The sequence below is a fragment of the Cupressus sempervirens genome, chromosome 6 (assembly GCF_028749045.1).
Source record: "Cupressus sempervirens isolate cs-2001-9-10 chromosome 6, ASM2874904v1, whole genome shotgun sequence".
Lineage (NCBI taxonomy): Eukaryota > Viridiplantae > Streptophyta > Pinopsida > Cupressales > Cupressaceae > Cupressus > Cupressus sempervirens.
This window is the reverse complement of record NC_143123.1, coordinates 125,687,616-125,831,794: the sequence shown is the minus strand read 5'-3', so window position 1 is coordinate 125,831,794 and position 144,179 is coordinate 125,687,616. Positions and strand designations below refer to the sequence as shown.

General features: G+C 34.5%; 1 protein-coding gene and 1 pseudogene across 3 annotated transcripts; both read right to left on the bottom strand.

Moving 5' to 3' along the window:
- Nucleotides 1-29,139: 29,139 nt before the first annotated feature.
- Nucleotides 29,140-98,539, bottom strand: LOC149551546 (uncharacterized). 3 transcript variants are annotated; one of them, XM_089787034.1, is made up of 48 exons: nucleotides 96,675-98,539; nucleotides 95,871-95,976; nucleotides 95,671-95,772; nucleotides 95,491-95,586; nucleotides 95,297-95,382; nucleotides 92,847-92,967; nucleotides 92,569-92,679; nucleotides 92,265-92,327; nucleotides 91,986-92,129; nucleotides 91,682-91,893; nucleotides 91,082-91,589; nucleotides 90,699-90,791; nucleotides 90,520-90,603; nucleotides 88,759-88,836; nucleotides 88,593-88,640; nucleotides 88,310-88,387; nucleotides 88,159-88,212; nucleotides 87,985-88,044; nucleotides 87,716-87,802; nucleotides 87,329-87,420; nucleotides 86,129-86,231; nucleotides 67,721-67,782; nucleotides 67,538-67,637; nucleotides 66,995-67,144; nucleotides 66,806-66,880; nucleotides 53,017-53,091; nucleotides 52,810-52,877; nucleotides 51,315-51,426; nucleotides 50,905-51,036; nucleotides 50,556-50,660; nucleotides 49,793-50,473; nucleotides 49,013-49,593; nucleotides 44,921-45,044; nucleotides 44,764-44,820; nucleotides 44,538-44,574; nucleotides 44,377-44,431; nucleotides 44,186-44,245; nucleotides 44,015-44,104; nucleotides 39,905-40,076; nucleotides 39,556-39,681; nucleotides 39,244-39,417; nucleotides 30,911-30,994; nucleotides 30,717-30,825; nucleotides 30,483-30,601; nucleotides 30,271-30,348; nucleotides 30,075-30,185; nucleotides 29,893-29,964; nucleotides 29,140-29,809 (listed from the first exon to the last, which is right to left on the bottom strand). In XM_089787034.1, the coding sequence occupies exons 1-48, from the start codon at nucleotides 98,036-98,038 to the stop codon at nucleotides 29,528-29,530; spliced, it is 7,581 nt and encodes a 2,526-aa protein (XP_089643160.1). In that variant the 5' UTR covers nucleotides 98,039-98,539; the 3' UTR covers nucleotides 29,140-29,527. The 3 variants fall into 3 exon arrangements, with proteins under 3 accessions (XP_089643160.1, XP_089643162.1, XP_089643161.1); XM_089787036.1 differs by having other exon boundaries at nucleotides 49,034-49,593; XM_089787035.1 differs by having other exon boundaries at nucleotides 90,705-90,791.
- Nucleotides 98,540-110,265: 11,726 nt separating this feature from the next.
- On the bottom strand, nucleotides 110,266-125,752 carry LOC149551545 (C4-beta,C20-epoxidase-like; annotated as a pseudogene).
- Nucleotides 125,753-144,179: the final 18,427 nt, after the last annotated feature.

Below are 144,179 nucleotides of genomic sequence, written 5' to 3'. Positions count from 1 at the left end.
CCAAGAATCTGGTAATGCACTCAAAAAGAAAACATATAGAAATAAAATATAATTTTTTGAGAGAGCAAGTGTGGAGTAAAGAAGTCATATTGGAATATATTCCAACTAAGGAACCAGTTGATGACATATTAACAAATCCATTACCAAGGGAAATCTTTGTGTATTTGAGGAGAAAGCTAGGGGTTCTACCCCTATCAGAAATCAAATAAGTATATGTAGTGTGAATCAATTCATGAAGAGTATAACAAAATATATTATGAATGAACTGATATAAATGTGGTCTTCTCATAGGTGGAGTAGTCTAAAAGGAAGATACAGGAGCATCACAATTAAAGTATGAAGCTAGATAGTAAAAAGGCTTGACTACTTTGGCATTGTTGTCAAAGGGGGAGAAGTTATGAAGACAAGTGGAAGAAGATTGAAGACAAAATAAAGACAAGGGAGAAAATTTGAAAGAGTAATAATAATTATGATGAGAATGGGGGAGAATCAAGAAATAAATACAAAAGATTGTGTTTGTATGGGGGAGATCATTTTCTGGGCACAAAAATATATTACTTACTACAATTTGTCATCAATGCCAAAGGGGGAGATTGTTGGCATAATTGATCTACAAGTTGTTGATGAAGAAAGGGAAGCTATGTATTGTGTGTTCATCACTTATATTATTTTTCATTGACATCAAATGCTTGACATATTATTTCATCTTGTTCTCATATCATTAGAAAATGCATTATTTAGAGCATCATGGAACAGAGGAGGGTCTAAGAAAGGAGTTTTATTGGGTAGCAATAGGAATAATCAATCGAAGTAGTCATATGTGGTGAATTATATTATTAGATTATTAGAGACTAAGGCTTATCAGTGAAGTAATTACATATTGGAGAAGCAAAAAGTCAACCTTTAGGTTAAGAAAAGGAATATTGTTTGAGAAGATTCTACATAGCTAGAAAGATGTCTTTGTGATAATTGGATCTAGGTTTCTGACATATAAAAAGGAGAAGAGGGAAACAAGGAGAGGGTATCATGACTGAAAGAAGTGGCTGAAAGAAAAAGACAAGGAGATAGCACTATTGGAGAGTAGAAGGATAGTTAATGGAATGTTTTTGTATTAAAGAGCTTTAAGGGATCTAATATAGAAAGGCAGTGCAAGATACAGATCAAATTTTTTTATTTCTATTAGCTTATTACCATTATAACAGTTTAAAACCCTTGAAAGGGTGATATTGATCAATTTGTTACGAAACTTCTAACAAGATGGCATTTTTATATTATAGTTTTGAAATCCTTTAGCAAGGTTACTCCTAGCAGAGTAAAGATCCTAATAGATCTAAAGGAAAATCCTTTAACAAGGTTTACTTAATAGTGTTTTATAACACTTAATTGGACAAGCTCGTAACAAAGTGTATTGCAGAAGAGTACAATATTTGTGAGCACTATTCTTACACTGTGGTTTTCACCCAACTCGGGCTTCCACAAGATAAATATTGTTATTAATATTGTGTGGATTCTTTTACTATTTTATTTGGTTTATAATACACTTAACCGATAACAACATTATAGGCATAACTAAATCTTATCCGTAGACGGTTTGAAAGCTAGGGAGAAGATTGTTAATTTGGTGATAATTGATTCACTTCCCCTCTCCCCCCTCTCAGTAATCAATCCTATATCTATATAGAACACCTCACAAATTTTCTTGACAATCTAGTACAAGCTAGAAAATCTTGGTTTGAGTTTTTTTGTCCACTTCTTTTAACAAAAGATTGCTTATGGGGATACAACCTCAAGTAAATGAAGTCATTAACTTCAAAGTGAATTTAATGTGAAGAAGGGCTTAGAATCCAAACTATAAAAAGTATGAATAAGGCTCTTCTTTCAATTAACTATTGGAGAAATCATGGTTGGGTGAATCTTGTAGAGGTCAAGCCTAATCGTAAAAGTATCCAAACTTCTCTCAACTCTTTATGTCTTAACCTAGACCGAGAGGACTCTATGGTGTCGGGAATTGACCTAAGTGGGAACTATCAGGTGGCCTTGATTATTAGAGATGACTTGAATGAGAATCAACCCCCCTGGGCCAAAGCATGGATGAAGGGGCTTGTGCCTAAGATTGAAATTTTCTTCTAGATTGCTCTTCAAAATAAAATCATGATTTTTGACAACCTTCATAAAATGGGATTTTGTATTGTTAACATATGCACTTTTTGTAAGATGGATGATGAAGACAATAATCATCTCTTTGTTCATTGTAACTACAACCATGAAGTCTGGAACATCATCCTTGAGTACTGGAAAATTCATTAGGTTCCTCCTAAGAGCCTTACAGAGTGTTTTCAAGGCTAGAAATGTCTTGTAAGTTTCCCTAATACTCATTCTCTATCGAATTTAACTCTCCCCCATCTTTGTTGGGGTCTTTGGAAAGAAAGAAACAATAGGATCTTTAGAGATAAAGAGTGTCCCACTTGGGTGGTAGGCCACAAAGTTCTAAGGGATATAAAAGACAATATTTTATCTCAAAATGGAAATAAAAGGGATTTTAACATCTATGATCATATTAGAAATAAAGTTATTAAGGACAAAACCAGTAGAGAGGGAGTTATCTGAAAATCTCCTCCAATGGAATGGCTCAAAGCTAATTTTGATAGGTTTTCTAAAGGGAACCCGAGGAGAGCTAGTTGTGGTAGTATTCTAAGGGATCACAATAGCAGGGTGATAGATTTTGTGGTTGTTCCTATTAGGTCATCTACTAGACATAGTGATGAATTTTATGTGGCTTTTTTTATTGTCAAGAAGGCAGTGGAAATTGGTTACCGAAAGCTATGGTCGAAAGGGGATTCTTTAAACATTATCAACATGTTGAATAATAATTATGTAGTGACTTGGAATATTGAAATGATGATTGGGAAAATTAAGAAACTCCATGATAATTTTGATAATGTTCTTATTTCCCATAATTATCATGAAGGAAACAAAGTTACTAACTGGATTGCCAATAAAGTTATTGGTATGGATAGGTTGTTGATGTGTATAGATGACCTACGCAAAGAAGTCAATTTAAAGGATCCTATTCATTTTGATGTGATAAATGCAGTGGAAGAGAGGATACATTAATTATTTTGTTTTAAATGAAGGTTATTGTGGCAATAATAATAGGTTTATTAGTTTTTCAATAGAGTACCTCCTCGTAATCACCCTCTTTTATTGGCACATTTTCTAGGCATTTTTGGAAAGAGAGTTTAAAGGTTGCAAGTTTATTTGTTGTGAAGTGTTGTATTTTTGCAAAGATCATTTTCTTCATCTAGTTAGCAAGATAGGTGGTAAGCCGAGGAAGTAGGAGCCTATGAACCACAAACACTGGAAGGAGAAGGTTGCAGTATGGGAAATTCTTCAAAAGCATAAGGTTACGGTTTACCTTGAGAAATTGTATGGTTTTAAACCTCATATCACTAAAAAGTTCTTCAATAATTGGTTGGGGTAGAAAGTGTCTTTGCATGGGGTTACTATGTCTCTATCCAAAGAGTACATAGCTAAAATAATTGAGCTTCCAATGAGGGAATTAAATTTAGAAAAGAGAATAAAATTTCAAATGTTGTACTTAAGAAATTATTAAAAACCCCTAAAGAAGAAAAGAAATTGGTGGAGGGGGACTTCTTTGATCTTGACCAAATTAAGGAAATTTGGCAAGATGAGTTATTATGCATTCATGAGTACTTCATTCTGGATGGGAAGTCATAACATATGCATAATTTCCAATTTATTTTTTTTAATCATTTTAGACACAAGGATAGGGTTTATTTTCCCTTTTATCTAGAGAATTTCCCTGTTAAACAACCTTAGGGCTCATAAGAAAAAAGGGAGTAGGCACATCCTTCATGAAGGGATAAATTTTGTTAATTGATGAATATTGTAAAGAGAATGTCAAGTGAAGTCATCTCCTTCAGTAGGGAAATGAAAGAAAATTTTGGGGAAGGGCACTCTCGATAAATCTATTGCCAAAAAAATAAAGACTCGTAATGTGAAGATTAAGGAGATACATGGAGAGGGAATGGAAACAAAGTTGAATAGCGATGTGGAAGTTGATGACGAATCTGTGAAGAAGAAGAAAAATAAGAAGAGTAAGAAGGAAGGTAGAGTTAAGATAAGTAATATGGATGTCAAACCTAAAGAAGTATCAGAGGATGAAAAGGGTACTTTAGAGAAGGAGAATAACAAGGAAGAGGAGAGGGAGATGGAAAGTGGAGATTATAGTTCCAACAATGAAGGATATTCTAGTAGTTAGGGTGATTCCTTGGTTAAATCTGGTGGCAAGGGAAGCAATGTAGGTTCTTCAATTTTTTGGACAAAGGAACAGACTGGGTCTCTGAAACCCTCTATGGACAAAGATGTGACTTTTAATGAGAACTTCTTGTCCCCTGAAGCTAGTCATGAAAAGGAGCATCCTATGGACACCATAACTAACAAAAAATATATAAACCTCTCCTATTAATCATGAGACAAAAATTGATGATGTGGATCAAAAGGTTGAAGATGAGAAAGAGGCCTCAACAAGGGAGAGAAAGTTAGTGCCCAAAGATTCCCAAGAGGATATTAATTATCTCGAGGAAAATATTGCTAATAGGGATAATGGGGAGTTGAAGACCAATGGGACAATTTTGTTCCTCCACAAAGCCAAACTGAAGGCAGATGCCTCTCTTTAGGTTGATTCTTGGCTTTACAATTAGATCATCTCCCTGAAGAAAAATGTTAGGGATTTACAAGACAACTTGGAAAATGAGAAAACCAAAAGAATTGAGCTGGAAAGTAAAGTTGGAAACATCCTAGAGAAACTCATGGCCTAGTTAAGGACAATGAACAACAAATGGACATGGTTATCTCCAGTATGTGTGTGGTGGCGGTAAGTGTTGAAAGGAGAAGCAATGAGGAAACCTTTTCCCCTATGGCTTCCTACTTGATTGGTGGCCCAAGAAAGAGGACAAGGCAGAGCAAAAAAAGGGCTATTGAATCTGCTCCTAGTTTGAGTATTGAAGACCTCCTCTAGGAGGTTGTTAATATTGGTAAAGAATTAGCTAAGGCAATGAAGGAGCTGGTGTAAGTTTTCTCTATTTTTTGCAAGTTTTGGTTATTGGTCAAGGTTTTTGGTCTTAGCTTTTACTACTAAATGTTTAGTAGCTTTCAATCTATATATTTGACTATATTTGGATTTTAGGTCCTTGGAAAACCTATTGTTTTGGCTTGTTGTCATATGTGTAGGTTCTAGGTCCTTGCAAAACCTAGTGGGACTTTTAGCTTGATTATCTTTTTTTTTTTTTTTGTATGGGGTTTCGGGTCCCCTCAAAACCTATTTTTACTACAATCCAAAAAACTTCAAAGTGAATTTCCACCTTGTGTTGATTTTTATATTTTTCATATTGGTTTTGAGCTTGGTGTATGTTATCTTTCAATGATTTTATGATATTTTAACTCTTTTGCAGCAAGTATGTAGCTTTTGGTACTCTATTGTCACTTAAAAGTAAATCCAAAAATCTTGGCGGTTCATACCAATAAAGGGTCTTGAATGGAGACATTTTAATGGATATATTATGCTTAGGTGTAACATTACACACTCAAATAAAACCACTTTACCCACACTTTTTGCTATTCTAAAATGTAGTTTCTCAAGTAGCACTCTAACCATTTATTAATAATTTTTATTTGACCATTAGTTTGTGGTTGGTAACTTGTGTTGGGAGTGAGTACAGCTTACACACAACTTGAAAAATATCTTTTCAAAAAAATCTCATAAGTTTCATATCCTTGTTACTAACTATATTTTTTAGGAAGCCCATGAAGTCTAGGGATCTTCTTAAAAAATAGGTCTTCTAGTTGGACTTTTGCAAATATCATTGGGATTACAAAGAAATCCACAAAGTAGCTTTTGGTACTCTATTGTCACTTAAAAGTAAATCCACAAAGCTTGGTGGTTCATACCAATAAAGGGTCTTGAATGGAGACATTTTAATGGATATATTATGCTTAGTTGTAACATTACACACTCAAATAAAACCACTTTGCCCACACTTTTTGCTATTCTAAAATGTAGTTTCTCAAGTAGCACACTAACCATTTATTAATAATTTTTATTTGACCATTAGTTTGTGGTTGGTAACTTGTGTTGGGAGTGAGTACAGCTTACACACAACTTGAAAAATGTCTTTTCAAAAAAATCTCATAAGTTTCATATCCTTGTTACTAACTATATTTTTTAGGAAGCCCATGAAGTCTAGGGATCTTCTTTAAAAATAGGTCTTCTAGTTGGACTTTTGCAAATATCATTGGGATTACAAAGAAATGAGCAAATTTAGTTAACGTGTCAACTAAAATATAAATGTAATCCCTCCCTTGGATGGTAGGAAGCTCTAATATAAAATCTAGAGAAATATTTCCCCATTTTTTATTAGGTATAGGTAGGGGTTGTAACAAACTTACAAGGTATGTGTTCTCATTTTTATTTTTTTGGCATGGGTGTGTGCACAAAGATGGTGTACAATTTAGTTGACACCAAAAATGGCAATAACTTAGTTGGATTATAAATAACCTAATTGAGTTATTTGGAATTTCAAAAAGCAATCAGGCTTGGTTACCAAGCCTGGCCAAAATCTATAAAAAATAAAATGCAATCAGGTTTTGAAACCCAATCAAGTTTCAAGGGAAAAAAAATTTCTTCAAAATCTGATAAGGTTTTGAAACTTGATCGAGTTCCAAGAATGAAAATCTCTTCAAAACCCAATCAGGTTATAGAGAAGAGAAATCATAATCTTACTTCTTCAAAACCCTATCAAGTTTTGAAGAAATAAAAATAGGCTCTACTCTGGAAGCCATAACTTTCACATTCAAAGTCTGATTGACTCCATTCAAAATGTGTTTAAAATATATTCAAGAGATCTACAATATAATTGAACTAAAATAATCTTATGAAATTGTGATTTTATTTTCCATCCATTTGAATCAAGCACGGTCTAAAATAAGTAGTCATTGTTTCCCAAACATGGAACGAATACGTAGGTAAGAGTTACCCCCCTCTCTTGAACTCTCAAACTCTTGAACTCTTAATATCTCTCTTTCTAATTCATAACCTCTATCATTCTCTTGCTAACTCCTTACCTCTCTCTCAGTTAAAGAGATAATTTAAGTGTTACAATTTAGAGGGATAGGTTATTAGTTTGTAAGAGAATGAGATAGATTAGGATTTTGTCTGTGTGTGTGTGTGTGTGAAAATAAAGTGTGAGAGGGGTGGGGGGCTTACAGGTTAGTGTGAGAGATGGGGGAAGTTGGAAGTTATTTAGAGAGAGAGAGAGAGAGAGAGATTAAGGGTTACAAGTTAGAGAGAGATTATTAGATAGTGAGAGAATGAGAAGGTTATGAGTTATTAAGAGAGAGGTTACAAGTTAGAGAGAGAGAGAGGTTATTAGATAGTGATAGAATGAGAAGGTTATGAGTTATCAAGAGAAATATTTTGTGTGTGTGTCTGTGTGTGTGTCTGTGTGTGTGTGTGTGTGTGTGTGAGAGAGAGAGAGAGAGATGTTGTAGGAGTTAGTGAGAGATTGATAGGTTGGGAGTTGATAAGAAAGATATCTTAGGATTTAGTGAGAGATTAAGAGATTAGGATTTTGTGTGTGTGTGTGTGTGTGTTTGTGTGTGTGTGTGTGTGTGTGTGTGTGTGTGTGTGTGTGTGTGTGTGTGTGTGTGTGTGTGTGTGTGTGTGTGTGTGTGTGTGTGTGTGTGTGTGTGTGAGAGAGAGAGAGAGAGAGAGAGAGAGAAGTATTAGGAGTTAGTGAGAGATTGAGAGGTTAGGAGTAAATAAGAAAGAGAACTTAGGATTTAGTGAAATATTAAGAAAGGTTAGGAGTTAGTAAGAAAAAAATATTAGGAGTGTGTGTGTGTGTGTGTGTGTGTATGTGCGCGCGCACGCATGAGAGAGAGAGAGAGAGAGAGAGAGAGAGAGAGAGAGAGAGAGAGAGAGAGAGAGAGAGAGAGAGATCTTAGGAGTTAGTGAGATTGTGTGTGTACGTGTTTATGAGACAAAGGGGGGAGAGGGAGGGGGTTGGGGGTTACTCAAAGAGAGACCAACGTACAAGTTAGAAAGAGAGAGAGGTTAGGAGCTAGTGACAGAATGAGAGATATTTAATATTTGGGAAAGAATGACTTCATGTTTTAGACCATTATTAATTCAACTGAATAGAAAATCAAAAAATTATGTCCTAGGATTGGTTAATCTACTTCATGTTGTAGAGATATTTAATATATTTTCAAAATGTTTTAAACAAAGTCAATTGATTTCCAAATGTAAAAGTTGTGGCCTCTAAAGTAAAGCCCACTTTTGTTTCTTCAAAACCTGATCAAGTTTTGAACAAGTAATTTTTTACTTCTTCAAAACATGATCAGGTTTCATAACTTGATCAAGTTTTGAATGTAATTTTTTTCTTTTCATAACCTGATCATATTATTTGAATCCTAGAAACATTATTGAATTATGGCTTGGTAATAGCCTAGGGAAATGACCCAAAGGTTTGGATGACCATTTTCCTACCATTTTTTTTCTTTAGATATTTTTCATCTTCTAAGATGAATTCTCATCTTTGCCTCCATCAGGTTTGCTAATGGTGAAGTGGGTATCTCTAAAATCACCACCCCAATCTTACACATCGTCTTAGCTTTCTAATCATATAGTTGTTTCTATTTTGGACAAAATTAACATTGTAAATTTAAAGTCTTGACAATCCTCACAGACATGTGTCTACCTTTTTTTAATAATGTTTGATATACTTAACCAAACTCAAAATAAATTACATATTATTCTGCTACACTTGACTCTATACACTTTTTTAAAACATCTATTTTCAATTATTTTTATGCAACTTGTGTCTAGCACACAAATAGGTACCAAAATTTTAGGATGTAGTCACTTCAATAATTCATAATAATAAAATATTCATCAAAAAATTACAAAATTATACACAACTTCTACATATATAACTTTAAAATATCATCCTACCCAAGGAATTTGCAAAATACTTGACATAACTATGTCTTTTGTGTTGCACATCAAAATAGTTGTGGTATATTTTTAAAAAAAACCAAAAACTATTTTCCGTGTGTGTAAGGTTTGACCCACCTAATCTTATTCATTTTGTAAAAACTATAGTTATTTAAAAATTAGATTGTAGGCTTGCAACTTAAACCCAATTTTGTTGTCTCTCACTTGAATATTGCTGATTCAGAAAATGTCTTAGTCAATTATGATCAGTATTAATCATAAAATTACTTCCTATAAGGTATTATCTAAACTTGGCTAGTGTATGTATTATTGCCAAAATATCTTTGTCATAAACTAAATAACTTTGCTTATCTCCACTTCACTTCCTATTTAAATTAGGAGTTTATTTTTTGTTACAAAAGAACCTAATCCTTCACCTTATGTGTCATATTCTAGCTTGAAAGTTTTGGCAAAATCATATATGGCCAATACAAAGCATTTGTGTTATGTGGAGCCTAATTAGACTCGGAGGTTAATTTTTCCCACTTCTTTCGATGTTGTTTCCCCCTAATTTTTTCTTCGAGGATTTGAGGGCAGGCCCCCCATGCTAGGGTTCAAGAAGCAACACCCTTTGCAGGGTCCTGGGGAAACACCCTAAGTGAAGTCAACAAGTAGCGCCCCTTGTGGAATCTTGGGGTCTATGGCCCCAGGTGCACTCCCTATCACGATACAGGGCAAGGTTGAGGTGTAGTTCCTCTAAAGCAAAAAAAAAAAATCCTATTGTAAAAGGTGTCAAGAGTTAGTTTTTTCTGTTAGACGAAATAATCTAGCCCTAATTTTGTAAATTCCAAAAGGATTGTATAAAATGGCTTAGCATTAGGGATTTTAGGATGCATAAAAATTTAGTAGCTCCTTGTGGTGATATTGAGTTGCAAGGATTGTTGATTGTAATTAGATTGTAATCACTGGATAATAAGAATACTAGGCTTGTTTGGTGGATATAGCCCAAGAATAGGGTGAACCACATTAAATCTTTGTCTTTTGTTCTCTTTTGTGTGCTTTATTCATTTCTAATATTGGTTATATTTGCATGTAATTTTTATTTGTATCTCTCGAATCCTAACAAGCATGAGTTTACTTTTTTGAATTGATAAAACATGTTGGTTCTTTTTCAGACCATGCAAAAGATCATTTTTGGGTAAAATTGGTTAATGGGGCACCAACCTATGAAAACTCTCTAACAAATCTTCTATAAAATCTATATAATCCAAAAAATCATTTCAGCTGAGACAAATTTGTAGGAGGCCAATCCTTGATTACCTTAATTTTTTGAGGTTCAACACAAACTCCTTTAGAGCTGATGATATGAACAAGATACAACTATTTCATTAAAACAAATTCACACTTAGACTCTTTTGCATACAATGATTCTTCCTGAATGATATGAAGCACCTCTTCTAGATATTTCAAGTGATCTTCCCATGTCCTACTATATATCAAAATATCATCAAACAATATTAGAAAAAACTTATGTAACTACTTGTTAAACACCATGTTCATACAAGATTGGAAGGTAGCTAGTGTATTAGTCAACCCAAAAGATGTGACTAAAAACTCATAATGACCAAAGTGACATCTAAAGGTTTTTTCTCCATAGTCTCTTTTTGAACTTTGATTTGATGATAGTCTGATCTTAATTCTATCTTTAAAAAGAAACATGCACCATACACCTCATCTATTAACTCATCAGTACAACGAATTACATATCTCATCTTTGTTCCTTTTGGAATGCTTGTAAGGAGTAGTTATGGATGGTTTACCTCCTTCCTCAAGTTTTATTATATGGGTAAGAGCACGAAGTTGGGTCTCACTTTTGGACAAAAACTGGAAGTGTTTTTCTTATTTTTGAAATTTCTTGTCAATTGATGTCAAGATTTGAGGCATTTAGAGATTAGATATTAAAAAATAATTCAAAAATAAATATTGTAGTGCTCGGAATCTACTTTTTGAATATGTAATATAGTTGTGTACCCATATGATAGATTTTATTTTTGGTATCAATCTTTAAAAACCATTTTTTCAAAATTCTTGTTTAGGACCATACCACACCCGTGTATGGACACCATAATTTGACACAAATAAAAGATTTTTTGTAAATCCTTTTAAAGGAAGTTACCAACATAGCAAAGATTGATAAAAATGTTTTTTCTTAATTTTTAATTGAATAATTTTTTTATTATTAAATTATAATTGGCTATAAAGGTACCCTTTTTTTTTCTAAATGGGTGCCCATTTTTGAAAAATTCAAAAAAAAAAAATTCAAAAATGGGCACCCGATTTTTTTTAAATGGCTGCCCATTTTTTGAAATTCGGATTGAATATCCATGCCTAATACGGGTGCCCATTTATAGAGGAGCATGATCTCAATCCACAAACTTCCATGGAATTGAGACCCATCTTTGTGCACTTACCCATATGTTCAATACCTCTATCAGTCGGGATTCCATGAAGAATATCACTAGATATCTTTTTGTACTTATCCAAAAGCACCTTTGATTTTTTGTTGGAAACTCCTTTTTTTGTTCTAATTCAAGAGGCTTGACAACACATTTAGTTGTCCACTTCACTTGATCATATCTCATTAGACTTTCTATTCTTTTGAAAGATATTATTTTTGGACCATCATTTTCCACGCCTATAAGAAGGATTTTATTTCCTTCGATCTCAAATTTCATTTTTATTGTTTGAAAATTCACCTAGTGAACAAAGCCATTGAATTCCAAGGACTACATATGCATCTCCAATATTTAGCCACATAGAAGTCATATTTCAATTTACAATCTCCCAACTGAATACATAGATCGAGTATCTTCCTAGTGCAAGAGTAAAGGCACTAGCAACCATTACTCTAAATCCCTCACATTCTACAGTCCCCAATTCCCTTCTTTCCATGGTGCATTCATCAATGAAATTTTGTACATTTATTAATGAGACTGACTGTTCTTTTCCTACACAACACTCCTCTAAATCTGAAAGAACCTATTTCCAACAAGCTCAGTAAGTGTGACATTGCAACTCTTCCTACCTTATTCCTTTTATTATACTTCTGATGAAGAGTCTTTCTCACTATTGTTAGATTCAGTCTGTTGTTCTGAATTTTTAGAACTTAATTCAGGGGTCATAAAGTATTCCAACTATTTTGTTTTATCCTTAATATCACATTTTTGAGTTGGGTCCGAAGGCTCTTTACATTGGAAGCATGATTTCTTCTTATTAAGCTCATTTAATTACTCATCATGTATTTTGGTATGCACTTTCTTAGATTGGTTTGAATCTTTGTGTAGATGTTTTTTGTCCTTTTCCTTTTTGTAATGAAGATTTCTTGAATGAAAATTACTCTCTTAAGTTGAGGCTTTCATTTTCCTCACTCTTTTGATTGTGTCTTGTAGAATTTTTAGGTTTAAATATTTAACCCATCCCCTTAAAGGTTCTAGCAATCCATCTATAAAGATTACTACTCTCTTCATTTCTAAAATGTCAATCACTGATACTGAAAGCTTTTGGAAATCTACAATGAAAGACTCTACAATTCCCTACTATTTCAGTTGTGTTAACTCCTTAAATCGAACTCAATGTCCTTATCAAAATGAGTCATTAGCTTCTCAATGAACTCTGCCTAAGATGCAACTTGATCATGCCTAAGGTAATTAGCTCATGGTACTGCCACTCATGAGAACTTCCCTCCAAATGCAAAGTTTTATAATTAATAGATTTGTCTTCAGCCATGGATCTCGAGAAAAAAAGCGTCCAATTTTTTAACCCAAGACCTCATTATAATCTTCCAGGGACCATCAAAAAAAGGTATAGTAACCTTTCCTACTTTTGTCTAGAAGTCTTGATTTTGAATCCTATAGCCACCTTCTCTTTGTGGACTATTACTTTCTCTGAATGTGATATGTATTGAGAGAAGCATCTCAATCTTTAAAAAATCTTCCAAAGCATGTGAATTTGTCAAAACCCATATATAGAAGTATTGATCTATGTGTTCATTTTTAGCCAATAGATTATTTTCATTAAATAATGTAGGCATTAGTGGTCTTGAATTCATTGTACATTGGAAGCTCTATGTTTCTCATGTTAGTGGTTGAAAATTGATTTCCATTGTTTCTATAATTTCCATTACTAGTGTTATTACCATGAACTTGGTTTCCATTGTTATTATATTCCCTTGATTGTTATTTTGTTGGACTAACTAAGCTAACATGTGAGTCATTTGTTGGTGAAGTTGTGTTAGCATATTCATCATTTATCTTTGTGTTCTAGCCAACTCCCCGAGTACATTCTCAATACCAATATTGTCATGTACATCTATATCCATTGTTCATGTATGTAAATCAGATTGTTAAATTTCTTGTTGTTGGTCTAAATTAGGACTTGATTTGTTCCTTCATAATGGTGAGTTGATGGACGCATTACAACCCGAGTCTATAAGATCTTCTCAGGGCTTTTGATAGCATTGTAAGAATGGATCCTCCCTTGTTTGTTAAATAGGAATGACGCTACAAAACATAATTTCATTCCATTTCAAAATAAGATATATTCAATGACTGCCTCGGGCTTACCGCCCAGAGTAATAAAGCACGGGTTTGTTACTGGGAAGATCACAGATTTTTTCCCCAATCGGCCGCACGAGTAAGCGGTGATCTACTTGTTAATTACTCTCAGATTGTTCCATAAGAAGAATAGTATGTTATATTATCAAGTAAATTGATTCATGCATACATATTATTTTCAATAGTCTTCCTAGGGAGAAACAAGTTTGACCTTATACATTTGACAAATACATTCACAATAGTAACTCGAGCCCAAGAAAGTCATCTACAGTCCAAAGTAACTCCACTTTTTTGAGTGGCATAACTACCTCCAATTCTCAATCCATGCCTTGGCAACTTGAAGAATCGCCCATGAGTTTTTTAATGTCAGTTGTTCCAAATCCCTTTCTCACTATGCTATTTCAAGTGACCACCATGACCATCCCAAAGTTTCTTAAAATCCACCCAAAAATCTTCTCAACTCTCGATCAATGCCACCCAGTTATACTCGATTATTTCCTCTCCAATGATGCAGGAGCATCACCTCCACCATCAAATTTCATATAGTGAAATCAGGTCACAACATGGTGATTTATTATTTTTATTGTAATGTATTCGACAAGGAATGGTATGATATTTGTAACTGAAATCATGAATAGACATAAGACAGGGGAACGGTTTGTAACTGCCAAGATAGTCTTTAAATAGGCATCTTTTGTAATCAAAGGGGAGGTCAATTAGAAGCAGTTGTGGAATATAGTGAAAGTTAGGAAAATATTTGGGCTCTCTGGTTTCGAACCAGAGAGCCATTCTTAGTTGCAGTCATTTGAATCACATGTGTATTCAGATTTGAATTTAATAGAAATGTATTTTTCTGAAGTTTTATGTGTTCCCTTTTGTTTTCTCTGTCATGAAGAGTAGAACAGTGATAAATGAATATATCGGGTTTGATGGATGATTTAGTTGTTATTGTGGTTGAAATATGTCCAAGGTTTGAGTGTTTTACATCAGATTGGTATCAGAGCTCAGAAGATTCTAAGCGTGTAGATGGAAGGTGATCTACACCAGGGAGTATTGTGGTGGTTTTGGATTCTTGCTATGAAGTTTGTGGTTGTAGTTTGGTGCCGGTTCGCTTAGCTGCAGGGGGTGGACATGAAGGTCTACCAAAGGCCATAGGAGATGGTCTTGTGTGTTGCCAATAGACTGGGGAGAGAGGCATGATGGACTCCCAGGTGAGGGACAGAGGTTGTGATGCAGCGTGGAGGAGTGGACTGTGGAATGGGAGAAGCACCTTGATGGCAACCAGTTGAACTCCATTGATGGGAGTCAGTCTATGAAGAGTCACAATTGAAAGTGGTAAAGAATGGAAGCAGCGGAGTCATCGATCAAGTGAAGACATTTCCATAGGGACATGGAAATTTTGAAGCTCAGCAGTATGATGCAGGAGCATCACCTCCACCATCAAATTTCATATAGTGAAATCGGGTCATGACATGGTGATTTATTATTTTTATTGTAATGTATTCGACAAGGAATGGTATGATATTTGTAACTGAAATCATGAATAGACATAGGATAGGGGAACGGTTTGTAACCGCCAAGATAGTCTTTAAATAGGCATCTTTTGTAATCAAAGGGGAGGTCGATTAGAAGCAATTGCGAAATATAGTGAAAGTTAGGAAAATATTTGGGCTCTCTGGTTTCTAACCAGAGAGCCATTCTTAGTTGCAGTCATTTGAATCACATGTGTATTCATATTTGAATTTAATAGAAATGTATTTTTTTGAAGTTTTATGTGTTCCCTTTTGTTTTCTCTATCATGAAGAGTAGAATGGTGATAAATGAATATATCGAATTTGATGGATGATTCAGTTGTTATTGTGGTGGAAATATGTCCAAGGTTTGAGTGTTTTACATCAAATTGGTATTAGAGCTCAGAAGATTTTGAGCGTGTAGATGGAAGGTGATCTACACTAGGGAGTATTGTGGTGGTTTTGGATTCTTGGTATGAAGTTTGTGGTTGTAGTTTGGTGCCGATTCGCTTAGCTGCAAGGAGTGGACATGAAGGTCTACCAAAGGCCATAGGAGATGGTCTTGTGTGTTGCCAATAGACTGGGGAGAGAGGCATGATGGACTCCTAGATGAGGGACAAAGATTTCGATGCAGTGTGGAGGAGTGGACTGAGGAATGGGAAGCACCATGGAGGCAACCATCATAACTCCATAGATGGGAGTTGGTTGATAGTGAAAAAGGAATTAGTGGAGGCATCAATGCAGTGACTTAATTTCCATGGGACATGGAAACATTTGAATTCTGGTAGTATGGTGCAGTGGCACCCATGAAAGAATTAATTTACCATCATTATGGTTTAGTATTATGCACAAATGTAAGCAAGAAATGTGACATGGGTGAAGGATCCCGGGAGAATTAATATCTTATCATTATTATTTAAGTTGATGCACAAGTTTAATTCAATGGGTAATGTATCTTATAAAGAATCCTCAAACAAAAGGTTTTTACACTATTTTGTAACCAAATGAGAATCAAATGAATGATTTTAGGGTAGTTGTAAACGGTTTGTAAACCATTCAGATAGTCTTTAAAAGACATCTCATAATGTAATGGAAGGAGATAGAGAAGATAATCAATAAGAGGGGCAAAGAAAATAGGTTTGAAGAAGAGAGTAAATTGAGAAGAAACTCTCATGGCTCTCTGGCGGCAGCCACCAGAGAGCCATACGTTTGTAATCTGTCATTAGTATATAATGGAAGTGTGTTTTAGTTTTAATAATGTTTCAGTCTTCTCTATATCGATCTTTTTTACTCTGAAGCATTCGGTTACAGTTCATTGGTTCATTGATAGGAATAATGTTATAACAATTTGGTTCGAGTTCCAAGTTAAGAATAGTCAGTTTCATATTACCATTATTTTATTGTCATTATTGTGGTTGCTCCGCATCATCCAACTACAGTACTTGTTAACTTCTTAGTTGGAACATTTTAAAACCCACTATAGAAACTACTTCGACCACTAATATTTATTGCTCTGGTTATGCTTGAGATTAGTGTTTCCTTCAGATGTTTCTAAGAAAACCTCTCAAAAAAATTCAATCACATGGTCCTATACAAAAAAACACTCCAGCAATATAAATATCCTTCACTAAAATTGCACTTAAAAAGCTCCTGAACAATAATATCTCTAAAACTATCCCAGACACCATTCTTAGTACCAAAGTAGTAAGAATACTAAGCTCTGTGACTACAAAGTTCAGCCCAATCCGTTGCACATGCAAGAAATCTTCTTATATTTGTATATTTGTTTCCTCCCCCGAATGAGCCCCCATCTCCTCTCTTGTTTTATACCAACTTTTAACTGACCCTTTTTCTAACTCTTCATATTCCTACCTTAATCCTTATTCTGTCATACAAAAAAACTTATAATATTTCACTATTTCTTTGTTCTTTTTGCTTATTAAATTGACTTTAGTGAAAATTTAATGTTATAAAATAAATGCTAATTGAGGACCTTAGCATTTGATTCTTTTTTTTTTAAGTTTATGTCAAGTTATTTATTAGTAGAGGACATTATAAAAGCGATGGGCACAAACATATTTATGGATTGGCATTTAATTCTTATAAGCAATCAAACTATGTTACCATGAATATCAATCACATTTGTACTATACCTTTACAACTTGTGAATCCTAATCTCATTGATTCTGATCAAAAATGTTTTCTTAATACCTTTAGTACTGAAGATGCTTTAGCTAATTTCTTGGGGGCGTATGATAATCTTCCTTCATTTCACCATAACAGAAAAAAATCTTATTGCTTGATTGATGAAGCATACTTTGGGGAGGAGGTTGATCCTGAACATCATTCTAATTCCCCTTTTCTTGTGGATGTCTCCCCAAAAGGTAATCTCTTGGTTACAGACACCATTGATGTGCAAATGGATCTTAATGACCCTAACAATTTTATCAAGATTAGTAGATGTCTGAATGAGGAAGAAAGTGCTAAGCTCATTTCTCTTCTTCTAGAATTCCCTAATATAATTGTTCAGACTTGTTCTAATGTGCTTGGTATTGATCCTAAGATTGTCATTGACAACATTGTTTGTGTTCCTGATGCAAATTATTAAACAAAATATGCAAGATAAATTTTAGTATCCCTCTTTTGGTGAAGGATGAAATAGAAAAGCTTCTTGATGTTGATTGCATACGCCTTATAGATTATTCTCCTTGGATTCCAAATATTGTGGTTGAATCTAAGGGTGAAATGAAAACTTGAATGTACCCTTACTTCCATGATTTGTACAAAGCTTCCTTAAAGGATGATTTTTCTCTTTTGAACATCAATATGGTAGTGGATTCTATAGCAAGTCGTGACTTATTGTTATTCATGGAAGGTTTTTTTGGATACAATTAGATATTTATTCCCCTTCTTGATCAATATAAAAATTGATTTCATTATACCTTGGGAAATCTTTTGTTTAGTAGTTATGCATGTTGGGATAAAGAATGTCAATGCTACATACCAACATGTTATGACACAGAACTTTTATGATTACATTCAAAAATTCCTCAATCTATTGAGCATGATGATTATGTGCCCATCCTTAGAAATACTTTTGAACAAATACATCAATATAATATGTGCTTGAATCCCAAGGAATGTGATTTTGGTGTTGATAGTGGAAAAAATATTGGATTTATCATCTCTTACCAAGTTATTGAAGTGGACACTAAGAAAATTGATTCTAGTGTAAATATGCCACCTCCCTAAAATATTTTACATCTTCAAAGTTTCCAAGGAAATACAAGTTATTCTTAGGTTTATGTCAAACCTTGCAGATTCTATGATTCCCTTTAGTTCCTTGTTAAAGGAAAATATCACTTTCTCTTCTAATGAAGAATGTAGACACTTATTTGAGTGATCCTCATCTTTTACAACTTGCTCAACCTACCAACCTAAGTTATTTCTCTACGCTTCAACTTTTCCAAATGCATTAAGTGGGGTTTTAGCTCAACATGATAAAAGTAGAAAAGAAAGACCATTGTATTACATTAGTTGTCTTGGTTGATTATGAGATGCACTATATATATACTACAATTGAAAGAGAATCTCTTGCTTTAGTATTTTTATCTAAAATTCAAACATTATCTCCTTAATGCAAAAGTCAATTTCATTGTCAAATTTAATCCTCTAAAACATGTCTTCTCCAAAATAAGTCTTATAGGGAATCTTTTTTAAATGGGTTATGCTCTTAAAAGAGTTTCATTTAAAGTTTGTTTCTCATAAATCTTAAACGAATCGTTTAGCGAAACCTCCTTTGTCTTCATCAATCCTTGATCATATTACTTTCCTTGATGAATTTGTGTTACTAATAGACATTGATGCTACATGGGGATTGTATTTTGATGGGTCTAGATGTCAAATCAGTTCTAGAGGCAGTGTGATCTTGATATCTCCTTCGAATAAACCTATTCCTTTATTCTACAAATTCAATTTTTCTTGTACTAACAATCTAGAAAAATATAAATCATTCATAATTGGATTGGAGGAGGTTTTATCCATTAGCATCAAGAGCATTAGGTTCTTTGGTAACTCACAATTGATTGTGCAACAAATTATTGGTACTTATCAAGATAAGAATGATAAGGCTAAACAATATCATGATTTGACACTAGGGTTGCTTGCTGAATTCATTTCTCATTCTATTTCATCACTTCCTTCGAAAGATAATTTCCATGTAGATATCATAGCCAATAGTGCATCACTTATCTCCTTTGAAGATGATACAAATAGTTATCAATTCACTATACACACTCTTGATATTATATATCTCCAACAATTCTCCATTTGATACTTGTTTTAATCTTGCATATGGATGAATGGTATTCATATATTTTTTACTACTTGAGAGACAATACCTTTCCACAATTTGCAACAAGGGATACTCAAAATAGAATTCAAAAATTGTCTTTTAGATATATCATTCTTGTTGATGTTCTGTACAAACATTCATACAATGGCCTCTTTCTTAGGTGCCAAGGTAAAAATAATATTCTTATTGCTTTGTAAGAAGCTCATGCTTGATCTTGTGGTGGCCATTTTGGTGGAAAGTCATTTTTTAACAAACTTATTCACATGGGATACTATTGGCAGACTATGGAAAAAGACTTTTTCCTTTTTGTCAATAGGTGTTGTCAATATCAACAACACAATAATCTCATCCATGCTCTTGCACATGAACTCCATTCTTAGTTAGCTTCATGGTCTTTTAGTATATGTGGTTTGGACCTTATTGGAAAAATTTCATCTCCCTCTCAGGGACATACTTATATTCTTACAACTACTAATTACTTCACAAAATGGATTGAAGTAGTCTCTCTTCATTCTACTATTGCTAATGTTATATGCAATTTCATTCTTGAAAACATCATTGCTCATATTCATCAATGGTTTTCTACTCCTTATCATCCTCGATCCAATGGTCAAGTAGAATCATTGAATAAGGTTATCAAGAAAAATCTTAGAAAATCTATTAATAAACAAGTTAAGGATTGGTATACATAATTATCTTATGCTTTATGGGCCTATAGAACAAGTCTTCACATTTTAATTGGAATATCCACTACAATTTGGTTTTTGGTGTTAATGTCATTATACCTTTAGAGTTAGAAATTTCTTACCTACAAGTTTCCTTTAGTGGTATAATTGACAATGACAGTTTTCAGGAACAATGTTTACAACAACTTGAAATGTTAAGAAAACAAAGCACTAATGTTCTTGAACATATTAAAGGGGATTAAAAATCTCTTCAAAGAAGGTACAACATAAATTGATCGAACATTCCTTTTTGGTTGGAGATATGGCTCTTTATGAGAATAAACATAATTGAATGCTCTACCAGGTAAAAATGGGAATTCAAAACATAATTAGCTTGGTGCTTACATTATCTTGGAAGCATATGGCTCCATTGCATATAAAATACTAGATATGGATAGTATCATGTTTAAGGATCCAATAGATGTTATGCACCTATGTTTTTATTATGATTATCTTGTTCTCTCGCTTCTTCTTCTTCTTCCTTTTCTCTCTTATTATATATCTTGTGTGCTTGTATTTTCTTTATTATTAGCATATTCTTTCATGTTTTGCTACATTCCTAAAAATAATACAATTACATTGTGGTCTTATAATATTATGGAATTACTTGTACACATACTTAGATTCATTTTCATGTTCATTATTGTAAGATTAAAAGAAAATATAGACCATTAGGAAATGTGATAAATATGTAATAAATATAGACCAATTGATGGCCAAATTGAAATTGTACCCTCTCAAAATAGTATAGAATCACTTAATATCTCTTCCTCATCTCTATAAATCTCCTCCTTAGCATTGATACTTGTTGTACATATGATACATCCATGTTGGTGTGTGTCGGTATGGCCCCACCATTGTTGTACTCGATAGACAATATATTGTGATTATGTAGTATAGCATGTCTCCAAATTTTCATATATCTCCTAGTGGGTATGCACATGCTCTCAATGCCACTATATATGTCTCCACTAGGTATCTCATTAGATGAGTGCATGTGATGTGCTTAAACATCCACACTTGTAAGAGTGTACAAACCACTAGGATTTGTCTCTCATATCTCACATATCTATTGAGCTTTAGGTACATATAGGAAAGCATACTCTGGTTGCATGAATATATCATTCTTTCTCCCTCCACTTTCCACACTATATGTTTCAAATATGTAGAGAACATTGCACACTTCATGTCAGGCTTCACCACACTAGTAATTGTGCATAGCATGTTCTTCCTAAATAAGGGTCTATGGTTATGTAGTATAATTGTTAGGTTGATTTGATCTCTCCATGCAAGGACATGTATGCTAGCATGAAAGTTGATAATACTTATATGGGGAGTATCCTAGCATTGCTAGAGCATTGGAGAGATTGTTATAGTGGACATATGTTGTGTTCATGGTAGTATTTATCATTAATGTCAACATACTGAAGACTGGCAGAGTAGCATACAATGATTGAGACCATATGGTTCAAGGAAAAAAAATGAGGTCAAGCACATTTGGGGACATGTTCTAAAAATTGTCCTAATTATGTGGTTAAGAGTGCATGCAAAAAGTCAAAGATTTGTGATAGTTATTTGAGACTTACAAAAGACAGTTTACAAAAAGAGTTCTTGAGAAGTGGTTTCTAGTAGTCAGGTTATATCTCCTAATATGGATAGAATCTGGATGAGAGAAGTTGAATAGAAGAAGAAGACATCTTGATTATGATGTCAGCAAGTGCGCAAAGTATGAGGTTGCACATGTGAAGAGTTGTATAGACTGTGAGCAGTTAGTTTTATGTAATTATGGAAAGATGTAATGAAACCTGTATTGTTTTATCTTAATGAGGTCCTATTGTAATTGTAAATTGGGCAAGCCTCAAGGCCGACTCAATAAATTATCTTCATGACCTGATTTAAAGGAAAGTTGTTTTTCCTTGTGATTATGAATGTGATGAGTGGAAATGATTATTATATGTGAGCAAGCGATCTAAGGGATTGTTGTAATGCAAGTTTGGGGATATGGTATTGAGATCTAAGAAGTGTTTGGTGTGGAAGAAGCACACTAAGAGGATAGAGAAAGATTAAGAGTTGTTGAGAATAATTGTATTTGGTATTATTTTGCAAGGGATAATACAGAGGCCAATTGGATGGTGAATTTGGTGGTCTACCCCTGAATTTATTTAGATAGTGGGTCCTTATGCCTTCCACAACTCCTAACAAGGTTGGAATCTCCTTAGGGATTAAAAGTCTCCTAATGGGGACTAATATGTACTGAATGTATTTCATTGCTACTGATATATTCCATCATCTCGCAAGGAACTTATATATTAGTACATCATTATGTGGGTATTATCCCCACTGGGGTTTTCCCTTTGATGAAGGGTTTCTCTAGTTAAATATATGGTGTCATTATGTATGGTTATCTTCTTATGGTTGGTGTTTTCACATGTTTGAGCATTAATAAGGTTAATAAAAGTTGTTTAGATCAGATAATTGATTCGCCACCACCCCACCACCCGCCCCACCCCCCCCCCCCCCCCCCCCCCCATCTTGATGGACTTTACTTGTTACAAAGTCCTCCCTAACTGGTCCATTATTTTGATCCTCAATTACATCCTCTTCTCTCCTACCTTCTCATGGTCTCACTGTCAATCATCAAATTAGCAGTCATAGGATCTAGTAGACATCCTTGAGGGTTATTGTCATTTCTCCTTATGAAAATGAGAAGGTGCATGTGTTCTATGTTAGATAACTAAGGGGGGTGGTGAATCAATTATGTCCAGTTATCTCACAATCTCTTCAACACTTCATCACCATTAAAGACACATTAACATTAACAACAATAACTTTAATACATCCAATCACTCGGTAGACATATCCAACATAAGGCTTAACTCATAAATCTTCTTCTCAAACTTTTATCAAATTGTTCTCTACATTACCTACTGTCACTGGATTTTCAATTATTACCTAGTGATAACTTAGTTATTACCGTGTTGCAATAAACAATAAAAACTTGTAAATCAACTTGCAATACAAATAACATTCACATAATTTTGACACCAATATTTAACATGGAAACCCTATTAAGGGAAAAACCACCTGGGACTGGCAACCCAAAAACTTCACTCTTCTGAAGTGATCTCTGTTAGGAGACTACCTTGTTAAAGGTCACATACACTTGTTAAAGTGACCTTGTTAGAAGATTTCAAAACAATATCATCTAGACCTTATCACTCCCTGTCTAGGACCAAAAAGAGTGGTCTGATTTAAAGGATTTACAAGCACCACTAATCATGTTACCATATAGGATTTCACAGACTTCTTAGGTCAACTCGGTGCTTCTGAGATTTTCTACTAGAATTGTTAAACTATAAACATTGTAAAGTGATTTGTAAGAAACAGAAACTACCTTTTCTTGATCAAGTCTTTGTTCTAGCTCTATCTCTATCTTTTACTCACTCCATGACTCCCTTTTCTTTTCTCTGGTTGGCTCGGTTCACTTGGCTCACACTTAGCTCTTCTTCTTCAACAACTTCGCATTCCTCAGCAATTGTCAATCATATCTCTTTCACCTTCACCAATTCTCAAACAACATCACATTGAGTTCATTCTTCACTTCAAATCAGCAACCTAAAACTATCATTTTCTTCATTTTTTGTCGCTTAATCAAAATCATCAATCGTAGGTTTACCACTGAATTCCTTCATACAATGAATTTAGACATATGAAAAGATAACTTTACATAGAACTTTTTGTTCATCCTTATCCTTCTTCAAATTCCTTCATCATATCTTCTTCATTTTTCTCCATTGCTGATCTTGCAACAAACTTTGACTCTTGTGATGGACCTCAAACTTTCCAAATTTCCATCAAAACTCAACCTCAAATTCCAATTTTTGAATCATGATCATCAAGTTGTCACTCAATAAACATTACATTTACTCAAGCAACATAAAACTCGGTTAACACTAACTTGTTCGAGCAACACTACAGCTTTCATTCTTCCTTACAATTGCTTGGGCAATACTACAATCACTCGATGAATACAATCTCCCTTCATTAACCTCGTGACTCGGTTAAGCTTGAGATCTTCAACATGTTGCAACAATACATGATTGTAAAAAAAAGAAAACCAATAGTATATGATCATTATCTAGCTCATTCAAGTACTCATTGAATACTTTACACATTGACTCTATCTTCATACTTTCTTCAAATCCTCTTCATCAATCAAATGATATGGAACTTTCCTAACTTATCATAATGTCCAATCGATTAAGACTTTGACATCAATGACAATATAACAATTGATATGACCCTTTTGCATGCATTCATAGCATCATCAATTACAATATCAGTTGGGGCTAACATCCTCATCCCATCTCTCCATCAGTGCTAACATCACTTTGTGGTACCTAAGATGTGGTAAGTGGTATACCCAATGTAGCCCTACACACCCATTAGTTGCACATCTACTAGCTCTAATATAACATAATGATTAGAGATATAAATTGTGGTCCTGGTCATTTCTTGTTCTCCAAGTGCTAATAGATCTTGCAATCACATATCGGTGCATCTTTTATCAGTTCATTGCCTTAAACCAATCAATCAAAGAAAAGTGCAAAAATGTCAATGCAAAATCGATCTAAGACAAAATACATAGCACTTGCTCCTCTACTCTCATCTGTAAGACCTCCATCCTTATCGACGATAGTGACTCCCTCCTTAGCATTTTCTCATTCTCCAAGAGATAAGATTTGCAAATGGGCTTTTCAGAAGGTAAGTTATTGTTATATACCAAATTATGTTACTTTTTTAATAAATAGTAACTTTCATGTACATGCATAAATGTTCATTACTACTAATTTTATCAAAACTCGAGCTAAATAAGTCCATTTTGTGCATCATCAAAAATGTTAAAATTGTCATTCAATAAACATCTCTGCATGTGGATTTTGAAATGTTTTGAGTTCATCTTGAATGTTTTGAAAGCCATTTTCAATCATTTTGCATTGCAATTTGTTGAGGTAAACATGATTCCTTATTTTTCCTTACACTAATTAGCAAGTCGAAATAAGAGGGCATACAGCTGCTCGTAAACTTCATAAGAATTCCTCGCTAAGTCCTAAGTGATTTACAATTATCGCTAACATGAAGTTTTGTAGAATGTGGCTACTAACAATTTCTTGTAGGATATGTGTTATGCATCTAAATTTGAAAGATCCGAATGTGGTTACATATTGGTCTCAATTTCATTCTCTTTCCTAGGTAAATTGAGGTATAGGATCTAGCATGTCCTCCTTGATTTCTTGTTCCTTCATGTGCACAAATTGGGGTGGGGTCTCCTCCTTTTCCACTTTAACCCTATTTATGCATTTAAATCATTGTTTCTCGCTTATTTGTTAGACGAATCTTCTCAAGTAAAACTAATAATTTCATATCTCAAGGGATCCTGCATGCATGAAACCTCCTAGGCTGGGGACAAGATCATCATCTACCTAAGTTAGGGGGTGAGGTTATCCCTTATCTTGTGCCCAAAAATTGTGGGTTCCTAGGTCAATTTCAAATTTGTTGACTTCTTGCTTGATTTAGTTAGCTCTTGTAGGATTTCATCTTCAAACCACTATAAAACACCCTCTTTGGCTTCATTGGACAATCTAAGCATGAATGACATTCCACGAGTATAAGAGCACCCTTTGGTGGACATCCCAATCTAACATAAGAGCAATTGTAAGGTGAAAACTAAAGGTTTTGTAAATCATCTATTGGGGCAAAATGGAGATCAAGCATGTTCAACCAAGCACTTCAAAAAAGCATTCCAAGCAACATTGAGTTCCAAACAAATTGTGAAGATGGTTAGAGTACTTTAGCCCTAAGGGGCTTGCTCTAAATTTTATTTTATTTTCATGTATGTTTTGTTTCTTCATATCTACACATTTGCACGTACTCAAGCACATATTGAGTGCATTTATATGTTAGGGTTTCACTCTCTAGGGTTAGATCTTGACATTTTTTAATTACACTACATAGCTCTAAACATTCTAGATTGACGAGCACATCACACACTATTGCTCTCTTGACAGCTATTCATGGAGGTGGAAATCACCAAAACATGGGGTTAAGGCAAACCCCTATATAGCCACCCACACACACTTTCACAAATGTAGGATCTGAAGCATGATTTTAAACACATATATGAAGACCAATTTCAAAGAACCTTGCAAATATTTATTTCATTCAAAATTCCAACATTCTAGAGTTGACATTGAGGTTGTCCCTTACCCTATAGTTACAAGCACAATTTAGTTGCATACTGAAAGTTAAGAGTGCAGAATTGCAAATTGAGGCTCAAGTAAAGAACGAGGTCGTCCTCATCCCAGGAACAAGGTCAAGGTCATCCTTGACCTCCGAGTCGATTGAGGCCCCGGTAGAGGATGAGGTCATCCTCTTCTCAAGAACAAGGTCAAGGTCATCCTTGACCTCCGAGTCATCCCTCACCTGCAAAAAAAGAAAGTTAGCTCAGTTCATATTTGACAATTTCTAAAGGCTTAGAAGAAAAATTAGGTCAGTACAAGCTTCCAATGACAAGTAAAAGAGTTATTTGGTCTTCATCTATTGGTCTTTACAATACACACAATTCTATCTCTTTTTCTTGCATTTTGTTTCCTAGATCTATTTTATATGCATTTTATCTTAAATATTACTTTTATATCACGTTTAGGATCAACACAAAGAGGTCCCCAAACTTAGAAAGTTGAAGTCTCGTACTTTTGGCCTTACCTCTTAGTAGTATTTGTCAGCTCTACTTTGTGGGCAAGGATTTCTCCCCTTGAACACTCATGTAACGTAGGCGTGTACCATCATTTCACACTTTACGCTTGGGAGAAAGGGTTGTACAATTGAGGTAATGTGTTAAGAGAGCATGTAGATCAAGGAATATGGGAGTGTAATCTGCAATCATTAAATATTTAGTTTGGATATCATTGCCATGAATGTGATGCCCTAATGTGTTATGATTCTTAAAAATAATTGGCCAAATAGAACAAACATTAAAAAAACATATAAACTAACAATTAACAAGAACCCGTACATAAACTTTTCCAAATGGTGCAACCGCATTTTTTGAAAAATAATTAGTGAAACAAAAAACAATACCATAGCTTTTACATGAAATTGACTAATGGGATTTACTCGAACTCTACCAAAAAGAGGATGGCTATTGACAAAGAGAAGAGTGGGAATTTCTAGAAAATGGCAATTAAGAGTCCCAAAAGCCCCATTTAGCCAACAAGAATCGGAAAGTTATTCCAAGTTATTGCATAGCAATGGGTTTAATCAACATAAATATATATATATATATATATATATATAATATAAGAAGTAGATTTAACATAGGGCTTGAGTGCCATAACCGCCCATACCACATGAGAGCAAATGAAATGATATAGGCACAATAGCGATACATTGCTTTTCCAGTAACGTTATGCAACAAGTCGAAATAGATGTCCATGCACTTCAGATAAAATTTGGTCCTAATTATATCATCTATGCAGATTTTTGCATAACTAAGAAGGCAATTATCATGTGAATACATAAGACACTCAACGATTTTGCAAGTCGAGCATTCTAGACAATCTTAAGTCAAGCTACCATGATTTCTAGCATTAACAATTAGTCTTCCTTCCAAACCGTTTAATGTATTAGCCATTACCACATCACTCTTCTATCCTAACAAGCATTCTTTGTCCCCATATGTCTAGTTGTCCCTTCCTAATAACACCAGCAACACTACACTAGAGCAACTCTCACTAAAATTATGGGATACGCCAATTTTAGAGACAGCAATATCCATGCAATTGGTCAACGGTTTCATCTATCACTCAAATGTTGATTGTTAGTTCACTGGCAAGAGACATCTTCATGTATTTTATGTAAATATAAAATCCTATTATTTAAGGTGAGTGGAAATAGAGCCCCAGACTAAATTTTAAAAAGAACTTGGTCCCTACTCTTAAGTAGTCTATATTGCCAATCACATGGCCTAGGTAACTTGAAAGCATTCTTGTGTAATGATTTCTATAGATTCAACTAAGTACTCAATTTATTTCAATCCATCCACATCCTCTTATTGTCGAAGTGACATTCTCACGGATGGACGAGGTACCTGCTCAACTCTCCACTCACTATGGGTTGCTTAGAATTGACTTAAATATGCAACTGAGGACCCTAATCAAGGTATCCAATCCCTATAGGAGAACGTGGAACTTTGATAAGAGGGGATGCATGGATCAAACTTGCATTGAAAGAGTCGTTGGGCCTCCCTGAATCATTAAAAAATCTTGCACTTGGTGGTCTGCTTAATATGGGCAATTTAACTACAGTTCCAACTCCAATACCAGTTTTGAGAAAATTGATTTGATTAAAGCCTATTTGTGTTCTTAAATATTTATAATAATGGTGATGGTCACAACTGAGTTGGGTGTAGTGAGTTCTCCACGACAGTTATGAAACACATACGAGAAAATAAGTAAAAAAAGTCTTGAGAAGCGAAAAAAATCATTAAATGTTGCTGAAATATTCCAAGCGACGTATGGAATTGGAATGGGGGCATTAGTCTGTAAGCATTAATAAACCTCGGAGAATAATTGATCACCCTGTTAGCCCTCCAATTATAGTTTGTGGGGAGAGGAAATATTGAGAACGCCCTTTTTTAAGTGTGATTAAATCAGCTCTAATGCTTTTGTACTTTTGACAAAACATCTTGAACAGCCTTTAATCTCATGCCAAACAGTTCTAGAACAGAACCTTTCATGTCTGACATTAACGAACTCTACTGCTGGTTCAAAAACAATCATTTTCCTACAATAATTGGGTGTGTACAATTTAACAATTTCAAATGCTAGCATTGTATATCCATGCACAGACTATAAAGCAATGCGGAAAAAAAGCTTAAATATACATATAGCATATTTCATGCAAAATCTGGGTTCAATGCCCAGGTCTTAATACATATGAACTTGCTAAATGGGTTGTGAAACACTTTCACCATCCCAAAAGCTATTATAAATTTCTTGCCCATCTGACACTTTACATTTGATTATATACAAATGCTACATCAACAATATACAAGTTTTCCATATGATACACTCAGAGATGAGTTGGGAACAAACTCTGGTGGAATCATTTCCATTTTTCACATCAAAAATCAGAATCTTCAAAATTGTGCATCTCGTAATACAAGGACAGATATTATGGAAAAAATATTAGTGATCTCATTCAAAAAAATTGTGAACTGCTTAGAGTGGACAGCATAGAGCATCTATTTATGACTCTGATGAGTTGAACAATTTGCGTGCAAGGAGAAGGGTATGATCTGCTGTATTAGTTCTCTGCAAACGGCCCCGGGATAGATTTTCACTAGATACCCTAGAACCACTTATAGAAAGCGAGACTCCATTGGTTTGCAGCTGATCTTGGAGCCATTCAACAACCCGCATCCACTCCACCTGCTTACCAAGTAATAGTAAACGTGTATCTGGAGATTGAGCAACTAGCTTTACAACAAACTTGATCAGTGTGTAGCGCTTTTGTGAGCTCATTCTTTCCTGTAAGATCCCAGAAAATTACAATAAATATTTGTGATGCAACTATCAATTATTCAAAGGAAGACTAATGAAGCTCAACATACTTGGGTTGTAAGTAAGTCCATGATTCCAAGAGGGAAATTCTCAAAGCCAAGAAGAGTTATCTCTTGCCTTGACTGCACAATACCACAGGCACAAAACAGCCACATGTAAAGAAAATGAATAAGTTGACTAAAAAATACAAGAGACAAAATGCAAGATCATAAAGAATGAACAGAAACGGTACCAGTTGCAATGAATCATTCAGGAGGAGCAATTCCATCAGCAGATCCAAGAGATCAGTTATTTCATTATCTAAAGACCTGTGCACAAGTTCCATTATATCCTGCAGCAAACACTGCAATCATAGATATTCAAGTCAAACCTAGAACTGAGGAGTATAAAATAAGAACCTTGAATATAAAAAAATATCAAATACTTGCCACACTGAAAGCCTGGTTCTGCCAGCTACAAAATTTCAGTAGTTTGATGGCTTCCTCTCGGTCTGCACAAGTGTCAATCTGAAATTTTCGCCAATATTACATAAGAATGATTCTTGCTATGCATTTTGTATTCATCATCAATTGATCAACAACAAAAAACCTGATTAACAATAATATTGTTTATTACACTTAGGAATAAATCATTATCGCACCAGAATATTAGTATACACACGATGCTTAAATATTGCCTCTTCCGCATCCTTGGGTAACGGAAACGTTTGTCCTGGGAGTTGCAGTGGATTTGGAAGAACCATCCTCTGTTCAGCATCATCTGCAAAAGGTATTCTTTCATTTATTTCTATAAACAGAGACTACATACACAACTGGCTGTCTAGTATAACCAAGCAACAAAAGCATTAAATAGAATATTTTGCATAGCCACTTACTGTTCAACCCTGATGTATCACAACTTCGCAACAGCAATGATACAATTGAATGTAAACATGAAATGTCTGACTTTGCAACCTGAAGATTCACTTTTGTAGTGAAACCAATCTGAAAACAAAATGTTTTTGGATAAGCCATTAAAACAATTTAACCCAATATGCCACCCCTATAAAACACAATAAAACAAAATTACCAGACGACTAAAAATCATTTTTTGCAACAGATGCTTGCGCTGATCCGGCCCAAGTCTAGCATACTCCATTATGACTTCAAAATACTGTATCAAAAGAGAACAATTGTGATACAAACTACTCTTAGCATGATCTAAAAAACCTTCAATGTACACATTAAATAATACTTCAGAGACTATGCACAGAAAAACAGTTTAATTATAATTAAACAAAAAAAAATTAAGGAATAAAACAATATTTTCATAGTAAAATATGTCCCCGGAGTAATCAACATATAGGTAAGTATACAAACAAAAACATGAATTTTGCGACTATGAGATTGTGGAAGAAAGGTCACTTAGTAAAATGGATAGTTACAAAGACCAATAATTCACCTCTTCCATTAAAATTCGGGAGATTAAGTCTTCATCTAACAACCAAGAAGTCTCCTTTGAGATCAAACTCAAAATGGGATAACAGAATCGAAATAGCATCTACCAGGAACTAAGGTTATCCTACAGGTGTTTACAGAGCCATGGTATTCAAAATAATAGAGAAGAACATTTACACAACACTACTGTGACTAATCAATTCTACACTCAAAGATAGTCCAAAGAAGGCACCAGATAATTACTAAGTTACCATATTCGCTCACCTATAGGCAAATTCGGAAGTCGATTCGCTATAAATTCAAATTCAATTCGAAGTCGTGTCAAATTTGCTGTTTGACTGGTAAAGTCACTATACATTCAGCAAAGGGGACCCTGGTCGAATTTAGGACTGTTTTAAACGAATTTGCTTTTATGCAGTTTTACCCAGGGAGACTTTTGGTGAAGTTGAAAGACTGTAAGACGAATTTATGCAGGAATTGATTAATTTTATTGTCTTTTTTGTTTGCACGCCAAGTTTTTAACATTTCCGGCTTCTGCTTCGCATTTTCTCGACTCGGTTTCTGTTTTGCATTTTCTCTGTTTGCACGACATCATTACTCCTCTCCAGCATTGTTCCTCTACTCTTCCTTGTTTCTCCAGCATCCTTCATTAACGCTGCTAGAGGTCATATATATATGGTAATGAATTCTGGACCATCTGTCTCTTTGTCGAAGTCCTCACAGTGAGTGTGACACAGGCTGGCAACTATATGTATACTATACAATACCCCTCTCTGGCCCATCCTCCCCTTGCCACCATCCCCTGGCCGTCCCCCCACTGTCCCGAAAATGAGGCCCATTTTCCCCGCGTCCCGGAAACTCACCCCGGCGTCCCACCATCCCAAAGTACCCCTATACTGGTGTAACACTGGTTTTGAGGCATGATTCATTTTTCAGATGTTTATTTATGATAAGTTTCAGTTTCCTTTGGTGTTGTCCAATGTGAATTCTTAATTCCATATTTAGCATCAACGTGTGAGATCAGCTGTCACTGGACCAACGAGTTCCAGATTTTCAATTTGCATTTATATTGTCTTGAAAGGATAATATCTTTGTTGAGTTTTTATATGTTCATGATTTTTGCAAGTAGCTGTTTTCAATATGTTTTGTTTATATTATTGGCCATTAGTTGATAAATCAAACAGAGAAGCAATCTCAAGTTATTCATGGTACTATTAGCTGCTACAGGTTGAGCCTTGAGAGGAGTGTTTCGAACTAAATCATTATTATATATAAGTGGTGTTTTTGCTAAATTACTTCCAAATTAGCATAGTGCTGTATGAACATATTTGCTAAAACATATATATATATTTTACGGATGACCCAAAACTAATCCAAACTCAGCCCAAAAACAATATGATCGAATTTCGAACCCGAATGTCAAACCCACATACAAACCACAATCCGAACCGGCAAGCAACTTAGAATAATTACATAATTCATTGAAGGATATTTAGATGGGCATTTGAAGATGTTCAAATTGTGCAATTTGCCTCAAGTCTTTGAAGTTTCTCAAAATTCCACTAATTGACACATGGAGAGCAGATGTCAATTCAGGACATCATCAGAATAATTACAAGTTTCTGTTCAGGATTAGTTTTACTGAATTATAAGATCAAACTCTGGTCACTTATGAACCCATTTCTTTATTATACTCTTCAATTTCTTAAATGCTTGCTGATGATAAGTTGTTGCATCTAAATCAATGAGAATGCAATGGATAGTCCAATGTATAGGTTCATGATGAAGCTCAGAAGCTGTTGGGGGATAATTTACAAGACTAACATTGAAAATAATCCTTGCAGCCAAATATCTCTTGTTCACAGGACACATGGAACTTAAAGAAACTATACCTAGCTGCAATAAGTAAAAAGGTATAAAGGTTGACTACACCTTCCTATATATATATATATATAAAAGAAGGCATGAGCTATGAGCTTTCAGTGATGCAATTTCAACAAGTAGTTGTCAGAATTCAGAATATGGTGAAAGCATCTGTTGCAAATACACTTGAAGCATTCGAATCTGTCATTTATGGAGTATCCATACTGTTCGAGCAATAGCAAGAAAATATGTTAAATAAGATAACTATTAAATAAAATGATCAAAACTACACTGAGTGAGATCCACATCACAAATGCCACATCTGCAGTAAATAAAAAGAGAACAGCATTTCTTGCAGCAATATAAAGAAATATTATGACTAAGAACATAAGGAATCCATATGAAACAATATTATTTTCAAGACTAATTGTTTAAGAACGAAAGTGTCTAAAGATCCGCACAGCTTAGTCATTAAAAATTTCGAATAAAAAATAATAAAACAGACATGTCTCTTCATTTTGAAAGACATGCTTCTTCGAAATAGAAGATATAAAATAGATATAGTCAATTCTCAAAATGTAAGATGAGAGGAGTGGATGATAACAAAATATAAGAAGTGTACATGAGCAGATTGACTATATATATATATATATTGTTAAATTGCCTCAAAATACAATCATAAAGCAAAATCTATCCTGGAGCAGTTTACAGATTCTCATAGTATATGCTTGAGGTGCTCAAGTTCACAGGTACTTTAAAGCATATTTAATTCTCTATCTTTACAATGGATAGAAACTACAGAAGATTCTTAAAGAAGCTCGTAAGCTGTTCCAGAATCATCTGCAAGATGCAAATTGAAAAAACTTCTTGTACTCTACGTCATAAAATATATGCAGCTTACAGAAACTACTGCACCTCATTAGTATCCACAAGCTAAAGATGTAATGGCAGGCAGCACTGTCTAAGATACTCCTACTTTAACTAGGAACTAAGTTACTCATTCTGGTTCTGATAAATAAATCAAGTTCAGGTTTGCAGGTTCAGCAAAATAACATTGGAGTTACAAGGTGTTATAAAAGAATGGCAATATGGCATATCACTTGGAGTTACCAATGTCAACAAAAACTTATCCAATATTCCATGTGTCATGCTTGAAGAAGGTTACTGGGATAAAGAGTTGTAGTACAGACCAAGATACCAAAGCTTGATCAGGAAAAAAGAAGTGTTTTGGATCCTAAGAGAATTCTTCAAACATACACCAAGACAACATAGACAAGGGGAGGCAGCAGCATGATACACTATAAGCTTAGGGTTCTGAGTAGATGCTGACTATATTTATTCCTAATTAAGTTATATAATCATTATTATGATCTTTACATAGGTGGATAGTGTTTACAAAATGGTCAGCAAACCCCCTCGGGATTTGTGACGAAGGACTCAACGCCTCCTGTGGATTATATAAGTCTACTGGTATTGGGCATTGATAGGTCCATCTTTTGGTACAATAGCAACCACACTTGTAACGAGTGTTATCAGAGCTAGGTCACGAGTTTGAATCCCCTCAAGTAATGCTGAGGGGAAGATTGTTGGCAAAATGGTCAGAACTACCCTCGAAATCGTGATAGAGAACTAACCGCGTCCTGTGGATTCTACAAGTCTAGTGGTTGTATCGAGCATTGATAGACAAACCATTTGGTGAAACAATAACCACACATGTAACAATTAAGTCATCCTGGGCTTACAATTTAAGTATCTACAGCAGCCTAAGTGGCAATCATAGCATAATTAGGTATATATGGGATGCAATGATCTATTCATTATAATTATTTAGTGATTATGTTCTCATTGGAGATACTTGGAGATTCACCACCTCAAAGTGGCTTCTTATTCTCTATTAATATCAAGTACTTGAAACGTATTTTATACCATATTCCTCTTCTATAAGTTACTTCAGCGTGTTGCCCCACTAAGAATACAACTACTTATATACATTAACAAACATATAAGTCATCCTAGGGCTTACAATTTAAGTATCTACGGCAGCCTAAGTGGCAATGACAGCATAATTAGGTATATATGGGATGCAATGATCTATTCATTATAATTATTTAGTGATTATGTTCTCATTGGAGATACTTGGAGATTTCACCACCTCAAAGTGGCTTCTTATTCTCTATTTATATCAAGTACTTGATATGTATTTTATACCATATTCCTCTTCTATAAGTTATTTCAGCATGTTGCCCCACTAAGAATACAACTACTTATATACATTAACAAACTTAAAACATGCATTTCACACAATACATGCATGGGAACTATTGACTCAACCATGCCCCCTTCTATAAATATTCATTGTCAACCTCTACTCTACTTCCAGAAACAGCCTAGAGATAAAGTAACACAACATTCATTTCACAAATTTGCTATTGAAGAGCACACAGAAAATTCTTAGATGGGAGCTAAATTAGTTATATTTTAGAACTTTTATATTCATAAAACCACATTAAATAGAGATAGGAAAGAGAGAGCGAACATCAACAAGGAGGACACCAAATTTCATATGGAAAACCCTTTCAAATAAAAAACCACAGGAAACCAATAACTTTGCAAACATTAACGATGAGAACACCAAATTTCACATGGAAAACACATTTGAGGGAAAAAAACACAAGAGACCAATGGCTTTCATTAAAACAAATAAGACACAAACCCTCCTTGAAGCACCAACTCAAATGCATTTCAACTTGGTAAAACTTTTCATAACACACTCAACACTTCAATCAAAATACAAAAATTACCTATGTTACCCAGAAACGCATTTCCACCTCTGAGACACGGCTTTCGGAAACGGGGACAAAGGGACGGCAGGTAATGTTTCCAAGCCGTCCCAACCTAGATAGGAAAATCAGAAACGCGTCCCCGAAACACAGGAAATGATCAACGAGTTTTGGAAACTTGTTGACTATCCCGGGGACTGCATTTTTGTTTCCTAGAGGTTTCCGAGACTTCTAAAAAAGTTTCCGATTTTTACCACAAAAATTAAATAAGCCACTTGTGGACCCCACAACTTCAAATATATTAAAAAATAAACTTTTAATGTTTTTTATATAGACATAGGTTTGTTAATATAATAATAACTCAATGTTTTCATTTCCTATCTTAATGTTTTATTATATATAATCATAACCTTGCATCCATTATTATATGTAATCATAACCTTGCGTCCATTAATAATAATAATAATTGTATAATTCTGTTGTTACATGATCCATTATCCCCACGGATATCATACAGATCTCTTTATCTTTGCTGGTTTAATTTATATTACAGATCTAGTGTAATTTAAAAGTTTAATTGTTTAAGTCTTAACTTTCAATGTTTTCATTTTGTTGAAAGTTGATGTTTTTCATTGTCTCATTTGATTCATTTCATGACTTACTAATGGTATTGTAAGTACTTAGATGATGATTGAAAGTGATTATTTGAATTTTCTTAGATAATTGAAAATGACGCTATTTAGAATTTTGATTTTCTATGACGACTCAATTAGATGCTGATTGCCATGCCCTATGATCATTGATGAATCAATATTTGATGAATGGAATTGATAATTTTTAACTATGTTGCTGTGATGAACGTAGAATTGATCAATATTTTTGAAAATTCATATATATATATATATATATATATAGCCGTCCCCTGCCGTCCCCTATTCCTACAAAAAAAAACCGTCCCAAAAACCCGTTTCCCTGTTCCCCCGTCCCCTCGTCCCGAAAACTTGGGGTAACATAGAAAATTACACACATCTCGTTGAAACCCATTATACAAATCCCATTGAGACCCGTTCTCGACTTTTTATCAGCAGCAAGTAGAAAAAGACAACCACAATATGTCCAACACCAAAATGACTATAGCAATTAACAGCATCAAAATAATCTTGAAAAGTTTAACATGCATCATACATGCTCCTCTTCATAAAATCCTATGTTCCCCAAGTTTCCGGGACGGGGACAGCAGGGGACAGTGGGATGGGTTTCTGGGATGGCAAAAAATTTTGCCGATTTGGGGGACAAGAGGAGACAACAAAATGGGGACGGCTATATAACAATAGTGAAAATTAAAATATAAAGAGAAATTTAAAATATTCATATGAAAATTTGGATGAAGCATGTACTTATACATAAGGTAAACTTAAAATATAAGAATCAGCAGAATTCACATGCCAAATTTGTGTTACTTTGAGAGTTCAAAGTCTAATTTCTTCTAGAAGTTAAAGTCAAAGTCCCCTAGGTGTCCTCAAGTCTCTGAGACATTTCCGAGACAGGGATGGTTGAAAATATACGGGGGACATGTCCCCGGGTAACACTGATAAACTCTAAACAAGGAAGTAACAAGTGAGGTATCTATAGTTGCTTTAGAATTCAAAAAAACATTCTTTAATGTTGACAGTACATAGAAATCATCTGGAATAATCACCCGACCCACAGCCAATGGAAAATTTGAAACTGACACTCAAAAGGATAACAAATTAATAAATTAATGAATCACCACAAATCAAAGTCTAAAGTTGTTAAGAGTATACAGACACCCGCGACCATTGTACACCAAAAATAATACCATAATGAGCTCCCAAGAATCAAAGTATGAAACTGTCAGAGTATACAAACACCTGCAAGAGACAAGGATGCACCAAGGATGGGAGGACACCGTTCTGGCATCTCCAGCACCACCAATCAATCAATGTTCTAGCGGAGATGCGGGGATGTCCCGATGTCCCCTAAGGAGACTAGGAGATGTCTCGACATGGGGATGAGAACAAATCCCCTGACCCATACAAGGGACGGTTGGGTGTCCCTTGTCCAACAATTAAAAAAAAAACATTTTATAATATTCTATTGGGCATATTGAATATCATATCATGTTGCTCAATGTAATCATCTTTATGATCGGAATCGGATCGGAATCAGCAAGGCTGAGCCGAATCTGAATTGAATCGGCCACGAATCGGCAAATTAAAAAAACCCTTGAAATTTAGTAACTTATTTCATTAACCCTTTATCACAGATTTGATTCACCGATTCACAAAAAATCGTTTGGCTTGAATTGAATCGCCAAATCGCATGAATCGACGTGATTCTTGGAACTATGATTCATATAATAGAAGTTAGAACTCTTCCATTTGCTCATTCTAGTATTTAGAACTTTAATATTTATTGTTCAATGTTCAATGCAATGTTCAAGTATTTAAATTTTAGTACATTAGTATTTTACATCTTTAACTAGCATATTATGTACCACATGTAGAGTGTATAGTATACACACAGACACACACACCTCTTCTGTCCAACACTACAATCACCAAATTGAGGCCCCTCTGTCCCCCCTGCAACTCACTCTAATATCAATTGAGGAGCACACATAAAATGCTGAGAGGGAGTGGCGAATCAGTATTTTAGAACTTTTAAACACATGAAACCACATAAAATAGAGACAGAAAACAGAAAGCAGACATCAACAAGGAAATCACCAAATTTCAAGTGGAAACCCCTTTCAAGTACCAATAGCTTTCACTAAACAAATAGTCAACAACTCAGATTACATAAGTGAGCACCAACCCATAGAAACCACCAACCCTCCTTGAGGCACCAACTTCCATTCATGATACAAAAGTTACAAACATCCCATGAATTAGTTCTTGACTTCTGCTTTGCAGCAAGTTGAAAAGACAACCAAAATACATCCCACACCAAAATGAAGACAGTGATTAACAGCAGAAAAATAATCTTGAAAAGCTAACACATAGCTAAAATAATTCTGGACAAGGAATGGTGCAGATATCTATTAATTGTTTCAAATTTCAAGCATCATCAGAATCAGTAAAAGAAACTTTCTGAAAATTGATACTCAAAAGGAAAGCTTGAATTCATTGATCATGGTATTCACTATTCTTAAGCATAATCAATAATAAATCAGCTCCTACTGCATTAGACAGTGACCAGAATTTAAAGGTGGATTAACAAGCCAATGTTTAACGTGCAGCTAGAAAAATTCCATGCAATTTCACTCAATTATACAGAAAAGGAATAGAATACCACATACCTTGTGAAGATTACACTCTAGCATTGCTCCATCTTTAAGAAATGCAAGCAGAACATCAACCAATTCATCTATATGAAAAACATCTACCAATGACACACAGAAATCTGAATAATGTGGATCCTGGAGAAATTTGACAGCACATCGTAATGCTTGTACTAGAAGAGAAACAAACACCTGTCGCAAATAGAATTTATCATTTTTATTAGGAAGATATTTCCAAACCATAAGGCTGATAAAAGATAAATGAAGTCATAGACATTAACAAATTGATTGCTATACCAAACAGAGAACTATATAAAAATGTGGAGTAACCTGTTTGATCTCCTCAATGGGACACTTCAAAAGGTACTCAAATAGCCAATTTTGTTGCTTTACCATAGTATAAATATAACTTTTAGAGGCAACAGGACTGCATTCAAACATCTTAAACAAGAGAGCCTGCAGATGCATAAATAAATGTCGATTAATATCAAGGCAAGCCATGGGGATAAACTACTAAGCAACTATAGAATAAGGTAAGCTCAGAAGCTTACCACTGAAATATAAACATAGTGAGAAATTATTAATTCTGTTGGAATGACATTCCAAAATTTAATTTACCTCAAGTCAAGAAAACACCATTACACAACATCCATGGGCTGTGAAAATCTAATGTCTTTACCTTCCAATGGTTTAGATCATCCCGCAGATTCTGATGGGTGTGCATATATACAGTGAATAAAAATTTTGTGGCCAAAATTGTATTTAACTTAGCAACTTCATCTCGAATAGAATCTGTCATAAGAACTGATCTTGTGCCATGCTGTCCATTCACCAGCTGCTTTGTACAATTCCTATTTATTTAGAAGAAAATATCAGTACAAATTTGAATAATAGCAAATACCTGGCATAAATAAAGTAAACTGAAAATCCTTAGGAATGTCTACCTTCTAAAATTATAAATACAGCATACTGTCATTAACAGGTATTCTAACCGAGTTGAAAATCAAATCAGTTATGGCTGGATATTCCAAGTTAAAACATCATTGATGACAAAGCCTGCCAATTGTTTCAACATGATTACCAGGAAACACAGTATCACTTTTATAGGGAATAAAAACCAAGGCCTGTCAGAAAGATTTCTAGACTTATATAGGGGGCATATGATACAAATCCTTTGATCTATCAGCCATGATACATGTTTGTATTGAGTTCCGAAAGTTCTTCCAAGATTACAACGGGGAATGTCATGGCTATTATTGAACTGTTATGGCACCGAATTAGGCTCCACAACAGATGGAGAAAACCAACCACATATTTGAATTGTTGGAAATCCTTCATCTAGTTTCACTACAATATATCTACTAACAAAACCTGGAAAAGGCCAAATGACCTAATTATTCAAAACTCAACTTCAGTATGACATTGTCACTTATTGTACTATTGTCATTCTGACAAGTACATTTTTTGCTATCATCCAGAGTACAACTTTCCTTTCAGAGTTTGGAGTGAAAATCATCCGGTTCACCCAGCCAACTTGTGCCATGACAGCACCCAAATTCTTCATCAAATTCATATATAAAAAGAGCAAACTCCAAATGACAGCGTTAAATATGATTGCTCTCGTTTCACTAGTATAGAAGCCAAGTACAGAAAAGGACAGATTAATGCAGGCCATATTCTAATTCGAGTCAAGCCAATTTAGATAAGTTGATAATAGCAAACCTGACAAGGATCATGTTCAAAGGCATTTGAGTGCTACAGCAATCAAAAATGTAGTGTATAATTAAGGAATCAAGCATCAAGGAAATACTTCTGTAATCATTGTAATTCTTCTATTAGGTGCAATCAGTAAATGGTTTGACCATTTTGACTAGACAAGTTTGTATGTATTCAAGAGGATAAATTATAGCCAATGCAATTAAAGATTACAATAAGAAAAGACCAAAAAAATTGACATATACATAAGCTTAGGTGTGTGGATGAGAAGTAGAACTATGAGCCTCTTGCAATGTTCTTTGATAATAACTTTTCTTGACTGTAAACATATTGAGGTTTCATAACTAGCACCAGAGCCACAACATAAGGAATTGGCATACCACAAATATCCATAGAGAACTTGCCTCAATCTCAACTTCAATAAAAATAAACTCCAGATTGCTTTCCTCGACTGCAAACATATTGGGGTTTCATAACTACCACCAGATCCACAAAATAAGGTATTGGGATAAACATCCACAGAGGACTAGCCTAAGTTTTCTCTTCTTTTCTTCTCATATCACGTTGCCTCTGCCAGTGACCTTGTACAACCTCTGCGGTTTATTGATTAGGCTTTCCTACCCTTTCTTTGGAAGCAACAAAAAAAATGGAACTTCACAACCACGAAATAAAGAACCAAAGCTACCTTAGCTAAGTACTGCCTTCATAAACATGACTGCTGCCTTTAACTTAATCACTATCTTTAAACATAATCAATGCCCTTAAATATAATAGCTCCAAGAAATTAAACATTGTTCCTCTAGCAATTAATTGCTGCTCCTTTAAGTATATTGGTCACTACTTTTGACAACTTGCTGCCTTAAATATCTATATGCAATTGCTGCCTTAAAATTTAAATATCTATATGCAATTGCTGCCTTTTAATGCCTGAATATTATCTTAACACAAGCATTTGAAAGTCTTCTATCTCCCACAGTTTGTTTTTGGCTTCCCATAGCTATACATTTCTTTTATTCTGTCTTGATGATGGTGGTAACATTATTAATGACTTTTCTTAACTGTTATACAATATTCTGTTCTTTATCCTGTCCAAATTTGTCAGTAATTCTCTCGAAAATGTACCTCATATTAGGATTTCTCACTTCACACAAGTTTTCTCACATTCAACATCAATAAAAACTTCAAATAATACATACTAATGTATGTGATGTGCGCGCCCACACACAGCCATTATATTTTAAAAAAATTAGTCTTACTCTATCATATACCATTGAAAACTAAAATCCTAAGATAGTTTGCTAAGATGTCAATCTAAACCTGCCTAGAACCTATTCTAATCTAGGCCTTAAGCTATGGATTATAATTTATATGAGACTTGACTTATATCAAAATTTGAACCTAACTTTTGTTCAAAGGTGGTGGCAAGGCCAGCTAGTTACCAAACCCTATGTGGATAGGCGTGGCAATAAACAAAGATTTAAAGAGCTACCGAGGACTGCCACTTTGCATGGGCAAAGGAAAAAGCATTACTTTGGTATGTGTTCCCTTGATCTCTCACTCTCTAGATGAGAAAATATTCTAGATATTGATTTATTTTTCAAACATATGTTGTTGAAGCAAAGCTCTGCAGATTCATCGCCTAGAGCAGCTATTAAGTTATATTATTTTATTACCTACAATCATATGTTGATTGGCAAGTGAATATGTTACTCCATTTCTTGATTAAATGTTATTTATGCTTGGAGCTCCCATATCATAGGGGTTTTGCCAGTTGAGAGTCAAGATATTTACTTTTTGTTGATTGAGTAATTTGCATTTGCTTTCAAGGGCATAAAGGGAAATAGATTGTCAGAAGATTTTGTTCAATGAAAAGATAAGGGGCATGCATTGGTTAGTTGTTGGAGGAGACAATCAAAGTTTCACACAGGTTGAAAGAAAGTTGGCTCCCTTGTTACTAAAAAAAAAGAAAAAGTGTGTGCATCAATTACATACACCAACCACAGAGACAGTCGGCTATGCAAGTGGTAGCTACAATTTTTGGTCAAAAACATTTTTTTATTGATTTAAAGTAATGGAATGCGTGTTTATTTTAAACCATTTAAATATTGTTTTTAAAAATGTTTTTTTGGAAAATAAAACTAGTTGGAAAAATTAGCTAGGAAAACCTTAATAAACTTGTTCAGTCTTTGTGTTCATGAAAAAGAGTAAATGTTGGGTATAATTGTCCTGAAGGCTTTATTTCTTATCTTGTGGGCCTTGTATGAGCACAATGTAATTAGATGGGGACTATTGGCATTTCTTTAAGGGTTGGACAACCACATGTTTTAATGTTGAATTTACTGACCTGGTAGGGTCAAATGTGTTGCTGTTCCAGAACTTTGAGATGCTCATTCTCAGTCTGCAAGCCTAATCTATGTTGGATGTGTTATAAAAAATTATTGTCAAATATGCAGGTACCCAGAGTGAACTGGACTAGTACCGGGTTCTGGGACAAGCAAACCCAGTGAGATAGTATTAAGCAATCATGAAAGCTTAAACCGTTCTTGATGACAGTCATTCTCATGCAATCAAATGAAAGTAAAAGTTGATTCTTTTAATATCTAGTATTGATATCTATAATAAACTGTCTAAAAGACATTGAGAGATAACTCTTGATGCTTATTGATTTTTAGATTGATATTTCATACATACAATTTTAATAGATTATTTAGTCATGTCAAATATATAGCTATTTCATAGCCCAAACAAATCATTTCAATAGTTTTATCGAGTATTTTTGAATAATTTATATAAAACCAAAACATATTATTTATTGAACAAGAGGATTATAAACTACATAAATAGATAATAAATGACACAATGATAGTTTTATTTTCGAACTAACTTATGGCAAACTAGAGAAATCCGAGCAAGTAATGGCAAAATTTATTTACGGATTTATCTTCTTTTACTCAAGGAAGGCAAACGCATGATCTGATGTATTATGAAAGTTTTCCTTTTTTTTTTTAAATGTGTTCAAGTAAGATAAACAGCATATAACAACTTCTAGCTATGATGATAAAGCTCAACTTACCTTTTATCTATCACGTCAATATTGGTTTCAACAAGTCTCAAAAGAAACTGAAAATAGTCCTTATCCAATAGATGCATCTCATGTACAAACCTGCCAAAGAGGAAAATTAGAACTAGGCATGTCCACATCCTCAAAGTAATAAAACAGTAAGCATCAAAAAAATGGGCTTACTTCAAATTTTCCCTCCAAACACAATAATGAATTGATGGCGGCATCTCTATATAGGTACTCCTAAAAAATAACAAACCCTCAATAAGTGGTTCACATTGAAAGAAATAAATATGAGTGATCCAACATCCCAGGCAACAATTTTTCTGCCAAACTAAAGTATAAAAAAGAATATATCTAAAAGAAGCTTGTACTTTTCTAGGGGTCCCATTTGTTGCATCTCTTTCATTAATGCATCTCCATCACCATCTTGTACAGCAAAAAGAAATTAAAATTTATCAGTATAATCACCATCTAAAATAACCCATTTCAAGCTGATAACATTATCAACACCCTTGGCATAAAAAGTTTATACCGGATGTAATGCTCCCTGCAGGAGAATCTAAGGCAGCCTGCAACCCACACAACCTCCTATTAAATTTTGGGCAATATATTAAGAAATTTGTGGTGAACTCAAAAACTACCTTGATCATCACCTGTTTTATTGTTTATATAACCAAAAGAATTATTCATTTTCACCTGTAGATAAAAGTGTGTGTGTCTGGGTGAGTGTGGAGAGAGAGAGAGAGAGAACACTCTACCTCAGATCGACTTCGTTCATACAGAAGCATATAAGCACTGTTAGGTTTATCATATTCCTGCACATAATACAAATAGCATGACAGTCAAGAGTGAAGAAAATGAATAGAAAGTACAAAAAATTAAGACAAAAAGCTGAAATATCCTGTATTATCTTACTTGCGGAGCATTTGTTTTGAGGAAGTTATCATAAACATCCATGGTATACTTTCCTCCAAAACAATCCCTTTCTAAATTTTTTAGATCATATGGTTGTACTTGCTTATCATCAAATGACATCCACCTACGGAAAAGTAATAATGTCAGAATAAACTACAAATATCCGCAAAACTGGATAATCATATTAAGAGCAAGTTAGAAATTTTTATCGCCCATAACAGTTGCATTGTCCCAGCAAACCAGTGAAATTCATCAACAGTCCAACTTGAGATGTCTAACAAAAGAATTCCCAAGAGCTCTAATACTTGAGTAATCAAAGGCCTGAACTATTTGGGAAACAGAAAAATCAGTTTTTTAAGTAGAAAACAACGATATCCAAGAAACTTATCAGGAGACATAGTTTCAGGGACCTTAAAGCACAAGAGTTGGCTATTGCTACAAAGTACAGGAATAAGAGCGTTATTCAAAGGCATGACATTGAGGATGTACAACTTCAGAGCAAAAAAGACACTTAAGGACTCCCAACATTTGTCATAAGGGTGGATACCCCATTCAAGAATGCATTGCAATGAAGAAATTTTGAGAATCACTTGTCACTAAAAATACTCCACAAAATAATACATAAATTCCAGCAGCCATACTGTGAGCTGTGTATGTGGATAAACACTCATAATCAATTAAGTTCTTGCCTGAATCCGTTGATTTTGTTAGGGTTATGAAACTAGACGAAATGGACATTCTTTAGAATATTCATGTGAGGTCACTATTTACGAAGGTGCCAATCAAGGAAGTTGTCAGTGTGGTCAGATTATGCAAAGATTGAGAGACAGCGTTATGGATAAATTTTGTCTATGATTTTTTTTCATTTCCTGAAAGAGTATATATCTTATATTTAAAGTTGTAAAAGGAAGTCCAAAGGTCATGGGTGGTATTTGTAAGCTCTAAAATGGCCAAAAAACTATAAAAATGATTGTAACGTCTAACCAAAGCATAATGGAAGGAGGTGGTAACATTTGAAGCAAATTTAGAGTGATTCTTGCTATTTCGATTGGATTTTTAGTTCTCTTGTTGTTTTCGGGCTTTGTACATCCATGTAAAGCCAGAAAATGATGTATTACCGATATAGTAGAGTAGAAATATGAATAATCCTTCCAGTTCTTTTGGTTTGAGTTTATTTCATGCAGATTTAAGAATGTTATAAGAATTCTATGGATTACAGTTTTTTTTAGATTTTCAATTTACAGACATATTGAAGCAATATGCATGAATATTTAATTGCTTTTTCAAGGGATAAAACTTATATTTTTAGAAAGATAAATGAATCTTCTTTCCAATGAAATTTATTTGGTACATTTTTGTTAAGTTTTAAGGTGTGGCAACTGCCTCTCTCCTCTCTCCAATAGCAATAACATTTTTATGGAGTCTGTTGAAGACATGTCATCAATTCCTTCTCATTGAAATCCATGCAGTGGAAGATAGATATTATTATTGCCTCTCTCCTCTCTCCAATAGCAATAACATTTTTATGGAGTCTGTTGAAGACATGTCCTCAATTCCTTCACATTGAAATCCATGCAGTGGAAGAGAGATTATTACCGCACCTTTGTCAGCAACATGAGAAAATTGAATTAGAGAGCTCACATGCTCATTTGAGCATCAATGTTGAAAGCACAAAGTTGACCTAGGAAGGATTCCTTTGCGAGTAAACTTAGAGGAAAGGGACACACGGGCAATATCTTCAAACCAACTCATATAATCATTCAACATAACAAAATTTAGAGGAAAGGGTCACACACTGGGCAATATCTTCAAACCAACTCATATAATCATTCAACATAACAAACCCAGCTTCTTAAAATTCTTCCCACTGTATATTTCAGGATCTGTGATGATGAACATCTGGGCCAAGTGATTGTTTGAGTCAAATAAATTAGGTGGAATAGCTGGAAAAGGAAGTGAATCCACGATGTTAATCAAGAATGATGAAATGTCAACAACTTAAGAAAGATTAATCAACTAAAACTCACATAGCATTTCTTCCTTGTATTCAGGGCATATCCAAGAAGCTCTTGAAGGCCCTAAGGCACCCCAACATCAAGATAACCTTTCTTCCTTGGAATACTCTAAAATCTTTTGAGGACCAACTATAGTTAAGACTGAAAAGAGGTTTCTATATATTTAGCGCTTGTAATGGGCACCATAGATTTGTGAAAAGAAAAAAGTTCCATTAAGCCAAGACAGATATCAAATCAGCATCACCTGAGCATTCCTTCAATACCAAGAACCACATGTGCATTAAAGGTAGCATTTGAGAATCAATACTGACTAAGCTTAAGAGAGTAGAGATTTGTAAGAGCGCGCAAACAAATATAAGGGCTTAAAGTTTGGATTTTAGCCATTCCTGGAGAGCAGCCAACCAATCTCGGACAATTATAACCTAACCTACCATCGTTCCTCCCTGGACACCCCAGACTTGCAGAAGTTCGAACTGGTTCGAAATTCAGGTCCAGTTCACAGTCTGGTTTGGGCAGGGTTCCAATTTTTGCCTGCTGGTTTGATCTGGTTCGAACCAGGCAAACAAGGCGAACAAAATCGAACCAAGCTTGAATCCAGTTCAAACCATATGCTTTCTGGGCCCTGCAGATGGCAATAAAGTGCTTTTTATGAAAAATTTAATAAGTTTTTGGCATCCAAAACCATAAAAGATTGTTATAAATGCTTTTGGTGACCTCTCATTGTCATTTTTTGTGGCCTCTCATTGTCATTGTCATTTTTTTAAGAATGTGATTCTAATACCATTGTTGCTGCTGCTGATCCCATTGGCCTTACCTCACTATTGCTGAGACAACTAATGCCAGAGAAGAAGAAGATGAATATGAAGAAGCAGATGAAGATTGAAGAACTTAGAATATTAATAGATTTTTATTCCATTAGTTGAACAATGAATGTGAAACAACGATACTCGAACTTGATGCTATGATTTATTTTAAATGTTTTCAATCTTAGATGTTGAACTATAAGATGGTATGATTACAAGCTTATGGTGTTGTTTAAATGTGTTTATGCTACTATGCTACATTCTAATTTATAACTGTCATTATTTGCCCAAACTATTAAAAAAATATAATGCTTTCTATATATTAAATTTTTTCAGCGCTGTATTTTCTTTCATCAAAGCAACTGCACAGAAAGCCTGTCATAAGAAATAAAATAAAATAAATGTTGACTAACGTTTACAGTACTTAAGTTCTACTAAATTACTAACATAAGGTTATATCATCTAAAGTTCTGAAGACAAGCATTTTTTGATTGATGCAGTGTTTAGGACTTTATAATATATGAAATGAACAAGTGAAAATTCAGAGATTTGCTATAAAAATTGTCAGGGAAGAGGGTCTTGACTGTAGAAAGAATACTTGGATGAAACCAAATAAAAAGTGGTTGAACAAATGGAACATCAAGTTGCATTTGTGTTCTAATAACAAAAAAGAAATAAAAAAGTCTGGCATGGAGAAGTTTCAGGTTGCCATGTAAACTAATCACTTTGGTCAGAAAAAGGCTTACTACATCCAAGAGTTTAACCCAACTTGAGAACATGGAGAGCAGATATTTAGGGGCAGGTATTAAAGGGGGTGAAAGACTGTTAGTGACGTAATTAACATCATCTTAGGTGCGAGACAGGTAGATGGAAGAGGCCGAAAGAGGTAAGGGAGGTGATAAATTGCATGTTCTGCAGAACAGGTGCAGTGTAGACAGAATGGCTGACAGCATACAGAATTTATTTGGTGAGGATAAGATCAACCAAACTGCTAACTTTCTAGTCAAGATTCATAACAGGAGGTTAGAGATAGAGAGGCATATGGAGATTATCCAAGGCTGTGAGCTTTTTATCCCTCAGACTGCTCAGTGTTGTGAATGCCTTTAAAATCATTCATTCATATATACAAAGTATTAGCTACAAAACAGACAGCCAATTATAACATATCTTATGCGGCCCATTAAAATAGTCAATCGCTTATAGAGCTAACTAGACCACAAAAAACTAATTTCAAACAGGTAAGACTGCAAAAAATGAGGCAATATGTCAATTACCACTTGGCATTGGCCACATACCCTCCAGTTCCTGCTTTACGACCATTGAGAAGACCATCTCCAGGGCGTTCCTTTATATATGAGTAGTAATGTCCGGCAAATGCAGTTCCACTATGAACAACAACACCAACAAGATCATACTGATAATATGAATCTGATCTTAAATCACTAAGGTCTCCTTGACTGCCTTCATTAACAGTTGAGCGTTCAGAATTGCCAATCCCCTGACTCTGAGACTCTCGTAATGCAAGACCTTCAACAGTGTATGGTTTCATATCCAAGTGAATGGGAAACTCGAATCTGTCCTTTAACTTCAATTGTTGCATGGTCTCATAATCAAAGTCAAAACGCTTTAAGTGGATTACTAATGTATTTGGCAAGGACTTTACACATGTCCGCTTTAACGCATCAAACTTCTTATTACATTTCTCACAGAGGTATGCATCCTCACCCTCAAGTAAATCACCCTGGACAAATGATTCAAGTGACTCAAGCAAGTTCTTCTTATTCTTTACATCCACACTAATTCCTGCAAATGCTTCTTCTTTCTCACTTTTATGAGGACATCCACGACAGATGATCTGTCCCAAGCAAAGATCAAGATTTCATCAAATTTGTCAAATATTACATATTTAATCTCTAGTAAATTTAAGAGTGAGTTGAAATCAAACATTGTGTAGACAATTTAAACAACATTTTTGCAATATAAACTTAGCGATTCAGCTATCTAATGAACACTACTAAAAACTAATAAAAACACCAGTTTAAGCAATAAAACACCTGCTGTGCAAATATGCCACCAAAGATTTTTGCCAATGTTGCCTCTGGATGATATGTTTTAAGTGTCTCATCAATGGCATCATAAAGGCGGTTGAAGAACTCAAATGCATCTTGATGTTCCCGTATATTTATAGGCATGCCATCAGGGTTGCGAAAAGCACCCCAGAAACCTTGAGGAGTGTAATGGTCCAGACTACTGCCCAGTAGTGCACCAAACATAGCTTGTATTTGAAAGAGAACAGAATTTTTTTTCTCTGCATCAGCACATTCAATACAACCTAAAACAGTCTTACGAACTTCAGGTTGCATGAAAAGCTGCTGAAATACAGAGTTCATGTAGCATGTTGCACCCCCATTTTTAAGCCCAACATAACCTCCCACTGTCTTCTGACCATAAGATGACGGTTGCTCCCAATCAACTAATTCATCAGTGAAATGTATTTTGATCAGCAGCTCAATAAGCTCCTGGAGGCTCTCTGTACAATGAGTTGCCAAACAAATTAATAAATCGAATGCCTTATCGCGGCTTCCTCGAGTACCGCACTTTGATTGCAATACTCTGTCATTATCCCCAGATGTTCCTAAAATTCCAAAGTGAACTCCAGTTGGTCTGTTATTGCCATTTGTTGCCTCATCATGCCATAGAAATGTAGACTCTGGAAATAGGAAAGTGCTGACAAGCTGGCATCAATTTCCAATAAAATATTAATATCAAAAAAATAATGCCAGCGAACCACAGTGACGTAATGAACAATTAAATTACCTTATGAACTAAACTTTGGCCATAAGGACCCTTTGAAGATCCAATTATGCGGAAATCCAATATTTCTACAAGAACCCTGATCAAAATCAAGTGCCCCTCCATCACCTGAAAAGAAGATTTATGTCAGAATGCAATGTCCCAAATGCTAAATTTAAAAAAAAATAATAATAAAGCCTGCAAAAGAGTGCTTAGTATAAAAAATAATAGCACAAGGAACAGTAACCTATAGCTGATATTTGAAACGGACAATTAAAAGCCACAATATTAATGGATATTGCAATAAAAGAACAGAAAAATCCTCTCAAATGAAAATTACTAAAGTTTTGATTGCGATGAATAAGAGGCATACTTTCTCGTCTTCATCAACGGCTGCAGGGGCTGTCTCAAGCCAAAGCAGTTCCTCTTTAAGTTGATTTTGAGCAAGATTATGCTCTTCTGGGTCCTCAATTCCGTAAAAAAGCTGCCCAAGAAGCTCCCAAAACTGAATGTATCACAAGTAATACAATTGTAAAATAAGGATGATTATAGATTGATATCAGAGCGGAAATATAATAACAATTTCTAGTTAGAAAGAACTAAAAATTAACATGATGGACTACAGAGCTAAGTACGAAAACTTAATTCCCTAATCTACCTGTGCTACTGTTTATTCAAGTTTCTACAACATGGATTGTAGAAGCTTGAGTTTTCTAAGAAATGGTATAATTTTGAAACAATGTATAAATTTTAAACCAAATGAAAAAAGTCTACAACACTTACATGCAAGCAACTTCTTTTATGATTGCTTGCTTCATCCTTTGCATCTATCAAAGCATCCAATATATTTCGCCGCAAAGGTCGTTTCTTATCTCCTGAATGACATTGAAAAGCACTGCAAAATTGCAAACAAGAAACATTTAATTATAAATTACAAACATACATGCAGGGAAAATACATGTACTTTGCCTAATAAATTCAAGATAACATAGATATTGTGTGAGTTAATACAGTTAACATACACAGTGAGCTTAATCACATTCACAAAATTAAAGGTTATCCATTATATGTCTTATTGAAGTATTTTTTAGAATGCAACATCGCTGTTTCTGAACAGTGCTAGCATTCTGCCCTGTGACTCATTTGCTATATGCCTATATCTCACAGCTGTAAACCTACTAGTCTACAATCACTTACCAAATGGCAAAGGCTCTACTACAGATTACCAAAGTTGTACTTGCATGTGTACAGTATTTGTTGGATATATACCTAACATGGATACCAGATAAATATGACACTCAAATTCAACATTACGTCCCTGTCACCTATGCATTTAAAGTCATCTCTCCACCTTTGAATTAATGGAGTCTAGACAACTCCTCTATATTGTTCCTTGCATATAGGATTTAGAAAATACACAATGATTAATTTGTACAAAGCGATATCAAGTTAATGAACTACCTACTACTGGCTACTTTCATCTTAACTAAATCAATTCATATATGCATTGTTGAAGTTGGAAAGCCCAGATTGTCAGTGTGAAAATGAAATATTCATAAAATGTACTCTAGACTCGTAAAAAAATTGTCAGTTATTTTCCTAAAATTGACTTGAACTAAATGAGCCAACTTTCTTTCTTAAGGAATTCATTTTGTTAATCCAGTTACAGTATATTATACTCTGAAAATTGAACTAAATCACTTCTTTGCAAATGTGTTTCAGAATTTCTAAAGATGCCTTGATTTTACATTTTTACTGGTAAAATGGTGGGGAACAATTGGGTTCCAGGCACTGTAAAAAAGGATCAAGTACATCCTTTGACAGTAGAGAGGCTCTAAAGGTTTGACAAAATAAAACGCATGAAGCAAGTCTATACAACACGCTAAGAATTTGATAGAAGATAATAAGCAAGAGAACCTTTCCTAATCTAAACCACAATTGGGATGTGCCCTAGGTTGACATAGCATATATTTAAACTTTTTCCTGTTTGATTAAAAAAATTAAAGCAAATTTAAATTTAGCTTTATCATTAAAATTTTTAATGCTAATTGAGAAATGCTAGATTGATTTAACAGTCCTCTCCCTTACCAAGAATTCGTTCAGAGTCAACAAGGGGATAAATTCCTATTCTTTACATGTCATTTACAAGTACATCTGATACATTCGAGATTACTCAATAAAACATAGCTCAACAATAAGAACCAGAGAGTCAACCCATTGGGTAAAAAAAACACAAGCATGTCTATGTTATCAGTTGGAGGAAAGAATGATCACTCACCCCAGTTTCAAGAAAAGCATAGCTGCTCGATATCGAAGATACTCATCTAAAGGATATAACAGCATGCCCTGTTAAGCAAGAAATGATTTATAATAACTAGCAACAAAACAGGAATCATGACAATAGAAAGCAGGAATCATTTAACTGGCCCACAAGACAATAGAAAGCGGGAATCATTTAATAATGTAATTGAGAAGAGATAGATACCACAATGAATGACTTTGTATCTGGACTTGTAAAAAATGAACTTCTTAGATTCTCATCCCTCAACAACAATGCCACCTGCACAAAACATGAGCAGAAGCATGTGATTTACTTTAAGCAAGCAGTTCTGTAATCCTTCAGGTCAAGTTAGACATCTATACCACTAACTTTTCATGAGCAACTTTTATCAACAAAGGATTTTTCAAAATGGAAACGCCAATATTAACTAAAAGACTTAAATGAGGTTGAGCTATCATATAGGATAACATGAGGTTTAAAAACTGTCAGATGAAATGGACAAAGGGAGTAATAACAAAAACTTAAAAATAGAACACCAATAGCGATGAAATAATTACCAATAGGTAGTGCTGATAAAGTTTTAATTATAATTTTAGTTCAAAAGAAACCAAGATTAAAATGGAAAATTTTACACCAATCCATTCCTTTTGTTATAATATATAAAAAATCATGACTCGATATATTTCAAAATCCAGTATATTTGTGTGATTCGATATTTCTGTTGGCAGTGGGACAGCATCCCTCACGTGATTCGTGACAAAGTTTAACAGACTCATGAGCCTTCTATAAGTCTAGTGCTTGTATTGGACATTGACGATTCGATCTTTTGGTGCAATGGCAACCACTATTTCTAACAAGTGGTATCAAAGCTTGATCACAGGGTCAAATCTTGCAGGCTGCAATGAGTAACGCTGAGAGGGAGATTAATGGCAGCAGATCAGCATGCCTCACGTGATTTGTGACATGGTTTAGCAGCCTCTTATGTCTTTTATAAGTCTAGTGGTTGTATCGGGCATGACAGGTCGATCTTTTGGTGCAACAGCAACCAATACTTCTAACAATTTCACACCAACGGAAAATTTCAAAACTCAAAACTGTCCACTATTATTGGTGTGTAACATTCCAATTTTGAATTCGACATTGCTTCAATCTGATTCGTAACACCACCTGATATTCCTAATTTAGGATAACAATAGTCTGAAAAAATATTTTTACCTTTGTTCCATGTCTTCATAACAGCAATTGGAGAAAATTGTTTTGAGGAAATGTAGAACTAGGTATTCAATATAGGAAATGTAGAGTACTCAGAAGCAACTCATAAATTCATTATTCATTAACACGAGGTTACATTTGCAATGCACGACTTATTCCTTTGCTTGCAAAGAAAGTACATATATAATGTCCCAGGGGGTGCAAGGCAAACCATCGCACCCGTGCAACTGCCTCGGTTATGCTAAACTGCCTGACTACCAAGTTTCCCGGCAACAATCATGAAAGTGTGGTGCATCATTCAGAATTGCAAAATCACATTTCATTAAAAAGCCATATCAGATAACACTATAATTAAAAAATTCAAAAGTCAACATACAAATTAATAGAATTTGATTGCTATCACTTGAGGCATTATTTATGGTTGCTGTCTGCTCCCACTATGCACTCTTCCTCACCTAGTGGTTGTTCTTTCCTGGGCCATTCTTTATCCTAAGCCTCTCCCTCCTTTGTACTGTTGATCTCCTTTGACCAACTTTCTCAAGCTTGCATTCAGCATCCATGAATCATCAAGGTCGAGCTTTCTTCTATTTTCTTTGTTGGACTGCTTTGCATAGTTTCAAATTGAAATTGCTAAGAGTTAGGAATTCTGGTTTTATTTACACTCTTTCTTTGGGGGAACTAGTGGCAAGAAAGTCTGGTAGTTCCCTTATCTGGTAGTTCCCTTATCTATCCTTCTATGCCCTCTCTCTTTATCTATGCACCATTTAAACTCATCCAATGCAGCCCAACCCTGCTCAAAATTCTGCTGCAACAATGCATAATGCTTCTTCAGTTGGTGTGGCATTTCAACACACTTCTACTGCAGTAACAAACCCTTTGTCCCTTGTTACATTCTACACCTACAGTTCAACTGGCTACTTATTCCAACTTTCTTGACAGCTTTCTTTTAAACGTCTAGAGCTCAAAATTTCCCCCTCCATAGTTTTGATATATGCAAGTCAGTATATTTACTATATTACCATCACATTCAACACCAAATGAAAGAGCATCAATTTCCACAAGCAACTCCAAGTTCCTAAGATCTCCTACGGTTGTCTCTACACGTATTTTATCTTTTCCAAGGATTGTCTCAAGGAAGGAACCCTTCCCTCTACCCTCCTTGGCTACCCACACTTTTAAAGTGGTAGAGCACATTATTGCATAGTTTCCTTCCTACAGCAATGCCAAGACTCATGGGGCTCTACACAATAGGACCACAAGGGCAGCCTATAATGCTTGGCCTACCATAGGAGGGTTATCCTTTGACTTGTCAAGGATCTCAATGATCTGAAAAAGCACATCTTCAAAGGAGACAAGTTCTTACATCTCTAATGACTTGATTGATGAATTCAATAAATTATGGCCAAAGCTTGCAAATGTGTACAATTGGTCAGAAGTAATGTGGATCTTTACCGCGTTTACTAGGATGCGTTGACAAACTAGTAAGCTCTCACCTATATCCTCTCATTCATTGGTAGGAAGATGATCTAATAGGCCCAGGGAGGCTCAAGCACTGAGTGGGACGCAAGGATTCATCATTGTTATGGAAGATGACTATGCCAGTAATATTGAAAAATACAAGATGTAGAGAAAGATAGAGAATGAAAGGGTTTTTGCGTGATAAAAAGATTGTAAACCAAGAACTCAATTCTAAGACCAAATCTAGGAAGCAAAAACAGCAACTAACTTGTAACCCAAGTTTGAGCTTGAAATAGGAGGTTAAGGGTGACAAAGAGGTCAAGGGCAATTTTGGTCATCTTTGACCATGCACTAGTGGATAAAACAGTTGTCAAACTATTGCTCTTGATCTGACCTTTCTATAGTTCTTCCGCATATGCACCACTTGTTCCCTACACATAACAAAAGGGAAAATGGTTGTGGATAGGGGTTAGCCTAAGTCAAAACCTAGTTTTGCAATCAACCATAAAATTGCAATGAAATCTATTTCAAAATAAAGCATGTTGATATATAGCATAGGCTAGATTTGAGAAATAAGATGTATTGTACCTTGATGGTCCAAATGCTCATGGAATGTGACTATAAGTGTTCATGCAATAGCATGACTACAAAAACCTACAAGGAAATCATAAAAGACATGCTTACATGAAGGTTGTTGAAGCTTTCCACAATGAAGGATATAGTGGGATGAAATGTCTTAAATGTATGATTGCTTGAATGCTCCTTGCTTGCTTCTGATTAGATATGATATCAAAATGAGGTGCAAAAATCGATGACGGCTGATGTGGATTCTCTAATACCGTGAGAATCAAAAGACCATTACCCAATTCAAATTTAGGGACATTTCTTGGGATCTACGATGACCCAACTTGCCCCAAACCCACTCAATCGCCCTTGACCACTCAAAAAGAAATTGTATAGGGCTAAAATTTACGACGTTACACCCTTACGTACAAGTACTCTTTATTCTAGTGTTTGATCGTAAAAAAAATCAATCCCCTCAAGGAATCTTTTTTGGTTAAACCTATTTGGGTCAACCTCGCAAACACCTCCTATAGCAATATTGGTTTGAGGATTGCTTAACAGCTATTGTGAATTCTTTGGGAGATTTGTTTGCCATTGACATTTTGAGCACAAATATTTCACGAGATGTTCTAACAAATATTACTTTCAAGATTGTGATCATTGTTGAACCCAACCTCTAAATTACAAAAGTTTGCCCTTCAAACGTAGAAGACACTTGAAACTGGTCAAATAGCTAACTATTGTACTAGACTCGAGATCAAAGTTGGGCATCAGTCTTGATAGGTCCATGTCATTCAACAACATTACATTATGGATGTTCCTTCACATTTTCGTGGGAAAGAACTTGATTCCTCTCGAGTCTTGCAGGTTGATTCCTTGCAAGATGTTGAGGTAGAAAATGGATGCAATATGCAATGAACGTTAGAGGCTATCTCTTCACTTACTCTAGTAGCTTTGAAATCACCATTGAAGATCATCCATCCCATGAAGGTAGAGAATATTCCTAATCTTCTGGCTCCCTCACTTCCCTTGCAAAGGTTTCTATGGGGAATATTGTTGTCAATATAATTGGCACAAAAGAACAAATTTTTGGAGTTCCCTAAAGAAGTGGACCAAAATCCTCTAGCCTCTTCTCACGTAGAATGTGGAAGGATTGAGATCGAAAGGAACAAATCTCCTCCTAGTAAACACTAGATGAACCCAGATATGCCACAGAAGGAGTGTTGTCTTTTAGATTGCACCCCTTGGACGAAGGACATGCATTAATGTACTTTCTTTTCAAATATTAAATAAAAACTCCTATGAATCAAAGAAAAATGTTTTCAAAGAGGAATTTGAATGCAATTGGAATACCTAGACGTCTTGAAGGACTACCCAAGATAAATGGAAAAATAAAACATCAAGGCTAAAAACCAAACTAAGACATTGGATCAAATACTACTTTAGTTTAAAAATCTCCAAGAAAAGTCTTCTTCGTAGACTAAGAGTATCCAAAATGAATAAATGTTGACAACCTTCTTTGGACCTTTTGGAACAAAGAGAAGAAGAAACAAGTAGTCATGTGGGAACTACCCTACCTTTCAATCAACCATTCGTTAGGAGGATATCTATTTTCATTTCCCCAAATGGTGCAACTCTACTTTCTTCCAACTGCATGGAAAAGCTTAGCAAAATGAGCAATTTTGACACCTCAAATATTGTACAGTGCAAAGTCCAACACGACATTCTTCCATCCCAATGCTCACTAGCGATATCAAAGAAATACTATAAAAGAAATCAAGCTTCACAATGGGGGCAACATTTTGAATACCTCTGAAATCAAAAAAATGCTTAGAGCAATTCTGGGATTGTTTTTGTTGATCCCCAATATTCTTTAAGTTCTTTTAGAGGAATCTAAACTTGCTCAAGACTAAAAGAAAGACCAAAATCATGGCTAACAAAATTAAGAAGCTTTTTGGTGGTATCATTAGTTATTTCCTAAGTAGCTGAATCAACCCTCTTATACCATCGACCCTGGTAATGAAACAAGTCAAAGTCAAAATCTGGTCTGAATCCATACGCGCACAATCAATGTACATCATTTTGGTAAGTCATGTTTTCGGAGTTGTTTTTTATCGAACCGAAGCAGACGTGGCAACTCACGTACAATTCCAAGCAGACTCTAGTCCCGACTTTAATTTTTTAGATGGGAAAACCTTAAAGAAAATTGACATGCCTCCTTTTCTCCTTTCACAGGGCTGCTTTTTCTTCTTCACGTGAATGCTTTTTACTTCTTCATGTGGCTCCTTTCACACTGCTCCAAAAACTTGCACAAAATCACCATCTACAAAATCGTCGTTTGCACAAAAACTTGTTCACAGAATCACCATATGCAGAGGGCTCCAAACGCATGGTTTGCAGAGTCTTTGTTTGTAGAGGTGTCATTTGTGGAAGATGCAATTTGTAGGGCTCCATTTGCAATGGAGGCAACAACCTACGAGTAAGGTTTTTCGTAAAAGTTGAAAAGTCTGGTTCATTTTATACGTATAATTTTGATTTATAAAGGTTAGTAGTATAAATCAAAACATAATACAATAAACAGTATTATAAACCGTAAACGTTAAAAAATTACCCATATTATACCATCTAGTATTATAAATCAATTATAAAATACTTATAATATATTGGCAGTATTATAAATAGTTTCGATTTACAAAGGTATTGTTTTGATTTATATAGTATTATTATATGGTAAATACTACATAATTTTAGTGTTAGCTTTTATTATTTTTTAAAGTTTTAGATTAAACAATATCTCATTTTTGTCTAGTTTAGTTTTTATTATTAGTTAAAAGTTAATTTATAATTGGTTTATATATTACATACTTGTAAGTTTGTATTTATAATTAGCTAAAATTCTAATTTGTTAAATATTTTTAAATTTCAAACGTTATATAGGCTTATAAGTATATATAATTTTCAATTGATAAATGAAACTAGTTTATATTATACAAAATTATAATATTATATATAATTTTATAGCATAAATAATAAATTTAAATCAGAATAGTATACTTAGAGCTAATTGTTGTCTAATTGAGAGTAAAAATAATATTGAAATATCATATTGAATGGCAATAATTGATTAAGTATAATTATTTAAATTTAATTGATCTTATTCGTTTTAAAAGCTTTTCTCATTTTTGTCTAAATAGCAGTGTGTTATTTTTATGGCAGCTATTCAAATCTACTATGGCAAGTGCTACTACATACACTATACATCCACCTTCACCACTATGGAGGCATGTGAAAATATTAAAGCATGTTTCATGTCGAGGGACATGTATTTGATGAGATGTGATGTATACATGTTCCCATAGCCAAGTGAGAGCGCATATGTGTGACATTCTTGGAAATGGAAGCAATGTTTGTCGAGGAAGGGACAAACCATGTATACCAACTTCTAAAGTAGCAACATATATTAATGAACAAGAGGAAGCAAACAAAAGGGTTGGAAATAGGATGGGGCATCCATTGCTTAAAGATAGAGGCGCATAGAAGTCACATGCTACATCATCTCACAGTCATACACCTAGTTCCTTATATAATGATAGAAAGCCATCCATATATGCGGAGAAATCAAATTGAGGCTAGTAATCCAAAGAGAGCAAGAGGACCACTGGAGATGCCATTTAATAATGATGCTGAAGATATTGTTCACCAAGTGATTGCTAGGTGCCTCCATCCAAACAGTTCATCATTCAATGTTGTTCAATCACCCTATTGGCAAGACATGGTAATAAGAATACATGGCCAAGTTATGAGAAGGTTTATACCACTTATTAACAAAGGCAGTCAAAAATATAGAAACTTCTTTAACTCCTATTAACGCCTTGTGGAAAGAAACAATTGTATCCATTATCTCTGATGGATGGAAGGATGCAAAAAATTGACCCTTAATTAATGTGATTGCAATGTCTCCTGAAGGGGCAATGTTTCTAAAAGTTGTTGATTGTAAGGGCCATGTGAAGGATACACAATTGATTCTTGACATTCTCATATAATGTAGTAATGAAGAAGGTCCTCAAAATGTTGTCCACGTTGAAATGGACAATGCAAAGAACTATAGAGCAGCTGGTATGTTAGTTGAGACAGGATTCCCACATATATTCTGGACACCTTGTGTCATGTATTCGCTCAACCTCATGCTACGGAAGTTGCGTACTAAAATAGCTTGAATTAAAGAAGTATATGATGAAGCTCACGTGACCCAAATGTTCATAACAAACCACCACTTCTCGCAAGCTATTTTTAGATCATTCTTACAACTAGAGCTATTGAAGGTAATTCAAATTTCAAACACAGCATTTTTATGTTCTACTTTACTTATTTATTTCAGCAAAATTATATATACATATTCTTTAATTTTTATTATTTGTTTTTCAATTTTCAAATAGGTATTGAGACTAGATTTGCATTGAATACAATTGTCTTCAAACAGCTTGTGAATGTTCAAGAGAGGCATTTTCTAGTATGGTGATCAATCAACAATGGAAAATATGATGGCACTCAAAAGAGGGAAACAAATGTCAAGCAAAGGATTTTGGATGACACCTGGTGGGATCATGTAGAATACCTTCTTAGTTTCACAAATGCTCATCCTAGCTATGATACACTTTACTGACACGGAAAAGTTGTGCTTGGGGGAGGTTTATGATAAAATAGACTTGATGATGAGAATATGAGATCCATCATTAATGCAAAAGAGCAAGAACCTAAAGAAAGCTTCTTCAAAGAGGTGCAATCAATGTGTGTTGAGCTTAGGAACAAAATGACCACCCCACCCCATTTTCTTACCTTCTCATTGAGTCCAAAATATTATATTAAGTACCACCATATCATGATGCAAAAGTAGGCAAGAAGTTTAGGAAAGTTGTTAGTAAACTCTTCCCTGATACTGAAATAGAAGATACAGTTACAAGTGAACTTGTAATCTTGCATCATCCATTAGTCATAGTCCTATTACTCTTCGTGACAAGTATAGGAAGGATGCTCAATCTTGGCAGTATCTCAATGGCCACAAATCATCACACCTCAAAATTCTTGCAATTAAAGTTTTATCACAAGTAACAGTGGGGTTCAATTATCTAATGTCAATGTTGATATGTGGATAAGGGGTGAAAGGATGTAAATTGATCGCACAAGAGGAAAAAAATGAGGCCACTAGATTGCACATGGAGTGGGAGGGGTTGAAAATGGGTAGGCCAAGAGAGAATGTGCAAGCCACTATGCCTATGAGTAGCACAACTCACACAACCACAACCAGCACTAGTAGCGGACAGGGAAAGAAGACCAAAAGAGAGACTAATGTAGCTGATTTGTTAGATGTGGCTGCAAAAGAGAAGACCGAAGAATCTATTGGTAGGTTCCTTGTTGGTCATTGTATACCATACCATAATACAGGGTCCTCATTTTATAAGCAAATGTGCAAAGATATATATGTTGCTTGTCTATCATTTGTACCACTTGGTGAGACAAGACTATGCACCACTATCCTTGATAAAGAGTATTCAAAAGTATATATTTTAATGGAAGAAATGAGACAAACATGGATGACTAATGGATGCTCTATCATCATGGATGGGTGGGCCAATATTAAACATCAGCCACTCATCAATATTATTGTCACTAGCACAAAAGGCTCTCATTTTCTTAGAGTTATTGACTGTTCGGGGAAAAAGAAGGATGAAATGAAATGAAATGGAAGATTTTAATAACATCCACAAGGCTAAGGCAATCTATGGGGCCCACACATAGCACCCACCCCCAAAATAGGGGAAAAATTAGTCTAGCTGTAAACTTTTGATTAGCTCCTCTCTCCGTCGATAAATTTTGATAATAAGGGTCGTCGTTCTCCTCAACTGATTCTCCTCAAATAAGTAGTTCAAGTCTCTTTTTCTCTAGGATCTCAGAAAACCCAGATCTGAGATCACTTTAAATTTCAGATTTTGAAGGATGCTGTAGAAGAGGTTGGTCCTCAAAATGTTGTGCAAGTAGTCAATGATTCAAGTCGGGAGTGTAGGTCAGTTAGTTTGATGGTGGAGAGTACTTGTAGACATATTTATTGGACCTCATGTTGTGTTCATGCATTGAACAACACCTTGAAGGACATTGGCAAAATTGATTGGACTAAGGCTTTGGTATGTGAGGCTAGAGATGTGCAAATGTTTATTTGCAATCATTATGCATCTCTTGCATTATTTAGAAGATTTTCAGAGAAAGAAATCCCCAAGCCCATAGAGACTAGAACATTTTGTTAGAGAGGATGCGCGAGGTCCAAGAGGACTTACAATCCATGGTGGTCAACACAGAGTGGAATAGTTGACATGAATCAAGCCCCCGGATGGAAGAAGTGTGAAACAAAAAAACTTGTATGGTAATTGGTGGACCAGAATGAGGTAAGAAGCTTTAATAAATTAACATTAATAATTGTTATTTGCTGATTTGATAAAATTATTTCTGATTTCAGCATTTGCTGATTTTATTATTATGATGTTTCTCACGTGCAATTTACTAATCACTAATTGCTTGCGTTTTCAGTTACATTTGCTCCTTCATTCAGCCTATTGTGGTGGTCATTAGATATGCTGATACTGACTCTCCTAGCCTTGGAAAGATTTATGAGACATTTGATAGCATGCTTGGGCAGATTAAGCATGTTATTCATGTCAAGGACCCCAATTTGGTGTTTTATGATGAGCATCTTAAGCCCATTGTGATGAGATGGAACATAATCAACACTTCACTTCATATGGCAGCCTATGCTGTCAATTCTAAATAGTGTGCACCAAGGCTTGGGAGAGTGCCTTCGTCTAGGGATGAAGAGATGAGTCTCAACTCTAAAATCTCAAGTATTTTTTTTTACTTTTCAATTTTAGTTTTTATTTCTAAATGCTATTGCAGTTATGTGGCAGCAAGCTTTAGGTTTTCATTTTTTAATTTAATTTTAAGTGCTATTGTTGTCACCAATCATGACATTTGGTAATTTTATTAATTTAATATGTTTTTTCTTTGTTCAACATAGGTGAAGGAGGGCTTCTTCAAGGCCCTTACAAAATTGTTTTATGACAGAGATGCTAGTATTCTTCTTCACCAATCTTCGCGGTCCAACATTTGGTAGGTCTGAGGCCAAGACAGATAGAGCTACATTAGCTCAAAGGGAACCTAATGGATGGTGAACATGGCATGGTAGAGATGCACCTAAGCTAAGAGTTTTTGCCATTCAACTTCTTTCACAAGTTTCAAGTTTCTCTGCCACAGAGAGGAATCAGTCCACATATAACTTCATCCACTCGATTAAGAGAAACAACCTTTCCTCTGAACGATCGGAGAAGTTAGTGGCCCGTTACAGTATCTCTTGCCTATGTGACCGACAGACTCCTCAGTATCGCCTCTCCAGCACTACATTGGAATGTTAATCCCAAGGCTATGAAAATTGAGGAGGATGACACACCTCCAGGGTTTGTTGGGGTTCAATATTGGATGAGAACCCTCTGCCTATAGCTACCACTAACTTAGATTTAGATCCGTAGAGGATAGCCTGCCATATATTTGGCAATGGCATTTATTATTTGACATTTGCTGATACATTATGGATTTTGATTTCATGAGACATGTCATTAGTTATTAGTATTACTACTATTTATTATTTATGTCATTTGATTTCATGCATGATACTTGCAGCCTTTGGGCAGTTTTGCTACGTTTACGCCAAATATATTGCACTGATTTATGATTTATGAGAGTAATTAGTATTCTTAGTTTGTTAATTTCAATTTGTTATGTTACATGTACATTGGAATTGTATCAATGTATTCGTTGCATTGAGCTTATTACTATTTAAATGTTTATGATGAATGGTTTACCAATGTTATGTTATGCATATTTGAGCTCTCTCTCTCTCTCTCTCTCTCTCTCTCTCTCTCTCTCTCTCTCTCTCTCTCTCTCTCTCTCTATATATATATATAAAACTTATGTTTTTAATCGTCATCCCTTGAGGTCTCATCCCCTTAATTTTGGCTTCAACCCATACCCGTACGGAAAACACGTACTTGTCCCCTAACCATCCCCATCTCGGAAAAATTTTGGCTTCGACTCATACCCGTACAAAAAACACATACTTGCCCCCTAACCATCCCCATATCAGAAAAACTTTGTGAAGCATAGCTAAACTCCTTTCTTTTTACCTCTAGAATTGATATCATTGCCAATACATATAGATTTTATATTGTCAAGACTTCGGCTGATAACAATTTATTTTTTCAAATCCTTGAGTTGATCAAGGTACGTGTGAGCCTCTATAATATTGTGGAGCTCCTATGAGCTGCGAGCTCAAGAACTCAAATTGTTGGTCTCATTTATACATAATAACTAAGTTGGGAGTATGGTCATATAAAAAATCTAAAATATATACATATATGCAAACATAAAATGCACAAACAAACAAAAAATAGAATAGCACATATCATTTATATGTTAAACAAGAGCTATAACTACTATAAATATTATGCATTTAGAGTGACTTACTATTAGTCTCATTTTATATTAATTTCTCAAAATCTTAATGCTATGATAGATATATCGAATTCATCGATTAAAATGTTGTAATAAATATAGGATTAAATAATAGATCATATTGTAAATATAAGATAATAAAATTCATTATTAAAAAAAATCAATATTAAAATTATTAATGAATACCATAAGTTTAATTAATACTAAATATAGATCATATATATATATATATCAAAATTATATTATTATAATAAATATCAATATTACTATATAAATAAAATAACCCACAAATAATATTCTGTTTATTATTTTAAAAGTTTTGAAATTTTAAAATTTTAACAAATCTAAATAATCATTAATTTATTTTATAACTATACAAAAATAAACAGTAAAATGAAACAAAAATATTAATTTTTAATTATACAATAGTGTGGGAAAGAAATTACATACCTGACTATACAAAAATAAACAGTAAAACGACTTAAATATTATAAATTTTCAGACAAACCCATAAAACTATAGTCTGCCCCTAAAACCTCTGCTCTGTCTGCACGTCATGACCTGGTTGCTCTTCCAACCACATAATTCTTGGACTTCATTCATGTGTCTTCGTTTGCACACAGAAATCTGTGTCTTTCTTCGCTCTTGCTTAATTCCTCTTCCTACCACAACAAGGGTTCACTTTTTGCACACAGATGAGCCGTCACTAGCAACTTTGTCACAGAGGAAATGAATAAGGTGTTGATTTTTTGAATATTTTTTTTAGTTTAGATTTGCTTTTAGGGTTTTTGCTCAAAAATCTTGTCGATTCAAACAAAAACCTCCGGATTCAGGGTGGACAAAGTGGATGCGTTTAAGGCAAGAAAATATTGAAACTGTTTGATTCCACAGGATTTTTTGAATGTATCTGACACTGATACATACAGTTTCAGGTTCTGAGGGCAAAACATGAACTACCAATAACTTAGAATAAAAATTGAAATAAGAATCCCCAGCTTGGGTAGATATCTCTTGCTAGCATTTAATCTAAGTTACCAATGTGGGTTCTGATGCTGATGTGGGCACAGGGTGCTGATGCGCAAATATTTTTTGGGAGGGATTTTGGATGCAAAAGCATTTGGGTGCGTCCATATATATATAGGCTGTTCAACATAAAGGTATTGTCTGAAACATATAGGCTGTTCAATATATAAGGTATTGTCTTCATCAAGCTCCCAGAATTGACAGTTTGCTGCTCGCTAAGGTCAGACAATTAATTGCAGATTTATCTTTGATTAGCTCAGTGAATCCGTACTGCGGTCATCTATAAGATACATAGCTATATTGTTATGGATAACCTGCCATCAATCGAAAGAAACATTATACATTTTGTTATACAGATGCGCCTGGATGCTGTCTGGGTCCTCTCCGGATGCTCTCAAACGCATCCTGCATGCATCCACAGGTGCTGGAAGACCTTCCTGTGTGCATCGGTGAAGCACCCAAACGCATCTGCGCATCCTTAAGCACCTACACCAGCATCCGAGGAATTCCTGAATGAACTGGTAACCAAGGTTTTCATAAAATCAGGAAAATCTATTATCTCGTGTCTCCCTGTCCATCAACTAATGATCTATCAGCTCCAACATCTTTCTATAATAAGTTGAACATAGCTTTTATCATGGAGAGACAAAAACTCTCCTTGAAAAGATTCCATTTGGCAAACAAATGATAATAATAACATCTTAAGCCAGGTGGTGGTGTCATAGCTTGATCCAAGGCAGTCAAAAACTGTTTGCTTAATTCTTAACTAGACAGGTCAGAATAGGGTATAGTTCACTGTAAAGAATCCCTAGATACAACTCCATTACAGAACATTTAACTGGCATTTCATGTTTTTTAATGAACAGGTAACTACATCAGTGAATGGCTGACACATATTTGCTGACAACTAATTGTTTGATTCCTTAATAAAGAGGTCAAATTAGGCTACGCTACAGTGTATGGTAACCCCAACTTGATCCAAATCCATTGCAAAACACTCGATTAAGTTTTCTGGTTTTTACATTTCTCCATTGCCTATTCAATTGGCTACATCAATGAACAGCTGGTAGCCATCTCTGAATATTTCCAGACAGTTTATAATCTTATATCTTTATTTATTATCACACTATCGTGAATGAGAACAAAGAAGAAAATAAAAAAAGTTATAAACCTTACTACTCACCAAAAGTTCCAAGGCCTCAACAGCCACATATTGGTCATCTAAGTCCAACCCATCTTTACACACACCACCTGTTTTCTGTTCCACACAACAACAGTGAAAAGTAAGACACAGTGCCATATGAAGAATCAAATTGATTTAGAGATGCAATTGCATGCATTCATAATGACGGATTAGGGCAAGAAATATTACAGTGTTGGTACTTTGAGGCCTGTTTTTGGAATGCAAATTACTGACTGGATTGGATTCCATCTCTGAAAGCTTGCCAAGTGCTGCAGCCCATGCCAACCATTTTAAAACTCTGATAACTTGTGCCATGTCAACAGTCTCAACCTCTGAATTCTGGACACATCAAAAATCATAAGAAATCGGACAATAATGTCAGAAATCCACTATTCAAAATTCAATCACCAAAAAGAACTAGTAATAGTTACAGAAAATATTAGATAGCATGATAAGTTTCTTGAAACTTCACAAGACTGCCATTTCTTTTTTTAAATCTATATTAAGCTAGTTGCCGAGAAAAATAATTGTCTAAATAAAAATTCAAAATCTCCATCCAATTATCTTTTATTTGCTTTCAGATGCATTTATGAGTCTTGTCAAATTTCAATGCATATCCAAAGGCTTCATCATCCAACCCAATGTTTGCAAAACAGTCAAATGTAAATGACTCGGATGCCAGTCCATATATATAGGATGATGATACAAGATAGTTTTGAGCTGCATTTCTACCTCCACATCACTACAAACATTGACATTGTCATTTTCTGTAATCATGACCTCGCCTTCTGAGGCAAACACATTATCTTTCACATCGTGATTTGCTTCAGCCCTGAAAATTTAAGAATATCGATTAAAATTAGAATTTCTGAACAAAATAGAAGAGGCATAAAGGGGAATTTACAAAATCATTACCTGACAAATCCAATAAGGTGGCCATCCGCACCAGTTCTAGTTTCAATCTTATTTTCGAGAAGCTGATTACAGAGTAAACATAATTAGCAAGTCTCGTTCAAACAAACTATACATCAGTAGAAAACTAGTAGGAAATTCATGGAAGGGAAGAATAGTATGAGCATTTAATTCAACATATAGGACTATTTTTTTGTTTGTTCTACAACAGCAGATAAAGATATTGTTTAATTTGCTCCTTCCAACTAAAAAATGAATCTACAAGTATGATCTTTGTGGAACCATGCCTCAAGTGAAGCAAAGCCATTACTCCTCAAGAAATTAACTAAGATGTCCATCTCTGCATTTCATTCAACATATAGAAATATTGTTTTGTTTGTTCTACAACAGCAGATAAAGATATTGTTTCATTTGCTCTTTCCAACTAAAAAATGAATCTACAAGTATGATCTTTGTGGAACCATGCCTCAAGTGAAGCAAAGTCATTACTCCTCAAGAGTAATTAGGAATAGAAACTATAGTCTGCCTCCTGTAAAACAAATTAGGAATACTGATAAGTTGTTTATTATCTATTCATATGAATCTAGAGAGATAATAAATATACAATGTTAAACTTAATATTTTGTTGTGAGTGCTCATCAAGAATTCAATGGTAACTGACCACAACTTACATTGAGATTTCCTGTTTAACATTTATCTGGAAATTCACCAGTAGTACAGGGGTCCAACAAAAAGTATTGCCGAGACATTAAGAATGAGTTAAGGGGTTTCTGTCCCAATTGTGATTGTTTACCCTTGCTCTTGAACTACCCTAATTGAATATGTCAAAAAGATTTAAATTTCCCTTATCACTATAAAAATTTAGAAAGGGCGGAAAAGGACACATGACAAGTGTTTTTGAATGTGTGACTTTCTTAATTTTGTCAACTAAACCAGGAACACAAACAGGGATCCCCCTGACACAAGTTAAGCATCACAAAACACAGATCCAGTAACAGGTCAAAATTTAGGTTTTCCTAGCTAACCTACTTTCAGAGTGCGAGCAGGGACATTTCAAAGGCTCCTTCCCTCACCGTTTTTTTACTTTCTTCCTTTTGATCACTTCATTCCTCTTCAGTTTATTTGCCTCCCTCGGCCATTGCACAACAACATCTAATGGTCTCTAAACTGACATCACAACCTTTCCAGTGTAGTTTCAAGGGCAGAGTTACACCTATCCACTTTCTCCTACTCCACATTATAGAAAAGAGTTCAACAATCCTTCCACCGGGAAGCCTCTTAATATATTTTCTTCTTTGTGCAGCATGCTGCAATATGCTTCATCTGAAAGCACCTTCTACATCTGAACGGAATGCCTTATGGTTCCCAGGTTGTATCCACACCCCTGTGGACAAACTTAAGGATAACTCTGTCATTGGAAGTCCATCCTCAACCAGAATACCAGGTTGTATCCACACCCCTGTGGACAAACTTAAGGATAACTCTGTCATTGGAAGTCCATCCTCAACCAGAATACCAGGTTGTATCCACACCCCTGTGGACAAACTTAAGGATAACTCTGTCATTGGAGTATTTGGAGAAGTCCATCGTCAACCAGAATACAAGTATAGGGTGTGGAAAAACTCCTAAGAGTCCTCATCCGCCTTCAAAAATCTACATAGATTTGAGCAGTGTTCCAAAAAAGAATCACACCAAAATTGTTAAGAAAAATATGTAAGTCTAACCAAAACAAGAATTTTGTCAAAAGATTTTGTAGACAGTAAAAATCAGGTACCATGGTTTCAGCAACAACACAAATTTCTTCTCCCAGCTCCAGTCTGATTCACACAACATGCTCCAATTCTCCAAAATCCATTTATGGAAAGAACTCAGATTGAGCCAAAAGCCAACAAATCTGCCAATCAACACCATTTTTCTCAAAGAAAGAAAAACATTTTTAGCAATCTCTGCTTCAATTTCAGCATTCAGGCAGACTAGTGGCCTATCTCCACGAGGCTTAATCCATGCAACATTCACTTCAGCCTGGCAATCTTTCCTCTTAGCTGCACTAACATAACTCTCCTTTTGACTCAACAAATTTTTCCAAATACAACCATCTGCTCTTTCATATTTCCTGTAACAGGGTCTTCTCCAACCGGAGATGCCTCTCCCTTTCCATAGTTGCAGGAGGAAAATTCATCTGAACAAAATGTTCCATTTTGTCTACCACAGGCTCACAAAGCTGATCAACTCGTTATTAGGGGAGATGTTCAACCAGGTTGAAAAACTGCCATCACACCAACACGAACAAGTATTCAATGATTTTGGTATGGGCACTGCAGTTGGGTGACGCTAAAGACATAGTAAGAGTTATGATGGTGAAGTTGATTCACCTCGGGGCATTGTTGGGTTTAGATGAAATTCTAGAGACCTCAGTTCCTAGTATTAGAATTAACATGGATGAGAAGAAGAGTGGTCTTGAAAAAATCCCAGGCATAAGAGATTCAAGGAGGCAAGGAAGGCCAGGTTTGCCCTAAAATTATAGGTTGTGAAATAATTGATGAGGACATTGCACAGAGGAAGGCTCGTGTGGGATAATTGATGAAGAGAAGTTGCAAGAGCTAAGTCGTGCAAGGGAGGAAAGAGACAAAGTTGAGAAAGACTAGTCCGAGGCTCGAATCAGTGCCATGCTTCGTGCAAGTATGCGGGGCTTCCAGCAAGTATGTGGAGCTTCGTCTCTCATACCCTTAGGTCCAGTCTGGACAGTGTAGCATTGGGCCACGTCCCTCCCCAAAACTGGGCCGTCTTGAAGACGAGGATGTCCCCGAGATGAGGGGACGGCATCTCAATGTTTCGGGCGGCACCACTTAGAGCGCCATCTCTGTCGAAGACGGCGAGATGTCTCCGAGATGGCAAGACATTGCTTGGGTGGGTGCGGGGGGATGTGACTAAGTCTCCTTTATTGCGGGGGGATGTGACGGAGTCTCCTTTATTGCGTGTGCAGAGAGACTTTTAGTTTTTGTTTGCATTATAATATTATGTACTTATTTTGATATCATGATTCATGGCACATGATACTTATTGTAATCATCTTTGTGTCATGACTAATATGATCATTAATTACTTTTAGAGAGTAGAATCTTCATACTCATACTGTTGATCTGAAGACTGATATATAGACTAATATTTGTTGATGTTCAATGTCAATACTCATTGTTTGTTTGTCATTTGATCATGAATCATGAATGTTCCAATTCAAAACTTCAATGCAATGTTCAATTTTAATTTTTTATTGTTTTACTATTTTTTAGTATTTACATCTTTATATGATTATATCAAGTTATATTGTATAATTGTAGTACATCTTTGCATAACTAGCATTTTAAGTACTATATGTATAATATATACAACCCTCCTCCCCCTACCACCCCCTGTCCCCTGCCACCATCCCCCCGTCGTTCCTCTGCCATCCCCAAATCAAGCCCCCTCTGTCCCCCCGTCTCGAAAACTTGTCCCCCCATCTTGCAAGGCGGTGTAACTATGAGTCTAGGTGATCTTCCTTCTCCCTCTAGTGCTCTAGTGTTTGGTTTGGTCAGTTGATGTCTCTTGCTTTGTTTTTCTTTGATGTTTTCGAAAAAATTGTCAAATTGCTAGTAGTCTAGTCTGTAATTGAGGTGTAAGAATGATCTAGCTTTTTAACGACTACTCTCCATGGCAAAAGCATTATTGCCAATTTTATTTGAAGATTAGATGGGCTATCGTTTTTATGAAGGATTAGTTAGAGCAGAATTAGAGATATTTTTTGGTTAATTGCAAAAGGGTGAAAAGCAAGACATCTAGAAGGAATGGAATCGATGTAAATTGAAGGTCTAAAGTTTTCTCATCATCACCATAGGATGTAATGATTGTTTTCCCCTTTCTGTGGGTGTTAAGGGATCGCTAAACGCCCAATTTTGTGAACTTGATGTTACATAGTAAATCTTTATGTAATGGTGGTGGCAAAACTTATGGAATGAGTTTGTGTTGTAATATAGTAGTTAGGTTTCTAGATGGATTGCTCATAGGTGTGACTCCATCTTTGCAAGTCCAAAGCTGGTTTCAAAACACTCCTCTACTTTATGTAATGTTTCTTTATCCTTTAATAAATCAAAATTATTGTTGAGAAAAAAAACTATCGCTTTAATACCATTGAATTTTAGACCATCAGAAAGCAATGTGGATCAAACCAGACCCTATATGTTTGTTATGGAATGTGACCAATAAGGAAAGGGTATGTTGTATGTCTAGTCTAGAAACTGATGATCATCCAAGGAAAGGGTTGACATCTAAAAAAAATTGCAAAATATCTAAAAGAAAAAGGTGAAGTTGATAACAATTAAGGTAGCATTTAATATTTAATGGTCACTTTGTATTTCAGCAAGTTTTAGTTTTCTTTAGATTCTTTATAATTTTCTTTAGATTATGATAGTTTCTCATAAATACATTGTCTTGTAATTGGTTATAAATATAGACTTTAGTTTCATTATATAAATATCCAATTAGCATAAAACGGTATCAGAAAGTGATGTTTTTGCAATTTCCAATTAATTTTTTGAGATCTGTTTTCATGAAAGTTTTTTTTCTGAAAATTGAAGGTAGGTTTTAAATTTGTGCCTTGTGTGTCTATTTCATAAGTACAAACTCAATTGATTTTTGCATGAAAATGAAACTTAAAAAAAAGAATTATGATTGTATTTTCTATGCACTCTTTAATAAAGTTTTAAAATGCTAAAAATAATGGGGACTAAAAATAGACTAAATTAAGAAAACTAAAAAAGAAAGAGCAAATGCCTATTAACTAAGGTTCAAGAACATGCTAAAATTAGCAAGAGCCTAGGACACTACAAATAATCTAATACCTTCCCTTAATGGTCATTCTATAAGCTACCCTGCAAAAGACAATACATGTCTTACAGTCCTGGATTCTTCAAAACATCTAAACATTCTTCTATTGTTGAGACCCTCCCTGGACATGCAAAATGTCAATGACCAAGAGTAGTCTAGAAAGAAAAAAAAAACAAGGAAGGTGATGAGAAAAACAATAATGATTGTATTTTCTATGCACTCTATAGAGTTAAAAATGCTAAAAATAATGGGGACAAAAAATAGACTAAATTAAAGAAAACTAAAAAAGGAAGCCTAAATGCCTATTCACTGAGGTTCAAGAACATGCTAAATTTAGCAAGAGCCTAGGACACTACAAATAATCCAATACCTTCCCTTAATGGTCATTCTATCAGCTACCCTGCAAAAGACAATACATGTCTTACTGTCCCAGATTCTTCAAAACATCTGAACATTCTTCTATTGTTGAGACCCTCCCTAGACATGCAAAATGTGAAAATAACAAAGAAGGTGGTCCCCTTCTTTAGACTGGTTTCCAACAAGAGAGTAGAGCCTGCCACTAGCTCTTTCACTAACCCTTTCTGCAAAACCACTGACCAAAAACCATCAAAAAAACATCCAACCTAATGTTGGATAACTGTGCTACCCTTCCCAGTAGATAGAGACAAACACTAACATTTGCCACAATTTTTCTTTTTAAATCAGTAAACCCTCCAAACTATTCTAGATGGGCAGGATATCCAAAATAATTGACAACAAAATACCATGATTTGAAGTTTACAAACCATCCATTCGTCAAAGAAAGGTAAAAACCCAATAACAATAATCCCTAACATAACATCGACACAAACTTTGACTATTACAGAAACCAAAAACTTTTTTTAGGAGAAAAAATAGTCAAAACCTAAGATTCTGATTCGTCCCCAAATCAAGTGAACCCGGAGGCGGATACATTTGAATTCTGGATGCATCTGGATTCCCTATGGATTCTGACCGGAAGCCAGTCACAGGCTTCCAGCCAGAATCCACAGGGAATCCGGACACATCCAAAGGAATCCACAGGCTCAGCATCTAGAAAACTAATAAAAAACGCCCAAACTTAAGTTATTTTATTTGCATGTGGTCTAATGATCTTTCAGCAGTTGGAGATGATGAGAATGTAGCTTTTCTTGTGAATCCTTATATTCAGACTCTGATGCATATTAGTTGATCAAATCTTCAATCACGAACTAAATTTTTAATTCATTGGAATCTTGAAGATGACCTATTGGAACTTATTGTCTAAGACTAAACTCTAATGTTGAACAAGCACATATTGATATATCATAAGAATTTTGAAATATCTTCAATTTTGATAAAGGATGAAGTATCTTAATAGTCATAATATCAAATGATTTGTTGTTGTATATTTCTTGCATTTCTGTATATATATACGCTTCCTCTCGCATCCACATCCAAAAAAAAAAAATCCCTGCATCCCATATCTACTTTATGGATCCGCTCCAAATCTGCATCTCAATCGGTAACTTAGATCAAAACCAAACAAAATTAGAGACACAGATTAGAGAAACAGAACTTGGGTTTGTTAGGAAAAACGATAAAATCCAATTGAATTTTTTTGAAGGGAAAAATTAATGAAAACTCAAAAAACAATTTTTGAGAAAAAATTAATAAAACCCTCCCATAATATGAGTTGGTGAAAAGGCATATGGGGAAAAGCTATGACCTTATGTTCATACCCTCTGTGTGAAGATTGTGCGGTTGCCATTTGTTACCTACAATCTTTCTTCATGTGGCCAAACTTGTGACCATAATTAGACTAAATACTTCTTTGAAGATGTCGTAGGCTCACCTAATCCATTGTACTAGGAGAACTTAGGTGTACCTATGTTTCTGCCTAAGGCTTGCATTGGGAAGGTCACCTATTCAAAAGAGAAGGAATTGGCATGACCTTCAAATTGTTGCTTCCAACTATCTTATTGTAGAAGCTTGGTGTGGAGATCAAAGTGTCATAGCAACACTAGTAGAAGTGATATCAAATGTCTCTATGAAATGCTCATATGATCAAGGCAAGCTTTTCATCTTGATCACTACCATATCTTCTTCCACGTCTAGCTGGTCACCAGTGTCCTTGATTTTGGAAAGATGTGTTAGGAGAGGGGTGTATCGTAGTAGAAAACAACATATTCTTCAAAAAGAAAGCACAGCTTTTGTTGAACATCTCATAAAGATCTTTCAAGATGTCCCAAATCTATTTAGTTGTTTAGCCAAAAGGCACCTGAGGGAGTTGATCATCTATAACTACAAGTTGATCAACTTGACACCTTCCCAATCATGTTCATCCCATTTATCATGATCAAATTAAGCATGTTTAGGACATGTCTCCTTACCTAGAAATATTCTTATCAAAACAACAATATTCAAATATCGCCAAAATGTGCTACTTCTAGGTGTTGTAATTGCAACCACTAAACTATTGACTCTCTTTCAACATAATGTTGGTCAAAGATGCAAAAAATAGCATTACAGGCCGAAAAAATTAAGGTGGGCTTGTAGAAAATAACGAGGCATGGAAAAATAAATGAAAATCACTATGAGTAGAAAATAACACAGATCGACTGTGAAAAAATGGGCCACAATTCTGTGGTGTATTTTATGTGCCCAAATGATGCTTAAATTTGTGGAATATGGTGGCTTAAAAAACGCACAAAACCACAAAACATGAACAGACTTGAGAAGGTCATGGACTCGTAGCAAGACCCTAGTCAAATCTTCAACAAACTACGAAAAAAAGAAAAAAAAAAAAAACTTCCAATTTCTCATCAAAAAATTTGGCCAATATTATTGGCACTAATAGAAAATTTTAATTTATTTTTCCTCGAGCATTTGTCAAACGAGTCATAGCATGTAACTTTATAAAATATAATTATGATTGTATTATCAATGCATTCTTAAATAGTTCAAGCATTTTCCAAACACAAATTATAGCATGAACCTTAAAAAAAGAAAATTATGATTGTATTATCAATGTATTCTTAAATAGTCTTTACAAACTCTAATATAGCATGGTCTAAAAATTGATTAAGAAAACTAAAATGAAAGCCTAAATGACCATTATAAGGTTCTAGAAGAATGAGATAAATTTAGCAAGAACCTAGGATACAAAAAATGATTTAATGACAAAGGTTCAGGTTTATTTGAAAATAATGCATTTTAGAGCACCTCTTTCCTTACACAAATAAGAGTTTTCTTTCCTACACCATGTTCTTCAGAGAGCCAGTATACCCATTTTTCACATCAATAGCTCCTCTAAGATAGAAATTATTTTGAGGCCCTTAGTTGTTTGCAAATGTCCCCCATCTACTATTTAGTGTTTGCATTTTTTTCTTTTCAATGCACACACCCTTGCTTTTGTGGCTCATGTTCATTGTTTTTCCTTGCTATTCGTGAGATCCGCAAGTTTTACTAAGCTTCATACCAGTAATTTGCAATTTGAATTGCTTCCAAACCTATGACGCCCAATTTACTCCCTTTTTTATGTGTTTTACCAAAAAAACCTGCAAATTTTGGACGCATTAGAGTTTTTCCCCTATGCATATTTTTTATGTAAACTCTTATAACTAAGGTTTTTAATTACCCCTGAAACATTTTTTTGCAAATCAAAACCTAATGCAAACAACGCTAGGATTTAACAATTTTTTTTCAAAATATCTTTCTTTGTAATCATCTATACATTTGGATTTGTGCCTTGACATTAATGCCATTGTTTTGAGCTTCTTGTTTGCCCTTGGGATCTATGTCAATTTTCGTGTGATTTACTCAATAGTTTTTGCCTTGTTTTCTATGCCTTCATAAGGTTGACTTGCTTGGACCTCAATATTCATGATGGCATTTCTTACAAACATCACTAGAGCACAACCAAAAGTTCAACAGAGGCAACAACTCCTAGAAACAGTGAATCCTTACAATATTTGAGTATTGATATTTTGATCAAATTGTTTTGGGTACTCACACTTAACACATGCCAGGGAAAGACAGAGAAATATGATGTGTGCAACAATGTAGTAGTGAACCTCAAATTTCTCAATACTAATAATCAAGTGCCACAAGTGTAATTTACCAAGACAACTGTAGAGACGTACAAACACTTGAAGGATCTCCATGAAACCTTGAATTATAAAAAAGTTATCTTTCAAGGGAACCATTTTTTCTCGATCACGATGAATAAAGTGTGCCTACAAGATCATCTGACAAATATCAAGGATGTTTGCGACCAGTGGAGGTTATTAACTACACAATGGAAGAGGACATGGTAGTCATTACACTAAGATGTCTGCCACATTCATATGAGAATTTCATTAAGATGTTCAATATCACTTCCACCAATGTCAATCTTAAGTTTCCTAACCTCTACAACAATCTTCAATAGTGGGATGGATGGAAATAGCAATTCAAGTCCAAAACTAGCACTTTCTCTACCATCAAGCTTTCACAACGAAAGCATCTAATAACAAAGGTAAAGGCAAGTCTTCATAGCAAAAGGGACAAGGTAAATCTTTGAAGCATACCCAATGTGCAATTATTGTCATAAGTACCGCCATATGAAGAAAGATTGCAAGAAACAATTGATTATTGAGCAATCTGAACAAGAAGGGTCTCAACAAAATGCCCGTGCCACCACAACATCTGAACAAGAGTTTGTCTTCTATCCATTCATGACCAAACACCCATCTAATTATGTGAAATCATCTACCTCGTGCATTGTATATGTCACGTCTCAACACCTCACACATCATTGAGATTGGTTTACATAATACATGCCTTTTACCGATTCAATGATCTCTGTAGGAGACAAAGTATACTATTGTAAGAAAGGGCAATCTTCAAATGACATCTAGTGGAGAAATTTGATATTTCTCAATGTATACTTTGTCTGAAGTATGGAGCTCAATCTATTGACAATTGGTCAAATTATGTGCCATTCTCCATAAGATATTTTCTTTAGTCTATACAAGTGCAGCATTGTTGATAGGGAAATTCAAACTATAGTTCCATTATCCTTGAGGATCATGGTCTCTATAGACTTGATATTAGTGATCCTCAAGAGCATGTTATGCCACCAAAAAGTCTTCCATGAGCAATCTCTCATATTTGCATTATGGATGCCTGAATGTTCAGTCTAACAATTAGTTTGGGAGGGTCTAGTTTTTGGGTTACATGAGCTTCAAACTCAAAATCATGGAGTTTGCAGAGCTTTTGAGGCTGGAAAACAACATTGCAATAATGATACATGAAGAGCACCCAAAGTCTTGTGATTTGTTCATTCAAATAATTGTGGACCAATTTATACTCCACGAGTCACAAGATCCAAGTAAATAATGATACATGAAGAGCACTCAAAGTCTTGTGATTGGTTCATTGAAATGATTGTGGACCAATGTATACTCCACGAGTCACTAGATCCAAGTATTTTCTATTATTTTCCGATGATATTAGTAGAAGAATGTGGGTGTTTTTTTCTTAGAAACAAAACATTAAGCATTTTCCATAATTTGTGCAACACATGGAATCAAACATCAGCTTACCATACCTTACACCTGTCAGCAGAACATTGTTGTTGAGCAAAGAAATCACACAATCACCAAGATGGTCCAATCTATGTTGGAGCACTAGAATGTTCCAAAGAAATTTTGGGCTCAATCAATTTACATTGCAGTCTATCTTCTTGGTTGGTCTCCCACACAAGCCATTAAGAAGATGACTGCAAAGAAAGCCTGATCTACAAGGAAGCCCAAAATCAATCATTTGAAGGTCTTTGACTCTAGTGCTTATGGGTTCTAGGCGCCAAGCGTACAAAACAAGATTTCAAGAGCCAGAAACTGATGTTCACATGCTACAATGATAACCACAAAGCTTACCGCAAAAGATCTATGATAAGATCCGAATCCAATAATTGATGTGTTTCTTTATTTTTCTTCACTTTGGCCAGTGTATTGATAGTCTTCTGCTTTTTCCTAGTATTTTTTATATTTAACTACAACGCTTGAAAAAAAAAACTATCAAAGTCAAAAAGATCAAATTTTGCATTTTTAACCACCTCTACCAGGGCATTATATGTCAGATCCAAATAATAGATTAATAATTTGACACCAAACTGATCTGTCGGTGTTCCCAGTTGATGAATTGCTTGGCTTCCTAGACCCCACATCCAACTAGAAGTGGCAATGGGCTGCCAAGGACTCGTAGGGCTAGGTTGAGTAGTTCTTGCTGACTCTTGCTGACCAATCTACTAATTTTCAAACTCTGATCTGCAACCACACACTAAAAATTTATATCCAAACTCCTTTTTCAAACCCTAACATCCCTCTGAAAGTCAACCTAGGAGAGCTACAGCTGAGTATATCTCTGCCTCTTTATCCAATCAATTGCAATCACCTCCACAATCAATTCTTCAGTTCTTTCCAGCTGATTGATCATTGTGAATACCTGCAATGCTCAGGCTAGGTGGATGTCCAGCTTGAATATTTCAATAGTTTTTGTATTTGAAGCCAAATCTGCTGCAACTCTGTCAATCAGAGCTCCAACCACAAGACTGCATAAAATAATAAAACCTGGATACCAAAAATGAGCTCCCCAAATTTCTTTCCTTCTTTCTCCAAGCCATTTGACCAGCATTAGGCTTTCTTTGTTTCATTTTATTGACTTTTTTAATTAAACTTATAAAATTTACAACTCGTGAATGTCAAACACCATGCATAATTTCACAGTACTAAAAACGTCCCCCTTAATTTAAGGGCAACTTAAATTCATACACCCAGGGAATGAGACCCTTGCCTGTATTATAACTTATTATAATGGGGGGACAGCGGAACGGGTGGAAAAGTTTCCAGTACGGGGGAGTAGAGGGGCCTTAATTTGGCGACGGTGGGGGGACGGCAGGGGGATAGGAGGGTGTGTGTGTGTGTGTGTGTGTGTGTGTGTATATATATATATGGTACTTTAAATGCTAGTTATGAAAAGATGTATTACAATATAAGATATAAAAATATAAAAGAGTGAATACTTGAACATTGGATGGAATTGGAACATCAAACATTGAACATAAATAGTAGAATCAGCAAATAGTCAACATCAGGACGTCCCCCATCCTCGGTGGAGATGGCGGAATTTGATGGCGCCATTGGGGACAGGGGGACGGAGTCCTCAAGTCTCAGGGACGTTGGGCAAAGAGGGGGGCCACATCTATGTGTTGCTATGTTTAATACCAAAATAGGAAATACTTAATATTTCTTGACTTATTGATTAAAAGCAAATCTGGACTGAAATCTGAATTCTAACTGGAACCCTATGACAATTGATAATTCTTGAGTCCTACAGGCCAACTCATAGTTGCCCCTAAAATTTAATAATCTGTCCTGAAAATAAGGTGTATGTCTCTAATATTCATTAAAAGCAAATCTGGACTGAAATCTGAATTATAACTGGAACCCTATGACAATTGATAATTCTTGAGTCCTACAGGCCAACTCGTAGTTGCCCCTAAAATTTAATAATCTGTCCTGAAAATAAGGTGTATGTCTCTAATCAACTAATAATTCTGAAAAGAGATCGTATTCCACTCAATGGAACTCCAGGTGGTCAACCAGTCAACTTCAGTCCTCCAGAGAAAATAGGACCCCTCCCTAAAGTTTAGAAGATGGTCGCAAATCCTCTAGAATGGTCTATAGACACCCAGCCCTGCATTAATGGATTTCACGCGATGATATGCACTGGTCAAAATCATCAAAATCCCACGCAGTGGAAAATAAAGCAGCACAGGAATAAAAGTAGGGTTTTGAATTTGATAAAATGAAAAACATAAAAATGATTTTTCTTTATATTATTTTTAAAGCTAAATGAATTTTTAGAATGTGCTTTTAAATAATAATAAAAATTTAAATATTAATTTTTTACAAAACAATGTTGTAAATTATAATAAATTTAACATCTTTCCTCTTTGGAAAATAGTAATTAAACTAATTTGACAGAATATAAGATTTTTTTTTTTTTTTCAATTTATTTAAGGTGAATTTATTGTCAATTTAATCCTTGTCGAACTTTATCTGAATTTGTTTGTTGTCAAACTCAAACTCGAATTCAAACCTTGTAACTTAGCATACATCAAACTCTCATGTTGCCTAGGAAAGCGACATTACATATCAATTGATTATGTAGACAGTAATCGTATCATATTCAATCGATGTATTTGATGAAGAACAAGGGGCCCTTATGCTCTCTTCTCCTATTTTGAGCCCTACAGATCATCCTCTGAATGGTACATGTCTGGGTTTTTGTCTTCCCTTAGATCTACATTATGGGAGTAAATAACTCAGACTCTTAAAGTTGTGGAATTCGCCAAGTATGATCTTGCACTACACAACTTGCCTCAAGAATATTCTAATACACATCCAAATGACTTTGTTCCAAGCACCCCAAGTGATGTTGATACTTATGACTTAGTCCTAGGTGCTTCTACTTTGCAGCCTAAGTGGTGGGCCTTGACCACCAGTGATCTTCACAATGATAAACTTATTGAAGGTGGATCAACTAAATGCAAGAGCAAGTAGAACACAGTTAACTTCGCTCTTATGGCCAACATTCAGTGTTTACGAGCCTCAAACATATTAAGAGACAAAAGGAAGACCTGAGAGAGAATAGGCTATGGAAGCTGAACGCCTAGTCTTGTAAAGAACAACACTTAGGTCTTCTTGTCTTATCTTCCATCAAGGAAGAAACCCATTGGCTGCAAATGGGTTTCTCAAAAAAAGAGGACATCAACTATGAGACATTTGCTCCCACATGCAAAATGAGCACAATTCAACTTGTTCCTCGCTATTTCAGCCCAGTCATGATGAAAAGTCGATCAAATGGATGTCAATAGTGCATTTCACAATAGTGAGTTGCTGAAAGAAGTCTATATGATACAGCCTTCAAGTTCTAAAGTTCCTGGTAAGAACATGCAAACAAGTGAAAGCACTCTATTGTCTCAAACAGACTCCCCATTAAATGGATGTCAAAATTCATTTCACAATAGTGAGTTGCTGAACGAAGTCTATACGACACAGCCTTCAAGTTTTAAAGTTCCTGGTAAAGAAAATAAGGTATGCAGACAGGTGAAAGCGCTCTATAGTCTCAAACAGACTCCTTGGGCTTGGTACATAAAAATTGGTAACTAGTTAGTTTATCAAGGCTTTCAAAGGAAGGGTACATTACATATCAGTTTATATGTTCAAAATATTGGTGGTGATATCCTTCTTCTTGTTATCAATGTTGATAACCTGATTATTATTGTCTTGATGTAAAGGTTTGGCAAACAGATGACCACATTTTTATTTCTTAGTGAAGGTGTGCCAAGAGTTTGTTGGATCAGTTTTGAATCCACAATTGCAAGCCTACATCTACACATATGAAGGGGGAGGGCAAAAACTATCTACCAGATCAGATTCACCTATGTTGAATGAATCAGCATTTAGGCCGCTAGATGGCAGCTTTGTCTATTTCACCGCCACTAGACCTGATCTAAATTATGTTATTGGCTTCATCTCTCACTTCATGATAGCCCCAAAAGTTTAAGTGTGCTAAGATATGTGAAGAGCACTCATGACTTTTGGCATTTTCTATAGCAGGCATACTGGTTTTACAGACTTAGATTCAGCAGATTATGTTGATGACAGAAAGTCTACTTATGGGTATGTCTTCAGTTTGGGCACAGGTGCAATCCCATGAACCAGCAAGAAGCAACATGCAGTAGCTCTTTCCTTGACCCAAGTAGAAAATCGATGAATTTTTAAGGAATTGTGTGAGGTAATATGTCTTTGAAGGATGCTTTCTAACATGCAATGTCTCAAGCAAATCCTTCACCCTTGTACTGTGACTATCAAGGGGTGTTGAAATGAACCAAAAATCCAATCTTCCATGAGCGGACAAAACATGTTAAACATCATTGTCAATTCGTCCGCAAGCATGAAAAGATGGATCTGTACAGTTGCAATATATTCCAACTCAAAATCGGACTACAGACATCGCACCAAATCTCTGAGCACAAACAAGTTTGTGAAATTCAGGGGGAACCTAGTATAGTTGCTAGGATGACCATTAAGGGAGGGTATTAAAGTAATATTTATTTAAAGGCCCATTTAGGGGCTCCCAAGGTTTGATCCTCCAGATGGGGATGATGATCTTGAATCTCTTGAAATGCTTGAAGATAGATGGGTTAAAGTGCAATTTGACAGATCGTCAAAAGGCAACCCGGGAAAGAGTGGTGTTGGGTGTGTTATTCTTGATACAGAGAACAACATCCTTTCAATTGGAACAAAATCTCTTCTAGAAGGGACTAACAATGTTGCAAAGTGCTCGGATGCAACCTTTGCTATCCAAGTGGCAAAGAGAAAAGGACACAAGAAAATCCATCCTCAGGGCAACTCACAAATCGTAATCAATGGTATTGTAAAAGGAAAAATGGACGCACCGTTCTTTGACAAACATAAGAAACGTATAAGAAGACTGTTGGAAAGCTTTGAAGATTACAAAGTATCTCAAACATTACAATTTGGGGACCAAATTGTAGATAAGTTGGCACATGTGGTAGATAGGATGACGGATAAAATAATGATGGCGGATGATCTCTGCCGTTTTCCTATGTTAACCCACACTCATTTGGGATGATTTAGGCAATGATGGCAGCGCAGGTTTGGTATTCATTAAATGGAGGATTGTAGCGGGACACATTAGTTACTTGGCCAACAAGTAAAGAAGGTGGATGGAAGTACTAAGGTTCTCAATACTTCGCATGGTGTGTAGCGGAACCCACTAGATGCAGCAGCTATATAAAAATGAATTAATTTTGCTTTTTTGGCATAGCTTGTGTGTGGGTTTAGTTGCACAGTGCTTTATTGGCAAAATTCATGTGCGGGAGCAATTGCAAAGGGAATTATGGAGGCTAATTTCTATCTACAAACTCCCAAGAAGAAGCAGACGCCTGGATTCCAATCGAAGATCACGCCACATAGGTTGCGGGAGGTTTTTAGGCTCGAGGAGAACAGGTTCATTGAGAAAAACTATTTAGTGGGGTTCATTGTAGGAGAATTCAGTCCGCGCCCAAATGTGGACATCTCCTCACTCTTCTGCGCATGGGCCTTCATGCTATCCTAAAACAAGGAGGAAAACCTGAGAATGGTGGAACTGTGCGTAGAATCCAAGTGGCATCTGGGAGTAATGCGGTTGGCTGCAAATGGCGGAGATTGGACTGGGTTTTCACACAAATAAGGGTAGATGGCACCGTGTTGAAGGTGCAAGGGGAGGCTTTCATCCCATCCTGATGTTTGGTATTTCTACTCCGATTGTCCAGCATGTGGGAGAAGCCAAGGAGGCCTGGATGAAATTGCTGGCATACATGAACCAGTGGGAAGCTGATCAGCAGCATTTAGCAGAGGAAAGGAAGCATTTAGGAGGTGCCTCAGCCCATGCTGTGGAGAAAGAAGACCAAGACGACAACCATTGGCACGATCATGGTCAGCGAGACCAAAGAGGAGATGATGGCAAAATGGGTTTCAATGAAAATTTAACTGGTGGATGATGTGTCTGGCCTGTGTATCCATTTTGTGTAGTAGGGCTATGTCTTTTCCCTTGCAACTGTGTAGTGTGTAATGTGTTTGTTGATGTGTCAATGAGTTGACGATGTGGTAGCAACACTGAATGTATAGGAGGGTAAAGGTTGATCAAGGCTCGAGGCCTCTATAATGACTTATGTAAAAGTTTTATTTTAGAATCAATAAAATTATTACTTATCAAAAAAATATATATATTTATTGACTATTTACTGTATTTTAGTAAGTTTTAGTTTTCTTTAGATTGTTTATAATTTTGCTTAGATTAATAACCATTTCTTTTCGAAACATCATACAGTAATTGGTTATAAATGTAACCTTCAGCTTTCATTAATTGAATGTCCAATTACCATAACAATAATTGCGTTGAGAGATGTGATAATTTCCCTAACTTGTATGGTGTGTTGAGGATGACTGATATTTTTAAAAACCTTCAAAAAAAGGTTTAAATATCCTAAAGCTGTTGCAGCAATTCGAGATGAGTTTGTGACTTTTGCATCTTTTGATGGGAACTTTACAGATGTTCAAGCAATGGCAGATTTAAAACATTGAACCTATAAAGCAATAAACTTTCATGTTGCCCCGACAAAACTTTTGCAAAGATTGTCACAAAAATATAAAACAAGTTTAACATTATATGAGTTATAGCCTAATTTAAATTATTTCTTATTTTATTTTTTATTTGATTGTTTTTACCGTGTTTGTTACTTATAATATTAAATCTGTTAAACGGGTTTTGAGTTCTGCATTTTAAAGAAATTGAAACACATATTATGGCCCCACCCTTTCTGTGAAACGATACAGAATGGCAGCAAGTAAAGTAGAAAAGACCGTGTATACATTCATTCAAATCTTTGTATCTTGTCTAATTCATCCATACTACATGAAGGGGCCCTAGAAGACTGACTATCCATAAATGCATTGACTCATCTCAATCCCATTGTTGAGGATTCTGCCATAGTAGGATAATCTGTTGGTGAATCTTCATTGGGTTCTAAGAGCTTAGTTGGCATCCATACTCAATCTAACTCTTCAAAACATATTGATGATCTATAACTATAATTTCAGGATAACAATTATGATATTTTGATAGCATGTAATTCTCTGACTGTCAATATATTTGAATTTTGATTTAATGATAAGACATTTTTAAATAAAATTGTTTTCCAGCATGTAGCAACCATGTGTCTATATACCTACCAAATTAATGCAAATCTTCTCCAATAACTTACAAAATTGTGCCATGTGTGTGTGTTATGAAAGCCACATCCATATGAGACATTAGGATGTGTTGCTCTGTTTAACAAGCTAGCATGATTACAAACATTATTCTCAAGAATAGATAACGGCTTCATATTAAATTCTCAATAACACGTTACTTTCAGATCATTGTATGGCTCTGAAACAGGAATTGTCTAGCTATGTAAATTCCAGTTTCCAGATAGCGTCCAGCCGCTGGGTATCATATCAACTCAATCAACAGATCATTGGTGAATTTCATCAAATGAATATACCCTAAGGCCAAGCACATGTACGACTACTAAAGAGTCATCACCCAAGACTAGTTATTAATGTTTCCAACTCCGTAAAAGAAAACTAAATTTAGATTTGGGTAACAAAATTGATAAAAGAGCTCTTTTAAGGCATTTGCTACCACCCGACCACACACAAATTATGAAACCACCATATCTCTGAACAACTTGGTGGTCACTTACTATTTACATCTAGTAATTACAACATTCCACCATATCCGTTTATAAATTCAAATGCATTATCAAATGTTTTATGGTCTTCCTGTTATTTTTCTAATCTCCAGAATGGCAGTCTAGTAATTTTACAAAAAACTCACTTTAGTCTTTCGTAATTTAACATTTCAAAAAATAATGTAAAACTTAAAACTTACAAGGATCTTCAAAAGCCTCAAGCCACTAGAATAACAACCACGCCTTGTGTGATCATCTACTCCTGAAGTGAACTTTCCAGGCTCAAACACGGTCAATACATATCTGCATAAGGTATCAAAATTAGATTCCTTGACATCTACACAATAATTCTGGATCGGACAAGATAAGTAAATTAATACAAATCCACTGTATGACAGAAGCTATATATGGTAAAATAATGCGAAGTACAAGAATGTGTTACATTAAATCATAAATTTTACTTATCAAAGCATCTAAGCCTTCATACATATGAAATGTAATATCTACCTATAACATTTCATTTGATGGAAGCAAAAGCATAGACAGTTCAGAGAAGAAAAGGTTAATTTTATTTATTTCAAAAGGAAACCTTTCTCATTTGAGTTTTACTGTGCAGCTGAAGCATCAAGAGGAAAACATCATAAATGCCAGTACAACTTTTTGCCACCAAACAAATCATATACGATCTGATGGATTCTTCAGACTGGTTCATTTAATTTTTTAGGTTGGGCAAGTCAGTGTAAAGCAAAAGCAAAAGCATTACATAATATGTACCTAGATGTTGTAATTACTAGATGTAAATTTTTTATAGGTAATATCTACCTATAACATTTCATTTGATGGAAGCAAAAGCATAGGCAGTTCAGAGAAGAAGGTTAACTTTATTTATTTCAAAAGGAACCCTTTCTCATTTGAGTTTTACTGTGCAGCCGAAGCATCAAGAGGAAAACGTCATAAATGCCAGTACAACTTTTCGCCACCAAACAAAACATATACCATCTGATGGATTCTTCAGACTGGTTCATTTAATTTTTTAGGTTGGGCAAGTCAGTGTAAACAACAATGAAGCACAGTAAAAGTAATTGAAAAGGAGGTAACAACAGAAACTATGAATTTTAACTAATATTTATATAAATTATTCACGGAAACCCATAAACGAATCAGTGATTATTTATTAACACTTCATAAAAGGGGGAAAAATCAAAATGAAAGAGTAAACACATTCTCTTTGCTTAAAGTCTTTGATCTACTTTTACGCTAACACTAAAGCTTATTATCACTATTGATTCAGAAGAGCCGTATCACCCACAACTCTTAAATCCATTATTACTGAAAGAAAAATATTCATTCTAAACAAACACTGTATTTCTATCATAATAGTACATAAGAGAGAAACTCACTGTAGTCCTCCATATTTCAGAAAGCATTTACGGAAATCAAGTGTATGCTCGTCTGAAGAATGGGTTACAGGCATGACAATACCATCTAGAATCTGCACAGTAAACCATACAACCAGTTCATGGATGACTACAATTATTATCAATCTTAACTACAACACACAGATGTACAAAATACAAATGTTGTCTTTAAAGCAAAGGAAACTCATTGCTACAAATATATAAAATAATGCTGTGGAGTTATAAAAGAAGATCGCCTTCAGGTGAGAGAACAGTTCTTAATGAAAACAATTATATTGGCAATAAAGGACAAGCATAATATTTAGAAAGCAATCAGAGCACATTGAAATAAATAAATAAAAATAACCATACACGAGAGATAGAAGTGACCTGTAAAGTGTAAAGAAGGTGTGAGTTAGCAGCAAATTGTGTTTGTAATAGCTGCTGAGCTTCAGTTTTATTTCTTTGATGCAAACCCTAACATAAATGCATTGTTAAAACATAACTAGAAATGGAGGAACGTAAGCATTGAATAGGATACAATGAAATATATTATTATATATATTCTCTGTTTTTCTCTCCTCTAATTGAAAAACAAATGAGATGTTCAAATGATTTTCCGATAATTAGCTAGATGCACTGCTGGAAAAATGGCACACCTTAAAATCTGCCAATAGCGAAGGATGTGTTGGTAGCAATGCCAGCAGACCATTTGCACCCTGCAAAGTAAACTCAAACGCACTAATTTAAAATCTGCATCTAAATAATACTAAAATACATTATCGTGTAGTTTTTCTATTGAAAGAAAGACGGCTCAAATTAAAAAAACTCACTTCTCGAACACCAGTATTAGTGGTATTTGCCAACTCAAAAAGAATGTCATAAATCTGATCCACAAACAAGCAATTGCAGTCAAGTAAAGTTTTAAGATTTAGAAAGAGACATCTACACAAGCCAAGTAGGATTTACAAAACACACACAAACCTGTGTATTCTTTGAAATCAAAAAACCTGGTAGCTGCTGTTCATCCATCACCTTTATATTGCGGTCTACCGCATTGACCTAAACATGCAAAACTTAAGCATTTACAATCCAGTACAACCAATATGCAGTATAACCAATGAACATTGCAAGGATCCAGCACAATCAATATGCAGTATATATGGCAAAAGTCTATTAATAGAAAGTACCAAAGACTACCCTGTACAATACTTTTCGACCATCAGATATGCAGTTACAAAGACTACATCTTAACTATAGAACTTACTGAAGCACATATGGGATTTTCACCAGTTACTTCACAATGCCAGAGAACCTGTAGCAGATGAATGAAAGACTCATGAAGGTAATCCAATTTATTATCGGTAGCTAAAATTATTAGCCAAACCGCTCAAATACAAGCCACCAGAAAAAAGTCTATTATAGGTGCCTACCAGTGAGTCCTGTGTAAGTTCCCTGTCACGATAAATGAGACGAATGCGTGACGGTTTGCATTCAAGTAGTTTTGCAACCTGTAGTAAGAAAAATCAGGTATGTTCTCCACATTTAGATTATCATCATTTGATTTTGTTGACACGATATAAATTCAAATGATCTGTCAGACAACAATAAACTAAAATACATATGAAACTCTGGGGAGGTTCCTAATTCTCCATTACAACCTAATATCAATCAATAGTATTTAATTTTGGAAGTGAAGCTAACCCTGGAAATTATAAAGTGGATTAAGATTTAGTGAAATATCATTAAATATTCCTTTGGACATATTACATCGGCAACTCCTTAGCCAAAACTTTGTAGGCCTCTTCCAACACTTCAGATTACTCTTGTGCCACTTCCACCAAACATTATGTCAAAATAGACTTGGAACAAAGGCTTACAACAGGCACTCACTCCAAAGAAGAATGGAAGATGCTGGTTTCAGATGCTTGACCATTAACATCCCTTTTAGATGTCACCTTTGTTAGGAACAGTCATGTCACTGTTCACTGCAAATAAAGGACAACAACCTTTCAATCCACCTTAATATTTTTCACTTCCAAAACCTACCAGTTTGGATACAGCTCAAGCTTATTATTACTGGATTTGCCCATGCAATAGCATGGTAGAGTAAGCACTTTGCTTCCATTGTGGTCCCCCTTTTATATCCTATGGATTCAGTTACTTCTTACATTACTATCCCCTCTTATTTCCTATTCTCTTAAGGACAAGGGCCTATCTTTACACCACACCTTCTTTGTATAGCTTAATACTTATCTTTCCAGCTTAGTGACAACCAATTTCAATCTTCAGATGTCTTTGAGAGGACAAATTCACTCATAGAGAGGGGTTCTTATTTCACTGTCCTGAGATTGAGCAGGCAGAAATTGGAGATGAGGTTTGGTTGGTTGTGCATTAAAAAAATGGCATTCCAAAAGAGGATGGAATCACATTATATTAGCTTCAGATCCAAAGTTAAGGAGAGATGGATTGGTTAGAGACTTGTCTGTGTTTCCATTTCAGAAGCAAACTGGTAGTTTTCTTTGGCATACTCTCACTTCTAGAATACTTCAGAAGCAATAGTGGCAGTTCAGCAGCACTTCAGAATTCCATCAGTGCTTCAGCAGTAACTTTCCCATGCACTAACCTTCTCCCTGGTTTCAGATTTTTATGAAATTAGGACAAGCCATTGATTGTCGCATTCTTCTTATTAGAGAGTTTCTCTCATTTATGCCTCTTCCATAAGTCCGGCTATGTTTTGTAATGCATAATTATTTCATTTCACAGTCAATATGATAGATCTGAAATCCTACTCCCTGCATAACAATCCAAGAGAGTAACTATTATTTTAACACATTCTAGCTTTTTAGGCTGTCAGCTATCCATTTTGATATTTTTAATTTTTTAGGATGTCAGCTATTCAAATGTTAGACTTTTGTCATCAACTCACACCATTACATGCTCCCTATTATCACTGTACATGATGTCTCTAGGCGTAATTAGGTGAGATTGTGTGTAAAGCTCTTCGTCTATACAGTTGATGCCTATAACCTCAATAAAAGCTCTTCCTGTACGTAGCTGCTGCATATATGTATTAATAGTTTTTCCGTTCAAATCAAGCATCTTCTATGCTTGAAACATAGTAGCAAAATTATTAATCAATGTCATAATTTGACACAAGAAAATATGTTTAAGGAAATTTAATAATATATAACCTTTGCTCTAAGTGATCCCAGATATTCATTAGAATGAACCATGATCTCAAAACGTGTTGACTGTTTGCCTGATGCAGTACTAACCTGAAATAAAATATCCATAGATCAATGATATAAATATTATTAATAATTCTGAAAATGTACAACACCAAAAAGAAAACAGGGAAAACGACATTTACATATACCACCACAACATAGGGCCTTCCTTTAAAAGAAGCACCATGGGCTGGAACAGTCCTTGCAAAACTATCTTCACATTTAACTATAAAAATCTGCAGCAAGAATATTGCAATCTCAATTCCACCAATCATTGTTATTGTAAAAATCAATTCCAAAATCGCACCTTCATTAGTTACACTAAAACAAGAGCAATTTAGCCAGAACATTAACCAATTCCCATAACATAGAAAAGAAAAGATTTTCTTTCTAACTCTCAAGAGAGCCAAAAAAATTGAGAACAAATAGCAAAATTGCATATAGAAAAAAGTCATATTTCTTATCCAATCCATATTAGTTAAATAAAACTTAAATGTCTTGGAGCTTTATGAAGGGTGCTAAACACCTTCAAAAGCTGCAAACAACGTTCAACTTGATCCATTTTTGGTGTGCATTTCAATGCATCTTCTTTAGAACCAGATGGTACTGTTGAGAACATTTCCTCTTTATTCATACTCCCTGAAACCTTGTCCTCTTTAGCCGTATCTAATGTTGGAGAAATATCTGAAGCAGGTTTTTGGCCACCCACTGTACAATTATCTTTAACATCCTTGATATGCGTCCAGGTTGACCCAGTAGCCATAGCATGCATAAGATGCTCCATACACTCATCAATAAAATTTTGTCGAATAGTAGTTAACTCCTGCTGTAGACTTTCCGCCAAGGATGTATGTATATCTCTCAACATATTTATGCTTTCTTCTACAATATTTTCATTTCTTGACTGAAGAGCAATCTGCCACAAGTACTGTAACCCTACAAGATCCAAATCATTTATAACAACATCTTCTTGACGAACTTGTTTCAGCTTGTTCTTGCTTAAATTTACTTGAACAAACAGTAGTTGGAAACACCTGGAAATAAGGGACACAGAACATTTAGTCATGAGAACCACACCTAAGCAGAAATCTTAAGTGAACCTGAATGCAACAAAACTTGGGCTCACCTCCAAGCTGTTTGTGACATAGATATTGGACAGACTTTAGTGATCTTTTTGATGAGCAAGTTCTCTAATGAATCAACAGTTAAAGCATGTTTCTCCAAAACTTCAGAAAACCATTGTAAACCGCTCTCTTTATCAACTGAATATATTGGTGTTTCAATTAAACATTTCCATAACATTTCAGAAGATTCCCATGGCAACAGAGCATTTCCAGACTGCAGCACAGAACAAAGGTTAAAAAAGGCTGGTGTTTCTTTTAAATATCAAACATAAGAAAAAAAAGTAAAAGCAAAAGGACGGCTCATACCTGCAATGCGAACTGAAGAAAACTAAGCCTCTCCTTTATATCTTCATCATGACTGAAGTGGTCATCAGACACTTCAGCAGCAAGAGTTTTTTTACTGCAAACCACACGTACCACAGAAATGTATTCCACGAGGCTGTTGACAACCTGACCAACAGAACAAAATTTCAACGAACACATTAATAATTATAAGAATTCAGACCAGCACTTAATATAATTAAACACAAGAGACCACTAGAACTAAAAAGAAAAAACAAACGTTATTGAATTTAGATGTCTTACCAGATGAATCAAGTTATGGTCTGTAATTAGCTGCTGCAAGCGCATCTGACGTGAAACCTGACCCTTTAATATCACAAATATCAAAAACAAGATCAATACACAAAACGAAATACATATATAGATTATACACTAATAGGAACAAAGAATACTTGGAAAAGCTGATAGAAAACGCTTGAGATTATTTCTACCTAAATGTCTGATTGAACTACATCTAAGAAAGTCTTCCAGTACATTAAAAAATTCAAAATGAATATTATGACAGCATTCAACTATTTTCAAATTTAAGGAAAGAACATTTGCTCACTCTATAAAAAGGTTTCTCATTGTCCAAACATATAATTTCCCGTAAAAGTCTGAGAGAAGGAATCACAAATTCTCCAATCTTAACCTTTGAAAGACACTGCAAAATGTAAACCTGGTACAAGAAAATTACAAGCATTTAATAGGTCTGTAAAATAGCTATCTGGCAACATAGTGCTGAGAGCTAACTGACAAAATAATCAGTGCTGCTATTGGAATTACTATAAGCTAATTCACACAACATGAGAATGCAAAATATTTAGTTTTTTCTTCTGAACCCACATCTTGACTTGCGCGGTCTACTGAGATATAGTGACCAAGGATTTCAATAAAAGCTCCAGACTCCAGCACTTCATCCAGTGCCTCTTCTGTATACATCATATTCCAAAGTAACTCAAGCAATCTGCAGATAACATGAATTAAATCAATGTTAACGAAAGGAAAATGTCATTACCTTTAGCAGCACCTAAAAACAGAGCCAGTACACAACCTTCAAGTATTCCACAACATTGAGCACCTTATGAACGAATATATTTGCACGAATATCTTACATGAAAGGGAAAACTAATACATGATAGGCACAATCCCAAATTTATATGTGAAATAAATTGTGGTTCAAAAACTGAAGATTGCAGATTATATTCCACACAAGTTTTACTGAAGTGCAAACAACAAAAACAAGAAGGAAAAGAAGAGATAGTGAAAAAATGTATCTAGTACATATTTGTACACAGAGACACATATACAATCACAAGGGAACAGTACAACAGGGAATAATGTGTTTAATATGGGACGCTAATACCAAAATTGTGTGAGATTCTAGGTAGGAAAATCATTTTTCTACAAAAGCTCCCCCTAATAAACCCAAACTTGACATCAAAAGGAAATGCAAGAAACATAAAACTCGAGAAAGCTGAAGAGTCTCTACGTTTAGCCTGTAAATCACTCATATTAGCAACTTTTTTTATTCTCAGACACACTAAAAGGCCTAAGTGTTCCATGGGCACATTCCTGGCCCTCAAACCCCCATCCCCTACCCCAATGGCATTTCACATACAGTGGGCCAGCAAGGGAGCTTGGTTCTCTAACCATCCCCCAAAATCTTTGAAAATCACAAGACTCTGTTAGGACATCTACCCATCCCAGAGGTAGTGGGGAACATCTGAGACATCCCTGAACTGTCCCACATATGTCTAGGCATCTCTGATGGCAGGGAAACTTTCTATAATGTTTACAAAAAATTCTTTGCAGATCTGAAAGGCTTTTATAACTGTTGACACTTACATAACTGTTTTAACATTCCTACATAGCATCAACAAAAAGGTGTTAATTGTTATGTAACTTATTAACATATTCCTTCATAATTCTGCAGAATATATGTAACTGTTACCTGATATATAACCGTTTTGAAATTCTTTCATTCCGTTAAAAAAATTGTTAACTTATATAATTGGCTATGAATATGAATCATGGTATATTTGTTGCTGTTACACAGTGCCACTGCCGTCAATATAACTGTATCGTTATACTGCTGTCATGGTATAATTATTATTGACATAGCATCTCCCTCTCAACCCCCTCCTCCTGACCCACCCCCAAAAAAATATTGAAATTTAGGAGCAGCTTCTCCCCTAAATGGGAGCAAAATACAACCAGAGGTGTATTTATGTACACATAGGTTGCTCCCCCCCACCTCCTCCCCCACGCCAGATGTGTAAAATTATGTATATATGTACACAAAGCCAGATTATCAATTTAACAAAATAATCTATTTAAGTATGACCTCCTGTACAAGAAAATTTGCTATTTTTGGCTCACCCAAGAGTATATCTCAAGATGTACTGGCAATACTTAACTTGTATCATTACCACACAGTTAATTTATTGAAGGTGCGGATGCAGATGAGCATGTAGTTTTAATGCTAGCACAGCTGTAGTAGCAGCCCATATTTAGGGCATGAAAAATCAATAGCATACAAAAGCATGGATATTATATAATTATATTAATGGTGTTGCACATAGTTTATCAATCTGGCCAATTACAAGCATCTAAAATTTATTTATCTTTAGATTCTAGAATCTATCTAATCATTCACATGAACAATCCAACTCCACTTGAGTGATGTATGGGGAAAAATGTCCACATCAGACAAATAAAAACAATGGATAAGATGGTCATCATTACTCAAAATTCCCTAATACTTTTCCTTAGACCAACAACTCCTATTCAAATGGGTTACATAGAATATGTCATCCAAGTCAACTAATTATCATTAGTCTTGTGATGTATCATGCAGTTAATAAAGAACTGTGTACGATGTATCATGCAGTTAATAAAGAATTGTGTACTTCTTGCATCATGTCCATGTGCATCTTCAAGTGAGAAAGGAGACGACTCATGCAAGAAAAGGAAGACTCAGCTTCATACATAGTTGGATAGTGTGTACATAAAATCATTTTTGAAAGCAAAATGGCTCTTCATTTGTTTATGATAACTTGCCAAAAGATTGGCTGATTACAAAGACTCTGACTTTTAAAGACTTAACTTGCATAATTGATATCACTTGTGACAATGAACAGAAGTGATTTGTCTTTCTAAACGAACAATAAATTTATACTCACAAACTCAAAAGAATTAGAGAGAAACAATAGTGCACGTTTCCTTGTAGCTAAGTTACTCCTTGGCTTATCATTTTCCATGTCAAAAAAACATAAAGCCAATTTGGTATGTACCTTTCTGCCATGATACCTCTGGTGTCACTCCGTGCAAGCTTCTTCAAGAAACCAAGAATTTTAACAACATCTCCTATAGACCGACCCTACAGGAATAAGCAAAAAAATGCATTGAACATTATTAGCAAGCTCAACAATTGGAAAACAAGAAAGGCCAAAGAAACACAATATAAACAGGTGGCTATCTAGAATACCTGTACATTCTTCAACCTGCGGAAAAGACTGTCCAATTGCTCATCCGAAAATGACCAAGCTAAATCAGCAATGAGGTCAAAAACATTTGCTTTAACCTGCATCACAAACAAATTCAGTTACAAACCAGCGAGACTACCGAATGAAATTAAAGGACAAAAAAGAAATAATATTTTTCATACCGCTTCAATTTGATCTGGCTTTTCAGTAGCAGCCCAAATGGCATCTAAGTGCTCTTCCGACAGACGATGTTCCAACAAGAGAAGCCTCATAATGTTTTGAATCTAATAACCACCACAATAAGAAATCAATCCTTCCAAGAGAAACTAATGATAGAATCCACACAAATAAATATGGATGGTACTATAATAATGTCTACTACCTGGTCTACATACTGCTTGTGGTGTAGATTGGATCGTAAGATGAGGCGAAGAATATTCTTTCTTTCCAACCATTCTATAGCTGTAGAAATTGACTTTCCATTGTCCCTAAATTCAATGCAGTAAAAACATAAGTTGCAGAAAAAGCATTAAATAAATGTTTACAAGCATGGTTGGCCACATTAACTAACTCACCAAACACATTGTGACAGCAATGCACCTTTATATTCCCTAATGCAATGGTAACCCAAAATATCCAAACCAACATTCACGTATCGCAACAATCATTCACTTAATTCATTATTTAAATTTCAAAATGCAATGGTAACCCAACTTACTCAAATCCGCGGTCATGCATTGCAATTGATCTTATTTCAAAATGGTAACCCAACTTATTTTGAGTAACTCTTGACAGACTTATTAACCAAACTGATACCAAATGTGTTCCCATACTTATTTCAAAATGGTAACCCGACTTATTTTAAGTAACTCTTGACAGACTTATTAACCAAACTGATACCAAATGTGTTCCCAAACATCGAACAAATGAAATAGAGCAATGTATGCTTTATTTGATAGAGCAAAAACAAAACATAAATAATTTGGTGGCCAGAAATTACTATTTAATAAATTACCACATTCAAAATCTTTAATTTGTGGCACTAAATCCTTTCTGGGAGGAGTGAAGTGGTACTCTCAAGGTATCAGTTATGCACATAAGTAGTATCACTCTAAGCATGTACCAATTATCCACCGCACAAGCATTTGCTAATAGTTTATTGACCCACAGACTTATTGCATCATACCTGGAAGCAATGGCACGAGCATTTTCTAACAATTTATTGATTTCTCGCACTGCACAAAGTTGTTTGTTGAAGGACTGAAAACCCAGCATCTTCTCAACCATTCTTCTTTGAACCATGCTGACAACATTTTCAGCCTTTTCACCAGACAAGCAGCGAGAAATAATTACCTGCAAATGTTTCAAGATCATAGATAGTGTACCAAAAGCATCACTCCTTGTTCTGTCACTCAGTGCATCCACATCTCGATCAAGACAATTGGCTACATGTTTAAGCACAATATCGCAAGGTTCCAAAAGAATATCTGCCACCTCATCTGTCATAAATTCAACTGATCTTGCAAGAGGAAGCAGAAGGGCTTCAATGATTGCAGGAAATAATTTATGTGGGGAACAGAGAACTGCAGCTGCTAGCTTATATCCGTTTCCATGAGTAGATTGACCAAAATGATTCATCAGATGTGCAATCACACAGAACACATTCCCTGGTTTACACCGCTCACAGTCACAATCCTCGGCTTCAGTAACCTGGCTCTTCCTTCGGATACAGAACCATTCCCCATTCTTCTGCTTAACAACAGCTCCCGCGAGAGGTTTTGCAAACTTCCACCTCTCAATTGCCATAGCAGGCGTTGAGCTGTCTTTATGCTTGATATGAAACTGGCAATGTTTATCAAATGCCAATGACAAAGTCTGCAAAAGTGGTAACAGATCATCCATTACGTAACTATCGGTAAACCTCAGCAACTGCAATTGCCCAAGCTTAGCCACCACCAATTCAACCAAACACTCTGCCGCCTGAAAAATCTGCAACTGCAGATCAGTGTTCCATCTCCAAAGTGCCTTATCATCTAGACATCTCTCAAACGAGGCCGGGATCAGTTCTCTGTACAATATCTGCAACTTATGCAGATCAGAATGCACCTCGACACCCATGCTCAGAACTTTACAAGCATAATTGATAAGTTCAATAAGATGTCGGGGAAAGACAGTCCATGGGATCCTCTGGATCCCTTCCAGCACAGAATTGAACTCACGACGAGGAAACTCCAATACAATGTATCCTTCATCAGCTTCCACCTCGGCCTGAGGCATCATCACCATGTCCTGGCCGTCAAATTCCCCAGCAGAGGACTCTTCTTCCTCGTCTTCACTGGCAGAAACACTCTCCCAGGGCTCTACCTCTTCCTTCTCGGTGTGCCTCTCCCGCACCTTATCATCCTCATTCTCATCATGCCTCTCCCGTACCTTACTATTCACATTCTCATTATTCCTATCACTCTCACTATTCTTATCACTCCTGTTATTGACATTATGCCTGTCCTGCCCCTTATCGCTTTCAGCATGCCCGTCCCGTCCCTTCTCCATGGAAAAGAACAAACAACCACAGGAGAATCAAACCCCAAGCGCGATGAAACCCTAATTAAACCCTAATATCCATTGACTTACCAATAAGTTACACACTCAATTAGGGTAGCGAAAATCGCAATTTCTCTGCAATTCACCCTATTTTTTGCCGGCAAATACAAATGTTCCAACCCGGGCAGATCTTTCAGATAATTCTACAACAAGCGCAAGCTTGAAACCCTCAATCAGCACTATATGTGATCGCCTAGGGTACAGATAAAGGAAATAATAAAACGCTCCCCAGACTGTCGAAATATAGTTAAAAATGAAATCAGAGCCAAACCTGGGTTTTCCATACACCGCAAACTACAATGTCAAAAAAAGTTGTGTGCCCTCTCAAATCAATACACTGGAATCAATCCATTCTTTCTTTTTCCGCTTCGGCTTTGAATGCTCCTTTAAAAAATTGACTGGGTCTAGTTTTTTTGTTAAAATGGCAGGCAAATTGATACTTTTCGCGGCATGGATTGTTCCCCGGTTGATTATTTATTTACTGGTAGTAGCCGGTTTAAACCCTTGGTCTTTTAGTTTCGATAAACACCTGTTTTTCCTATATTAAAAGATAAAGATTTTTAAATGGTATGAATTTGTGACATAGAATGTTTTTTATTATTAAGTCGAAAGACTTACTAAAAAATAGCATCATTTTTATTTCATCTCTCTTTTATTTGATGTCTTTTTTATTTTTCTATCAGATTTCAAGAGTTGAAAGGGAATGTTTTTGAATTTGGTGTGCTTTTTTCTACTTTCAAGTTTATTGGATTCAAGAAAGAAGATTTATATTTGATTTTTTTTATATCTGTAAAATAAAATATGTATATGTATATAAAATAATATAAAAAGTAAGTTAAAAGATATCAAGATTTTGTATACATGCTAGCAGTATTGACAATTGCAATTCATGTCTATTTTGTTTCTAATTTTATTATATAAGTGTAGGTTTATAAATATGTGCAAGTAGGTTTGCAAATTGGCTCGTTGGTGAAGATTGACCTAGATTTGGTGGATTACCATTGTAGGTTTACTAGGATTTGTTCCCCCAATTGATTATTTATTTACTGGTAGTAGCCGGTTTAAACCCTTGGTCTTTAAGTTTCCATAAACACCTATTTTTCCTACATTAAAAGATAAGATTTTCAAATGGTATGAATTTGTGACATATAATGTTTTTTATTATTAAGCCGAGAGGCTTTCTAAATAGCATCATTTTTATTTCTTCTTTATTTTATTTGATGTCTTTTTATTTTGTTATCAAATTTCAAGAGTTAAAAGGGAATGTTTTTTGATTTGGTGTGCTTCTTTCTACTTTCAAGTTTATTGGATTCAAGAAAGAAGATTTATATTTGATTTTTATTTTTATTTTGTAAAATAAAATATGTATATGTATATAAAATAATATAAAAAGTAAGTTAAAAGATATCAAGATTTTGTATACATGCTAGCAGTATTGACAATTGCAATTCATGTGTATTTTGTTTCTATTTTATTATATAAGTATAGGTTTGCAAATTGACTTGTTGGTGAAGATTGACCTAGATTTGGTGGATTACCATTTTAGGTTTACTAGGATTTGTGTCATCATTAATATTCCCAATTGGTACAACATTTAATTTCAATTCACTTCTCTTTTGGCACTTGGATCTAATATTTAGACTATGAGGGTATTTCCTTCAATTGTTTTAGATACAACTTGATTGGCCTCAAGATTCTTGGGTGTTCTTATGTCGATCAACCATTTCACATAAATTTGGTCTTAAGAAATGGGTTTGAAAGCCAAGAACTCTTGATGATGAGTTTTTTTTGGCAAGACCAAGGCAAATTATTGGCCTCCCTTAAGGAGCTTGAAACTTGTGCTTGTGAATCTAGTTGTAGTTTATACTCCTTTGGACTCTCCATCCTCCTAGGTAAAGTCGTCTCTTCTACTCCTTTGGATTCACCCTCTAATTCAAAGATCAATTGGTTGTGGTGATAGGTGTTAGTGTTAGCATGAATGTTGATGGTATTCCTTTAGGGGAGTATCCTAAGCATTGGCAGGTATCGGCATATTGCATTCATGATTGTCTTTGTCATTGATGTCAACATAGCAATAAGTCTGTAAAGATTGGGAGAGTAGCAGACAAAGATCATAGTTCACAACAACATTTGGGGTAAAATTATGACAGCAATTTGTGACACTAGTCTAATTTGTGGTGTTTTTTATTATTTTTTTACATTTTTTCCCGATGTCATCGCAATACCGATGTAAGTGTCGTAATTGCGACGCCCGCATAAGTATAAACAAAAAAAATGACATAAATCATTCCCCATTTGTTTTGATTGTGGATAGTTGCACACGAAAGAAGGTGGAGAGCTCCAAACAAGGGTGCAGGGCTTTGAATGTCATTGTACCCTTGTGCTTGGTGCATTTCATCCCTATGATATGTTTTTGCATTTTTATTGTCGTGTCCTTGCTCTACGATTTCGTTGTTGTGATCTTTGCAATTTGTTGTCGTACCTTTGCTCTGTGATTTGGTTGTCGTACCCTTATGATCTCTATGTTTTGGTATTGTGCCCTTGTCATGCCTATGTTTTGTTGTCATGCCTTTACTCTGCAATTTTATTGCCATGTTGTGCCCTTGCTCTGTAATTTCATTCTTGTGTTGTGCCCTTTCTTTGTGATTTCATTGCAAATTCTCGTGTTGTGCCCTTTCTCTGTGATTTCATTGCAATGCCCTGACTCTGCAATTCCATTGCCATGCCCTAACTCGACAGTTTTCTTCAAGGGTATGTAAATGTTGGTTTCTTTTCCTTCTAAACAGGTATCTCTTTATATCTCCTAAACATGTATATTTAGAGATCTTTTTTAAGGTGCTTATTACATCTTAGCTACAAAACAGAAAATTTGATCCAGTTGCATACATATTCCAAAATCCAAATAATAATAAAATAAAGCTCACTCAACCCATGCTAAGTGACTTAACTCAAGATCCTCCATAAAAATAATGCAAACCAGAAAAAATGGGCAGAGTTCGCAAGAAATTTTACAAAAACATATCATAGTAGATATTTTTAGAAAGAAACAAGCCATAACTAGTTAAATGAGTCTAGTTGCTAATTAGTTGGGTTGATACATACATATATTTAACTGGGTTATGGCTTCCACAAGGGAATGAGCCTCGTGATTATGCTTATGTGCTTGGTGCATTTCATTCTTGTGATATATATCTCTACATTTTGTTGTTGTACCCTTGCTTTGTGATTTCGTTGTTGTGATCTCTGCATTTCATTATCGTGCCCTTACTCTGTGATTTTGGTGTAGTGCCCTTACTTTGCAATATTTTTGCCATGTTGTGCCCTTGCTCTGTGATTTCGTTGCAAGTAGTTTTACAAAAATATATCGTAGCAGATATTTTTAGAAAGAAACTAGCCATAATCAGTTAAATGGATCTAGTTGTTGATTAGTTGGGTTGACTACAAATTCCTATAGGATTGTCATCAAATTAGGTATGATAAAATGAACAATTAGTTGTTCCCAGCTAGCAGGATCAAATATAGTTTTCCAAGGTGATAAAATTGCATATGCAAGGAATTGAAGAATAACTTCAATGAAGAGTTGAGTGCAGGGAGTTGAAGGAGCAAGTTTTACTTTTGTGTAAATGCCATAATCATGAGGCTCATTCCCTTGCAGAAGTCTCTGCCACAATGACATTACCACTAAACCATGTAAAGGATGTTGAAGTGGTTCCCAACCTTGAAACACTCTTATAAGCATTTGATACTTGGGATCATCACAGGGAGATTGTGCCAATACTTGAAACACTCTTATAAGCATTTGATATTTGGACTATAAATTATCAAAGACACTTGCAAGTGATTCCAATATCATAGTACCTTCTGCAATACTTTCCTAGATTCTATCCAGTGGCTCCCATAATATCCTCTATGTTGTCTAGTTGTTGCTTTTGTCATTCAATCTCTTTTTAAAGTTGCTCCTTCTCGTTCTCTTTCTAAAGCCACTCCTTCTCCTTCACTCTCATGCCTTAAATTTTGATTATCAAACTTCTGAATATCTACCTCTACCTTATCTAAAATCAACTTCACAGTGTGTTGTAACTCTGGCATAGGTGTTTGATCATCGATAGCTTTCATTTCAGCATTCAAGTTTTCAAGATTGATCAACACCCACACTTGCAGACCTCTCATGTCAAGCACTTTTTGTGTTGTCCCAACAATATGTTCTTGCTTCTAAGCTAACAAATTTTTAGATGCATTTTCTTGTAAAACGTTATTTTTGTTGAACAATTGTAAACTCTTAGAAAGTGCATTATTATTTTCATGTATGTATGAACATATGTATGTATGTATGTATGCAGAGAGATCTTGTGGATTATGGATTATGGATTATAAACTAAACAAAATAGAACATGACATTAATCATTCCCCATTTGTTTTGATTGATTGTGGAGAATTGTGTGTGAAAGAGGGTGGAAAGCTCCGAACGAGGGTGGAGAGCTTTGAACATTGGTGGAGACTAGTTGAGATTAGGATTTTGTTGTCATTCTCTTGTGATTTTTGTGCCCTTGCTTTGTGATTTTCTTCAAAAGGAGAACAAGTACCTATGTAAATGTTCTTTTATTTTCCTTCTAAACACGTGTCTCTTGTTCATATGTAATAGCTTTGGTCAGATTTAGGGATAACTGATTATGATGATTGTATGCATATGTGCATGTATGTATGTAAATCAGTTCACTATGTGAACTACTTTACATGCATACATACACAGTTGCATAGTACTTGTGCTAAATTAAATTAATCATTCATGTATTGAATTCATACAAGCAATTATCCTTGCATTCAATCAAATTTATTCATACCAAATTGAGTATGCAAAAATCTATACTTACAGATTATATTATCTCCCAGTGATTGAGTAAAGATCTTGTGCATAATATGGTCCAAGTAATGATTGAATGCATTCACATTAAGTCATAATAGAATTGAGAAAATGATCCATTTATGTTACTTCATACTTGTTTTGTTCAACATTTTGCTTAACATAATTAGTAATACTAGAATTATACAACTACAGCTAGTACTCTTGTTTATTTTATTTAATCATATACATTTAAGACTTATTTTTCTTAAAATTAGATTGTATATTTGTTATCACTAAAACACAAATATAGATCTCTGATAGTTGTCTTTTTTTAATTCCAAGATCTTTGTATTTAACGTGAAGAGTTTCCACTACTGGACAGTGAAATAGCCACAATGTGGAACCGCATAGCTCATGGCTCTTTCCACCAAATTATATTTTTATTATATTTTTGTCCTTCAAAAATATTAGAGGTGAATGTTCTTTTGATTTTCCATATATTTAATAATTTGTCGCTTGTCATTTGAGGTAATTTTCTATAATGAGATAGAGACATCTATCATAAGGATGGACATGCCAATTTTGATCATCTCGCTTTCAAAGTTGATTCCCTTATCAAATTAATGAAACTACTTGCAACTGACACCCTGATTTTCTACAACTTGTCGGATCAACCATTCACACAACCATCTTCCTCCTACCCGCCATAGCACGCAACCCTTGTTTGAGGTTTATATCTTAGTCCCACCATTTCAGAAGACCAAGTCGAGTGATTTGTATCTAGAAAATTAATGATATAGAAATTCAATATGGAGCAGGATATATTGGCATCACAAACGAGTCATCTCGTATCCATAAACAACATCTAATCTTATGTGTGTGTCTCTCCTCTAAAGATCCAATACATGGAGCCGCCATCATCACGAGTAGAATCACTCTCCTAAAACAAATTCAATCAAAAGTATTCATACCATACTAAGTATGTAGAAATCTATACTTACAAATTATATTATCTCTTGGTGATTGAGTAAAGATCAAATACAATTTTCCAAGGTGATAAAATTGCATATGCAAATGTGTGTGTATGTGTGTGTATATGTATGTATGTATATATGTATATATGTATGTATGTGTATATGTATCTCTATATCTCGTTGTCATGCCCTTGTGATCTCTGTATATATACATATATATACATATACATATACATATGTATATGTATATATGTATATGTATATACACATACATATACATATACATATACATATACATATGTATATATATGTATATACATATACATATATATATATATATATATATATATATATATATATATATATGTATATGTATATACATATATATACATATGTATATGTATATGTATATGTATATGTATGTGTATGTGTATATACATATACATATACATATATATATATATATATATATATATATATATATGTATATGTATATGTATATGTATATATAGATATGTATATATATATATATATACATATACATATATACATATACATATACATATACATATATATATATGTATATGTATATGTATATATATATATATATATATACATATCTATATATATATATACATATACATATACATATACATATACATTTACATATATATATATGTATATGTATATATATATATATACATATCTATATATATATATATATAGATATGTATATATATATATATATACATATACATATATATATATATGTGTGTGTGCATGCATGTATGTATACACATATATACATAGACATATGTATATATATATGTATATGTATATATATATATATATATATACATATGTCTATGTATATATGTGTATACATACATGCATGCACACACATATGTGTGTCTATGTGTGTATGTATGTGTTCTAGCTTGTATGTGTATATATATATATATATATATATATATATATAAGCTAGTAGCACTCACGACGAACGAATTAAAGACATTATTGTCATTAATGTAAAAGAAAAATAATTATTAAATAAATAAATAAATATATATATATATATATATATATATATATATATATATATATATATATATATATATATATATGTATGTATATGTATATACATATGTGTATACATACATGCATGCACACACATATGTGTGTCTATGTATGTATGTATGTGTTCTAGCTTGTATGTATATATATATATATATATATATATATATATATATATATATATATATATATATATATATATATATATATATATATATATAAAAGCTAGTAGCACTCACGACGAACGAATTAAAGACATTATTGTCATTAATGTAAAAGAAAAATAATTATTAAATATATAAATTTTTATGATACATTATAGATTTTATATGTTCACTTCAAAAATATAATTAATACAATAGATTCCCTCTGAAAAAAAAAAACACCACCAACATAATAATTAATACGATCAAAATATATATTTTTCATTCAAGTAATTAAAATTAACCTTTGGATAGAAATTAGAGTTTTCATTTGCATTAGTGCTAGCATAAGTTTTATCCTTAAAGCTAGATTATTATTTGCAATAGAGAAAAGGTCGTAGTGGGACTTCTTTAAAGAAATCAAGAGTTAAAGAGTTATTAAGGCTTCAAATTTTATAATACATGGTTTGTTTATTAATTATTAAATTAAAGTCTCAACAACTCTCTCATGTTTCTTTATCTCTCATCATTGACACTATGTCTAGCTTGCACCTCTCTCTCTCTCTCTCTCTCTCTCTCTCTCTCTCTCTCTCTCTCTCTCACCAAATCCATCCATTTGATTCCCTACCTCATCTCTTCCCCCTCTTTTGTCTTTCTCTTTTTTCACACATGCTCCTACCATTTCGTCCCCCAGTTAGTATTAATCTCTACATCATGTCTTTCACCCTCTCCCTCTTCTCTCCCTCTCTCTTTCTCCCTAACTACACGCTTTAGCTCTCTCCCCTCACTCCTCTCACAATATCACCTCCCTAGCCTATTCACCCTCTATATCTACCGCATGTCTCTCACCCTCTCTCACTCACATGGCTCTTTATTTCTCACAATGTCTTCCCCATAATTACCCTCTTACACTCTCTCCTCTAGGTAAACTCACTACGTCTTCCCCTTATTTATCCACTATCTCTACCTCACATGTCTCCCGTATCTATGATATCTCTCATGTCATGCCATAATTACTCTCTTTCTCACTCCCTCTCTCTATCCTCCTCCTTCCTGAGTAAACAGATCACGTCTTTCCCTTATTTATCTTCTTTCTCTACCTCGTATCTCTCTCTCTCTCTCTCTCTCTCTCTCTCTCTCTCTCTCTCTCTCTCTCTCTCTCTCTCTCATAGATAGTATTTATCTTTATCATTGACCCTCTCTCTTAGCGTCTACTTCATGTCTCACCTTCATCTCCTCATTTCATTTTCTCTAACATATATTGTCCCATAATTACATCTCTCTCTTCCACACACACACACACACACACCTCCCCCCTAATTAATCTCTCTCTCTCTCTCTCTCTCTCTCTCTCTCTCTCACATCTCCTTATATCCTATGATGTCATTCAATGCCAACCTAATGTCTTTATCCATGTATCCCCTCTCTCTCTCTCTCTCTCTCTCTCTCTCTCACTCTCATTTCTCTCTTTTAGTCACTCCCCTCTCCCCTCCCCTTCACACCATCTCTTTTCCTATTTAAAATATCTCTATCTCTCTCCCTCACCATCTCTCTCTCTCTCTCTCTCTCTCTCTCTCTCTCTCTCTCTCTCTCTCTCTCTCTCTCTCACACACACACACACACACACACACACACACACACACACACACACATTTCCCCTCCTTCATGCCTCTTTATCTCTAAATTTATATCTACATGTCTAACTTATGATTCTCACCCTCTCCCTCTTCTCTCCCTCCCTCACTCTCTCTCCCATCCCATCCTACTATTACCACCTACTCTTGTTGTCTCATGTACCTTTACCTCTCACCATATCTCTCGATGTTTACTTCATGTCTCAACCTATTCTTCTTGTCTTATTTTCTTTGACATATCTTCTCATATAATAACATCTCTCTCTCTCTCTCTCTCTCTCTCTCTCTCTCTCTCTCTCTCTCTCTCTCTCTCATTATTTTTATTTTCTCATCATCATCTGCATCTATATTGGACCCTAGTTATCCTCTCTCTCTCTCTCTCTCTCTCTCTCTCTCTCTCTCTCTCTCTCTCTCTCACACACACACACACACACACACACACACACACACATCTATTGTAGATGGTAGCTATATTCACTCTTCCTCTTCCTCATCACCATCTCTCTATCCACTCTTATTCTCCTCCTCATTGTTTCCCTCCCAATAATCTCTTATAATTTCTCTTTATGTTAACTTCATGTCACTCTCCATATATCCCTTTGTTGTAGTCTCTCTCACATGTTCGATGTCCCCTCCCTTGAGCCTCTATATCTCTAACATTCTCTCTCTACGACTATCTCACATTTCTCACCATCTCCCCCTTCTCTCTCTCTCATCCCCTCCTATTATTATCACTAACTCTCATTTTCTTGTGTATCTTTACCTCTCATCCTCTCTTTTGGTGTCTACTTCATGTCTCACCTCATCTCCTATTTTATTTTCTCTGACATGCCTCTCTCTCTCTCACACACACACACCCCACCTCTATGTCAACCTCATGTCTTTATCCCTACATCCCCTTGTATCACTCTCTCTCACACATGTGCCTTGTTTCATGACTCTCTATCTCTAAAATTCTCTATGTATACCTCATATCTCCCACCCTCTTCCCTCGTCTCACTCTTTCTCTTGATCATGTCACCTCCTTTTATTTATCTCATGTATCTATATCTCACCCTCTCTTAGTTTCTACTTCATGTCTTCCCCCCCCCCCCTCTCTCTCTCTCTCTCTCTCACACACACACACACACACACATCTCCCCTCCTTCATGCCGCTTTATCTCTAAATTTATATCTACGTGTCTAACTTATGATTCTCACCCTCTCCCTCTTCTCTCCCTCCCTCACTCTCTCTCCCAGCCCATCCTACTATTACCACCTACTCTTGTTGTCTCATGTACCTTTACCTCTCACCATATCTCCCGATGTTTACTTCATGTCTCACCCTATTCTTCTTGTCTTATTTTCTTTGACATATCTTCTCATATAATAACATCTCTCTCTATCTCTCTCATTATTTTTATTTTCTCATCATCATCTGCATCTATATTGGACCCTAGTTATCCTCTCTCTCTCTCTCTCTCTCTCTCTCTCTCTCTCACGCACACACACATATATATTGTAGATGGTAGCTATATTCACTCATCCTCTTCCTCATCACCATCTCTCTATCCACTCTTATTCTCCTCCTCATTGTTTCCCTCTCATTTTTATAATCTCTTATAATCTCTCTTTATGTTAACTTCATGTCACTCTCCATATATCCCCTTGATGTAGTCTCTCTCACATGTTCGATGTCCCCTCCCTTGAGCCTCTATATCTCTAACATTCTCTCTCTATGACTATCTCACATTTCTCAGCCTCTCCCCCTTCTCTCTCTCTCATCCCCTCCTTTATTATCACTAACTCTCATTTTCTCGTGTATCTTTACCTCTCATCCTCTCTCTTAGTGTCTACTTCATGTCTCACCTCATCTCCTATTTTATTTTCTCTGACATGCCTCTCTCTCTCTCTCTCACACACACACACACACCCACACACCCACCTCTATGTCAGCCTCATGTCTCTATCCCTACATCCCCTTGTATCACTCTCTCTCACACATGTCCCTTGTTTCATGACTCTTTAGCTCTAAAATTCTCTATGTATACCTCATATCTCCCACCCTCTTCCCTCGTCTCACTCTTTCTCTTGATCATGTCACCTCCTTTTATTTATCTCATGTATCTATATCTCACCCTCTCTTAGTTTCTACTTCATGTCTCCCCCCCCCCCTCTCTCTCTCTCTCTCTCTCTCTCTCTATTTTTTACTATATCTCTCTATGTATACCTCATGTTTCTTTCCCTCTCCCCCTTCTCTCTCTCTCTCTCTCTCTCTCTCTCTCTCTCTCTCTCTCTCTCTCTCTCTCTCTCTCTCTCTCTCTCTCTCTCTCCATCTCCATATCCATCTATCATGGACCCTTTTTATCCCTTTTCTCTCCATAGCTCATCTCTTCCCCTCTCCTCTTTTCCTTCTCCCCCCTCTAACCATATCTTCCCCCTAATCTCCACCCCCCACCCCCCCCTCTCTCTTTCTCTCTCAAATTATGCTCTAATTATTTCTTTCTCTCTGACTCATATCTTTCCCATGTATGTTGTCTATTTCTACCTAATATCTTCCCCCTCTTCTCTCTTTCTAACTAAATTATATAATTAGTTTTAATACATCAATCCAATAGATAGTATAATATATAGTATTTGCAAAGACAAGAATGAATGAACATATTATTATTTTAGCCTAGACATATTGAAACTCATTTCTCTTGTAATTTAAAAAAATATACATTTAAAAAGTTAAAGATTTTTTCCTATTAAATGTCATAGTATAATTTTTTCCATAGTTCTTCTAAAATATAAATTCATTTTATTTTTTCAATGCAATTTTTCAATAATAAGCATACAAATGCTCAACTATGAAATCAACCACATCTAATGCAACAATTCTATATTTTTAAAATCATTTTACGTGAATAAAATTGCAAGAATAAAAAAGAATTATAATAGGATGGAAAGAAATCTAAGAAGACTTATAATATTATTTTTATTGAATAGAAATAAAACTATATTATAGAAAAAATTCAAAAAATAAAGAAAATTTGAGATTGTAATAAGAAAAAATAATTACTTTTGTTTAAAATATAAAATATATAAATTTCAGTAAGTTTCTAAATTAAATTAGATTTGTTATAAGGTTTCTTGTTTCAATTTAGAACTCACTAAACTTTATCAATAATTTTTTTTTTAATATGAATTATACAATATATTAAAAAATAGACCATTATCCTCTATGGAAATTAATAATACAAATGTATGTCAATTGATGCAAATTCAGATCTGATTGTTTATTTAAATTAAAATTTGGAAAAATCATGGCATAAATTCAATCCAAAGAGTATAATTCTAACAATTTCCAATAAAACATAGTGTAAAGATTTGAAAATTATGAGTTGAGACAAATCATTTCTTAGAATCTAACATAATCTAAGGGCACTGTAATGGCCATTTAAAAAATATATATATAATTTCTTCATCCACAGAGACATAAAGAATGATAAAAACCTCAGATTAATCCTTAATAGGATTCAGACAATTAGCCAGCTACGTAATCATCATCTACAACCTTAGATGGAGCTCATATTTCCTTCTCCTCAAAAAAGTTAATAAAAAGAGCCACTGATATTCGATCTTTCCATCCACTATGAACAACCCGATGCTCTGCACTTTGGTATCTGCTATTGCTCCATACCAACAGTACACTCTATATTATTCTCTCCAATATAGTTAATCAAATCTCCATGTTCTATCGATTCAAATCATAAACATTATTAAGAGGCATTCAATATACCTTGAGACAATCACCAACAAAGACAACAAAGGCATTCGATAAAGGCTTCACATTCAACCATTTCCCTTCATTTGATCTAATCCGGAAACCCTCTTGGTTGGCTTGGTAAAGGATTGTAAAGCAGCACAGATCCATATGTGGAGGTAATGTTGCCTCGTCCAAAGATATTCTTCCCTCACATGAATAGTGGTTTATAGCTAGATTACCTGTGTTTTTCTCGAAATCAGAATGGTAGAACATCTCCACATCCAAACCCAAGCTCGCAAGAATGATTTTGTTGGTCGTCTTGGCGAGATCCAAAATGGCAGCAACATATATTTCAATTGTCTGGCAGCTACAGAAAAAGGAATAACACAATCAATTTAAAACAAACATTTCTCAATCATTGAAGGATATGGAAAATAATATGTACCGTATTGTTGATGTTTCTTCGTTGGGCAAGGGCCATATTTTTTGTAGACCTTTGGCACCGAATTTGAGATGAGAAAGTCATTAAAAACAAGGACCTCATTCGTAGGAAACTTAGTATACAGATTCTTTGCATTGCATGCAGCGACTCTTTCTTTAGCTTCTTCTGGCACAAAAAATAATTGATGAGAAACATACTCCACTTTCTATAGCAGGTTTTGTGGAATGTCGTGGTTTACAAGGCAGAACATTCCCCATTCTTTGCAAGCTTCCTTGACTCTTGCAACGCTTTCATGATGGCCAAGTGCTACAAACGTTTGCATGAATATAATCAAAAGTTAGTTATGTCTCTTTGTTTCCACCGATCTCTTTATTTCTACATACACAATTGCTTGTCAATTTTTTTTCAAAATGGAAAATGTTTACATTGAAGATTGTTGCCACTGTATAAAGCCTCTCGGCTTAATAAATAAAGATTTCTCTATTTATATACATGCATACATACATAAACACATGTTTGTGTGTATGTATTTATATATATACATACATATACATAAAGAGAAGCTTCTTTATATATACATACATACATAGACACACACATATGTGTGTATGTATGTATATATACACATACATACATAGACACACACATATGTGTGTATGTATGTATATATACACATACATACATAGACACACACATATGTGTGTATGTATGTATATATATACACATACATATACATAAAAAGAAATTTCTCTAATTACCTTCTGGGGGAAATATAAAAAGATACATGTTTAGAAGGAAACAAAAAGAACATTCACATAGGTATCTCTTCTCCCCTTGAAGAAAAGCGCAGAGCAAACACTGCTACATTTGGGTACAAACACCAGAAATTACATCGTTGTCGCAAATTGTCGTTGCAATTTGACCCTAAATGTTGTAGTGTTGCAAAGGGCACAGAGATCACAAGGGCACAACATGGCAAAGAAATCGCAAAGCAAGGGCACAAAGATCACAAGAGCATGACAACAAAATCCTAGATCTCCAATGATCTCCACCAAGGGCATGACAACAAAATGCATAGATCATAAGGGCACAACAATGAAATGCAACAATCACAAGGGTGAAACAATGAAATCCCCACCAACGTTTAGAGCTCTCCACCCTCGTTCGGATCTTTCCACCTTCTTTCACACAGAACTCTCCATAATCAAAACAAATGGAGAATGATTTATGTTGTGTTTTTTGTTTTGTTTTTCTTTTAATATCTAAAATCAACTTCACATTGTATTGTAACTCTTCCATAAGTGTTTGATCATTGATAGCTTTCATTTTAGCATTTCAACATTCAAGTTTTCAAGTTTCCTCTTCATTATATAGTCCTTTCCACCCTAAAAATCACTTTGTTACTTCATTAAAATTAGGACATTAATAAAGCCAATGATAAAACAAAGCCCATATTCTAGAATCCAAATAATAATTGAATAAAACTCACTCAACCTGTGCCAACTAACTTAGCTAAAGGTCTTGCACAAAAATAATGCAGACCAGGAAAAATGGGCAAGAAAATTTAGAAAAACATATCATAGCAGATACTTTTAGAAAGAAACAAGTTATAACCTAGTTAAATTGGTCTAGTTGATGATTAGTTGGGTTGATTACAAATTCATGTAGAATTGTCATCAAATTAGGTATAATAAAATGAACAATCAACTATTCCTAGCTAGCAGGATCAAATATGATTTTCCAAGGTGATAAAATTGCATATGTAGATGTATGTATGTATGCATGCATGCATATATAGATAGAGAGAGAGAGAGAGAGAGAGAGAGAGAGAGAGAGAGAGAGAGAGAGAGAGAGAGAGAGAGAGAGAGAGAGAGAGATCTTGTGGATTGTGGAGATCTAGGATTTTGTTGTCGTGCCCTTGTGATCTATGTATATGTATGTATATGTATATATATCTATATATTTATGTATATAAATAGAGAGATCTTGGCACAACAGAAAAATAATAAAACTCACTCAACAGGTAGCATGGCCACGGCTATTGTCACAAGCTTTTAAACATAACTATATAAGAAGTGAATTGGGACATATATAGGTTAACCTTACAGTAATTGTAAACTATAACACAAAGGTTGCACCACTCCCTGATATGAGAGAGAGAGAGAGATCTTGTGGATTGTGGAGATCAATGGAGATCTACAATTTTATTATCGTGCCCTTGTGATCTATGTATATGTATGTATGTATATATACATATATATGTATACATACATATATACATACATATGTATGTATACATATACATACATATATATATATATACATATATATATATATATATATACATATATATATATATATATATATATATATATATATATATGTATACATATATATGTGTATATACATATATATATATGTATACATATATCTATATCTATACATATATATGTGTATATACATATATATATATATGTATACATATATCTATATATAGATACATATATATAGATACATACATATGTATATATATATATATATATACATATATATATATATATGTATCTACATATATATATACATATATATGTATATATATACATATATATGTATATATATATAGATATATGTATATATATATATATATATGTATATATATATATATATATATGTATATATATATATATATATATGTAGATACATATATATATATATATGTATATATATATATATATATATATACATATATATATATATATATGTAGATACATATATATATATACATATATATACATATATATATATATATACATAAACAGAGAGATCTTGGCACAACAGAAAAACAATAAAACTCACTCAACAGGTAGCATGGCCACGGGTATTGTCATAGGTTTTTAAACATAAATATATAAGAAGTGAGTTAGGACGTATATAGGTTAATCTTACATTAATTGTAAACTACAACATAGAGGTTACACTAGGGTATTATAGTATTGTAATTATTAAAAAAATGCCTAATTCACCCGAGTGGGTGTGTGATGGTGAATAGTTGTATTAGGTGAGTAAAACACACCAGTGGTTATATGAATATAGCTACAAAACCAGAACTACATATTTGTTAGAGTGAGTAGTTCAAGGGTCTCGATCTTGTGAATATGGGTATGTAGGCAGCCTAGTGGTGGAGTATGCCTCTAGTGTGTAGACGCCTTGGACATAGTTAGGTAACACTTAACTATTTTAAGACATTATATGTACCCAGTGTACCTGGCTTTTGAAAATAGAAGAATAAACTCTGCATTTCAGCATTAACTTGACTAGTCTATTTAGACCCATTGATTATTGTCACAAGCTTTTAAACATAACTATATAAGTGGTGAGGTGATTAGAAATTGCTTTGGTCATGGCATAGCGGCTGTCACCTTCCCTTTGGGGCACCAAACTAACCACTTTGTTGAGGCTTGTGGTACCCTTCACACTACTTAGTTGGCAAAAGATATTGGTGTTAGATGCCTCTGGCTTGAGGGGGATTCTAATAACATCATATAATGCCTCAAAGGTGAACATTCTCCTTCCTAGTCTATTAAGAATATGGTGGAAGAAACCAAACAAATCCTGCTTACTTTTGAGAGGGTCTACGTGTCGCATGAATATAGAGAGGCTAACTTGGTAGCTGACTAGATGGCTACCGAGATAGTAAAAGGGGACACATTAACTAGGTGAATTAATGGTGATGGGCTCCTAGTGATAGTTAAAAGTATGATTGAGATAGAAAGAATTCGGGGTAGGATGGGTTGTATAAAGAGTAGTGATGAAAGATAATGTTGTCAGTTCCACATATCACTTAATGAAAATTAAGCACCGGTTGAACATGATGAAACTTAATTTGGTGGCTTATTGGCACGCTTTTTGGGTGTTTTGTATTCGCTTTTTGGGTGTTTTGTATTCGTAATTGCTCTTGTATTCCCAAGGACAAAAGAAAACTTGGTTTTAGTGAGAAATATCAAAGGTTTGTTCTTCTCTCTCAGAGTTTGCAAAGAGTCATCCCTACTCTTAACGACACTATGGTGGGAGAAAGGCATTGCAGAGAGTTAGAGGATGAAGCGAAGAAATGGAAAATGAGGTTGAAGGTTTGGGAGAAGCTAAGGGAAGGTGGCATTTCAAATTACATTGAGAAATTGCATGGCTGGACCCCTAAGGTGACTGAACTTATGGTCACATCTTGGAGAGAACAGAAAATTTAGATTGACAAAATTGATTTCCAAGTTAATGAAAGTGTTATTGTGGAGGTCATAGACTCCCCTTCTGAGGGCATCAAATTCTTTAGGGATAAGAAGGTTTCCCTAAATGTTGTTTGGTTAATAAGGGAGCGTACTATAAACCAACTTCAATAAAAAAAACTTTGGAGGTTCATTCTTAGGGTGATCATCTCTTACATTACGCTAGACACAAGGTGTGATAGAGTCCATACCCATCACTTTGTCATCCTTAACCACTGTAGGTATGGCACTAAGATCTCCATCCCCTACTACCTCTTCTTCTCTCTAAATAAGAATATCATGGGTTATAAAAAGAAATCTTATGCTAACTTGGATTTCCACGAGGGCTTGTTGTTACTGATTTATGAGCTTTAAGGCTCAAACCTGTGGTAGATCCATAGCCCATAAAGTGGAGTCCTCAGAGGATACGAAAAAGCTCCTATCTCTCGTCTCATACCGAGGATAGTGTTGGGCTTCATTTAGACGATGAAGAGGAGGAAGCCAAGATTATAAAAGATTTGGGAAAAAACAAGAAGAAAAGTGAACCCAAAAAGAATATAATCAAGGTTGGGAAAGGTTCGGTGAGTAAAATTATTAAATCTGAGGTAAATTATGCCAAGGACTGTGATGAGGAGGACGAGGGAATGGACACGGGGGAGGAGAATAATGTGAAAGAGGAGGTTACTAGCAAGGTCCTTGTTTTTAGGATGGTGGAAAGCCCAGCCAAGATGAGAAGGGGCAATGAAATGGACGCAACTCCCCCTCCACACCCTGGAGGAGAGAAATGTGGATTATGGCATGGGAAAAAAACCACCTGTACTTTCAGTTCTAAGGGTAGGAAAACGATCTAGAGAAACTTTGAAACTTAGACTGCAAAAATGGGCATTGTGAGAGAAACTATCTAGCCCAAGGTCTTGGAGGGCAATGATGGCATAATTCATCTAGAAACTTATTGATCCAACCATGATGATTCTCAGTGATAATGCCAGAGAGGTGGAGATGAATTTGCTCAATAATGACCAGAAAAACATGGTAGACAACTTCTGGCATATCAAGTGGATTTTTCATGAAATTGAGGAGATAAAGAACAAGTTGTAGGGTCAGGAAAGGAAGGAAGGGGAAGATAGGATTGACAGAATCAACAAACTAGATAACAAGGTAATTGAGGTGAAAAAGAGAATGGAAAGAAAGGAGAGCACTCTTTACAACACTACAAACCAGAGCTTCAATATTATCAAAGCCTTAAATGATAATATCAAACAACTGCATACTATTATGGAGGCTAGCACAGGGTTCAAAGATGACATGGAAAATATGGACAACAGGGTAACAGAAGATAATTTCAACTCCCTTGTTGAGAGATCGAGCAACAAAACAAGATCGAACAAGAAGAAGAGGGACATGGATGACTCTCCTGATGACATACAATTGATGAGTGAAGCAGCATAGACAATGGAAATGCTAGAGCTCAAGGCTGTTGAGCTGGTAAAAAATACAGTGCCCTGATTAGTTCCCCTAGCTTTTTTATTTTTCCTAGGGTTTTTCATTTGCTAGGATAGCCTGCTCTTTCAGAGACTATGTTTTATTTTGTCAAGTTCTCCTGGCCTTCTATGGTATGTTGTTTCTTATTGATTTGCTTCATGCTCCAGACTTAATATTGGTATCGTTTGTTTACTATTAGGTTTCAGGCACCTATTAAAACCTGTTTTACTTAATCAAAAACTATATAAGGATTGAGTTAGGATGTATATAGAATAACCTTTCATTAACTATAAACTACAACATAAAGGTTGCACCATGGTATTACAGTATTGTAATTATAGAAAGCTGCTTGATTCACCTGAGTGGGTGTATGATGACAAAGAGTTGTATTAGGTGAGTAAATCTCACTAGTGGTTATAGGAATACAGCTACATTAAAACAATTAGAACCCAAAACTACATATTCGTTAGAGTGTGTAGTTCAAGGGTCTTGATCCTGTGGATACGGGTATGTAGGCACCTTGGTAGGTGGAGTATGCCTCTAGTGTGCAGACGCCTTGGACATAGTTAGGTAGCACTTAACTATTTCAAGACATTATATGTTAACTTGCAAGGCTTATATTTTAAGACATTATACGTACCTAGTGTACTTGGTTTTTGAAAATAGAAGGCTAAACTCTATGTTTCAACATTAAGTTGAGTGGTCTATTTAGACCTATTGATTATTGTTACAAGATTTTAAACATAAGGAGTGAGGTAGCACATATATAGGTTAACCTCACATCAACTGTAAACTACAAAACAAAGGTTGCACCAGGGTATTACAATATTGTAATTATATAAAATCGCCTGATTCACCTGAGTGGGTGTATGATGGTGAAGAGTTGTATTAGGTGAGTAAAGCTCACCAGTGGTTATAGGAATACTACTACATCAAAACAATTAGAAATCAGAACTACATATTTGTTAGAGTGAGTAGTTCAAGGGTCTTGATCCCGTTGATACAGGTATGTAAGCAACCTGGTAGGCAGAGTATGCCTCTAGTGTGGAAACGCCTTGGACATAGTTAAGTAGCACTTAGCTATTTTAAGACATTATATGTTAAATCACGAGGCTTATATTTTAAAACATTATATGTACCTACTGCACCTAAACTTTGTGTTTCAACATTAACTTGACTGGTCTATTTAGAGCCATTGATTATTATCACAAGCTTTTAAACATAACTATATAAGGAGTGAGTTAGGATGTATATAGGTTAACCTTACATTAACTGTAAACTACAACACAAAAGTTGCACCAGGGTATTACAGTATTAAAATTATAGAGAATCGCTTGATTCGTCCGAGTGGGAGTATGATGGTGAAGAGTTGTATTAGGTGCGTAAAGCTCACCAGTGGTTAAAGGAATACAATTAAATCAAAATAATTAGAAACTAGTACATATTCATTAGAGTGAGTAGTTCAAGGGTCATGATTTCGTGGATACAAGTATGTAGGTAGCCTGGTAGGCAAAGTATGACTCTAGGGTACAGATGCCTTAGACATAGTTTGGTAGCACTTAACTATTTTAAGACATTATATGTTAACTCTTGAGACTTATATTTTAAGATATTATGTGTACCTAATGTACCTGGCTTTTGAAAATAGAAGGTTAAACTCTGTGTTTTAATATTAACTTGACGAGTCTATTTAGACCCTTTGATTATTGTCACAATCTTTTAAATGTAACTATATAAGGAGTGAGTTAGGACGTATATAGGTTAACCTTAGATTAACTATAAACTACAACACAAAGGTTGCACTAGGTTATTACAGTATTGTAATTATAGAAAACCACCTGATTCACTCGGGTAGGTGTATGATGGTGAAGAGTTGTATTAGGTGAGTAAATCTCACTAGTGGTTATAGGAATACAACTACATCAAAAAAATTAGAACCAAAACTACATATTCGTTAGAGTGAGTAGTTCAAGGGTCTTGATCTCATGATATGGGTATGTAGGCAGCCTGGTAGGCGAAGTATGCCTCTAGTGTGCAAACACCTTAGACATAGTTAGGTAGCACTTAACTATGTATGTAACTATTATATACTGTGCCATCCACATGGTTTTGGGGGGGGGGGGGGGGGGGGGGTGCGGCAGTTGAGCTTGCACCTTCTACAATGCTTCATTTCCATTATTTGTGCTCTCTAAATCAAAGGTATATAACTTTATCACGTGTAACTATAATTTTTCAAATAGTACAAACCACAATAGTTTCTTATAATTCAATGGTTCTCTTTGTAAGTTTATAAAATTGAAATTTAAAAATTAATTGAATTTATGTACATCTTTTTCAAGTTTGATGTTGCTCTTTTTCATGACTCACAGTCTAATTATTATTTTTCAAAACACATACTGACTAGTTGGAGATTGAGCAAAACAATTGTAAGAACGATTGCACCAAAAGAGCTAAAAAATATGTTTGGTGCATGATAATCATCTTTTTATGCTCTTTTTGGCACAATTGTTCTTACATTTTATGATTTTTGGTGAGAATGGAATTCTAAACTAATTAGGTAGGTGATCTAAAATTAAATCATAATTGGTCGAGGCATGTTTAAATACTTTAATTCGCATGTTAGTAAATGTTATGTGTTTATGTGCTACTGTTAATGAATGTTAAAGGATGAACTAATGTTAGATGTTAGCTTTGGACATTAGAAGATTATTTTATGGATGCTCATTATTGTTTTTTACTTCATGTGATAATGAATAAATGCTATATTTTATTAATGAATGAATGTGAGATCCATCTCTTCTTAGGTACTCTTTCTAGGCTGTTGTGCCAGTTCTTAAGCTCAAAATAGAAAATCATGATTTGAAATGGAAACTTGGGTGCTTAACTTAATGAATGAGCACATCAAGTGAAAGACCTTATGTGATTAAGGATTGTATGATTTTCTACATATTTCACCACATAAAAGTGCATTGCAGATTCACATACATTCTTAAGTTGCCATTTGTGAGCAGTAGGTGTGTGAAGGGTCCATGGAAAAACATGTAGAAGGAAAAAAGGTCACGATGAACATTTTTGATGACATATATAGTGCCTTCCCCTAGTTTGTATTTTATTATTATTGCTGAACTCTTTTAGGCCAGTTTATGCTTGTTGATCAGTAGAACTATCTTTCAGACTATTAGAAATTGTTTCATATTCAGTTGATTTTATGATGATTATTATAATGCTTTTAGTTATTGATGATGATTAGTTAGATGGATTGTCATATGTGTTTTCTTATGGATACTTACTCCATAATGCATGTGTATCGTGTGCACGTATATTTTCTTTATGCATGACGTTTCTAATGTGGTTAAGGAAGGGAGTCATAGTCACCTACTAGTCAGGATCTACAGGATGCACCACTTCCTACCATTACTTGTTTAGTTTAGCATATATGGGTTTGTACATGCGTAGATTTTATGCAGATTGCAGGTACCATATATCAACTTCCCTGAATTGCCAAGATGAGCGTACCCTATTGCATTATCTCAATGGTAAGAGAGGGGAGATAAATTCTAAGTCCAAATCCTGACCTTTAAACCCATTTCTTAGAAAAATAGGACAAGTATCTGAGTTAGTTTACCCATCCAAATTCGTCAAGTAACGTGAATTTGTGATTTTGACCCTAGAGTTTGATTATGTTCTCTACCTTCAGTTAAGTTGTCATTTTTGGTTTTGTTAGTATGTGGTGATTTTCTGTTATAATTAAATCAAATTAAAAGATAATTTAATGAAAATTTTATAAAGAAATTTGATATTTAATTATATTTAATTAATTGAGAAATATATTAAATAAAACAATTAGATTTAAAAGATGATATTAAAGTTCTCTTTTTGACATATTTATATTTATTTAATTTAATAATTATTATTTAGGAGTTTTATTTTAATAATAACCTCAAATTAATATTATTAGTTGAATTAATAAATATATATTTTTAAATTTTTTTTTAAAAAAAAATTGATCAGTAAACGACCGTAGCCTTGATTAATTATATTATATTGAAAATAGAAATACAAGTAATTCCCCCGTTCTGATGGGCACTGCTGGAAAGAACGAGGAAAGAAAACCTCCAGTCTAGCCCGGGACTACAGTCCTATATTATACATAAGTAAAAGGGGCATACCCTAGTGAATACATCATTGTTATGTTTAATACATTTAATTTGCCTTTCCGACGAAGCTCCAGATTGGAGAGGATATTATCAAAATCTGTCTATAAGTCACCGCATCCAACAAAACATTAAGGGTTAAAGATAAACCGAAATCATCAATCCTCAGTACACAATCAGGAGAAAACCATTTGAATATGGAGTCATTTAAGGGAATCAATTAATAATTAATTAACAAATTTTCTTGAGTTTATTTAAATGATTTGCAAATTTGCTTGATTTTATTTACTTATTGTATAATTAATGATTAAATTAATAATTTGGATTTGGGTATCATCATGACTAAACATGAATGATACTCGTGAAAGCTTCTTTTAAAAAGATTATTAGTTAATGCAAGATCATATAATTATTAACCAAATCCAGAGGGGGCAAGTTGAGAAGGACCGAAATAGAATATAGAAGGGCACCTAATCTTTAGATTTATACACTAATAAAATAAGCTCTAAAGATAACGCTTTTATGCGTGAAAGCCAGAAATGGAGGGCTGCAATAAACAAATTTAGATTTGCAACTAAACTAATGGAACCGAAACGATAATAGAAATCATGACAAATTCGAACCCAGATAACGAGGCTGAATTTTATCCATAAACCATTTCATTAATATAGATTGATATATACTGTAACAGAAGTATCCCTGATAAGTATTCATATGGACACTTTATTAAAATGTGCCCTACAAGCTGTTTTGACCGATTTATAGTGAGTGGTGCTATCTACGAGAATACCCATAGTTAAAAGATCACTAAAATCCAAAATTTTGGGTCGGCGTATTATACAAAATGACTCAATAACATCTTAGTATCATGCATTCTTGAAAACCATAATGATTTCTATAGCTTCATGTAGAGTAGTTGCCTTGGATCCTAGGGGGAACTCATAGATTGACCTTCCCTTACTAGTTCTGTCATAATTCGGCAAGCAGAATTTCACCTCCTCCATATTGTTAAAGTTTACATATGGATGAATGTAGGCGTCATACATCCACAGGTAATTGGTTAACCAGTCCCTTTCAAGGTCTTCAACAATTCCCCTCCACCTTAACAGGAAGTTGCTACTCACCTCCATTCACGACCACTCTCTAAAAAATTGGACATTATCCCTAACTACCATGCATGGGCATCTCAGACTCCTTCCAATTTCAAGGCTATTGACATCAAATTCCATGTAAGCCTTTGGGAGAGGGATACGAAGGCGAGCATCAATGTTTGCAACAACATTTTCCAACCCAACTAACCAACAGGGCTAAAAAATATTATGAGTAATCCTGATGATATCCCATTTTTCTACCCCCGCCCTACCAACCTACCCAGAGCCCAACAATGTCGCTATTGATCCTCCATGAGTATTCATAATTGAAAACTCCCTCTCCTAAAGCTCGACTAACTGCTAAACGACTCATATCATCTATGGGCCTTAACATACGATTCCAATGCTCTGGTGTAATCGACCCACAAAAGGCCATGGTGCGATTTTTGAAAGCATGAAATAGACATAAATTGGAATCCATAACACCCTGACCAGACCGCTACCTGTCTATTAGCAAGAGCCAAACTCAAACTAAGGTGAAAAGCAGTATAGCCCCTGATCTACTAATAAATAGGTGAAATCAAAATTTCTAGATGCCTAGTAATGGTGAAGGCATTTGAATAAATAATGCCATTCCTTGAAATTTCATCATTTAGAAAGGATTGTTTTACTTAAGTGAGAGATTTCTGCAGTATTGGTACTCTGTCCAAAATGTGTGAAATCAATATATGCGTAGGAGCTTGAAAGAATATGATTATACCGAAATCAAAGAAGGTTTAAAGTTATGATTAAATATTAGAGTATTAAAACTATCGGTGCTTAGATTAGCTAATATATCAGCCTCCTTGTTGCCTTCTCTATAAATGTGTGTATATCTTATTTCTTCAAATGCCAAAAGAGATTTGATGATAGCTTCTAATTTGGAATTTAACACCCAGTTTGGGGTAGTTCCCTTCCTAAGAGTATTAATGATGATTTGGGAGTCCCCTTCTATAATAAGTTTTTTAATATTAAGTTTAATGCATAGGTTAATTCCTTCTTCTACTGCTTCAAGTTCAACGATATTATTTGATACCATGTCTAGAGACTTAGATCTTTTAATAATCCAATCACTTGATTCATCCCTTATAATGCATCCAATTCCCGCTTCACCTGGATTTCCTCTTGATGCCCCATCAAAATTCAACTTCATCCATCCTGGTGGGGGAGGTTCCCATTTACACTTAAGTCTAGCTAGGTCATTCTTCTTTTATAAGTAGAGGGGAGGATTAATTAATAGTGTCCATCATTTTTTAATTTCTGCATCCCATTTAGAGAAAGATCCCTCTTCTCTAGGTCTCTTCCTAAGATCACAGTTTATCACTTATGAAATTGCTACTTCTATTTTCGTAAAGAGGGCTTGTTCTGATAGACATTGATCTAAAAAAATTCAGCGATTACATTCTTTCTAGATTTCCCAAAGAACAATAGTCGAAGAGATGTTCCAAAGTTTGCCATAGGTTTTCTTTGGATCATCTTTAGGCCAGCCCAATAAGTGATCTACCCACTTACTTGCTAATGGAGAGGACCAGTTAAATTTACTTTGAAGCCACCTCCAACATTCCTAAGAGAATTTGCATGTGTATAAGAGGTGTTCTGAATTTTCTTCATCCTCTTTGCAAAGAGTACATCTAGATGGCCCTTCAAATCCCATTTTCAGAATTCTATCAGCTATTAGTATTCTCTTTTGCATGGCTGCCCAGAGAAACGTTCCTGCTTTAGGAAGTCCAGCTGGATCCCAGCATAGATTCAAGGGAAGGGTACTAATTTCCCATTTCTGTGAATTGGTGATCATTTTGTATCCTTCTTTAACTTTGTATATCCCATCTTTTGATGCAGCCCATATTAACTTGTCCTCCCTATTTTTAAGTATAATAGTTCTGTTCTTTAGAAAGTTTTCCAATTTCTCTTTACCTTCCTAGTTTATATCACAATCTGATAACGATTTTCATTTCCATATCTTACCCATGTCTGAGTCAATTTCCTCTAAATAATTTTTCACCTTGTTTCCCCATAAAGTTTTAAGGATAGATATTGTTTCTTGAGAAAACTCAGCCCCTATCAGAGGGGGTTTTCCATTCCATGAGTCTTCCCAGAACAATGCTTCATCTCCAACCCCTATGTCCCAAGTGAGGTATTTGGAAATCAAACTACGATTATTCATAAGAAAATTCCAACCTGCAGATCCTTTGGGAGGGGATTTTATTCTAAATAATGAAGTTTTTTCTAAGGGATTAAGATATTTATTAAACAATATTTTAGCCCATTTCCTTTCCCTTTCTTGATAGAGTCTCCAAACTTGTTTGGCACCTAATGCTTCATTTTGCCATTCTAAATTTTTTATTCCTAATTCGCCAAATTCTTTCGATTTGCATATTTTACTCCAGCTAATTAAGGTTGCTTTTTGTTTGTCTTTTAATCATTTCCAAAAGAAGTTTTGTAGTTTACTTTCCAATTTAGCGTTGATATTTTTGGGTAGATGTGAACATGAGAGTTGGTAGGATGGGATAGCTGCTAAGACTAATTTGATCTTTGTTGTTCTCCCTACCTTTGTTAACCATCTTCCTTTCCAAGATTCAGTATGGTTATCAATTTTCCTGAGGATGTGTTCCCATCTCGGATTCAAAAGCGTACTCTTGTCAAGGTAGATCCCTAGCTATTTGAATGGTAAATTGCCTTTTTTGAATCCTAATTTTTGACAAATTTGATCTTCGACTTCTGCCTTTGTATTTAGGAAAAAGATTTTTGATTTCTTAGCATTGATCATTTGTCTGGATGCTTTTGTATATGTTTCCAAGATGATTTGTATATGGTTTGCCTCTTGTAAGGTGCTAATTTTAGCTAGTATAGTGTCATTAGCAAATTGTTGGTGGGTAGTGTTATCAACTTCATTTGTGACTTTCACTCCTCTGATTTTACTTGCCTCTTGTGGTACCTTGATTGCCCTTCCAAATGCCTCCGTCATTATGATGAATAGGAATGGGGAGATTGGGTCTCCTTGTCTAATACCCCTTGAGACATTGAAAAGCCTTCCGGGGTTCCATTAATGAGAATCAAAATTTTAGGAGTTGAGATACATTGAAAAACAATGTTGATCCATTGTTTGGAAAAGCCAAATGCCTCTAAGGTTTTATAGAGGAATATCCAATCTACCTTATCATATGCTTTTTGGATATCTAGTTTAAGCAACATACAGGCTTCCTTGTTTTTTATTGCTGAATGGATAGTTTCCTGTATAATCGATATGCCATCTAGTATGGATCTACTAGGGACAAATCCAGTTTGCTCCTCTGAAATGAGTTTAGGAAGGAAGCTTTTGAGACGATTAGCGAAGATTTTTTAGAATACTTTATATATAGTGTTACATAAAGTAGTAGGCCTGAAATCCCCGGGCACTACACTTTCATTCTTTTTAGGAATGAGAGTGAGAAACGTATGATTAATTTCTGTTAAAATTGCTCCTCCCTTATGTGTGGCTTCTAAGGCTTTCCACAATTCCTCTACTAGAATGTCCCAACATTGTTGAAAAAAGAAGGCTTGAAAGCCATCTGGACCCAGAGATTTATCCGGGTTCATGCTGAACAGTGCGGATTTCACCTCTTGGAGGGTAAAAGGTTCGTTTAGAAATTTATTGTCCTCTTCTGAGATTAGCTTGGGGATGTGTTTTAACATCTCATCTTGGGCAGATTTGTTTGATGAGTCAAAATTGTTGAGTGTATCATAGAAATACTCGATGAATGTATTAACAATTTCCTCTGGATTCTTAGTTTGCTCCCCCTTTGGATTCCTGATTTTAGCCATGTTTTTATAGTTTCTATTGTTAATAGTGCTATTATGAATTTTTTTTGTATTCTGGTCCCCTTCTAGGAGCCATTTTTCTCTAGATTTCTATCTCTAGAATATTTCTTCTTTGGCTAGAATTTCTTCATGTTTTGAGAAGTACTCTTTTTCTAATTGGTAAGATTCGTTACTCATTCCTTTCAAAAGGATCTCTTTATTTAGTTTACTCATGTTTTCTTCAATTTCAAGTTTTTCTTTGAAGATGTTTTTGAAATGTAAGCTATTCCATTTTTTAAAAAAATGTTTTATACTTTTCAATTTGGAGACCAGGCAAAACATTTTTGAACCCTCAAACTGTTCCTCCTGCCACCATCCTCTAATATGATCCATAAAAGTTTTATCCATAAACCACATTTTCTCACATTTAAAGGGGTTTCTGCTAGGTTTGATCTGCTCTTTGATTTCCATTTTCATTGGGAAGTGATCTAATCCGACCATAGGTAGAATTTCTACCTTAATCATATTATTCGTGCTAAGATCTCCTTTTAGAAGAAATCTGTCCAGTCTTTCTACTATATAACATAATCCTTTCCTTCTGTTGTTCCAAGTATATATGCCATTCTTTGTTTTTATATCCATGAGAGAGTCTTTCTGGATCAACTTTTTAAAATCTTCTATTGCTTTGCTTATTTGATTACTGCCTCCCTATTTTTCTTCCTTGCTTAAGGCCACATTAAAGTCTCCTCCTATAATGACTGTTTCTAGGGATAAAGAGTTGATAAAGGAGCTGATCATATTCCAGACTGCAATCTTGTCTTCTGTAGGTGTTGGTCCATAAACATTAATTATAACTGTCTGTAAGTTAGTTTTTGTAATGACAACTCTAGCTCCCATCCAATTTGTTTGTGAGGGGAATACTTCAACATTGATTAGCCTAGGGTTCCATATTATACCCAATCCTCCTGAGGTCCCCTGTGCCTGCTGAAATTCTGATTTCCATTTTCCTAATTTTTGGCACAGCTTTTTTCCTTCTTCTTTATTTAATTTAGTCTCTTGTAATAATGTAATATCCGAATCAAATAAGGTGAGATTACACTTTAACAAGTATTTTTTGCTAGGGGCATTTAGGCCCCTAGCATTCTAGGTAGTGATTTTCATTGCTCCTTGGGAAGGAACTTCCCCTTCCCATTGTGAAGAATATCAAAAATCTTCATCTGATCCTTGACTAGCCCTGTAGCCTCTCTGAGTTCTTTTAGTGATTTCCTACCATGTTTCTGTTTTAATTTTCCACAAATTGGTGTTTTCATTCCTTCCTGATTCATTGCTATACCACTTTTTTCAATGTTTTGCTCTTCTAATACCTTTTCTACGATAATAGATACCCCACCCTCCTGGTTTTCTTCTGTGATGATTTCCTTAATTAGCTTTTTGTTGATTTGTTGTTCCTTGTCCTTTATTACCTAGTCCTCTTTAAAACAATCTTTTTTGTTTGGACTTTCTATAGACTCACTCCCCCAATTTTGAACTATTTCTACTGAAAGTAATGATTCTCTTAATGCTGATCCAGTCTTCTCTATTTCTGCTACAAACATGTCTTTCCCATCATTAGGTGTTTGCCAAAACTTATAACTTTTCTTTTTCCCTTTCTTCCTGATGGTAATGTTTTCCCACTGGCCAGAGTCTGATGGTGGGATGATGACCGCTTGCTTTGTTACTCTTTCATGAATAACCTTTCCTAGTGGTGTTTTTGGTTCTTGTTCTACTCTTCTATCTGATGTTTGCTCCGTTTGTATTGGTTTATTATTCCCGTAGTGATTTAAGTCAGCGTCCAGCTGCTGATCCTTTTTATGACTTTCACAAACTCCTGATGTTTCCCCTATTTCTATGATTTGAATCCTTTTCCCTTTATGTTCCTTATGTATTTCTTCTGCTAATATACTTTGATCAATTAAATCATTTTGAATCAGGAGTGTTTCATGAAGGAGTTTGTTTAATTTGATAATATTCAAGTCCATTTCTTTAATGACTTCTTTTTCCATCTGACAATCCTTACATTTCTTGAATTTATTAAGTGAATGCTGGTAGCTAATATTGTCCTTCCCTTCTGTTTCCTTTGTTCTATCCAAATCCATCTTATTATTTATTGGTTCTGATCTATAATTTGTATCCCCTTTCTCAGGAAAGTTTGCTTCTATTTCTTCATTCAAAGCTTCTTTGAGTTTTGAGGGTTTTATTATAGCATCTTCCTTCCTTTCTACTATTTTGCCTGGTCTTCTTTTAATGGTTATTTGATCTTTAATATTATTTTTGATACAAGATTTTGAGAAGTTTGCATCTACAATTTTTAGTATTTCTCCTGAATATTCGTTGAAAGTTAAACTGTATATGGATCTATTTGTGATGATCTTCTTGTTGACCAGATTGTTTTGATCAGTTTTAACCAAAACCCTGATTTTATTAGATTTATTTCGATTATCTTCAAATCCAATTATGGTACCTAAAGAGTTACCAATTCTTTTAATAGTGGTCTCTTCCATTAATTCTGACGGGATTTCTATGCTCTCCATCCATTTGATGGTTTCAATATTATCAATATGGTTTTTGTTAAAGTTAGGTTTCTAGTTTAGAAATTTAATGTGGTATCCTTTATAGAAGAGAAGGTATGTTTTCAAAATTTCCTCTTTATCATGCGCATGTTGACACAAAATAAACTAGAATTTATCTGCAAATGGGTTGAGAGTACTTACCTTGTCACCCCAAATCTTAGATATAATGCATACCAGCCTGGATCTTTTCCTTTACAAACCATTCCAATACATGTAGATGCCCTTATCCTTACATTCCATCCACCTTCTTTCACCGTGTGGATTGCTGATGATTACTTCGTCACATTTTGTGCTCTTGTTTGAGAAACTTCGCTGTGTCCTTTCTACTGTTCTTCCTTGACATGTTGTTAGATCTGTCTTCCAATGCGGCGGGATATATAGTGATTCTTCTTTAATGGAGTTATTAATTCGTAGATTCCTGTCCAGTGAATGCTTTTGTGGAGCCTTCATTTTTTTGGGGAGCTTTCTCGAACCTTGCCCTAGAGGGATGGCATTGAATTCGGAGATCCATCGTGGCCTTTGTGGTTCCTTTTGGATGAGATTTTTCCTTGACTTGTCTCTCAAATTATCCATCGGTTTTGGTGCATATTTGGTATGATAGTAAAAAATAATTTGTTTCTGAATTTTTTCTCCCAATCCTTCTTGTTCATGCCGGATTTGAGGCCGCCTTCTTTTCCTATGCACCAAATGCCAGCCTTCTTCTTTTTTGAGGGTTTGAGTGTTGCGAATTTCAAAGTTACGTCTGGTATGTTGTCTGACAAAAGATTCAAATTTATTTTGGTCTGCATTGTGAGTTTCTTCTTGATCTAAGTTTCATTGAGAAAGGGCATCAAATTTGTTTTTAATTACCAGGGGAGGTTGCAGATAAGTCTTCTGCTGGTACGCTGCGAATCTTGAAATGGGGCGACTGAGTTTTGTTTAAAACTTCACTTTTTTTGTCATTATAGCAAAGCAGAGCAATCCTTTCTCAAATGAGACATGGGAGAAGTTACTACCGGCTTGAATTAATAAACATATTATTAAAACGTCTCGTGAATTAATTAAATAAAACAATCAAATTTAAAAGACTATATTAAAGTTCTTTTTTTGACATATTTATATTTATTTAATTTAATAATTATTATTTAGGAGTCTTATTTTAATAGTAAACTCTAAATAATATTATTAGTTGAATTAATAAATATATTATTAAAAACCATCTCGTGAATTAATAAAATAAAATAATTCATCTTAAAGATAAAATTTTAGCTATAATTTAGGTGTAATTATATTTATTTAAATTAATTATTATTATTTAAGAGTTTTTTTTGAATAATAAACTCTAAATAATTTTATTAGTTGAATTAATAAATATATTATTAAAACATCTCGTAATTAACTAGAGAGAAAAAACATAAATTTAATAAAGTTATTTTAATTAAGTTACATAAAGCGTATGCATGAAATTAAAATATAATAAATTAATAAGAGAGAGTAAGCAATTATTTAATAAAGTTTATTTTAATTAAATTGCATAAAGCTTATGCATGAAATTAAAATATAATAAATTAATAAGAGAGAGCAAGCAATTATTAATAAAGTTTATTTTAATTAAATTGCACAAAGCTTATGCATGAAATTAAAATATAATAAACTAATTAAAAGAGAAAGCAAATTAATTTAATAAAGATATTTAAATTTAAATTGCTTAAAGTTGTTGCATGAAAATTGTATATAGAAAATTTAATATTTAATTATATTTAATTAATTGAAAAATTAATTAAATAAAAGAATTAAATTTAAAAGATTAAATTAAAGTTCTAATTTTAGCATATTTATATTTATTTAATTTAATAATTATTATTTAAGAGTTTTGTTTTAATAATAAACTCTAATTAATATTATTAGCTGAGTAATAAATATTATTTGATTAAAAAGAAAATATTAAAATATGTGAATATTTAATTAATTAAAAATAAATTAAATTTGTGCTTTAAATAAAATGTTTAAATTTAGAAGTCTAAATTAGAGGTCTAAATTAAGAAAATTGGTTAAAGAAAGATTAGAATATGATGTTATTTAATTAATTAGAAATTAATTAAATTGGTACTTCAATTTAAAATATTTATTTTAAAAGTCTAATTTAATAAGTTGGATAAAGATAGAATTAAAATATTAAAAACTTAAAGATTTAATATTATTATATTATGATTATTTAATTAATAATTATTAAATTAGAGTTGCATTTAAATAATGAGCTTTAATAATAAATATTATTTTCTACATATTTCACCACATAATAGTGCAGATTCACATACATTCTTAAGTTGCCATTTGTGAGCACTAGGTGTGTGAAGGCTCCATGCAAAAACATGTAGAAAAAAAAATGGTCATGATGAACATTTTCGATGACATGTATAGTGCTTGCCCTTAGTTTACATTTTATTATTATTGTCGAATTCTTTTAGGCCAGTTTATGCTTGTTGATTAGTAGAACCATCTTTTAAATTATCAAATATTGTTTCATAGTCAATTGATTTTATGATAATTATTACAATGATTTTAGTTATTGATGATGATTAGTTAGATGGATTGTCATATGTGTTTTCTTATGGATACTTACCCATAATGCATGTGTATGGCATGCATGTATATTTTCTTTATGTATGACGTTTTTGATGTGGTTAAGGAAGGGAGTCATAGTCACCTGTTAGTCAAGATCTACACGATGCACCACTTCCTGTCATTGTCTATTTAGTTTAGCATATATGTATTTGTACATGCGTGGATTATATGCAGATTGCAGGTACCCTATATCAACTTCCTTGAATTGTCAGGATGAGCATACCTTATTGCATTATCTCAATGGTAAGAGAGGGGAGATAAATTCTAAGTATGAGTGTACCCTATCACATTATCTCAATGGTAAGAGAGGGGAGATACATTCTAATTCCAAATCCTAACCTTTAAACCTATTTGTCTTAGAAAAATAGGACATGTATCTGAGTTAGTTTATCCATTTGAATTCATCAAGTGACGTGAATTTGTGATTTTGACCCTAGAGTTTGATTATGTTCTTTGCTTTCAGTTGAGTTGTCATTTTTGGTTTTGTGAGTATGTGGTGATTTTCTTTTATAATTAAATCAAATTAAAAGATAATTTAATGAAAATTTTATAAACAAATTTGATATTTAATTAATTGAGAAATATATAAAATAAAATAATTAGATTTAAATAATTATATTAAAGTTCTCTTTTTGATGTATTTATATTTATTTAATTTAATAATTATTATTTAAGAGTTTTATTTTAATAATAAACTCCAAATAATATTATTAGTTGAATTAATAAATATATTATTAAAATATCTCGTGAATTAATTAAATAAAACAACCAAATTTAAAAGACTATATTAAAGTTCTATTTTTGACATATTTATATTTATTTAATGTAATAATTATTATTTAGAAGTTTTATTTTGAATAATAAACTCTAAATAATAATATTAGTTGAATTAATAAATATATTATGACAACATCTTGTAATTAACTAGAGAGAGAAAATATAAATTTAATAAAATTATTTTAATTAAATTACATAAAGCATATGCATGAAATTAAAATATAATAAATTAATAAGAGAGAGTAAACAATTATTTAATAAAGTTTATTTTAATTATATTGCATAAAGCTTATGCATGAAATTAAAATATAATAAATTAATAAGAGAGAATAAGCAATTATTAATAAAGTTTATTTTAATTAAATTGCATAAAGCTTATGCATGAAATTAAAATATAATAAATTAATTAAAAGAGAAAGCAAATTAATTTAATAAAGATATTTAAATTTAAATTGCTTAAAGTTGTTGCATGAAAATTGTATTTAGAAAATTCAATATTTAATTATATTTAATTAATTAAAAAATTAATTAAATAAAAGAATTAAATTTAAAAAATTAAATTAAAGTTCTAATTTTACCATATTTATATTTATTTAATTTAATAATTATTATTTAAGAGTTTTGTTTTAATAATAAACTCTAAATAATATTATTAGTTGAGTAATAAATATTATTTGATTAAAATGAAAATATTAAAATATGTGAATATTTAATTAATTAAAAACTAATTAAATTTATGCTTTAAATAAAAAAATTCTACATTTAGAAGTCTAAATTAAGAAAATTGGTGATGATGCTATTTAATAAATTAGAAATTAATTAAATAATTGTTAAGGAGGGGCTCTTCTGGATTTGTAACAGAGGCTTGGAAACTCTATTTTGGCAGGACTCTTGGGATGGCCATCCTCCTATTCTTTCTAGTTTTCCCTAGCTTATTCCCCTCTCCCAAAGCTTTTCTAATGCTGGGTGGATTAAGGTGGAGCAGTTTAAGATGGTTAAGCGCCTGGGTCAGGTTGAGATAACTTGCTGGAAGGATCCTTGGGAGTGGCCAATGGGTGGATCTGTTGAGGACCGAGCTCTCCTCTCTTGGGTTCTGGAGGGTAGGTTGTGTAGCTCTCTCAAGGGGAGGGACAACTTGGCTTGGAGTCCAAGTCCAAAAGGCAAATTTACAATGGCTCAAGGCTATGCTATTCTTAACAGGAACCTTCATGGGCAAGATGAAGTGCACTAGGGGAAGAAAGTTTGGAGCAGCTTTTCATGGCCGAAGTGTAACTTTTTCTTATGGCTGTTGGCTCAGAAGAAATGCCTTACTTGGGAGAACCTTTGCAAACAAGGCTTTCAAGGCCCCTCGATTTGCTTTCTTTGCAAGCATAATGAGGAGTGTGTCTCACACTTGTTTTTCCTCTGCCCCTTCTCAAGAGAGATATGGCACAGATGGTGGGAGGCTTGGGGTCATGGTTGGGTTCATGCTAATTCTCTTATCGAATTCTGGGAGAGCTTGGGCAGACCTCCTGTGAAGACTTCTTTCTTACAGGTGGCCTGGTGGGTTGGTCCAGTATTCATTCTCTGGAATCTTTGGCTGGAAAGGAATCGTAGAATTTTTTGTGATGCCAAATCTAGCAGCTCTCAATTGTGGAAGGTGATTCTTAATAGGATTCAGGAGACGATATATGCAAAGTGTGATATGTCTGTTAATATTTATCCTCGGGACCAAGTTATTGTGAAAAATTTGAACTTGAAAGGTAGTAGGCGGGGAGGCAGTCCCAGCAACAGACTGAGACATGGGAAGTAGCGGGTGTGTAGAGATGGGAGGTGGTCCTCTCCCCTGACTGGGTTCTTGAAGATCAATACGGATGGGTCTTCTCGGGGGAATCCTGGGCATGCCGGTATTGGGGCTATTGGTAGAAGCGATGCTGGAGATGCAGTGTTTCTCCTCTCTGTTTACAAGGGTATGCATTCTAATAACCTGATGGAGGCACTAGCCATTAAGGTTGCTATTGAGCGAGGCTGCGCTTTAGGGTGGCAGAATTTCATATGTGAGTCTAACTCACAGATTGTGGTGGATATGTTGAATAACCAGAAGTTGGATAATGTTAGTTGGCAACTTGCTTTTTTAGCCAGACAAATTCTTTGTCTTTGTAGGTCAGTGGACTCTGTTTCCTTCCGTCATATTTCTCGTGAGTGGAACAGAGTGGCTGATTGTCTGGCTAAGTGGGCCTCAGAGAATGTGGGTGAGTGGAATATTAATGGTAGAGATGAGTTACCCGTTGAGTACTGTGAGATTATTGATCAGATGCTTCTGGAGGACATGAGTTTGTAGTGCTCCTTTGGGCCTTGGGCCTTTGCTTTGTTCTTGTTCTTTGATTGAATAAAATTTTACCCCTCTTTTTGCAAAAAATAGAAATTAATTAAATATGTACTTTAGTTTAAAATATTTATTTTAAAAGTCTAATTTAAGAAGTTGGATAAAAATACAATTAAAAGATTAAAAACTTAAAGATTTAATATTATTTTATTATTATTATTTAATTAATAATTATTAAATTAGAGTTGCATTTAAATAACGAGCTTTAATAATAAACTATGCTTTAAATAGTGTTTGCACTAATTAATAAAGTGGAGGAAAAGAAAATATAAAAGAATATTTTAATTAAAAAGTTCTTTAAATGTGCATGAAATAATTAAATTTAAAAGATTTAATTAAAGTTATAATTAGGCATATTTATATTTATTTTATTTAATAATAATTTATTTAGCAATTTTATTTTTAATAAACCCTAAATAATATTATTAGTTAAATTAATAATAATTATATTAAAAACGTCGCATGATTTAATAAGGGAGAGAAAGCTATAGTTTAATAAAGTTTATTTTAATTCAATTGCATAAAGTGTGTGCATGAAAATTAAAATATAGTAATTAAAGACAAAGGGTTTCCACATGATTGCATGATCAAAGCCTTGATTTTTGGAAAAAAACTCTTTATTAAGGAAATTAGAGCTCATTTCTAGATACACAAATTTGGAGGAGTCAATTTTCGAAAAGAGGGTTTTCAAAAGAAAAAGAAGATTATTGCATGTTTGTGCGTTCATTGTTTTAGCATTAGATCCAGGTAGGATCTTGTGGGTTTGTGCAGTAGTTGCTTGTTCTTCGAATTCCTATCTTCTTCGTGTCTGTTGTGTTTTTTGTTTTCAAAAGTTCTCTGGGTTGAAACCCTCGTTTGAGAAAAAATGATTTCCATTATAGAATTGTCTGTGATTTAATCTAATTTTTTTTAGTAAATATTGAACTTTAGGGTTTTCAAACCTAATGAATTATGGAATTCACTTTTGTATGTGCTTTAAGTGATGTGTGATTTATTGGTGTTGAGGTTTTTGGGTTTATCTTAGCTTTGGCTAGTTAGGATGTTTACTAGAGACTTGGGGGTTTGTTCTATTATGTCATGATGATGTTTGTAGAGGATCTTTTATACTCAACCATGGTAATGTGTCTTGTATGTTTTATGAGGTGTTTTGATCTATTGATCATTATTGCTTTCCAGTGTTCTTATGTGAAACCAAGGTGTATGGTGTGACCTATTTGATATAACCTTTGAGTCTTCGATCAATATTTTTGGGATGCTTTCCAGTTGCTCGTAGAGAACTGATGTGTTACTGTGAATTATCTTTTGATGCTTTCTAGTCACTTGTATAGGGCTAAGGTGAAATTAGTGATACTTTAATTTGTACTTTTATGAGCCTAGGGTAGGTAATTTGTATGTTAAGTTGGGAAGTGGCTTGCAATGGAGGCTAGGGCCCAAAGTGGTTGTCAGGGTAACCCATTGTAAGTAGTTTAATAAGTGATAACATTTCATTAAATAGGTTTAAAATGAATTAAAAATATATTGGTACCACAGAAAGTCACTAAGGGGTTAGAGGATTAAAAGACTAGTTGGGTAACCTTAGAGTTGACTTGTTAGTATGCCTTGTCAGTACGAAAGGATACTAGTGCCACATAGGGTCACTAGGGGGCTGGAGGATTAAAAGACTAGCTGTGTAACCCTAGTGTTGATTCGTGTGATGACACTTGCCCACTAGTAGTATAGATTTCCTACGTCTCTTTGTGTGTGCCTCTGGGTATAGATGTCGATTTATCTTGGAACCTTTGAGTTAGATTACTTTTAGGACTTCCTGGACTTAGAGAGTACTTTTTCTATTTGGATTGATATCCTATTTGGGACTTGAGACTATCTCCTCAGCGCAGTGGGAGTGGGCCATTTAGGTTCCACGCGGTCACGTGGTAGTGCTTTTTACTCTTAACATTAAGATCTGTCTGTTGATGCCATGGCTGAAGTTTCCTTGTCTCCTTTTCCTTTCATTCTATCTCTGTGTATTATGATGGATGGTTGTATCTTTATGATGGATAGCTATATCTTTGTTATGGATGGTTTCATTTATTGTATTGTACTTTTGTTTCATGGTTTTGAAAAGGATGATGTAATCTATTTTTTATAAATGTATATTCTTTTAGCCTTTCATACCCTGTGACACGTACAGTGGATGATTGAGCATTCCAAATTTTATCGTCAAGTGGCATTCAAAACAAATGTATATTATTTAAATGGACATTGGAATTTTTAATTATTCTTTCATATGGATGTGGTATTTGATGGATTTAGTATTAATTAAATTTAAATGTGACTCGACGTCTTGGAATCCTTAAGGAATGTAATCTATTATGTTTGCTTATGTATGATTGTATGTTATTGCTTCCGCTACTATGTGTTTGATGTGTATGTTATTCTTTATTTAAATTTTTTTTTTTGGCAAACTTAGTAAAACTTTAGGTTAATTCTTTTGGATTTCTTGGCGGTGCATTACAACATGTTTGCCAAGAGCATACACAAGTTCCTCAAGGTGACTTCACATTATTAAATTTTCATGTTTGCCAACACCACTACTCTTCCTCCATATCCTACACAAATAAAAAATGTTGCCTCCAACATTGCAACTATATGATAAATGAGAATAACACATGCTCGAGCCATAACCTAGTTAAATTGGTCTAGTTATTGATTAGTTGGGTTGATTACAATAATCAATAAAACGAACAATTAGTTGTTCCTAGCTAGCAGGATCAAATACAGTTTTTCAAGGTGATAAAATTATATGTAGATGCATCACTTCAATGCCAAGCATGAAGCACATTCTCCAATTTATAATGAATGGTTGGATATAAAGGCTCTATACACTGGCCCAACAATGAAGCCAAGGATCTAACCATGCATGTATTGGTATGCTCTCCTTGCAAGGATCCAAAGTATCTATTGTCATTGTTAGTTTGGGCATCACTACATGATCCAGAATGCAATTAAGTATTGAAGCTGATAGTAACTTCTCCCATGTCTCCAGAAAATGTAGCATAGGTTCAGAGTCCCTTGGCTCCTAGGAATTTGTAGTAGTTATTCTCACTATTAGAAGAAAAAATTGAGCTAAGAGTTGAGTGTAAGGAGTTGAAGAAGCAAGTTCCGCTTCTATGTAAATACCATAATCACAAGGCTCATTCCATTGTAGAAGCCATAGCCTAGTTAAATATATGTATACATACAAGCCATAACCTAATTAAATGGGTCTAGTTTCTCATTAGCTAGATTGATTACAAATTCTTGTAGAATTGTCATCATATTAGGTACAATAAAAGGAACAATGAGTTGTTCCTAGCTAGCAGGATCAAATACAATTTTCCAAGGTGATAAAATTACATATGTAGATGCATCACTTGAATGTCAAGCATGAATTCCCCAATTTATAATGAATGGTTCAATATAAAGGCTCCATATACTGGCCCAATAATGGAAGCCAATGATGTGACCATGCATGTATTGGCACGCTATCCTTGCGGGGATCCTAAGTATCTACTATTGCTCCTACAATGAAAAACCAAATGTAGATGGAATACATATTTTATTATAGGCCATATGGAGGACTACGTAAAATATGTGTGTACTATCCTTGCGAGGATCCTAAGTATCTACTACTGCTCCTACAATGGAAAAACAAATGTAGATGCAATACATATTTTACTATAGGCCATATGGAGGACTACGTAAAGTAAGTGTGTGTGTGTGTGTGTGTGTGTGTGTGTACATATTGCCTATTAACTCTACATTATTTTTGTACAGGATATTGAGGTAATTCACTTAGCACGGGTTGAGTGAGTTTTATTTTTTAATTATTTGGACTCTGAAATATGTATGCAGTTGGATCAGTTTTTCTATTGTGCTAAGATTTAATAAGCACCTTAAAAAAGATCTCTTTATATACATACATACATGTATATGTATGTATGTATGTATGCATGCATGTGTATATATGTATGTATCATGTGGAGATCTAGGATTTCATTGTCATGCCCTTGTGATCTCTACATCTTGTTGTCATGCCCTCGTGATCTCTACATCCCAAGTATCTAATGTTGTTGTTAATTTGGGCATCACTATATGATCCAAAATGTTATGAAGTACTGATGTTGGTAGTAACTTCTCCCATGTCTCCAGAAAGTGTAGCATAGGTTCAGGATTGCCTTGGCTCCCAAGAATTTGTAGCAGATATTCTCACTACTAGAAGAATAACTTCAGTGAAGAGTTGAGTGTAAGGAGTTGAACAAGCAAGTTTTGCTTTTGTATAAATGCCATAATCACAAGGCTTATTCCCTTGCAGAATCCATAACTCAATTAAATATACGTATATATCAACCCAACTAATCAACAACTAGACCCATTTAGCTGGGTTATGGCTTGTTTCTTTCTAAAAATATCTGCTATGATATGTTTTTGTAAAATTTATTGCGAACTTTGTACATTTTTCGTGGTCTGCATTATTTTTGTGGAGGATCTTGAGGTAAATCACTTAACACCTTAAAAAAGATCTCTCTCTCTCTCTCTCTCTCTCTCTCTCTCTCTCTCTCTCTCTCTCTCTCTCTCTCTCTCTCTCTCTCTATATATATATATATATATATATATATATATATACATGTATGTATGTATGTATGCATGCATGTATGTATGTATGTATGTGCCCTTGTGATTGCTGCATTTCGTTGTCGTGCCCTTGTGATCTCTACATCTCGTTGTCGTGCCCTTGTGATCTCTGTATATGTATGTTTGTATGTATGTATATACATATATATACATATTCATATGTATATATACGTGTATATATATATGTATGTATGTATATAAACAAAGATCTTGGCACAAAAAAAAAAAAATAAAACTCACTCAATAGGCAGCATGGCCACAAATGTGATGGCAATGCCTATTGGTAAGTAGATTACTCTTTTTCTCTCTCATTTTTCATGTGTTTATTTCACTTCAAGCATTATTTCTCAGGAGGCATTTTCTAATATTGGATTTATTTTATGCAGGAGGTGATGAGGACATTCCTGGATGTACCCGTGTGATGAATTGCTCGTGAGCAATGAAGATGGATTTCCCTTGAGAGTAGCAGGAGGTGATGAGGACATTCTAGGTACTATAAAGTTTGATCCTTTCTTAAAGATTTTAGATGTTAATAGGGAATTTAGATGTTGGCGGCGGGGGGGGGGGGGGGGGGGGGGGGGGGCCGCGGGGGGCGGGCAAATGAGCTTCCACCTTCACATGGTTGGCCCTGATTAGTAGAGAATATTAAACTATTCTCAAAATCAAGTGAAGCTCAACATTAACCTATGATTGTATGACAACTAATTGTGTGAATCTCTTGGTTTTAGGCAATGCAAAAGGATGCCATAGTTCAATATGCAATGTTAATTCATATGCATCTGACATCAGGCGGAGCTAAAAAACACAAGAAGTTTGTATTTTTGTTAGAGGTCATTAATTAGGTATTTTAAGTTATAAACCATCATGAACATTGTTCATTATGGCTGATAATTTTTAAAACTTAATAGACCTATTAAGTAAATGTAATAGTGTCATGTTTTCTTAGCTTTGCCTATTGTCGATGCATTTGAATGTAGCTATACGTGCATTCTCAATTCAAAGTGGCAAAATTTTATTTTGGATGCGATGGAAAAATGATGTCACTTTTGTAGGTCCAGAACCCTTTTGTGTACTTTACATATTGATCCTTTCTTAATTATTTTAGATGTTAATGGGGAATTTAGATGTTAGGGGGTGGGGGGTGCGTGGGGCCAAATGAGCTTCCACCTTTAAGGGGTTGGCCCTACTTAGTAGAGAATATTAAACTATTCTTGAAATCAAGTGAAGCTCAAATTAGCCTATGATTGTATGAAAACTAACTATGTGAATCTATTGGTTTCGGGCAATGCAGAAGGATGCCATAGTTCAATATGCAATCTTAATTCATATGCATATGACATCAGGTGAAGCTAAAAAATCCCAACGAGTTTGCATTTTTGTTGGAAGTTTACATAGACCTATTAAATAAATGTAAACATGTTGGATTTTTTCAGCTCCTCCTATTGTCCATGCATATAGAATGAAAATGACATGCACTAGAGATGGGAAAATGATGTCACCTTTGCAAGTCTGGAACCTTTTTTTGTACTTCAAACATTGATCCTTTCTTAAAGATTTTAGATGTTAACCGGGAATTTAGATGTTGTGGGGGGTGGGGGGCGCAAATGAGCTTCCACCTTCACGTGGTTGGCCCTAATTAGTAGAGAATATTAAACTATTCTCAAAACCAAGTGAAGCTCAATATTAACCTATGATTACATGAAAATATTAACCTATTATTGCATCATAGCTATTCAACATTTACCACCATCTTTTATTATTACTAATACTGCACACTGTCATAATTGCAAGAACTACTTTCAACGGATAGCCATCGATTTTGCAACATTCTTGCCACATGACCGTCTCAATTATGATGAACATTTTTGATGAATTATCATGGGGCCCATAGCATTTTTGTCATATAGACGTCGCAATTGTGATGGCATCTTTGACACATTTATGTTGTAATTGTGATAGTGAAAATGAACAATTTCCCATAGCATTTCTATCGCACAAACATTGCAATTGAGACAGTGCCTTTGAAATATTTTCATCATAATTATTATAGTGAAAATGAGTAGTTTTTAAGTATGTAAGCTCAATGTATGACACCTATGGTTGTCACAATTGCGATGGTCACCCATATCATCACAACTTGTGATAACAAACGTCCGACACCCATATGAGGGAGCCAATTCCTCTTGATGTTAGTTGGGCGATGGGTTACCATCAAGTCATCACAATTCAAGCCCAAATATAGTAGTGGCTTTAGAGACAAAGTTTTTATTGTCTGGTGATGCGCAGTCAAGGACATGTTGTACCTTGTATCTTGATGATGAGGTTAAATGCACAAAGTCTAAGTTGAAGATGTACATAAACTATAAGTGATTTACAGAGAGCAGTGCATGGAAAGTAGTTTATGATGATCCTATTATATCTTCTAGTAGATATATAATTTGGTGATGCGCAGTCAGCTAGTGACAAAAGATAGTTTGATGGTGATGTCAGCAAGTGCGCAAGTCCTGAAGTCACACATGAATTTTTGTATATACTATGAGCCGACAGTACTATTGTAATTGTGAATTAATTATTTATCTTATTATAATTAATTAGGAAAGCCTCAAGTCTAACTCAAGGAATTATTTTTAAAATAGCGTATAAAGGAAATATGTTTTCCTTTTTTATATGAGTGATTAATGATTGAATGCGAAGTAATTAGGGAAGTGTGAAAGGAGTAGAGTGTTGTGGAAAATGTGAGTAAGCAATCCAAAGGATTATTGGATGCTAAGTTTGTGATTTGGTATCAAGATCAGAAGGAGTAGAGGTCTAGTTGATAGGCCAAAGAAAGAGGAAGGAAGTATAATTTAATTCTATTATTTGCAAGAAATAATACAAAGATCATTTGGAAAGTGGGTTCATTGGTCTTACGCTTGAAGCTATTTGGATAGTGGGTCCATCTACCTTCTACAACTCCTAACATATTGGAATCTCCTAACATGGATTCAAAGTCTCCTAACAAGGACTAATATGTACTGAATGTTATTATAGACTCCTAATAGGGTCCATCCTCTAACGAGGAATATTTACATCAGTACATCATCTTGTGGGTACCATCCCCACTAGGGTTTTCCCTTTGATCAAGGGTTTCCCTAGTTAACATTTCTAGTGTTATTGTGCATGAGTATCTTGTTGTGGTTTCTGATTATATTGTTCACATGGTTAATTTTTATTAAGGTTAATAATTGTGACAATAGTTGGATAATTGATTCACCCCCATCCCCCAATTATATTAGTGGACTATATATTCTAAAAATTGGTATCAAAGAATCAAGTCCTTGAAGAGAAAGCTTAACAACTTTGGGAGATCAGTGGCGAGTCATTTTAGAAAGTATGGTCCTAAGTCTAGTGGAGGGAATTTTGACACCCAAAAGATGGAGCTTATTGGTGAGAAATCAAAAATGTGTAAAGAACTAAGCATTGAGTTTCCTGATCCAGAATCCTTTTGTTGCATACAAAAGAATAGAAGCACAAGGAAAGACAGATACAGATTTGAAGAAGACATGAAGATCAAAGAAGGTATTGATCTACTTATGATAAGAGAGCCATAAGGTATGAAAATTTTTGTTTGTTGGACATGTAAAGAGTTTGATCATTATGCATCTAGATGTTGTAAGAGAGTAAGAAAAACTCAAAAGAATTCACTTTCTGATGAATATGAAGAATTTTAAAAAAATATGGAAAGATTATTGAATGAATGTGATGATGAACTTGAATTAGTTAATAAAAATGTAGTAGTAGAAGAGATAGCTTTGGTAACTATTGTTGATCCAAAGGCTAACCATGAAAATGTGGAAGTTGTCATTATGAATAACAATGATTTGTAGAATGAGAATAAGGTTGAAGAGCAGAGATCTAAGCCTATATAATAAGTAAGAGTTGAGTTAGCAAATCCTACCTCTAATAGGAATATAACAAAGAATCACCTCCAAAGCAAATAATTGGAAGTAAAGGAGTGATGACAAGAAGCAAAGTTAATGAAGAGATATGTTTGATTTCTCAAGTTGAACCTAAGAGTGTAGATGAAGCATGTAAAGATGATTATTGGATTCAAGAAATGATGGGGGAATTAGATCATATTGTGAAGAATGAAACAGGGGAATTAGTTCCAAGGCCTAAAGAAAAGAATGTTATTGGAACCAAGTGGGTATTAAAAAACAAGATGAATGAGCAAGGCAAAGTTATAAGGAACAAGGCTAGACTTATGTGCAAAGGATATTCATAGAAAGAAGGAATAGACTATGAAGAGACTTATGCTACTATAACCAGAATCGAAGCAATAAGAATGTTCTTGGCATATGCAATGAACAAGAAATTTAAACTGTATCAAATGTATGTAAAATCAACCTTCTTGAATGGAGAACTTGAACAAGAGGTATACATTGAGCAGCTTGAAGGTTTTCCTCTGATAGAAGAAAAAGACATGGTATATAGATTGAAGAAATTTCTATATGGTCTGAAGCAAGCACCTAGAAGGTGGTATGCAGGGTTGGACAACTATTTGGCAAAGCTTGGATTTGCCAAAGGTACGATAGATAGTAACTTGTATTTGAAAGAAATAGAGAATGGTTTGTTGATAGTAGTAATATTTGTTGATGACATAATATTTGGAGGTGATGATGAAGTGAGTGATAAGTTTGCTAAAGAAGTGAAGAATGAGTTTGAAATGAGTATGATAGGAGAAATGAAGTTTTCCTAAGTTTGCAAATTGTGCAGAATAGTGATGGTATTTTTATATCACAAGCTAAGTATTTGAAAGATTTGTTGAAGAAATTTGGCTTGGAAAGTTCCAAGCCTATTGGTACACCAATGATAACTTGTCACAAGTTATCTAGTAAAGATGAGACACCTAAAATTGAGCAGAAGAAGTACAGATCCATGATTAGAGGTTTGCAATATTTGACTCACACCAGACCAAATATAGCAAATGTAGTTGGGATTGTAGCTAGATTTCAAGTCGATCCTAAGGAGTATCACTGTGTAGCAGTAAAAAGGATATTTAGATAGGGGACGTCTAATTATGGGATATGGTATGATAGATTGAGTGATTTCACTCTATGTGCATATACTAATGTGGACTGGGCAGGCAATATGGATGACATAAAGAGCACCAGTAGTGGAGCATTCTTTCTTGGAGGAAGATTGGTTTCTTGGCTAAGCAAGAAATAAGATTGTATCTCACAAAGTACAACTGAGGCAAAGTATGTGGCAGCAACAAACAATTACAATTAAGTGATGTGGATGAAGTAGATGGTGAAGGACACTAGGATAGAATTTTCAAAACTTGTTACCATATACTATGATACCACATGTATAGTAAGTATGTTTAAGAATCCTATATTACATTCCAAGACTAAGCATATATCTATTATCATGTTTTGAGAGAGAAATTAGCAAAAAAGGA

Excerpts from the sequence above, each read along its gene's own strand:
- LOC149551546 (XM_089787034.1), bottom strand. The coding sequence starts at position 98,038 with ATGGAGAAGGGACGGGACGGGCATGCTGAAAGCGATAAGGGGCAGGAC. Across the intron at positions 95,587-95,670 it reads AGCCAGATCAAATTGAAGCG|GTTAAAGCAAATGTTTTTGA; the intron begins GTATGAAAAATA and ends TTTGTGATGCAG. Across the intron at positions 88,641-88,758 it reads AACTTACACAGGACTCACTG|GTTCTCTGGCATTGTGAAGT; the intron begins GTAGGCACCTAT and ends CATCTGCTACAG.